This window comes from Varroa destructor, unplaced genomic scaffold (genome assembly GCF_002443255.2).
Source record: "Varroa destructor unplaced genomic scaffold, Vdes_3.0 BEIS01000004.1, whole genome shotgun sequence".
In the NCBI taxonomy this organism is placed as follows: domain Eukaryota; kingdom Metazoa; phylum Arthropoda; class Arachnida; order Mesostigmata; family Varroidae; genus Varroa; species Varroa destructor.
The window spans coordinates 17543397-17687575 of NW_019211457.1; the positions used below are offsets into that span (position 1 = coordinate 17543397).

At 40.1% G+C, this 144179-nt stretch overlaps 1 protein-coding gene across 10 annotated transcripts; it reads left to right on the forward strand.

The window, feature by feature from the left end:
* Window positions 1-11209: 11209 nt before the first annotated feature.
* On the forward strand, window positions 11210-112568 carry LOC111249799 (carbohydrate sulfotransferase 1-like). Of its 10 annotated transcripts, none has more exons than XR_015326168.1 (10): window positions 11210-13360; window positions 37910-38096; window positions 39761-39975; window positions 40852-41044; window positions 41337-41551; window positions 43442-43566; window positions 45240-45427; window positions 48291-48487; window positions 105154-106072; window positions 106498-108482. XR_015326168.1 is itself a non-coding variant. In XM_022804124.2 (10 exons), exons 1-9 carry the CDS (start codon window positions 13280-13282, stop codon window positions 49892-49894), a joined length of 1479 nt encoding a protein of 492 aa, XP_022659859.1. In that variant the 5' UTR covers window positions 11211-13279; the 3' UTR covers window positions 49895-49927; window positions 105154-105260. The 10 variants fall into 10 exon arrangements, 8 of the variants coding, with proteins under 8 accessions (XP_086842919.1, XP_022659859.1, XP_022659858.1 ...); XR_015326169.1 differs by having other exon boundaries at window positions 105154-106646; window positions 107330-108476; XM_022804124.2 differs by lacking the exon at window positions 106498-108482 and adding an exon at window positions 49817-49927 and having other exon boundaries at window positions 11211-13360; window positions 105154-105260.
* Window positions 112569-144179: the final 31611 nt, after the last annotated feature.

Here is a 144179-nt window from a genome sequence, read left to right on the forward strand (position 1 = left end):
CTTTATTGTTAGGGTGGTGGAAAAGTTTGGCCCTTGCGCGTAGCGACATGAACGGGTCACACGTTCCGAGTGCTCTAGGGATGTGACGCAGAAAACGTGTCAGTGTCGACCAGAGAAACAGCGTCCACAAATGACGCAACCTCACTTCCTAATACGTTCCGATAAAACTCTCTTGTGAAGTGATGGTCCACAGCTTTTTCGAAAAACATGGTAATTATTTGGTTGTTGAGCACTAAGCGAGCGAGCGCCAAATTTATCGATTTTAACTTAATGTTTCTAATGCAACATCAATAAAATAGGAGAAAAGGGAACGTTGAGCGGTCTTTGGCTTAGCAGTAGCGAACTAAACCAATTGAAAATTAAATGTTCCCAATAGACTCAGCTTCGTAAGCCTCTAGGGTGGTTGTGTTCAAGCATTTTTGATTGTTATACAGTTTTTTGTTGGTTGAAGAAAGGGTACGTGTCTGTTACTAAGGGCATTTGGATTTTGGTCGCGAAGGATAGCGAATTGAAAATGCGTGCTTACCTTCACAAATGTTGTCTCACTAGCTATATATGCAAAAATAGTTCCTGTACATCCAATACCGCGTATAGGTGACCAGTTCAAAACTTTCCCAAAAAGTTCCTCTAAAAAAATGTTATTGTTGTTAGGTAAATTGCAGAAGTTTAATAAGAAAAAAAAAAAAAAAAAAACAGAAATGGTCGCATTTTTCTTAGTGAATACAAACAAAGTATTAAATTATGATTTCGAGAGCTGTCTCTCAATGCGGCCCTGTCAAGAAGCGCCGACAGAACTGAAGACGAGGAATACCGGTAATTACGATAAACTGGCACTCAAGACAGGAACAAAACATGTTTGAATTTTCTGTAAACTGTAGGTGTCGTAAAATAGTGTTCAAATATCTAATTTGTCGTAAACGAATTTAGTCATACTACGTAGTACGGTATATTTGTATTAAACGTTCTAGTTTCGCGCGCTGACGGAAACAGATGTTATCTAACTAAATTGTATACTTTCTATCATTGTACCAATGGCCCATAGGTCTTCGGTGTTCAATATTTCATTTTGAACGAGTATCAGCTATCGCTGATGTCCATTGCAGATGCCCTGTTCGACACTATTACTAGATAGCTATTGAACTTGATTTCTTGCCATTCTCCTCTAACTGCTGGTAGAGATTGAACCGGGCTTTGTCTATGGTGACCGTATGCTCCTAAAAGCCTTTTTATTGATCAAAATTGCATACGGGATACTGCACACGTATTTTCAATTGGCCTAAAATCAATTCGCAGTAAATCAGTTGTTTACTCAGTTTCTACATTACAGTTTCACAACAATACAGTTTCAACATTTGGGCAATATTTTTGTTACAGGTTACATGTAAAATGCCAGTTTTGATCGACAGAATCCTTACATTTCCATCAATTCTTGAAGAATTTCTGCTTTCGGGGAACAAAACCTTGACCACTGTGCGTTGATTTTCAAAATTTAAAAATACTTCTTTTTCTGAACTTGTTCCTCCTCTTATAAACTCAACTGGTTTTCATTTGCGGGTATCTAGAAGACTGGAGTATTTACCAGATATATCCCAAAAAAATGTAAAATATTACAAAATAGCCTACATAAAATATATAATTTCTCCTTCAATTGTACCCCTTCAAAATCATTGATACACTGCTGATAACGGTAAGGTGTTGGTTGACAAACTCAATTTAGGTTTCTCAGTCTTCCAATAACGTCATTTTTTTCTAAACTAGATCATATGATTAAGCCATTTCTACAAAAAAGGCCTATTGACACGGACCTGAACAACGGGTTGGGTTTTTTGTGAGACATCATTGTTCACTCTATTTATTAGGGAAGATTCTTACTAAGATAGGTCCCTATATCAAATCACAATGTGCAGACGTTCCGTTTCTCGAAACCAAAATGGGCCTACTTCACTCACGTATGTTATTAAATAGATTTAATTTAAGTAACTGGCGCCAGTCACTGTACTATTAGGAAAAACATGGTTTAATTAAGTCACAATGTACCACTTTTTCGAGACTACGTTATTAAGACGTACGTTAAATACTGACTAGCCAACCTAGGACCGTTCGGTTGACAACGCCACTTCACAAATGCTTATTTATAAGCGACTGAGTCCCAGCGAATCATAGGATCAAATATGCCTTTTTACTATTCATCTCCGGAGTGCTTAATGCTTGGACACGCAGAACGGTTGGGGCAATTGAATTTGTGCTGTACGTTTCTCTTGCGTCAATCGATGCGTAGCCTGTAAATGGCACCGTGACAGCTGTTCGTACGCAGTAGATAGCCAAAGTTTATTTGTCCGTCTGTGGACTAATTTACGTACACGTACTTTGGAAATATAAAAATTTGGACGCTCACCGCAAAACACAACAAGATTCGTTTCGCTAGCGGCGCATTCAGTATATCCGATACTTGTCAACAATGTTCATTTATGTGATGTCAAAGTTCGTTCTTAACTTAGATTTAATTAAGTGCGTAGGTTGACTTTAAGCGCTCTGATACACACTACAGATGACAATACGCTTTACATATTCGTGTATGGTGACGTGACCCTCAAACACGACCCTCAAGACGATAGCTCAACGTCATCCAGCAAATAGAACATTTTGGGCAAGGAAACAACTTAATTTTTTTATGCATCTTAGCACAGCTACTTGTCCATCTGTCGCCACGAACATCTGTCCATCTAAAACAACGAGAAAAAGTACCTGAGTCGGATGACCTTCGCCAGTACGATTTCATCTGCACACGTCGCCTGAGCATCATCAAAGAAAATTGTTGCTATAAGAGACTTAGTAAATCAAATTGACGTGCTAACAGACCTCAAGAATCCTTTTTGGAGAAAGTTCTCCTGCCGAAAACAATGGACAAGGCGTAAATTTATTGCATTGATTTCAATTATTTCTATATATTTTCTTATTCTATTCACTTATATATTTCCCATTTTAGCCTGTTTTTGGTAGCTTATAATCGCTCAAGCATTGAGAGCATTACGTAGTAAATTTGGGTTCCAGCTAGCATGCTAGACATAATCGTATAACTGGCATTCTATTGAATGTCTACGAGCTTCTTCTGACAATCAGTCCATCCACTATTCATTACTATACGGTTGCAGAAAATGTTTCTCTAACAGATTTGCGTGCTAAATGTAACATGTGGGCTAGTATTCGTCAGCCACTAATTCTGTTAACTTACAAACCTTTAAATGTAGTAAGAGAAAAAACAAAGTTTCTCTTGTCGTTGGAACATAGTTATTGGTATCCAACGCAATACAATGATTGTTTTCCGAGGTATGTAAAAAAACGCTGATGGAAGTATCTCAGGCGTCAATGCCTTATGAGGAGTATATGTGATAATCCGTCACTGAGTCAGCGCAGAATTAGAACGCAAGGTTCCGCTAGTGGAGGCGGTACGTAAGTTGTTAAAAGTGCACGAGTTCAGAAAACTAATATGGGTCTAATCTTTGTTCCTGTACTTTGATTGTCGGTGTTTTTTTGGCCATAATAGACTAGCGTCAGAAATCTCCCTGCGCGATTCGTACTTTAGTAAACAACCAATGCAATGTCAGCTCAAGCCAAAGTAAAAAATGAAAGGGGTAATTGATTCTTGAGTATCGTCTGTTGTTGAAGTCACATTGGGCGCACTGCGTCGATAGAGATAGCTAGCGGCGCTGAAGACACAGCGGGTGTATTCGTTTTACGTACCGCCGTTGTATTTTGTGATTTGCCCATCCAAGAAAAACAACTCAGCTGGCAGAAGCAACAGAAAAAGGGAGGCAAATGTCTGGTTGTGATGACCTGCCATTACATTCATTATACACTTCGCTAAAAACATTTCTTTCTTTCTTGCTGCATTTAGAACTCCTCACTCATTTAGTTACATTAAACAGGTCGATACTGATTCTTCATTGTAAAGTCGCCGATATCGAAATAGATTAAATTTGGTTGTGTTGACGTTACGGTATCTTCCCGCTTTTATTCAAGCGAATGATTCTGTACCGAAGCAATATTTTCTTGTGGCAAAATATGTACGAGATATACGCCACGTATTTTTTATAAAGTGTGTATGATATTGTCATTAACGGGCGCTGCTTTTTATACGATTGCAATATGTAAATATGAAATTAGGTGTACCAGTTTAAACAAGAAATAGATATATTTTCTTTTCGTTTGTTTTATCAGAGCGTCTATTCATATTTGTTCTTGGATTCGATCACCTGAAAGATTAGACGGGCCTACGAGGACCACTTCCGTCTTTGCGCAGAACATTGAGAATAGAACGAGCAATGGCATAGCTCCTTCACTTAATTCCAACTTTCGAAATAGGAACACTATATTAAAAAATACAGAGTTTTCTCTACATGCTTTGATTGAATTGACTCTCGTAAAGGAACAGACCTTTGTTTCAATGTGTTGATCATTTGGAAAACGACTTTAGGCAGCTTTACGGCTTTTCCTTTCAGCGAAGCAGCACCAAGTTGAAAATAACACGTCTGGGAAAAACGTTTGTTTGTTTGTTTGTTTATGTTTAAACATCTAAACTAAATTTGGCCGCAGGCAACTTGTACGTGCACGACAAAAAATAACATTGTCTGCCAGCTTTGTCGGCAATGAACAAGGAAATTGTTGGAACACAGACATTCGTTACAAATCAATGGTGATGGTTTTTGCGATGGGTCGATTGAAAAGACCACATAAGGGCTAGTAGTTAACTAGTAAAAGCCACTAGACGCTGTACATTAGTCGTGTTATTCACGAGATCGTTCCATCTATGTCTTCCATCTTCCCTCACAGTTTGGATGAAGATCTTTGGTTATAATTGTCGTTACAAAAACATTGGCTCTTTCGATATCTTTTTCGCTGACTATGTGACGGAACGAATGAAATGATGAAAGCAATAACACAGTAATAATAACAGATCGCGGTTAAGATTTCGCTGCCGAGCACAACTGGTTCGTATAAACGTGAACAGCTAATTTAGAATGGGCTTAGACTTTTAGCAAAAAATTGTCGAGTCAGAAGGGACGGCCGAGCATTTAGTAGCCCTCGTTAACGCGGGGGCGAATGGCGGACCTGCACCAGCTTAAGGCTTTAAATGATTAAAAAATCCATTTGGAAACAACGCAATCCAAATAATTCTTCTTCACACCATCATAGAAGTATTATATATTCACTGATAAAGTGAATCTTAACTCGTATAGTACTCCGCTAAAAACAACTACAATTCTATAAGAGGGAAAATCCGTAAAAAGGTGAAGTCGAATTTCCATTATCGTGTTACCTATCCTAGATCGAACCTAAACGCCTTAGGTTCACTTCAAGGAAGCAACGTTAGCTTCCATCTACCTTTCAGGGTACCAACTTTATCTCCATTTTAAACGAGATGTTCCTACGAAGTGGGCTTCATTCTGTAGATGAATATTTTCGTTTACTTGAAGTCCTTCTGTGACGATCAGCCAGCCGGTTGGAGTTAACTAGGGCTTGATTTGTGAGACGCATCTTCTCTCGTCGGTTTACCCTAAATTCGTCTTCCATCTGAGAAAGAATTATCAGAAGTAAACAACTAAGCAATGAATAATCGATGGATGTGGTACGTTACCCATTGACAGCAAGACTTTTTCTCAGTGATCCGGCGACAACGTCAACAATAACCGAAAATTTGGAACAACGAATCGTCCACAACACCCGAAACGCCGCGCTACCGCAATCTCTTGTGGGCAGTGGGCTGATTTATGCAAACGTTTCACGCAAGCAGATCTACGAGGAAAGCATTGTAACAATTGCTATAGCAGTTATCTACCTGCAGGGGCTTTAATTTTCAGTAAAAGTTTGTCTAATTACAAAATACGCATCTCGTTAAAACCGTAACTACGTTACAAGTCTAGAGAAAACGGAATAGTCTACATCAGCTTATTGAAAATTATGTGATTCTTTCTAAGAAATATTCATATTTTTTTTAAAGATAACTTATTCCACTGCATGAGTAAACGATCAAAATAATTTGGAATAATGAGAAACAAGTTCAAGTTGAAAGAAAATCGTCTGTGCTCATTGAGCCGCGTGGCGCTAATTTTTGTTAAATTTTAGAGACTCAAAAATTAAAAAAAGAATCATAGGGCTCATCATCGATTGCTTTATCTTTCGAAAAATAATTACGATCATTATTCATCATCCGTACTAGTAACCTAAAGATATTATGATAATTATTAAAATTAAACAAGCGTATCGATTAGCTAACTTGGTCTATAAGTTTTTCGAGGAATTTCGAAAAATCAGAGCCAGTAGTATAACTCTCCTAACTTCGAATACTGTTGCACCTGTTTCTTTGATTTCAGGCTTGATCAACAGTAGACAGCTCCGGGGCTGCAAACAAGAATGGAGTAACCGTTGACGACGCAGTGGCCGAGCTTCCGTTCTGGCCCCGAACAATCGGCCTGGCTCAATGAGGTAACCTAAGACCACTCTTATTGTTTGTATAGCTAAAGGGTCTCCTTGATCATATAAGAAAGCACGGATTTGGAACTAATCGTAAAGCTAACTAAGATAGAGGCAATGAGGTCTAGAATTAAAGACAGGACATAGGCCGATTTTTGCCTATGCCAAGTACTTTCCATACATGGAGCTGCTTTTCTCCGTGGACGGCAAGATCTTACCATGATAAACTTCTGTGAAGAACAATTAAATCTCATCAAAGCTTCCTTTCTCAACAAAGCATTGAGTCTGTAGATGGCTATTGGAAATCGTTTCGCGTATTTCACTTCTGCTATCCGAGGACCTCTATGTTTCGAGTTTTACGTGTGGCATCGCCGTTAGATGTTCCTTGAAACGGCTGGCCCCTGTACGAAACGAAGTGTTTATGCCCAGATTCAGCGTGTCCCTAAGGTTAATATGCAAATACGTTACCCGCTATACTACTACGAAGATCATCGGAGGACCTACATCGTCGCCTTGAACGCCCAGCGGTGGAAACTTTTAAGACAAGCCTTAGGAACTAAGAGCAAAAATTTGCGGAAGTTGATTTGTTCTGGGTATGATCTACGGAACTAAAAGTGGAAAGAGACAAATCGGCTAGATCAATATGTTTATAACCTGCTTTTCCCAGCACCTGATACGCCTGAAGGACATTTCGAAAATCCCCCAAATAGTTTTATAAACATGACAAGACTCGTACAACTCATATGACACAAGCTGTTTCAAATCATTTTATACACCCTCTCTGATATTGGTATATTTTGTTGTTGACGTGAACCTTTACAATCTTCTTTATAAAGTTTTGCTCTATTACCAGCAAAGGGGAATAAATAAAATTTAGCTGGCATTTTTCTTCGAGACGGCTTCATTGAACTTCATTGTCTCGTGGGTTGCGACACGTCCGTCCCACAAGTGTAAATATATCCCATTTTCACCCACTTTAAACCATTATAAACACCAATATGCTTTTATTATTATTATTATTATTAGATATACTTAGCTGGCAAATATTTAAAGAAATGATAATAACGATACCAACAGACATTTTTGTTAAAATTTCCCATGCATTATGAAGTCAGTTGTATTTTGCAGTAAGCATCTACTTCAAGCAGTTGTTACTACTACTACCAGCTGTAGGTGCATCAAAAAAAAAGGCGAGTGTTACATTTCAGGTTTGTATCCTTCAAAGCCTAGTCTGAAATCTTTGATAAAGCCTCATTTGAGCCTCAGATTTGCTCCGGTTTGATTGATCGCCCTGAAAATTAGTGGCAAATCCGACCAAAATAGAAATATATATCGCGTTGAATGGAGCAGGTGTTGCTAAAATGAATGAAGGATTACATCTGTTCGTCCTCCTCTTTCTTCTCCGCTGTTTTGGCTGATCGGAATGAAAACTTTCAATGGCAGCGTATCCCCAAATTCTAGAAGACCAAACCTGTAAAAATCCTAACATCGTTTAGAAGACAAATGGGTTAGCCCATGATAGGATTGAAGGTAATAAGGGCTATGCTAACGCCGTGGCCGATTCAGAGGCTTCGTAACAATAGTAGCGGCAGACGACAGCAAAAGATTAATGGTCTGTAGCACCAATGGTGTCAGATCGCCCTACTCTAGTGGCAGGATACCACCTGGAGTTCTCACACCGCGTAAGGCTCAGATGTACACACGGCCTACAGCTGGAACACATGGGAAAAGCCCCTGGGTGCGAAAACCGAATGCATCACTGCAGGACACGTGCGAGGAACGAGCAGGCACTGGTATTGCACTTGTATAAAAACAGACCCTTTACCATAATACGCACTGCATGTGTGGAAACGAGATAGCTTACTGCTGGCGTTTATACCGAAATAAAGGTAGAACTCCCAAAGGATCGTGTGAACGAGAACTAATCAATTAGCTAGACGAGAAATGATGAGCAGATTATAGAATGCGCAAAAATTATTTTTATATTATATATAAAATTATATATTATAAAAAAGGTATTACTCTAACTGTATGAAAGCAAATTGTAATTATTTCACATAGACGTTTCCCTTTTCAGCTGAGTAATTACACGTGACTCATATATATATATATTATATTTAAAACGTTATATTTAAAATTCAAAGCCTTTGAAGCTAAATAAGGATGTTTTTTGCTAACGTAATTTGGCAACTTTTAGCATTTTTAATAATAGAAACTTTTTGAACATTTGTTTACTACATCTTCGTAAATTAATTTGTTCAGGTATCGTAAACACCCAACTCTTTGCTGCCAGTCGTAGAGCGTATATTCTAATTTGATTAGCTAAGAGCTTCATTTAACTATGTCGTTTTAGGTCCGATATCGCCGCTGGCCGTTCCATCAGACGGCAGTACGAAATTGAGCCTGTCTATGCCAGGGTTCGAACCTGTACCACAACGTTTCTAGATTAGTAGGCAAATACGTTACCCACTAAGTTACCACAAGGACTTTAGTCTGCATTGACCAATATAAAAAATCAGTGCGTCGATTAATAGTTCTATATTAAATGTCCTGAACACGTCCTGAATCTGTATGTCCTGTCACGTTAATAGATGAGCATATCAGGCATAAGTTTATTTCTTCCTCTTCTTTTTCTATCAAGCCTTTATTTATTCATTTCTATATTTAATAAAGCATAGCTTCGAATAAGCTACAGCGTATGCTATACGTTTACGGGCAACATCCTTATATATATATTTTTTTTTATTATAACTAGGGAGATTCCATAGAAGATGGTACTCTAACATCTTGTAGAGTGGATTTCATGTCATGCGATAAGGGGCGTTGCATTACGTAAAGAGTGAAATAGATGATAGAGTTAATCAAGTTCAATGCCTTCAAAAAGGTTTTATATTTAACGTTCGACCGCCAATGGTCTAAGAAAGTATTTTTCTCATTGAGACAAGCTGTCAGTTTGCCTATGAAACGGTCATAAAACATTATTATCTACCTAATATTTACATTACAAACGTAACGTTCATGTTAACCTTCAAAATGGCGCTTTGGTATAACGCAATCACGGTGTAGCTGGGAGGAAAGACAAAATGTATTATAGTGAAAAAAACAAATTATTCAAAGGTAGTATGGCGAATAAAAACATCTGGCACGTCATCAGCGGGGCATCCTGCTGTCAGCCCCCGTAGCATGCTAACAGTTACAACAACAAAGTTCTTGAGGAGTTTGAAGGAAGTCTAGGTCCGCCCGTAAGGGAGGACAATATCTTCGTAAATGGCTTTTCTCTGCAATTTTAAGTCAACTTTCCAACCACAATCGAGATCAACATTTTGTGCGGAAAGAATTAAAAAGGTCGTGACCTGCGGAAAACAAACATTGACAGCATTCTCTCGTGATTAATGTAGATTACTGATTAGCTCTAGTAACAATGACATTCCTATAATGTATGAAGTGGGCCTAGGCAAAACATGACAATTTCCACGTTTGACGTCACTGATTTTTCGAGGAAAATAGGATTTGCGTAAGAATATTGAGTAGATGGACCAATTTCAGGCTTATGGCGTTCGAAGCACAAGATAATGATCAAGAACGAACGGAACAAGCCGATTACGATCGATTAACTGAAGCAATCTTAACTAAGGTGGCACAGTCTCAGGGATCGACCAGCATAAGTGCAGTAAAGTAACCGAATAGAAAGAACAATAAATACAGTCAGTTAAATTAGATAGACCGCTGGGAAAGCTATGGTGGGAACACTCTGAACGGAAAACAACAACAACAATGTGAAACACGCTAATTCAACTACATCTGTGGTCACTGTGGATCACATTTAGTATGGGCTAACTAGTCCCTTAACGACATTGTAGTAACCCGATAATAAACCAATATCGAGGGTCTAGGGTGCTGTTTTTTCCGGGAGTGATAAAATACATGTTCGCCGTTCACAGGTTTCATTTGATTTGAACCTGAAAACAACTCACAAAGAATGATCCTCTAAACTCTACTAGAGGACACCAATAAGTTTTAAGGCTTTAACGAACGAAGGTATAAGGCTACGGGATTTATCAGATGTGTACTATTATATTTTCCCGCAGTATACATACCTACTTGTATTTAAGATATGCGTCTATAATCGCTAATCAGGCGAACATTCTAATTCCGCAGAGTTCTATCAACGTTGATTGCTTTACTGTTGAGTGGATACATACGGCCATCCTGCTCGAGTGAATTAATCAATAATGAAATCCCTATCGCGACACCTATTATACCTGAGTGAACTTTATATAATGTTGTACTATATATGAAAAGTCACTAGATACATCTCTACATTTTTTTTTTTAAATATTTACATCAATACATATCGAGTAAATACGTACTGCGGAAAAAAATCCTTATTGTACTTTGGGTGGGTATTGAAAAGGCTGTAGAAGCCATATCGCATATTGCAGTTTCCTTCTTCGGGCAGGAAATTTCTCTGACAAATTCTTGCCTTCATAGGTGTGAAGCGACAAGGTCACCAAAGGTCGCATTCTTTTACATGTTGACCGTCGTCGTTCACACACTAAGCCATCTCTGTCCACACAAGAAGCGTACGTCTAACCTGTACACAGATCGATGGCCCTCCTCCTCATCCTTGCACACGAGAGAAAGGGTTATTATATTACCCTCTTCCTTAGACGGACCACGTGCTCGTGATCCGCGCGGATTGGTGGATCTGGTGAGGGATCGAAGGTTAGTGCCGAAGTGCTCCTTTTCAGTCGTTCTCCAACGCCGGCAGCGAAGAGCCACGCAGCTCCATCGTCCAAAGGATGAGTCAAAGTGGCCCGTCTTCGCTCAGCAGCTCTGGTAGCTTCACGGCGGAAAGCGAAAGCTTCTCCGTGTCGACGACAAGAAACGCTCATCTGGGAAGACAAACATAAACATCTGTTATTGTGCTCTTCTGTGAAGTGTGCCTTCATGTTGGATAGCAGGGAAAACCAGTTTCTCTTACTCGATATCGTCACACAGAAGATTTAGATGTGTAGTTTAACATGCGGTACCAAATGTGGTGAGCACCGATAAATTGATGTCAGCATGAGGGGAGGGACCCCCGAATGAGGAAAGCTGGTAGAAGTCTGTGAGAGTCGGTTTGTTGGTGGAATCCGTGAACCAGCGGTTGGGTTTGTTTTGGTAAGGTTACGGGTGTCGGTCAGTTTTCTGGAGGAAAAGTCTACCACTGGAGAAGAAGCCTGCTTAAGCGCCGCGCGTATCGCTAGCGACAGACGAGCATCGAAAGCTCGTGCCATGTATCGGTCATTCTGACTGTCCAGTGTTAAAGCTGACAGTTGTTGGCCCGCCACAGCTACACTGGTTGAGAGTCCGTAATGAGACGGACAGTTAAACGATTTTGAAATAGCCCCAACGTGAGAAGAAGAAGCAGCGAACCGATCCTTTCAGAAAAACCTCTGGGCAACAGAATTTGAATTTGTTTGCTGGTTGTTTCTTCAGATTACTTTGTTTATCGGTCGGTTGATGTAGATGGGCCTTCCATGTCTATCTGCATGTGTCTGACCCACAACGCCATTCGCGAGAAATGGCCCCCTTTTTAATTTGAACTTGGCAGCGCCAACGATGTCCCCCCGACTTACGGAAAGATACCGCTGGACGTAGGCTACCCGGACAGTAACGGTAATGGTCCTAGCAGCGGGAGGACAACTAGAATCTATTCGAAGCCATCACAGTCTGGCGAGTCATCTCCGTCGTATTAAACGCTGAATGTGACGTACGTTATCGCTGATTTGTAGTACTGTTCCGACCATTGCAAAGGCTGAGAAAAATAGGATGAAGTATAAAAAGCGGTAACAATAAAGAGATGGCAATTTACTGACAGGAGATCAAAAATGCGTGTCAAAACACCAACAACTGCACGGAACAGCCAATAAATGACTGGTGTGACCGGTTAGATATAAGTGGCTAAACCCATTGTGCCTTGTCACAAGTAACTTGCAGCAAGGTCGAGCTGGGTCGAAGGCACGCGAAATACAAATCTGTGCTATTTATACGTGACCATTATATCATCTCTACGTTTTCTGTAATATAAATAAAAAGTCATAAAGCGATTAAGATAAACGAGTACCACAAACCGGAAGCAAAAACAACATTTTTTCGGGATCAAGATTCATACGACAATGTGTGTTGCGACGTCGATACGAAATCGGGAGAACGTAATATGTCCGTTATCAGCAATCGTCAGCGAAACGCAATAATTGTTACTATTCATAGGGAAATTTTATCTGAAGCGTATATAAATGTGCTAAGTCGCTATATATTAAAAATCGTATAAAGGATGTATACACTTGCTCCATGGATCAAAGAGACGCAGTCATAATGTAGTGGGCAGAAAGAGTGACTAGAAAATCGAATTAGGCAAAAAAAACGTCGTCTTCCTGTTTTCGTCTGACCTGATTCGGTACCTGTCAACTGTCAAGCCCGAGCGTTGTTTCTTCTTTAACCAGAATTAAGTGAAATTAAGATGGAACCGTTTTGTCATGATGAATCCCCTATATAACAAATATCAAAAAATCACTGAAGTCGAAGTGACAATTTGCTGTCTGGCAAAAAGTACGCAACATGTGACACGCAAACAAGGATCGTTTCCTAGTGCTGGCAGCTACCGCCGTGACATCATTCGACGAACCAAACGGATGCCCGTATGTGTTTCGTATGCGTGTGATCGTTGCATAGGCAAATCATGTAGTAACTCATAGGGAAGAACGGGAAACAGGGTTTATAGCTGTTCTATTAAGTCATCATCGATTGTTCATATGAAAGATTGATGCCCATAACACCCGTTGACAACGCTGAAATGATGAAACTTTCAAAAACCGTCCCAGCGCAGCACACGTTGCAGAGACAGGTAACTATTATTAGGACACGCATTACCCTCGGATGAGTCGCTTGTCCCATGCACCTAGTGCCTGTACATTTCTCAAAATCTCATAAATCGAATAACACCTGCGACCAGATGGACCATAAAAGCTAACACTAAACATAGTAGAATCTGATTGCTGAGAACACAGACCGCTCCGTCAATACCGGAACGGTACAGCTCAAATTGATTTGTAAGTCGCGGATTCGATGTACTGTATACTTGACAAAGTTAAGCTGCAAAATGCCAAAATTTGTCATAACCGTCTGTGTATTTGTCCGGAAGGCGAAATTCGTCTGCCTATCGTTCAAAAAATGCGATGCTTTTCTTCCTTGTGATTATATTTTTCTATTATTCTAATACTCAATGCACCCTAACACGTATCATAGTTAGGACACTATTTTTAAGACTTGTGAAGGCCTCTTAATAAGACCGTGCTGCTGATGTATTCCTGTTACTGCTAGAGCGGGTGTGTGCACGATCGATTCATCCAACCCAGTATTCAGCAGCCGCATGCATCGACGTGCAGCACCATGCCACGTGATCAAATATGCTTGGCCATATGAGAGAACCTCCTATTAATACAGTTAACTAAATAGTTCTAAACCACAATTTCCAAGATTATTTGCTGCTCGAAAATGAAATAGAAAACGTAATGAAAGACAGCATGGCCACTTCGAATCTAGTATTAGATTTGTATGCTTTCTAAAACTAGGTGCAGCCTACCGTGACAACACATAGACTGCGCTGGAACTGAACCTACAAACCTGTTTGTCGGTCCCGTTCGCAGTAGATGTAGCAGCAAGGAAACTAGGTACTAACCGTTGACGCTACACGATTTATCTTATTTTTATAAATTACGCGAGGTTTTACAGTTTTTAAAGACAATACAATTATTACATTCTAAACGATTGGTGATTGCAGATCTTTTCGAGCATTTTCTCTATATATGGAATTTTCATACGCTAGCAGTACTTTTGGCTGCTCGGACGCGTATTCCTATTAATGTTCAATACGTATGGATGCTCATCTAGTGCCGAGCAAGATTATTACAATAGACCCGAAGTAGCAGCACTTAATGCCTCGACTCCTGAATGTTCTTATGTGAAAGTTCATTTACCTCATTGGCATCGTCTGCTTGTAGCGGCTAGTGATCTTAAAGGGTCCAACATCAGTCAGAGCAGTAACAGCGATGTAAATTATAGACGTTAAATGCGGAGCGGCCTGCTACTTCAGCCAACGTTATAGCAACACGGTGATAGCTTCAAATATTCTTATTTTGCAAAGTGCTTCCCACAATAACTTTGTCAGCCGCGGCTTGTTCGCTGCCCCAGGGGAAAAATCCGACGAAGGCGAGACTCACAATAAGTGTAACAATATTTTCTTCCAGAAACCGTCTCGCCAGTTGCTGCTGATGCGACTGTGTGAGAACAGATGTCGAGAACAAATTCAAGGTACACGAATTGATCATTTATGTTGAACGTTTGTGCCCCTTTAATCAGAGAATAATAACGTTCCGAGAATAGAAACGTTTTTCTTCTCTGGTAAACTTTTGAACAGGATTACCTCGAAAAATAGTAGCAGCAAAAATCTATTGAAAGCACCGCAAAACGTCACGTATTTATCAATATCTGTCTTACAGGGAAATTAATAACAAGATGAATATCGGATGGGCATCTGTGCTAATTTAAAACTTCGTCTTGTTAGTAACCGCATCCGATCAAAATTTGCCAAAAAAATTGGGCTGAGCACATCTAAATTTGAGTTCGAGCTTAGATGCTGCATAAGTGTTTTTATGTATCTCTTCACGTGATTTCGATGAGCTTGTTTATAGAAAAACCCAGGTCTTCGTAAAGCTGTTAAGTTAGTCGAATTTCATTGTTTCGCTGCACCTGACGCCCATATCGCTCGTGAGTCTGTTGTCCTTCAACGATTGGGATACCGCTTGTTCATTACGTCGATTACTATCGTCATGCGTACATAGTTACCTGTATGGGTTTGTAGTGTTGACGACACCACAAGGTCTCCCTCGAAATCCGGCCATTACGTGCTTCAGTTATCAAGCGGCCTAGTTCTCAAGTAAGGCCATGCCTTCCAGGCATGCTTTGAGAGAAAGTTTGACGCAATAAAAATTATAACATTAACGAGCATAACCGAGATTAATGTCTCAGATGCAGAACAATTTTCCTCTTGTCACCGAAGAATACTCCGCTAACAAGACTAGTAATAATGTGGGCCGCTTTGGCTAGAGCTACGACCCCTAGCAACAGCAGAACTTGTAGTCAACAAAGTACATATATACAAATATGTATATACATTTGTTCCTCCCGTTTAGCAACGTCTGCTCTTCTGTTGTTTTTTCCTTTTTTGTCGCATAGGCAAAGCCATACCTAGCCCATCTACTGTATGTGAATCTTGGGTCTTGCTACGTCCTGTCAAATAGTTGCTTACGTAGACGCCCGTAACGTAAGTGAAGCGATCACGCATTCAGCTATTCGCACCGGTCTATAGCCAGCTATAGATGAACCTATTTGTATATGCTCATTGGATCTGCTATCAAACCTTGACAGAAAGCACTAAATGATGCCACCGAAAGTGGTAAAACACTATCGATGCTATATTTAGTTCTGTATAATGACTGTACAATGCAACAGACCCTCAGGGGGTACTCGCTGGATCGTTTATACAGTGGTGATATTTAGGCGAGCAGTGATCCTTCGGTACTTTCCATCGAAGTTCCACCAATAACATCTAGCGAGTTCGATTTGTTCGAGCTAACATGGACCCCAGGTAAGGGACGTCGTCGATTCTGTGTTTTAGATAGTTATTCAGTATTCAGATATTGTATCGAAAAAATGAGGGATATCAGGGATGAAAGTGTAGACATAATTGTCTTTTTACAAAAATAAGAATAAGAAAAAAAAAAGCAGAACATGTTCGTTCTACTGGCGAGTACAACATTGTCAAATCGCTCAATCCGACCTCAACAAAACCGTACGTCGACAGTCTTTCCGTCCACATATATGGCTCTAACAATATCGTTTCTAAACAAATCAGCAGTCCTTAATGATTATAGGTAAGTTAGCAAAAAACCTCACATACCTATTTTGTCTCCTATTTTGTATGTATCAGATCACATAATACCCATTTCAATTTCTGTAGCTGTAAAATTTATCCTTCGTTGTGGAAGTATGACAACAAGCTTTTCGAATAACCTATGTGCATGAAATTATTAGACCTTAATTGAATAATTAAGTTGAAACTGCTACAAATAAGGATGCGGATATGAGGCGATACATGCTCTGCCATTCTGCGGCATTGCTACTGCATTGTATGGCCAATTACTACGAGTATCAAGCGATTGGCTTCATTGAGATGCATGGGTGTCACATTGCGAGTTCTCACAATCATAGGTGGTAACTTCGTAATTATTTTAACTTCCAATTAACTTAACTTGGAGCATCAACTCTAATGTAATATAGGCACTGCACACGCACTCCAATCACATTCACTGGCCGCTCGATAATGACTGGTTCGAAATCCAACTTTTACTGCCTGACTTTAAATGTGGGCTTTGAGAGTTTGTTTCTGTCTAAGAGAAGGGCTTGAGCAGAGAAGCTTTCTTGAAAAAATCTCTCATTGAAGGATAATTACCAGCGAACTATTTAACTCACGGTTAGCAGAAATACTTAAATTCATTCAAGTCAGTGAGTCATCAGTGAAAACATACGAATCTTTCTTGCAGCTTCCTCGCGAAACCCCTTTTCTCATTCCAGACCTATTCTCTAGCTCTGTTATCCCAGAACCCTGTTGGAATATAATCGATCGTCTGCCCGTCGCAATGGAATATACAGAAGAGTGTCTGTCTGTAAATTACGGAAGCGTTGAAAACCATGCACGCATTTTACAGACGTATACGACTCGTACTCAATACAAAACGATTATTTATTTATTAGGATATTACTTATCCAAGTAAACGAGAAAACTGAAGTACCTTGAGTAATTTGACTCGTAAAGCATTTTCGTTTAAAACGCCTTCACTTAATGGTTTGGTAAGTAGTAACCTGCCTTAACTTACCTCAGACAGTTTCAGATAATAACTGCAGAGATAAGTGAGCGTTGTTTTAGGTTAAATAATTTTTCGAATTGCGCAAAAGAGAACCAACGTTGCGTTTCACTTAATGTGAATTGTTTGTTCATTAAAAAAACAACATGTATAGTGCTTCCTGCTATTCGTATTGAAGTAAATGATCGGTACGCTTGATACCCTTTAGCTTTTTAGTTACCGAATGAGCCCTTGTAACTCGTTTAGTGCTCCGAGAGACTAGGTTGCTCCTGTCAGTCAATTTTTTCATTAAAAGAAGACCATTTTAGAGATGTTTCATATTCCTCTTGACTCGTTAGGGCTGATGATTTTATAGAAAGAGTTCTTCTTAGGGCGTCTGTCAACTTAATAATAGCGGCGCAGGTGCGTTCAAAAACGCATGTACAAAAAAAAAAGCTTAATTTGTCGTGCTTTTGTCCCGGTGGTTAATGGCCGTTTCGATGGGAGAGGAGACTTCACTAGCTCGTTCGATTTCTGCCATCTTCGCTATATCTAATAATAGACGCATGTTGAATGAATGGATCCGTCTTCTTATACCAAAATTGTAGCGCATCGCAACTACAAAAATTGAAGACCATGTTGCTTTTTAAAAAAAAAAACCTTGGAAAGGCCATTTTGCCTAAAAAAAAAACTGAAGCAATTATCATAAAATTACACATTCTGAACCATGCGAACAGGCCAATGAAATGTGCGTGTCCTCCAGTGCCTTTTAAGTAGAGCCGACCTTGAAGAATTACATACATTATCATGAAGGTTAACACCCATGGCAACATGAGTTAATTAATTTAGTTGTCTACCTACTATATATTAATAGAGCTCAGCGGGCGTGTCTCGGAACGCAGGTAGCTCCAAGGTGTTTATTGCTTGGCGGAGCGGCAGCCCTACACTGATATATAAAACAAAATGTGCCCTCGGTAGGCAAGCTCAGCTTTAGTGATCGTTATTGGACTGTAAACCATACGAACAACAACGACAAAGTTGTCCAACAGGAGCAGGACACGCAGGTACTTCCTCTGATCGAGGCAGAGTGAGGATCAAAAGCCTGCAATGGCAAGAAAGCACAGGCCAAGTCGATACGTGAGTATTACCAATAAGGACTGTTTTCCTATGGCTGTCAGCAGGCTAGACTGGCCTGTTAAAAGACGGGACAATTCAAAGTGATCGAACACTTTCGATTTTTGCTGTCACAACAAAAAACAAGCCAATGTTTTCAGAATTGCTCTTGTATTGTGTTCGCATATCGTTCCACGCACTTCAGACTTGAAGAATCAACAGATGACGCCCAACATTTCTAAACTGATTGCCTATGTATAATATAAATCAGTAGCCGCCGAACCACCAGACCCACTTAGTTTCCCGTTTCTGATCAGTAGATTTAAGATCGTAGATGCTTCTTGGTCTACTCCGAAAAGCGATGCTTCAATTGTTGCTGATCGACGATTCTCGGCAAGCAGGCTATGGCGCCTTAAGTGAACAATTTCTTCTGTCATCTTCGCTTTAGGGATATAATCTTAATGATATGTGATGGGTGCATAGTCATACGGTGATGAGTGATCATTGCTGCTGGTCTTTTTTCTACCCTCAACTTGTTGGTTTGCAACTTAGCTGCAACTTCATGCTTAGTCGTATGCTATCCTATCTCGAAATGCTTTGCCAATAGGTGCAGATCTATGTTGTAAACAGTGAAGGGAGTGCTCAAGGTGAAGTGAGCATTGCGAAGATAAATCGCGTCCGCCTGCAAAACGGACGTGGTAAGTAGTAGCGTGATCGAATTGGAATTGACCCTAGTAGCGGCCCGTTAAATTAGTCTAGTTCTGTCATACGTGTTCATCTATCTATATCCAACAAAGCTCTCAGCTCAGTCGGATGATATTCCGGAATCCCGACCTCCACAGTCCGTAAAAAGAAGACCGAGCTACTGCTGTCCTATCTGTTCAAACAGCTCCATTTTTCCTGTAGCATTCATTGTCTAGGCGCATCTCATTTTCATGTCCTATCCCTTCCCTTCAATTCACCATACTAGCTATTCACCAGTAGCAGCAACGTGACAAAGAGTGAAGATGTCTATTTGGGATACGATCTTCAATCATCCATAAAATTCAAAATCAGCATCGTGAAACTATTTGATCAGATATCCTCGTTTCTGTACTGAGCCCCTTTCTACAAAAACCGCTTACTTTTGTGCTTGTATTTAAATATTATATGAATCGGGATATTGTAGATATACGTGCTGATTCATGAAAAGGTATAATAACAATGAAGTCGTGGCATCACTGCTAAGCTTTGGTATTCGGCTGTTTTCTGAATTGAAGGACTCTTCGATGGATGGTAAGAAGAAAGCATTGAAGAAGATAAAGAGAACGATGACTCGTACAGCGACGCATTGAGCTAAAATCGGAACTCTTAACGAGGACGTTCTATGATTATACGATGAAATCGCCCTGCAATTCAAATATGGCCATCCGGACAATGAGACGAACAAGAGGCGTCAGTCGAGATTCGAAAACGCTACTGGCTATTAAACATGCATTTTCTGATCTAATGATTATCTCTGGTGGGTAGGCATGGGTCAAAGAAAAGCATAGATAGATAGATATTGCTAGTATTTAAAACGCGTGTGTCAAGCCACTTCCCCTACTAATACATACATGTAAAAAGAAAAAAAAAATCGATAAACGTGGGTCTCTAATATTTGTAGCGGTTATACCTTGTTCAACTTGATAATGAATAGATCTCATTGTGTATGTTTAACATTACTACTCAATTACGCCGTATGACGAATATCCATCTAAAAGCGTTACATAAGTATACCAGAACACATGGCTCCGAACGACAGAAGACAGCGTTCCTGTGCGACAGCTTTGAAGAATAGAAGCCGGTCGATTCAGATCATATAGGCCGATTCGCCTTGAGAATTACGTCTAAGGGTACTTCGAAGACGGCCAACTGCTCAAAAATAGCTTACGTATTATTAAACCGACGCTGAAAGACGGCCTGACTGACTGATGGCTGTAATTAGTAAAAGCGATCGCGTATTATCAGCGTCGTAATCAAGTATGCCACCTTCTGGGCAAAGTTTAATAAACGTAGCTAAGTTGAACATCATGTATCAGCTATGAATCGGTGATGGATGTACGTTTTACGTAACGATTGTTGAATTTTAAATAGAAGCAATCCCTGGGCTACAACTTTCAAGCGAATGACTTAGTCGGTGCATTATAGATCAATCTATCCGGTTCGTTGAGACAGCCTTTCGATCCCGCGCGGATTCGCAAGTGCCCACAATATTTCCAGCTGACGTTAAATATGGCATCCCGTCTTCGCGAATTTTACGGTAATTGACCTCTATCTAACCTATCATAGATAATATCGAGTGCGATAACGACAAGTGATGAAATAATCAGCTGAGTCTCCAATGGGCTGCAGTGAAGTCAGATGTGTTTTTTTTAACTATCAAGTTGTTAGTGACTAGTAATAGCTTTTGGAGACGTACTAGCTTCGAGACATTATATCTATGGTAGTAAGGTGTTCTGCTAACTGCTAGTCCAGAACATGAAAAGCAGTCAATTTTAAAAAGAGACTGCGTTAGGTAGCGCATAGAAAATCCCGCAGGTAACTCATTCGTACTTAAAAGGATCTAACTACTATTTCGATATGTGTATCGACGGACGCTTAATTATTGTAACGTCTTTATGAGAACGAGGGTCAGCAATGGCAGAAGAACAAAGCACGCCCCCAATTTATAAGCATATGGGTATCTGCAAAAGAACAACGAGCAATGGACTAATGAGTAATGTCCTCAACTAACCTCTAAAATGCTCCTGTCTCCGTTAAGAATTATGCAGTTTGTTGTTTGGTCGTTATTTTACTGCAGACGCTTAGTCGGCGCTAATAACAAGAAGGCGCGAGGTCGTTTTCTTCATTGAATATAGAGGTCCCTCATCTTTTCCGGCTTAATAGCTGCCGCTATAAGTGAAAACGCAGACCTCCGCAAGAGGCTTCGCAGCATATAAACGCGGTCAGACTCGTTAGGCAATATTAGAGGAATATCTAACGACGATAACAAAGAGACTCTATCGACTAGCGTTATCACAATCCTGATAAGCAATAATATGGCGAACGCGTATATGTGTCTAAGAAATCATATATTCTGACGGTGGAATTAATCTGAGAATGACTGAATACTTTGATCTGATGAATGATTGAGTTGTTTAATACAATATCGGTAGTAAACAGGTAGCAGAAGTTATGAAAACGATTCAAAACGGTTGGAGTAACGCGTAGGCAACGTTTGCTCACAAAGCCGTTTCTATCTTATGGTGGTACCCACTTTTTAAGGTTAAGCAACATGTTCACTCGCTTTTCGGTCTCTTCTGGAATCACTGACAACTATCTACGGGGTGCAGTCGTCAAAGGAGCTATGGTTGAGTGTTGCACAGAAACGAGGCGAAACAAATGATCGCTAGATGTACACTGTACAAATTGAATATTTGAAAACCGTCACGCCTTCGAAAAAGGCAAGCGAATGTACACCTCGCTCTATTAGAATGAAAAATCAGCTCTTTATTTATGTGAATGAGCGCTTAGAATGATCTTTTCGCTTATGCTAACGCTATCCCTTCGACAAATATTTCAATCTGGTCCATCGTTACCGAAAGATCATCACAGGTTTATTAGGTCATAGAGTGCGAAAGACGAGACGATTACTACATAACTGAACAGCCACCGTGAGTTCGACATTTGGCGGGGTCACAATGGGCAATGCTGTACAATCAACATATTGCCGCTGATACATAAGCTAGAAGTTGAATCCGATTTCGAATAACAATAGGGTAGTAGGTACCCTGCTGTTATCATTGTCAGCGTTACCGCCGCAGCGGTAGGTCCTACCACCCAAAGAGGACAGAAAAGACGCTATCAACCAACGCTGATGACAACAGAGTCGACTGTGGTAATAACAACACCCAACAGAATGGAAGCATAGAAAAGGCACTAGTCATCATAGAATAGACAGAACCAGCTGTCAAGAAGCAACTATACGGCATTAAGAATAGCCGCGAAAACACGAAGATCCAGGGGCACCGGCAGTAATTTCAGAACTGACTACAGCTTACAACGGTGGCCGTTACGCCAGTCCCAAAAAATATGCAGAGTATCTGACCAGAGACTGGCTTGCTTACAGTGAACAGAAGGCGGAACAAAGACTAACGATACCGCAGCCGCAGTTAAGAATCGAAACGCAACAAAAATCGCCCGCTTGATTGTCCACTCGACGCTGCAACGGTGAAGGTTCTTCTTCAACGTCTTCCCGTATAATTTTTACCTTTTTTTTTTTTTCTTTATTCATCGCAGAGGACCCATCCGGCGTTCCAGGCCGCATTGCTGCTGCCATACGGCCAGTCACTATATGCTGTAGACTGATCGTTCGTAGTGGGGATCGTGGCTACACAGGCCACGTCGTACCGCTGCTGATAAACGAATTGGCACCGTTATGTGCTAGTCAGCCAGGCAGGCCCCATGAATGGCCGTATTGAATGGAAACGGGTAACGGAGAAGCAGCATTGGCAGAATGGAGTTAGATGTATCGATTTGGTGAGTCTGGGTTGGGCTGAAGGCTGGAAAGGAATAGGGGGTACAGGGGCATGATAGGGAGCAACTATGATTGGGAGCCGCCAGACGGACGTAGTAATTGTCCATGCACTTTTTTCTGGGTTAGTTTTATGAATGTTACACTTTGCCTTCAGCTTGATGATAATTGGCGGTCGTAACTGGATACAGTGTGTGTGGGTCTTACTTCAGCCGTGCGTGCAATGAGGTAAAATAGAATTTCCATTGAATATTACTAGCACGGAAGTCACTAGTCCTATTAAACGTGAGATAGGCGTTCACAGATCGTAGGGTCGGCAATAGAAAGAGTAGTATCAGCTGTTGTCAGACCTGCACGCCACATCAAATAACTACCAGAGCTGAGAACAAAACATAGTTTCTGTCCTCTAATGCTGGTTAAGTGTGATTAAGTCTATTTCGTTGATGGGAGTTATCTGCCCTGTCTGGCACGGTGTCCAGGTGCAGTCTCAGATTGCTCGAGTCATCTTTTTCTTTTTAGTTATTTTAGCAAAAAGCTCTCTCTGCAATTGCATGCAAAGGGATACTGTTCGGTATCGAGATATATTGCCTCCTTAGGTTTCTCCTGCATGTTGAATGAGCGAATCTAGGTCTATCATCGAGACTGCAATTGCCGTAGCCAGAGATGCCCTTTCGTTTTGCCCCTTTATTAAAGTTAAACACTGTAAAAGTACAAGGTGCTGAGCCATTTTGAAATATCCAGCGTTGATCAGGGTCGAATCACGCTACCCGACCGTCAAAATGCCTATCTGTGGTATCAATTCACAGATATAAAAAAGTTGATACGTCCCTTTACGTAATATTTGGTAAACGCCAATGTTAACATAGCATGTTACTATAATTGGTATACAAAAATAGTTTCTTTCGATTTTCTGCCGGTCCACAAATATAATAAATGCTGTAGACTTTTTCTTATTTTCAAATATAGCCTTCATTGTTTAAGATGATCTAAATGTAAATTAGTCAGCTAAATAGTTGAAACGCTGATTTTCGCATAATATTTAAACTAATAAACGCAGTAATTTCATGTGTACGTCAGTTAATTATAAAAAGATTAAGTAAGTATAGCAAAGAATGCGATGTCTATCAGCCAGTGGCAATGAAAAAAAAATTAATTTACGACAAAGTTGCCCATGTAGTCCAGTAATTTCAGGTGCCTCAAATTGTTCCTGATGATTCCGTCAATCGTCATAAAGTCATCGAAAAAATAGGCTCGCCCTAATCAATTTGCTGTTTCTACGATAAACGGCTATATAAGACATAGAAACATTCTCTATATCACAAACCCTGTTCAAGCTATATAATGACGGATTACTACTGACTAGGACTAATACGAATGATCTCGTTACAGCTTAACGGGTAACTTATTTGCCTACTAATTACAAGCAGTTACCTTTCGAATCCATGACGCGCACGTACGCTATGTGGTCGTCGGCGTAACTTGATTCAGGTCTGTACGGTAACAAGCGGGCAACTCCCTTGGGTCCTTCCCGCTGCGTAAATATTACATGATTATTTGAAAGAGCAACAAAAATAACGTTGTTGCCAACACGACTACGTTTTCAAGGACAGCTATAACGGGCACGGAGAAAGTAGACAGGGTCCTGGAGAACCCTATCTGATGAAATTGCTATTGCTGTTATAAGAGCTTTGTATGTGATAATTTGGGCTTCTTTAGGTAAAAACTATGTATAACGTGGCTTAGTGTTAATAAATGATTATACGATAGATCAATTTTTTTTTAGACCACGCCTCTGTTCGGCTCTTTTGACTAGTAAATGGACAACTCAACGAAGGTCGGACGTTGGAGGCCTGAGGAGCCTATTTTGTATTACCTACTGTAAAGTATTTTCAAATGTCCTATCCGTGGCAAAAACTGTTTCGGGTGTCGAACGTCGCAGGCTTCGGGCTCCATATAACTATAGCGCCTAGCTTCTAAGTTCTACGTACTATCTAGCGTGTGTTCGAGTCACCAATGGCCACTTGAACCTGTTTTTAAGCATAGGACCTGACAATGTTCACAGACGCAGCCCAGGAGAAAGTAGCTGATTAGGGCGAGCGTGGCAAAGCGAGGTGTCATTCTCTGCGAACTTAAACAACGTTTTCCGTAAACTGCAATCAAAACGAACGTTGTTTGAAAAAGGTGCGTTGAAATAGCAGCTTTGGTTACGCAGCATTAGATTGCTAACTTCATTGGTTCGAAAGACAGTTTTCCTTTATGTGAAAAGCGACGTGCAGAGATTCAGAGCCGCACGAGTAAACATTTTGAGGTCATCCATTGACCCACCGGAAGATTAGGTTGATATCAACTTCTACCAATTAATGGCCGAATCTCCATTTATTTTATAGCTTTTTTTTTTTTTTTTTTTTTCTTTTTTTATATAAGATTCGTACAAAAATAGTACAGGAAGCTTTATGTGTTCACTTTTTTCGCGGTCTATGTGCTAAGTGAATGGTAGCCGTTTGCCGCTCTGCATTTATCACTATTATCTTAAAGCAACGTTACTCATAATTACAGAAATAGCGTGCCTCTAAGGTATTGTTTTATGAACTATTATTGGAATAATAACTGTACATGCTACTAGGTCGGAGTAGTTCAGCCTGGCCGGGGGTGCAGCTTTAAATGCGTAATTGTGAGACCACCACACGCGAAATTTCAGCTATTGTTTCCCGTCTCAAATCCCATGACCCTAAAAGGTTTCCCTCAGAGCTAAATAAAAATAAGAGGGTAGGCCATTTAGACTAGTGCTGTGATTTGTGGCTGAAACGTTTGAAATGGATCTCTTACAGCTTTGCATGCTCAGATTATGATATTTTCCAATGTTTTCGAAAGGATAAAGACAACGTACAAAGCTGTAAATGGGCCCTTCAACTAAAAGAATAAACGCAGCTTTTAACAGTTCGATCAAAGATAGCCGACGAGCCAGATAGATTTATGAATGATGAAGGCACGCTGACATGGTGGCACAACGTGAAAAGCACAAAGCAACAGAGCCCTGGTAGAAGGGCCTTTCTAAATAGAAAAAATTCTGTCCTCCTATTCACGGCTTCCGAGATTTAGTAGTTAGTTTGTTATCTCCGCTTCAAACGACAAAAGGGTGCCGTCAGCAAAAGGAAGATCACTAACTGCTTTATCTGCAAATGAATTTCTCGATTTATCCCTTCGTGTTGACATCGAGCGAACTCTTTAACTAAATCACGCCTAGTAAATGCTTCAGTATGAACACTCCTGTTCTCATAAACGTCTCATAATGATTCGGAACGTATTGTACGTGTAAGGTCCTGTTTAGGGACACCTTTGTGGAGTAGCAAAGCAAAAAGGGAGAAACACTATAAATGGTGCATGGCTATGATAATGGCACAGCGAAACCGACGAGGACAGGGTGGATTGCTAATACTAATCGAAGGTTTCGAGCCTTACGTTCGGTACCGACGTTATGCATTGCATGAATTGGCTGGCTCTCAGCACAAAAGCAAGCGTCAGCTAAACACGCTACCCATCACGCCGTCTTGTGGACGGTCGCTAGTACTGTCCACAAGTCCACAAACATTCAGTTGTATAGACATAGAGTACAAGGGATGTTGCTATTTACCTACGGCAGATCTAATCGATCGTATAGGCCACGAGAAAAAACAATAGAGGAAAAACTCTGACTGAATGAATCACGTCCAAGGAAATTCCTTGCTTTAGAAAACTCTGAGGGAAACGTACCTATTGTAGTTTGAGAAAGGATAAAATTCTAGAAAATTCATCGAGCTAAACATATGCTTCACTGCAAAATCAGCAATAAGGTAGGAAAAAAACGCACAACCATTTATCATCACAGTAATTTTGATCGCACATTATGTAGTGGCATAATGAATAATAAATATGAGATTTGTACAGCATGCTTATGGTGTCCATTTAAATTAAATAATAAAACCCACGGTAACGAAATCATATATATCCTTCCTTTCGTTCTGTTTATATCAAATGTCACCGTGCCTAAGCCTTTTATCACTACTTAAAATCTACGATAATTACTAGATGTGCCTACCGGACAGACAACCAGTTATAACAGAACGAGTTAAAGTAGATCATTGCTATTTCTACGAGTCCCTGGACAGAACCTGCAGGTCAGGCCCAGAAGCACATCCATTACCACGCACTCACCTGTCCAATATAGAGCCCGAACACTTGCACCCAGCCGCAAATGCAGTCGCTGCCAGTCTGCCCAGAGGCAACAGCTTTATCGAATCCCAGTCAAGAGAAAAGCACGAGAGGCTTCTCGACCCTCAATCCTTCCCTATAATAGGACGAAAAGCACGTAATGTTCTGCGTATGTACATGAACCACAAGGCAAAGCTAAATCCAATCCTGAAGATTGACGTTGGCCAGTTGCAAACGCACTTCAAGGCATTGTCCTAACAGATGAAGTGCCTATTTTTAGGTACGGTAAGCGGTACCTACTAACCAGCGAGGATGAGAAAATTGTAATACATTTTGTTATACATTCTCACGTGTGCGTGTCTGAACAAAGTCCGTTTGTACGGCAGGTATACGATGGCACGCACAATTGCACGGCTGCACCGGTAAATGCTGTCGTCGCCTGTACGCCGCGCTGTACAAACCCATAGAGAGAGCGTTCGGACTGCGAATGTCTGTGGCCAGTGACAGTGTATCAAGCTAGAGTCGAAAGTTAGTACTTGATCATTCTGCACGCAGAGCAAAGCCGACATGAGCAGTGGAGTGTGTCTGTGTGGAAAGTCAAAATGTGTCCTTGATAGGCATATCTTCATTGAATGGTTAATATAAGGTAAAAATTCAGTTGAACGACTGCGGGAGGAATTCATGAGTTGTCAGAGCTTTCGATTCGCTCTCTGCCCATTCGAAGTGTGGACATTGTCGCTTTCTAAACTGGTCGTGCCAATAGCAGAGAGTTGACCTCTAGATTCAGACTTTCAGACACTTTGTAGCGCACAGCATTGTTGGGATTACTGCCTATCGAAAGTGACAAAAAGCGTAAACGCCGTATTATCTCATACACAGGGCTACCACGCTATCAGTTAGCTGGTTAAGGGCGAAATTACCTTTATTGGTAGTAGTTGTCGATGACTTAGAGTAAAATCTACAGGAAGTGACGGGAACAAGTCCTTGCATGCGTCTGAATTCGCCTTTCGAGCATGTTTATGAATCCCTAATTTGGCGTGAAACAGAGAATCCAAAATAAAATGAAGAGAAATATGATTGTCCCTCCCTTTTCGACAGTGTTCGGCAACATGGCCTATACTAAGTCCGAATAATAAGAATTTTTTTGCTTTCGTCAGATTCGTTAAAAATCTCTCTATAAGGGAAATTATATATAAGACGTTTTAGATTGACCTATGTGCTCATTATGTCTCTTACCGCCACACCAAGTTCCACTTTCTCTAGGACATTTGAAATGCTTGTATCCAGTTTAGTCCCAGAAAAATTGTCGGTCTTGTTCCACGTACCGTAGCAAAGTTCTGTCGTTAATGCTTGTTTTGAAATAGTTAATTTTTTACTAAGCGTTACTTCGTTCTCTTTATCAGCTTTTGTCTTCTTTCTAACATGTGCGATCTATGTGAATTTTATCCGCGCATCTGAGTAAATGCAGACACTCTACAACGCCCTACATACGCAGATAAACGGTCTTTCCATACAATCTTTTTAAATGCAAGTGCCGCTACGTCCGGAAAATTTTCCATTGAAGTGCATTTGTGCAAAGTTTGTACAGGAACATCTGGAGCGTGTAGACGAACAGCTGTTCCGTAAGGGCATAGTTTCTTCATTATACCAACGAGTCTGCAAGTCTACTTCAATTTCACTGTTTTCTGTTGTGAATAATTGGTCGGCCAACCCAGTTCTTTGGAACAACCCATCATTCTATTCACGATTTGTGCCTCAACGCTCGGGTCTCAATTAAAGGTTGGGAATTTACCAGTGCTTCTACTGCTATCTGCGTAGAATAATATTGTTTTTGTTACTTCTATTGCTTTGATTACCAAAACCACCGTCATCGCAGCTACTCGTGCTGCTAACATTCTCAGCTCCATGACCGCATCAGCCGCGACGTCGGACAAATGATCATTGGCCGAGCTTCCAAAATGCGAACTTATGATACTAGTATTCCACTTTTCGAACGAATTACGGTCCTCCTGTTTGATCTCATGGTCATTTTAACTGTTACTTCTCGAATGTCATCAGAACGATTTTCGTTTCTTTGCTACCGCGCTATTCAATTCTGTTCCCGCTGAGCCCCGCTATTTTCCGGATCCCCGGTCACCTAACCACTCAGCCAGCAGCAATCGTCTATGGTTATGGCGCTTCTGTCGCTTTAAAAGAACATTGCGGCATCGCTTGATACGGTTTCTCTGGCGAGGCGGCCAACAGCAGCTGCGTTCGCTCCGAGGCAAAACCGCTGTACGCCAGTGTAATGAGGTTTTTCTACTAGTTCTGACCGTCTGCTTAATGAAGAATCCAATCGGGCGAAAATTGCATTCTTCTGGGCAGAAACACGCACAGCGCGGCACTGGGCAGGCATAGTAGTACAACTGAAAGACTGGCTTGTCGCGGTGCGTCTGTTTCAGGCTCACACATACGCGCGCATGCACGCACGCACGCACGCCAGAGAGAGAGAGAGAGAGAGAGAGAGAGAGAGAGAGAGAGAGCGTTTTACGCGGCGCGCAAGGTCGTCGGATGATTAAAGCAGCTTCGGTTCTTCCTCCATTCGTTCTTTGGTTTGCCGGTTACCACCTTTATTTCGGTAGCGATACCTTCAACCGCGTGGGCCGCTGCCGTTTCAGCAATCTACTGAGCGTAAATAGTTTTTTGAATACCCCTATCAAGTGCCTGACCCCTCACTGAGATACATCCCTCGCTATGAGTGTTTGCCCCTGTAATGGGCCCTTCTAAAACTGTGAATGCGGCTTGACTTCAGGCGCAACGGGTTGATGGCAGAGGCGGCTCAGCAGGTGGCCTTTGGCCAGAAGCACTAACTGAAGTTGCTTTACGCTTGTGAAAAGCCTAATTCAAAAAGCACCGCATTTTCAGCCTGGATATGTGCAAGCTCATTCGTGTTTAGACGAATACGTGTGGGTAGATCAGATGAAACGTGGAAAATTTACTCTTTTCTTCATATTGAGAAGCTCCTATAGTAACGATCATGACCTGGAAGTTTGTCGTGTTTCAATAGTGTTTCAGTCGTCAACACTCCCGTTTTCTTCTAAAACTGAGATGATCATGTAATGTATACATATATATATATATATATATATGAGCCAAAAAAGAGAACAGTCTCTTATTATAATGTGGGTGCATTATGAACATACTGTTTTAAGGTTGAATAGATAGCATCGTAGTCTGGCCCTGGGTAGAAAACCTCCAAAAATAACAATGAGGTTATCGGTGTTTCATTGTGATGTAATCATCGAATAAGAATTAAAAGGAAACAAATCGTTCACCCTGAATTAACAAGTTAGACAAAGAATATCGTTTAAGCGAATGACATAATATTTAATATAATAGTATAAATTATCTAAAATTCAATTATTGTTTCTATCGACTATGTGCTATTGGCAGAGTTCATGCCCATGGCATTTGACTTCGGGTATAAATAAGAGGATCTCTTTGTTATTTCTACTGCTTTTCCCGCCGTATCTCGTAATGGTATTCTGTGGTCTGTTGGTATCTGTTTGTGCGAGCGCAAAAGGACAAAACGGACGAACGGATGGATGGCAGAAATTTTTCGTTGCGTTAATCTCTTGTTAATGAAGTACAAGCTCCTTATTTAGAATAGAAACAGGAACTCAACTCAGCCTGGACTTGATTTCACCGGAACATCGGCCATAATGTAGGAGGAGTCCGCTCGACCAGAAGGAATTTCGGAGACTCATTATGCATACCGAACGACTGCTAAAGCTACGGCGGCAAGCAAATTAACTCCAGCAAGTATTCTAGTATAGCATACACAGCGATATCTTTCTGCCGAGAAGCGACATGGACCTTAATGTCTCCGGTCTCTGGGGAAAGGCCTTCAGTAGAAGGCGTGCTTGCATAAATACATAATGCTGCCTGATTCGCGCCGCGCAGGACGTGTCGACGTACGCGAGGAGAGTGATCAGACAGGATGAAGCTTCGTTAAGCTTTTTGTGCCTGTATCAACCGCCGTATGAGTGACAATCGTTGACTAGTATACTGGTATCCTTTCCACCATACCGTCAATCATTTGAAGCAACACGCGCGGACATCTGTTGCAAGGATTTGTGCTTGCGAAAGGTAGCAACCCAGGTTAGATTCGTAGAGCACTAAACAGTTACTGATCTGGATTAAGAACGTATTTATATGCATATGAACTTCGCATAGTTAGCATGGGGAACATTTAATTCAATAGAATTTCGATATTGTACATCTACTGACATCTCATGCCGGTCAAAATGGATCTTATTAACATTCATGTCATTGAGGTTAGCCACAACCCCAAAATTGTATTTACGTTACCGTACATCGCGTTCCATTGTATATGACAGCCATCGGATATTAGTCACAGAGTATATTTGAACCATCACCTCGGTTCCAGCTTCAGATAGTTTAAGCTTCCCCTAGTTTTATATAGATAATTCGCCTGTGACGTTCAGTTTGTTTGGTTATTGCCCTATATGTGTCAGTGACTGTTTTCTGCACGCTCGATATTCACTGGCCTGTAACAGTAGAGCTAGGAGAAGAAGATGGGAGAAAAGTATAGGGAACCCGTCACAAAATGTCTACATTGCGCCGAAACCAAATATTTAACATTGCTCTGTAACAAGGCTTTATCATAGGATAGGGCACATAAAAAGAGGGAGAAAACGCCAAACGAAGCGATGAGGCAGCCCGATCCATTTGCACGAGTATATGAAGCCGACACTGAACTTGAGCGTCTGTTTTTTCGTAGGAAGTAAATAGGACGCAGCCGCACAACGTTAGTAGACCTGTATCATGGTACTAATTCTACCAGTAGAATTGCAGCGATAGTGCGGCTCTATTCGGACCATCTTCGGTGCCAATGTTTGCAGCTGCGATGCGATCAACTAAAGCTAGGTTGTGATCGTGAAATAACAGCTCTGGCAGGATATGACTATCGTACACCGCACGATACTTTTTTGTACGCGCAGTTAGCACAGTGTGTACTCAATGCACGTAAACTTGTTTATCGTTATGATATGCACTAAGAGTAACTTCTGGTGTTTTGATTTTAATAGAAAAGTCAACAGTTTATGTATGTAAAACTTGAAGACTGAGCACATTGCGAGATACGAAAAGCATTATCGTAAAACCTGCCCGATATAAAACCTAGAATTTGTTGTTCAAAACTAGAACCCGTAGATGGACATGCCATTGTCGCCGTAGCCAGCGGTGGCGACGAAGCTCTCCTAAGATTATACCACGACATTGAACGTAGGGAACCTTTAAAAGGATGGGGCTTTTAGGAGCGGGCTAAATGGGTCAAACTTAGTTGATATCCAGCTGGCGACCTGCTTACCCCATGCTCTCCTAACACTCAGAGTGTTGACAGCCAGCTATCGGTGGTAATGTTGGGACCTGATCTACAGATATGAGAGTCGGTAGATGCTGACAACGCTGAAAGCACCAATTGCCCTTCTATAATGGCATAGATACTGTGTAATATCGACGATATTCATGGTTCCCGTTCTCAGGTGGCTTTCGTTCAAGGTTAAGGCGCGATGCAAGTGAATATAATATGATTTCCGTGTTCTTGTAAAGTGGTTTACGAGAATTTTAGGTTAGGTGTCATATCTGATGTGGTTTTTAAGCACGGCCCTTGCAGGCAATTCGTACCGTTTTAGAGGCTATTCATTTCTCTAGCAACGCGTTTGGTGTAAAACAACTTCTGGAAGTCTGTTTTAATATGAGGTCTTACAGAAACGACAGTTAGGAACGTAGTACGACAAACTCTCTTCTGGTCGATTTTTCGATCAGTATGAACTGTGGGGTCTCACCTGGAACAAAACTAAGAAAATCGTCAGCCTTGAAGTGACTAGAAACTCAAGTGTCAGCTTAATTTTTGTCAGGAGGACGGACAATTTTCTAAACAGTACCTAACAAGGGACACCCTTGGAATTGAAAGAGTATGTCAGATATTCGAAGAAAATTCGAAAGCGTATTTAGGTGTGGACAAGACATTTTCGTCCTGCTCGAGTTCAGGCTCATCCACAAACACGTTTCTAGCTACTCCTGCAAGGAACAAGGGATGGCCAAAATTGCAATGAGATTAGGTGGGCAACCGGGAAAATTGTATTGTGCGCTCGGTGTAGAAAACGTAGATGAAGGCATAAACGATATACAATGTGATGAAACAATAGGAACTAGTAATTAACAAGGTGATAAAAACTTTTACAGATATAGTTAAGCACACTATGAAAAGGAACTGCTCTGTTCCTTACTTTGTCGACTAATATCAGCTTGGGGTCCCTGGTATATATTCTGCAATGTTACCTAAATTTGCTTATGTACCGATTTTACAACTCCACCTTAAGGAGAATGGGCCTGATCGCGTTAACGTGTTCCTTTAACAGACGTTTTAATAAGGAAAACAACAAAGTAGTTATATGATGAAAGTGCACAACAAAGCACGTGAGCGGGAAAAGCGGTTGCAGACCAGTATTGTGGCACAATTTAGATATGAAAGGTCACTGGCGTATAGATAGGTGTCTCGCAGTTTTTTTTCTTTGTTATTAATAAACGTTACAGTCACTTTAAAGTTTATTTTGTACCCTCCAGCCCAAACTAGCTGCCGTTTGACGGGACAGTGCCATTCGTCAAGCCTCTTCGTCGAAGGGGTATAGTAATCGTAATAATAACGATAATCATAATAGCTATCCGTGAACAGCATTTGAATAAAGCGGGAGAACTCTGCGAAGTCTATTAAAGGCTTCGTCTACCGACAACGTTTACGTGGACGTCTTCTTGCTCAGATACACAAACACAAAGGTACGTGGAGACATCCATAGTATTAGATATAGTAGTGAGTATCGTAAATGTGAAGTCATCCGAAAGGCTGTCGACAGTGGATGACATTCGACCGTTTTTCTTCTTTCTCTTTTTGCGAAAATATTGTTAACCGTCCGCGTCGACGCAAACATATACCACGGCCAAAATATAGCAGTCGATTCTATTTTATTGTTGACTTAGCAGCAGCCGCGTGGCATTCAAATAAACTTCGACAGGGCCTGCTACCGCAGTCAGACTAAGTACCTTAACTACAACTTTAACTGGCATCGAAAGGATGGGCACAGTGCACAGGACTCGATTATGGTGGCTTCTTCTACGTACATTGAATAATAGCAAAAACGATACATAGTTTTTCTGGATCGTTGGCGACCATCTATCTTACACCTGTTAACGTAGAAGAAGATACCTACATCACAACAAACTGGGCAACACATTTGTAGCAAAAACTCCAACAAAAGGAAGACCATCCCTATAATATCATCCTAGAAGCGTATTACAGGGTAGGATATTACAGTGGTGTATATTGAAGATGCAAAATTTAACCATTTTACCCAGATAACGGAATATTTTTCCGTTTTTTTTATTTTTTTTTTCGAGGTTTTATGCTGACATATTTACTACTTTAACAAATATGAAGTGAATATCTTCTAATCGTCAAAAGGCATTTTGCTCAGCTTCTATACAATTATTATTACATGTATAATAATCATAGAACGGGACATTGTAGGATCCTCGTAAAAATAGCGTATCCTCGCAGTGTGCTAAACACTGATGCCGTACGACAAATATTTGCTTAAAAGCAGAAGCGGAAAAGGACTGGAATTGAGCGGATATAGAACTTACGCCGTCCCTGACATATAGGCACCTGTAAGCAAGTAGCTATCAGGGCTTGTGAAGGACATATGAACGTTCTTGTATTACATTTATTATAACAGAAAGTTGTTGAAAAAAGGCAGGTGTTGATTTGTGCAAAGGTTCCTCGGTATTAGAGGTAAGTAGAGATATGTTTGGCTTGAACAAGCAAGAACTACAAACACATATTGCATTGGTAGAAACAACTGATGAAGTGCAAATTTTACGTGAAGCTAAATTTATCCCATATTTAACTCATATTGGGTTAATCTATGCAGAGGCGTGTGATTTTTCTCATTCCATATAGCTGACTGCTTGAAAAGCTATTCAGTGGTACAAGTTAATGGAGCCAACTCGAAACATTGATGCAACAATGGGTTACGCTTACGGCATTATCTGAAAGGCACAGACGTTTGCCATGCTCGCGTCTCCTTTCATTGTCTACACGTATTATAGATGTATAAGATCGGTGTCTGCCAACGCGCTTCCTTTTGCTATCCCTATGACAAGCGATTAAACGGTCAGTTGGAACTTTAACGATGTTCTACACATACAAAACATAATGAAACAAAATAAAATTTAATCAACAACTGTGCATTAATATCACGCTTATGGTGAACTGACATACATGAGCCATATGACTGCGTTCGGTTCTTATCTTGAGATTCTCGTATATGATTTTCACAATATAAAAATCCTCGGTTTCGGCGTAAAAATACAGGCAATAGACTACGGCTGCCCCATTATCTTCCGTAGCGCGTCATCCTGCAATGAAGCAATGACAAGCGACGGTTTTTTACTGAATGGACAGCGGTGCGTTCGCCGTGCAAAAAAATTGAAACAAGCACCTATCGGTATTAAGAAATCCCCGGCCGTTCATCGTTGTAGGAAATACATATCCAGACCTATCTAAGATGCTTTTCTATCGAACATAATATACCACAACGATCAATGTTTAAACAGGTTGAAGGTGCCGTTCACCATTTAAATAGCGCAAAAGATTACTACATAGACGAAAGATTTGTATTCACTCGTATACGATAATATCCAGTGAAGTTTGTTATGGCACAGCTTTTAATGGATGCGGCCGTCCGTCCAACCGATGATGTTCTTATATCTTCACGAATAAGACCGCACAACTCGTGAGCACAACGAGCAAGATGCAAACCGCAATTTTAAGGGTATTCATTAGCATCTAGCAGATGAAGGTCATATTTTCAATTTCGAAAATAGAACACATAATGCCTATGTGTGGTTTTGGGAGAAATTATAGGTCACTCATATTAGAACCTAAAGGTTGTTGTTTACTCTGAAAGTGATCATTTGCGTTACCAGACGTAGTCCGAATATATATATACATATATTCGCTGATTGGAATGGTCTACATATCGTTGAAATTCAATTGTTGAGGCATGAGTTTTGATCGCCGGACTATAACGCCAGTTCAGCCAATGGACAAAAAAGCACTATGCTACATGTGTTAGATTTTCGAGCTCATGCACAGATTTGTAGATAAATCCACCAAAGAGATCTGGTCTAATAATGAGCTTTTCCTTGGTACTTATAGTCACCGTTTGTTGCATTGCCAGTAACCTTGTGATGATGTCCTTTTTCAAGGTGTTCCGTTGGCGAATGATCTTTTGTCAACGAAGCTGAGTGATGTCGACACGCAATCGGCACAAAAGAAACATAATCGTAAATTTTAATCTATTGAATCCGATGTGTAAACACGCTTTAAACGACTATCGATTTTTTATCTAGTTACGTCCTATTGTGAAAGTTAACTGCGTCCTTCGCTTTTGCGTTTTTGAGCAATAAAACTGTTTCTCCGCAAAAACATTTAGGCAATACAGAGACACGTACAAAAACAAGTCCTCCGTTAGGCACCAGTAAACTGTTATCCATGAAGGCAAGATTACGTTATCTCTAGTGAAGTATTTTCGAGAACTAGACAGACCAGTTGATCAAAGGAAATAACTATAGATACAACTGCTTGAAGTTTCAGCCGATCTAGGCTCAGGTTTTTATTAGGTACACCTTAATTTTCTTAGCTGATTTTTTTTACTAAGCAAAAAGTATTGTTTGCAATAACTGACGTTGTACGAAATTCGGTAGAAAAGTAAATCTGTGACACCAGTCACGTCTGGCTATAGTCATCTAATTTTAAACACAAACAAACCTTTAGCATAACTAACCGACTGACCAGTTTCTAGTATTACTGGATTTAGAAACATCACAGAAAATGCTTTATTCCTAGCTGCATCTGTTACCTTGGTTCTGAGCCTGAGCAGCATTTACAACATCTTCTACAGTTAAATGTTTCGGGCAATCGTACATGAACGCAGTTCATTCAGGGAAGAATGAGAAGATCACTGTGTACACGACCTAGCAGGATGATTCATTTAAAAAAAGGCAGTGAAGTAGACGGCACTTGTGACAACTAGGACACACGGCCTGACAGGCGTTCGCCTTGGGTGGCGAATCGCCACCCATATCAGGGAACCAATACTTCGGTGGTCGCAGGGCGGTTTAACTTTCCTGCCGTTACACGAGCAACCATAACTTACCTGATATGTATATGTATATATAAAATATGTATGTGTTTATATATATATGATATGATATGTATGTATATATATAAAAATGTAATTTCTGTTTCATTTGATATATGATTATACGTATTATGATATTATATTTATGAAACTGGATCCAATTTGAATGCGCTCAGATGACATCCCAAACGTACACAGAGTGACTATTCGACAATAATATAATGCCACTCAGATGCATGCTCCCGCAGCCATTGTCTTACCTAATTGCCTTTACTTTTATAATTGATACTGATGGCCTACGTAGGTCCACAATAGTGAATCACAATAGAAATTAGATGTACGTATATATGGATGTCAGATAAAGGCTATATGTTCTGAATCTTCTTTTGCAGCGTACGGCCCATCCCCTCGTCACGTTGGTGTCTCGACGCAACAGCTGCCTGCTCGGGCTAGTTGCCCTTTGTTCAACTCTCATCGTCCTGGTTCAGGTGGCCTCTTACAGTGACCGAGGTGCCTTCTATCAGAGCCTGGTTAGATATGCGGATTCGCCGCCCATTCAGAATCTGTTAGGCCAACAAGGTAACAGAGAAACGGATGAGGAAAAGAAACGCACACTATATGAACTCTTATATCGAATATTATATTTGTATAGTTCCGTGCATAAATTTGTTACGCAGCCATCTACATCATTTGACAAGGGCTACAAATAAAATCATTCTAGCAAAAAGTTACAGCCATAGAGCTGCTGAAATAAAAGGAATACGGACGTACAAACGGGATTTTTAAATGACCACAGCTACACAGGTTAAAACTGATCAGTTAGCGAAGCGTTATTACCGGCGAGGCCGTTTGTGAATGGGAGTGAATAAGTGAATCTTTAGTTTTTTTTTTTTATTTTTGGGAGAAACAACATAATGAACATCATATTGATAATGTAACATAGGGCTCAATCAAATCAATATAATAAAAAACAATAAATTGTTCGGTCCAGCTCACAGCAGCTAATTTTAGGTGTAAAATAAGTGGCAGTGGTCAATTTCAGCACAACGAATTATAATTACAGTTGATTATTAATACGATTAAGCCGGAGACGGAAACAACAACAAAATCATAGCATGTTTTGGAACTGGTCAGTAAGGCTTAATTGCAATGTGGATGGAAACGAAGAAAAAAACCCCAGCAGATTCCCCCGTTGCTGCTTGGACACGTGGAACGGATAGCTTACATCTCGAAGCGGAATCTTTTTCTAAATTTTTATACGAAATAGCTATTTTACAGTGACGTCTTTGTTTAATGAGAACTATCTGGGTATGGTATATTTGGCACCGCCAACGAGTTATTACGGTCCATAAACCGTTTCAATTTCAAGATACAAATCCATTTAAAATTTAAATGTTAGGTTTCGAGATCTGGAACGCACCACGCAAAAATAGCTTAAGCACACCTCTTGAGGTCTAGAAGGGTCCTTTAGCGCAATGATTATGAATTCTTCGGTACCTCCAGTGATCAGGGTTCGCCTGTGTAAAAGACGCAGTGATTTGTGTTCAAGTGAATACCCACAATTTATGTCTAGGACAAAACCAATACCGGGCAGCACGTAGTGTCTGATGTAGGTCTTCAGCTTATTAGTTATTGGCATACCCTTCTTTTCTATATGTAGTGTATTAGTTGTAACACAAGAATAAACACGAACGAATATGCCCATACCTGAACATGTCAAAACCTAACCATCCTTGCCTCCGGACGCTATAATATTTGGCCTGAAAGTTCCCTGCATTAGAAAAACACCTTCAACCGCTATTAGGTGCTGCCTAACACGCGAAATTAAGGGTGAGTTCAGCGCTGGAGGGAACGATACGACATGAAAGTAACTCAGACAATGCCTCTTGTTTCATACAAACAGATTTCGCTAATAATCCAGCATCCGCGCAGCTATAGCAAATACAACCAGACTTGCTGTAAGTTAAGGCAAAAGTAAAGCGCCTTTTGGCTTTCTGTTTGCGACCTGTCAAGAAATCATATCATAGATAAACCTAACTGTATACAGAAATGCATAGCTTGCTGGCGAGTCCAAAGAGGGTTTTTTGCTTCATCCAAATTTCATATTTATCCGATTGGGGGGAAGGCATTGCTTGAACAAGTAATCTTTGAAATGGGCATTTATCATACGAATGTTTATACACGTACTCATTCTATAGATGCTTTACAATAATAAATAGCTTATTTTAATTTAAACATTTTAGGATATTTGTTGACATCGTCAAGTGGCACAGCGCAGGGCGTAACCGCTAAGAGTGCCCAGACAGTTGTTGCCACCGCATCATCGGACATCAACTCGGAAAGGTCTCCGGCAAAGCCAGTCACCGAGAGAAAATTACAAAAGGTCTCCATTGGCATTGCAAGTTTACGCCAGCTTTCAGGGAGTGCTTCAGTACAATTGTCTTTACCAAGGCTACACGTACGTAGGATTTCATTATGGTTGATAATGGCTGAAGAAACATATGTATTTTGTTGTCGATCCACCTTGGCAGAGCGTGTCTTTGTTCGAATGCTGTTTATTTTGGACCTAAAAATGCTGCGTCGATAGTGATTCGCATTGTCCTTTTTATTGATCCACCCAATATTTAGCCTTTGCTTCATATCTATGTACCCGTTACACATATATCCATATGAATGTTTTCAGTGACCCCATTATTGGTATCAGTTTCATAAATACCAGTTATTACTAGACTACGACGTTTTGCCCTGTGTAAGCTAGCTAGCCTTTCTTGTCACACTGTGTAATTCGCTTGACTTAGATCATGCGCTTTTTCTCATCTGACAACCAAGCGTCTATTGCAAATACATATTTACAAAATCCTTTATTATATTTCTGTTGTTCGTTATTTCTCTGTGCTTCCTTATATAGTCTTCTCTGTGAGGTTTTTCCCTTATCTGTGACTCAGAAACGCCTGACTTTGTAGAACAACACTTCAGAGCTGCCTGTTAACGGTCTCTGTAACACTTTTTCTACTGACATGATAACATCATTTTACGTCGTATAAATACTTGAACAATGCCAATGTACCAGATAGAGTGATAGTTGTAATATTTCGAACTTGATGCGTTTATGGTATACGCTCGATTTTGTTTTATTTTTTTTTTCTTTTTTTGATGTTTACTATCCGCAGTGGTTCCTTGAAAATGTTGTACTCAGATCTTTCAACGTTGGCTTACAGTGTATGATGTTCAGATGTACTGTGCTATAAAGGCCAATTAATTAGTAGTAACTTAGAATGTAAAGTAAAACGTATTTTAGCCGTATGCTTATGATTCGGTTTATTTTCGTGTGAAGGATGCGGGCAGGATAGTAGGGGCAATGTTAAAGATGTACCGAGTAATTCCGCCAAACGAAGTTCGCCGGGTGCTCATTGTATCATATTTTCGTTCCGGGAGTACCTTTCTGGGGGACATCTTACAGACGCCATTGAAGACGTTCTACCACTTCGAACCATATCACATCACTGGCGCTACTCGTCTCAGATTCGGTAAGAAAAAGAATTAGTTGCTACTTTTCTCCCTCGAAATCATAACGTAATTTCTAATTATTTCATACCATATTCAAAAAAGTACTAATTACAGTATCCGTATTCCGCTATTAACTGTAGTAACTTGCCGACCGTTGAATATTAGATATTTTTATTGTTAGAGTTTACGTTGCTTTCGTTGGTTGATATATCCTATTCTAAATCCAACTGTAGTGGGGACAAATGAAGAAAGAAGATCGTGTTGTTTACTTCATTCAAGTGAAGATTTGCCCCTCTGCTGTACTTATTCTAGGTGATATCAGTGAAGGCGAGTGCGCTCGCCTGTTCGGCCATCTAATGCGATGCGAATTTGATCAATTACCCGAGTATATGGCCTGGGTGTCCCAGAATAACAATCAGTTTCTGGTTCGGCATAACCAGTTCCTCTGGCGCCATTGTACCCTCAAAAACAACATCTGCTTTAACGCAACGTACATGCAGGGAATGTGTCAACGGAGCCCGCTACAGGTAGACAGAGTGGCTGACTTCACTGATAAAAAAAAAAGTCCAATCGAATAACTTCAAGCATACTCTTCTGGATCACTAAACTGCAGTAGTTTCGATGATAATCTCAAGCCTAAAAAAAAAAAAAGTTAGACAACCTTTGACAGTGTTAGGCAACCCATTCCATATTAGTAATACATAAAATAAAAATAAAAATTTTAATGAGCGGATTTAGCACTGGATGGTAATAAGCTTACCACAACCGAACGATAAATTTTTACGGTACGTTTTGACGTAATATGGAAGTTAATTTGCTAATATGAGGCTGCATGTTCACGCAGCTGCACAACTCCAAAGATAATTCTGAATGGAATATCCCATCTTTATGGAAGCCCTCATCGTTATGAAGCTCCCATCAGAGTATGAGATAGCCTCAGAAAAGGACCGATTTGCTTAAACATTTAACACCTCGCCTTTCAATACTCAAAGGATTACAAAATCAGACCATACGTGTTTGCAATAAAGGTTAAAACCTAGAAGTCAGTTTTCTGTTCATGCAAAATGAATAGCGTATAATATTCATTGGGTTTTTCTTTTTTAGCACTCCTAGCTATTTTTTTAATGTTATAAAGATCTTCCAAATTTTTTCTAATTATATCATGGCTACTCGCTCACGCTAGTCAGGCAGGGATGGTTCTTGTCGGACTTATCTGGGTTACTCGAACAGATTTCTGAAATAGCATGGTAGCCATACAGGGAGACACTAATTTTTGGAACAATTCCTTGTTCTCCTTTAATACCCGTTATAAATTTCTTGCAATAATTTTTGCCAACGCCGTGATTTGAACTAGCGACGCACCAAATTTATTACTACTGAGAGGAGCTCGCATTAGCTATCCGGACTAGGCCGTTCCACAAATATTTCCGGTACAATAGATGCGAACGTACGCTGTTTGATGAGGATATCATGGAAATTGTCTGATGCCAGCATAATACCGAAATATATCCTACATTGATTGTCTAGCGTTATATTAGCGCTGCGTCTATTAGCCATGCCCACTTATTCCCTAGAGTAAATCGATGTTTATTCAGTCTTCAGGGTCTTCTATAGCAGAATTGATTTCATACCTACAATGAAGGTGTGTTTACATCTAGAGTTTGATGGTACTGGCGTGATGTTCACGGCAGATTTGCTCCTTGAAATCGTCTCTAATCCTATCCAACAGGGTAAGACCCTTAGATCACGCAAGGTACAACGCAATAATCAGGTATACGATCGCGTGTGTACCAAAATGATCGTTGTCATAGCTGCAATGTCGTCACTGTCATTTGTTAGAACCACTATTCTGTAAGGAACCCTAAAAATGGAGTGCAAATACGCGCTCAAGAACTTCAGCGATCTTGTTTTGATGTTCGAATCTGAAGCAATTGGAGATTCCTCTTCTGGTGGGCACACAGCTCATAAATCGTGTAATAAATCATCTAAGTGAAGGTTATGTGAAATGATTGGCGAACAAACTTCTAATTGTAACTTATTTTATTGCGAATAGGCACGAATAGTAGTTTTGCGTATTGGTCACGTTTCAGCAACACAGTTTATTGCTAGATTTTTGGCGTGGCATAAGTTGCTTGAGAAAGAGCTTCTAATTTTGTTAGAAACTGTTAAAATGTTGCAATTTATGTAAGGGACAAAATCATTCGGCGACGCTCTTGACTAAAGAAAGTACAATTTAAGTAGTAATTGGGTACCGTATAGTTTCTATGGTTTCGAAATAATGTCTTATTTATTTAAACACTTTCACACCTTAGGTCATTTTGCCACATGGCATCTCTATTTATATGAACATTATTCTCACACATTGATCACTACGGCGCATGATTAATATCTACAGTATAAATCTCTATTTTTGAAAGGTGGCTAAATTTGTTCGTGTTCCTCTACGTTACGCGCTAAATTTCGTAAGGGAAGATCCTGAGTTCGCCAAAAGCACCGCCATCGTTCATTTGATTCGGGATCCGCGCGCGGTACTTGCTTCTAGGTTAGTCCCATATGGTCAGATATATAAAGGAACGTAGTAAAACATTTCCTATCGATATCAGATAGCTGTTTTCATTGCATCCTGAGTGCAAATATACATGTCAAACATACGGATATAAGAAGGGCAGAGTCAAAATGTTAATCGCCGCAGTACTTGTGGCTGACTTCGCCTGCACGAGTAAGTGCCCATAAGATGAAGTATTGCCCCTAGACAATCAGCAGACTGAAACGACTTTAAATGCAAATATGTTTTATAGCGTATGTGATAGTATTATAGCTCATAATCAACTTCATAGTAGACTCGGTGCGCCCCGAACAGGCCAAATTATCTAAAATTCCCTTAAAATTCTTAAAATGAAGCATTACAGGTTCAAGGCCTTCAACAGTTTTGCATTTTAATTATTCCTGGCTTTCTGGTCCTGTGTTTTAGCCCTGATGTTTATCTGAAGCCTGATGTTTTATCTGAAGCAGAAATTTATAGTAGTAATAAAATCAGCTTTAAGAGTAGACGCAAAATAAGTTGAGCCCGCGTTTTTTCTTCAGTCGACGATGACCATTTGCGTCTAGTCTAATAAAATATAAGACTCAAAGTTATTCAGAACGAAAACAAATTCAGTACTTTAGGCTTATTCAATTTAGCAATGAATCAGCATCAGAATTTTCAAAAAGGTCTGTCGAAAATAACTGAAAACGTCAAGGAGGCAGTTCCCTAAGGAACATTATGGATTTTTGTACTCGAAAGCTACGACATCGCGAAGAAGCTTTAGAAGGGTTTAATTATAGACATATGGGATGCGAATATGAGAATACCAAGCGCAAGCAGTTAAACATCAACCGCGTTACGCAACAGAAAAAGGCGTTATGACGTTACTGAATAGCTGAGCAAAAGTCTGACCACGAACAAGGGAAGTCAGAGAAGAAAACGGAACGCCCTTTATCATAGCCAGACCTACTGTGCTATGCATGGCGTCCGCGTGGGACACGACAGCGATAGGACAAAAGGCGATTATGCCGGAACTTTTGAAAGCGTAAGGGTCTTAGCAACTGGACTGCCGAGGGCTTACAGAAAGGGTCGCCTGGAACGACGACGAGCTCAATGCAAATGACCTCCGAGATCTTACAATGATTAGGCTTTCCTAACGGCTAGATACAAGGCATTGTAGAAAACATATAGAAAAAAAAAATAGATCTTTTCATAAAAACGCTAAGACAAATATTTTGTTAAAATTATGTTTACTCTATAGCTTTGTATTAATAATTGGATGCACAAAACGATGAAAAAAGATAAATAAACAAACAAAATTATTTTGGTTAGCACTAGCGTTGAATACGATGATCAGATGCTTTGAGGCTCCCTTTATACATCCAGGTCTTTCTAAATCTTTTCAAAATTTCTATATAAGAATAAAGATCTTATAGAAAAGCGGGAAGTCGATTGTGTTGATTTAGCAGAAAGTTTGAAATTCTCATTAACCACCAGTTGATACTCAATATAGAAGAAAATCTTATACCACTAATTAAATCAACGCTATAAATAAGCTTCTGAGGATCATTCGACCAATAAATCCAAGTCATTATGGGTAATAGGTCAGGCAACCTGACTACATTGCCGGATCGTTACCGTATAGGGCATATTGATGAAGGCAATTAGTAATATCATTTGTTGCACTTCAGGCGTCACTTAGACTGGTGTCAGGACGAGTGCGCTCGAGCAGATGCCCTCTGTTCGCAGATGTCAGAGGACGTAGAAACTTTCGAAGAACTACAAAAATCACACCCGAAGGTGACTATGGTGCAAATTAAATTAGAGGAACTTGCCACAGATCCATTTAATCAGACGCGACGGCTGTTCCAACAACTGGGTAAGTTCTGTTGATTTTTTTGGAGGACCTGTATTGTTTTTACAAGAAAAAAATCGGTATCGGTTTTCCAAGAGAGAACCGGATTGGAAAAATACGACAACACAATAATGCATCCACATTAGCACAAACCTAGTTACTTTTCAAAGTTTACGCGCCTACAAACGATCATAGTTGAGAAGAAGGTTCACATGGACGGCTTAAAGGCGACTTAAAGCTTTGGGGTACCTGGCGTTCGCTGTACCTTCATCTACAGCCTATTTCAATATGTTGTGTACATATATTTGGGACCCTGTCATCTTGTTCGCTCGCTGAATACTTCAATTTTTCACAAGAAAGGTGATAAGAAACAAAAAGATAGGCAAAGAGCAAGCTCATTCTGTTATCCCTGTTTTTTTTTTTTGTTAACCGATAAAGGAAGTTCGGCTCGGAAGCTACTGGGTCACGCTCAGGATCACGCTTTCAAAAATTTCTACCTTTAGTCACTGGTCAATTACAGAAACGTCGGGCAGAGCCCAGGTTCATCCTAAGCGTGTACAATAAGCGTATCGCAAGTCATTGTCATATGATGAATATTTTAAATAAATACTGTTATCACTCAGCGATGAAAAACATGCACGTAGCGCACGCCTGGTTCTTTGCAGTGTGCTGTCAACGGATAGCGTTTTCATTCATAACGACTATATAACGCTATTATTAAGGGCCGTTATTCTCGTAGTACAGATCGTAAATCGTAAATTGTGCTACCTACTAATATCCTCGTCTGCGTGCAGTTTTATCTCGAACCGAATTATAAAAATGACAAAAAAAAAACATAAACAAAGCAGGCACTGTTTGTAGACCTTGTGTTGTATCCCTCAGGTTACATTCAGTCAAAAATGCACAATTACTACATCGTGTTAACTGGCGCACGTAGTTGCGCAGTGGACATTTTTCTTAACTTTTCTGTTATTTTTGAGTAGCTAGAGTTTTTCTTATTACTTCTGCTTCCCGAAACATAGAAGAAAATATATTTCCTCATCTTGAAGTAAAGCGAGCATTTACTTTCATGCGTTTTAAGTAGATTCAAGTGATTTGAGTGTAAAAATGCGAAATATCAGAATTATGATATGGTTTATATTACATATAAGCGAGTTCGCATGTTTGGGCTAGACAAATCGGCCCGACTGTATAATTGAGTTCGGCTTGAGCGACCCAGCCCCTGTTTGAAAGAGGCCATGCCTGGGTCGCTATCGTCTCAGGCCAATCAATGATACATACTACACAATTTGTTCGAATAGAGAAGATTATCTGTCGCTATAGACTAAGGGGTACGTCGAGTAGAAGGTACATTAATCTCGGCACCATAGACAAACTACGTGCATGATACGTCCAGTATATATTCATGGCCATTTACAATGGACTTCAGGAGATAGAACTGTATGGAATCAACTATTGTTTATACGTTTCCAAAGTAACATTCCACCTAATCTATTTTAAATCGTTCTTCTTCTCTAAATACGTATTCAAATATCCACGCTTCCGTTCTTTGTTACAATACAAACAGAAATGACGATGCCAATAGTCGTGGGCTAGCTGCTGGGAAGTTAGGCGTCTGTTTGTATCAGTTTTTCTCTATAGTTACTTTTCCTTCCCTTATCATGTTTAAAGAATAAAGTACGAAAATTAACTTTTAAAAGAAACTTTCACTAAACTTTTTAAAAAAATTAAAAGTTTTTTGATCATTGTGTAGTTACCCTTGTCTTTGATCACAGAAACTGCTAAGTCCTTTTAAAGCTTTTCAACTAAATATAACAAAAAAAAAAAGCGTATCCCATGCGTACACCGTTAAATAATAGTGTGCTTATATATTCTGGGTCGAAATGGGCTAAGCATTCGGTGACTGCATATACTTGAAGCGTCTCACAGTTCGCGTTGGGCAGTTGCTTTCTCTTATTGTCACGCTAACGGCCTCGTCTTTCCTCTAAAGGCTTCGAAAATTTGATCTTATTTGACGCAGCATTGCACGCGCCTACTTGACCTAGCAACGACCACGATCACGCTGGAGCACGCTGCACGAGTACGCAGTTTTTCTCCGAAAGAGTTGGATGGGAAGGGCCTTATGGAGCCTGAGCGTTTTCGATTGCGGATCTTACAGTGTCTGTATTACAAGTATCGATTTTCAAGAACCGTTCAATGGCAGGAGTTTGCTTATCTGCGTACGTCCTAACGTCATTTGTGGTGCATATCTACAAATCGTCAAGTTTAAATAGCATGGTTAACAGAGCTACAAGGACGGCTTGAACTAATGTGTTGCAGCTGGATAATGTAATATCGATCGACAACCATCTATTAAGGGCCATTCAGGTACGGTTAGTTAAAATGGTCGTTTTGGGAGATCGCTGTACCAACTGTTGCAGGAAGGGTCCAGAAAGATCGCTTTCGGTTCGCCTGTAAACCACTAATGGAAAATTAATTCTATAAACATCAAACGCACGCACCGTGAAACGCTGATCGCGAACCATTCGGCGATTACACACAACATACATGCTCCAAGGGATATCGCGTTGTCATCATGTGCACGTAACTTCTAAGCTAAACGTGTGGACCTTCGTGGCAAGATAAGCGGGTGCTGTCGAGGCTATCCCAGACAGAATATCGCATCTTGGGTACAGGATAAAAAGATCGTATATTTTAAGGGCAGGTGTAGGAATAAGTCGCACAGGTCGTTTTAATATACCTACTGGCTGGCCTGGCCTATTCGAGTGGCATAACCGTGAGTAATAACCTCTAGCCTAATCGACAATTCAGTCTCAACCTATACACTGATCTAGTGACAGCGGACTACTGTGTTTTTACATAGACGATTACGATTTTGCCTTTTCAGGGTTACTGTATGAAATGTCGACGGAAGCGTTTCTGAAGACGCATACGCAACATGGATCAACTGATCCGTACTCAACGCGTAGAAATTCGGCGGCTGTCGCCTATGATTGGCAGCAAAGATTGTCACTCAAGGAAACTTTAGACATCCAGCACATTTGTGGGCCGTTATTACTGCGAGCTGGGTACGATAAGGTCGAGGTACGTATGTGAATTTCTTGACAACGCCCGTCAACCCTATTATTTTACAACAGATGAGGAGCCATCGACAGTTTCCTTTTACTTGGGATGCATATGAGTACACATAGCTTAAGCGCCCAGCGTTGCATTGCGTCTTGTCGCCTATATAACTCGAGACAACAAAAGCCATCAGCTGTTTGGGATGCTTTTTTAAGCGTCGTTTTTCAAAAATATATTGCACTTCTACGACGAACCCATAATAGCTTTTCCAAGATGGATATCTAGCGAAATTGATACTCATCAGGGCTAACTACAGCTGATGACCAATCGGTGCAAGACTGCCTATTTTTATTTCGTGCAAATCGCATAACCTTGGAGACATACAGTCCATGCTATTTTATAATGTCGCCAAGGTACCCAAAGTCGAATTACTCTGAAGAGAATTACGAAAAGACATCGCGTTTTCCTAGCAGATTAGGCAGAGTAAAGGAAAAGTTTCATGATAGGTATGTCTACATCGTACGCAGTAGATATGTAGCACCCATATATATATATATATTGTATAAGTACGAAACAAAGACCGTGGAGGTTCTAACTGTTGTTCTATTGAACTAAAGTGTATTAAAATAAAAAAAAAAAAAAGTGTTTGCACTTGTGCTATGAACTAGCGCTACAGAATAAGAAAGTGTTGAAAATTCTGCTGCGCGCGGTGGGACCTACTGACCGTACCAACCAGATTAACGAAATACTGTCACCGAAGACACGTAAGACTCAAAAACTCAATGCCCAAGTGTTAATTGAACTAACACGTAAGTTCACAACTTAACATTATTTGCTTTTACGACTCACTCGATTTTTACTATGCTATTTTACCATCAGGTCAAAGACAACAGGGAGGAGATGTTTACAGAGTTCGAACATTCACATTGATTGATATCTACAACGTTGTTTGTGTTTCGAATGGGCCCAAATAGAGAAATTGTGACATTATGGCGTGATTTATCGCCGTTCAATCTGTAAGGGCCAGTGGATTCCGCAATGGTACAGTCGTAGCGCGTGTCCATATTAAAAATCTAGGAACATAGGAGTCTCCTTCGTTAAGACACACCTCGTCCTTTACTGGAAACGAGTCATCTGAAGCAACGTCTAACTGAGGCAGAATCTGGCAATTAAATGGGCGTCTTTTTTTATGCCACGTCAGGCTGTGTTCATTTTTCTTAGATAAATATAATGATTAAAATACATTAGCAGGGTGACTTGGTGAGTTTGTTTGGAAAACATTATCGGGATGCACTTAGAAAACATCCCATCTTTATCATAATAGGTTTGTTTTTCGTTTGCGAATTTTAGATGAAACGGCAGCGACATCCTCCCGTTGAAAATCACACGGATCAGGCTACGGCGTCAAATGAAATCAGAATGCACTAGGTTCTATGATGATTTCAGGCGTCCCTGTAAAAAGTAATGTATAGTAATGTTGTGTTTGTATAAAAGAAATATTTATAAACCTACTGAGCAGCGAGGTCACCCCACTCTATTTTCTGTTTTCATTTAGACTCCCATATATTATACTGTTTTATACGGGTCGAAAAACTTAGACAGGCAACTTCTAAAGCACGTGAGGCCAAAAAGAGGCGTCTGGGCGCGCGGTGGGTTTTGCGCTTCCTTTTATTGCTTAAACCGCTTTTTAATAGCTAGGTACTTGCGCCTCAGATTACTATATGTAGCTTGGTTATCTTATAAAACAGAAGCAAAATCAAGATGCATGCTCCATCTATTGCCCTTTCTATGGCGGAGACGCGAAGTCGCATGGACTAAGATCTAGAGCACCTACAAACTGAAGATATTGCCAAATTATGTTTTCTTCGATTTAGGCCCTAATTGAAGCGTGGCGGTAGAGTCGCGCGTTGTCTTCAAGTGCCCACATTATGTGTTGCTGTCAGCTGCCGCGCCACCCGTCCATGAAATGAACACTCTTCAAAAATTTGAGGTATTTGGCAACTTTGGTCTTGCTGGTCCTCATTTCGTCCATGTTGACAGCGTGCTCCCGGAGAGTTGCTCGTCCGTGATTGTTATTTGTCGAAATACACCACCCCTAATTTCTATCTATGCTGAAGTCAGTTCGTAAAAAACCTGTTTTTTTGTTTCCATATTTTGTTTTCAGCATTTTGTTATGATTTCATAACGCGTTCTTCGAAGAATCTAATATTGAATTGATATGGACAATTTTGCTCATGCCCGATTTTGCTCAAACGCTTCCGTGATAACAGCAACTCCTTCATTTGAAGGACGTCCTGAGGTGTAGACACTTCTCTCATAGTCCTCAATCTCACAGTTTCCGTTCCTAAAACGTTTACGTCAGTAATCAACGGCTGTTTCTTTGAAAACATTTTTGTCTTGCATGGATGCCTTCGAGATGTTCGATAAGCAGACTTTCCATCCTGAAAATTAATTTTTAGCGTTAAATTATATTGCTTTTGCTTCTAACTTAACTGTTCGTTGCAATCAGTTTAGATTCATGTAATCATATAAACTTAATGAACTTATCGTTTGCTTGAAATCATTAAATTTCTTCTACTGACGGTGCCTGCGTCAAAAATGATTCAGAATGTTATTCCGAAGTAAATAGCAATTTTATAGTGAATTGACGAGAAAGTAGCGTTCTTAGATGGCCTTAAAGTCACCTAGCTCAAGTAATATAAGTCGATAAAGGCATAGATGCTGCTTAGGTTCATGAAAAAAAATTGTGCTCTTCATGATCAAGATGCCTTATCGGCAGAAATAGCTCAAAGATAGCTCGGCCACGGTGATTCTGTTTGAACTCTTAATGTAAAAAACATAGTGATTGACCGGTTGCGGACAAGGTCGATGAAATTATCGTAAAAGTTTTGCAACACCAACATACGAATGATCGGGCCATCGTCTAGGAAGGAACGACATATCTACCACGCAAAAGTTTTTAACCATTTGAGCAAAGCTGGCTAGAAAAAAGCACCAATTCTAGGCATATGAATTTTGATTTTGATGAATTTCCGTCTATGCCCTTTCTAAATTTGATCAAGAACGGATAACATTCGATAATAATATGTCAATAAAAAAAGAAAACGGTAAACCTTAGACTGACGGTAAAAAAAAGTGATGCAGTTGTTTGAATTGGAGAGAACTGATGGTGCCGCCAAAACGATCCTTTCGGACCCCTCTAACGCCGATAGCTAACCAGATTAGAACAGGTCATTGAAAAAATACTCACCGCAATCGTCTTACATTATGACGATGTCAGACCATATACGTTTCGCTGTTCGGCAAAAACTTGAATGAGGCATTTTAGCGTGTACGCGTATGATCTTGTGCCACCAGACAGTCATCTATTTTGGTCCCTACAACACTTCCTCAGTGGTGCTATTGTAGTTTCAATGAAAGGATACAAAACCGTTTGTCATCCGGATACTACCGAAATTTTACAGTGAGAGCATCAATACGTTATCAATGATATCACTTTAAAGTTCAACAAAATACTTGCTCCCGTTATAGATTAAGGACCTCCAATACTTTTTCAACAAGCCGATAAAGTGTTTTCAACAGGGAAATGTCATGCGCTCTGCCCTACATACATAAAACTTTATGCCAGTGGTGGTATATACTAATGGAGTGAAGCTAGGAGCGTCGTTGTCGTACGTAATGACAAAACGTTAGCCTATGAGGCGTACGAAGTGTGAGGTGACCAGGGTATAGACGTACGTCGTTCGCGTTGAGCGTCAGTCATCTGAAACGACGCCTAATGCCAATAACAGACATAGACGATGTAACGCTTGTATTTCCAAGGGAATAAACGGAAATATATGTTACCAATGATTCTGATCCTGTGAACACTGACTAAAACAATACTGAGTTTAGTCTAAAGGCAAAACGACTACACCGTCTAATATAACAATGCGTTCGCTAGTTTCCCTAGGAAGCGGCCATTGTAACGTCGTACAATACATATGAATCGATAACGCCTCATATAGCATAATTATCCCAAAACAAATTGACAAGCAACGTTGGTAGGAAAAAGACGTACCTCAAAAAATCGTATTCCCGAAAACTGCCTTATTTGTGATAACGTTTCATTAGAGATTGTCATGTGGAGCTCTTTTTCCGTCAGTTCCCCTATACAACATGACAAAATCGAATAGAGATAAAAATGCCTGCATCAGGTGGCGCATTCCCTAGACGTATTATATGACGTATTGCAGCACGCCTCACAGGCTTAACGTTGACAGCGACTCAGCCTTGTAAAAGCCCTACCGCATTACTCCGAATGAAACGGGATGGATGAATAGATAGACCTTGCGTTGACATCAGCCGCCCACCGAAATGGCAATGTACTAGCGATATATAGATATAAATTCAGGCCATAACTTTTTCGGGTTTATTCGACTACTGCATGGACGTGCCCTAATGCCATATAGGATTTTCTGCAGACGAGACACGTGAAAACTGCGGTACTCGCAGTGAACTGTCGAACTTGAACGGTCACAGTTGTGAACAACGGATCTGAGGCATTCTAGGCTGACCACAAGGCACCCGACTGGAACGGCATATTGAGTGAAGAACTGGAAAAAGTTATCGGAAAATAACAAAAGGAATTTTTCAAAATGAACGACCGATATTTTCTAAAGGAAGCCAAATGACGTTGGGCAAAACCGTTAACTCGATTTGGAGCGTCTTCGCCTTTTCTGCAAGTCGACGTGTGTAGAAAAATAGAAAAAGTGTAGAAAAATTATAATCCTGCCAGTATCTGAGAGCCCACTAATCTTTATTGTCTTCGCGTGGATTATCGAAACCTTTAGACTTATCATAGGATTTTTTCGTATGAGACATTATCTTTGATCTACTAAATGAAGTTCAACGTTTGCGTTGTCCTGAGTTTTTTTCTCACCCAAAATAGTTGAACATTTGAAAAAAGAAAAATTATTGTTGTAAATCTTTCAGGTCAGTTAAGGGATGGGCAGCGCTAATCCATGCCCAAAATTTAACCCAAATACAAATAACTATTGGCCACGGCTGATGACAACCGCTTTCGGTTCCATCCGTACGTAAAATTTCCGTAAAACCTGTGAATGATCGTAGAATTAGAAATAGACTAAAACGTTCGACGCCTAAGTAGCGTAAGATGCACCTAGAGTTCTTATTAAAACAACTGAGCTCGGTTTTTTGGACATCGATCTAGCAGATTTTATTACGAAACTAAACCAACCTGGATCTTTCAGGAGGGGTACCAAGATGAAAAATCCAAATTTCGGTCGAAGAGTATGTTTCGGAGAACTCTTTTGCATTTTTCCCAGTAAACAAGCGTAGATTTACAAATTAGTAGGTCTATCGAAATCCGAGTATTCTTCTTTACAAAATATCAGCCATGCATAGAAACATCCGGTGTAGATTTTTTTCTTATATTTTGTTTATATCTGTAACAGCGTTTTACCGTTATTACTCGAGCGACCCACTAGGTAACATGGCCCTTATTAGTGGTGCGCGATAAACTCGATCGTAGCATTTGTGTTCCAGCTAGTCACATATCATAGTTATATTTAGCCAAATTTGAAAAATTCAATATTGTCCAAAATGGCGTTTAAAATTCTCTCATCTAAAAATGCTATCAATTATGGATAGTTCATTGAAGAATGGTAACGATAATTTTTAGGTAGTACGTGTGGCATTTTCGTCAAAGCCCCACTCATGAATCTGTAAAGTAGTTCGACTGATATAACCTTAATAGCAATATTGAATCGGGTATATTGATAGGAACATGGAGCGCTGCTGCGCCACAAAAGTTCACGGAACAACTCAATAGCCTACAGCGATCCTGATGTCGCTGAGTCGGTACTTCAAGACAAACCCAATGGTCACGAAGCTATCCAACTACATAAATCTCCTTCAGGAGGAATAAGGAGGTGACCGTTATGAATTGCCTCTAAACTGCTTTAAGCGTACATTAGTTTCCTTTGGAACTTTATAGAACTATAGCAGACATACTCTACACAAAGAAATAAAAATATTATTTATGTAAGTACATAGAAGAAAAATAGCTTCAAATACTGCTATAGGAATGACGACTTAAATGAAGCTTAGGCCACAATATTTATGGAGCAGTCTGACAGACTTTACCAATATGCCCTGTTTTTTTTTTTGTTGAAGGTGACGCAGTAATTTCTTAGGTGTGCGCTCTATAGAATATGTGGCACTCAAGGTGTTTTGTAACACATTTTCAGTATGCCATAGCTTAATGAAATAGTCGATCGGCTAGATGGGAACTGAACACTATATCTACGTTTACCTGCAAAACTACTGGCTCATAGAGAATATCACTCAGTTAAAAAAATCATTTTCACGCAAATCGGAATCTTTGAAGACCAAATAAACTGGGTGAGCTGCGTCTGAATCTGCCCCGTTTTATTACTCGTTCATTAGTTATATATGGGAAAACCTTCAGCAAGGAGCCATTGCCTAGGCAAGCATAAAATCTAAGGGTTATTCCGATTGTCCTGCTAGAGAAGTTCGTTTTGCAGAAGCAGAAACGAGTAAACAAACGTCGCAAGGTAGCGACGCAGTGTTAGAGCCTAACTTTTCCCCTTAATGTTTGTTCGTTCATTTTTAAAGCAGCATGTTTTGATGCTCGGGAATTCGAAGGCGTTGAGCACACATGTCGCTATTTTATGGAATAACATAGGTTCAACATCCATGATAATGCAGGAATTTATAAAAAACGATTTGCCGGTAATGGCATCTTTATGGTTTTAATCACTCCCTCACAGATTAGAAAAGTCTGTCGAAAAATAATGTCACTAGATGCGCCCAAATCCAAAGGAGACACAAACACAATGTATTTGGAGTCGTTTGAAGTTGTCTCTCCAGCTCACCATTATGCCTATCCACACTCCTAGCCTTGAACAGTAATCTTAGTATACATATCACAGTTGGTCGTTAGATTTTCGTTCGGATTAAACATTCGGAACATGTGTAAAGTTTTTCTTATTTATGGAGAAATTTTTTCTGGGAGTCCTTAGAGCTACCGGAATATTAATACCGCTTTGGTCAAGACCTAAACGAAACTTCTTTATATTAGCTGCTAAAGGACACAATTCGAAAAAACCTAAAATGAGTAAGAGTACTAGTTTAGGAGTATATTTCAGAAGAAGACAGGCATTGTTATCAAAGCAAGCCCAAAAAGAGCTTACGGTGTTATCTCATAATGATATTTTTATCGTCCACCTTCCGGTCTCTAGAGAGTGCTAATATCCTCATTGATAACCCTGGCCTAAATATAGCAGCTGTGGCTGGCCGGCTACTACATGGATGGTAGGATTCTTCGACGGCAAGCCCGATAATTCCGAATACGAGCTTGTGCTCGATCAGGCAAACGTGCACGCTTATTTTTATTAACGCTAATAGGCCACAGGTAAATATTCTAGTAGTTTTAGCATGTGGTTGAAATTATATTGGTCGACATTAAACGACACGACCACGTGAGTACACCTATCCGTGACCTTTAACATTCTTGTAGCCACCCAAGAAACGAAAATGGCGTTTAGCATAGCAACTAGTAAATTACGTACGTTTTGTAAATGGATGAATTTCTAACAGACACCGCAATTATCTCCCGTGAAACTGTTATACTACTTTTTTTCCTATGAAATTTTTTTCCTTTTTCATAGCACTAGACAACTTTGTTTCCGTCTCGATAGTATGATGTGGACTTCATATGGATTCTGTTTGAGTAGTACTTTCAATCAGCGAAGCAAGGAAGGTCAGCCTTAGAGATCTGTGTTACACTGATTCGCAACACAGAGATGACTCCAACATCCATTGGCTTAAGCTGTCAGATGTAACGGTACCGTGATGGTGTCTGCTATATGCATATATGTAACTGACGGTGGCTGAAGTGGTATTGAGGTTGAACTGCGCTGCAAAAATATCAGCGTGGTCAGCCACAGTGGTATGCCTAGTTCCAGGCATTTGTAGGCTCAAAAATCTAACCTAGAAATTACTTCGTATTCGATTTGATTCTATTATTTGGGTCAAGAAATTTAGATGCCGAAGGAAGAATATCGTGGCTCTATAGGAGAGCGATCAAGAAAAAAAATCATCAGAGGCTGCATTGAGACTAAGCTTTACGTATATGTTTACGGGCCGTTGCTTCTTACAAAAGCGTTTTTTTATCGTGCGTGGGTTCCAGAAACGGCAACTGACCCCCAGGTTTCCGACAGGGTAACTGTTGTTAGCCTGATTATTTTGTATATATCATATATCAAATCTTTTATATTTAAAAGAAGCAACCTAAGCATCGAAAACGTGAGGTTATACTTTTTTTTATAGGTAGGGTACACATTGCTTCAAAGAGCAATCAATTCGATACCATACAATGTCGCAAGATGTGCCAATTTGTAGTAAAATTTATTCACGCCTTTTGTTTTTTATTCGATAGAACATTAGACAGAGCGTTTTTTGTTCATTTTGAAAAATTATACAATAAAGCGCTGCAATAGTTTGGTAACATTCTGGAGTCAGTCGGCATGAAGGTAAACAAGAGTAAGAAAATAGGATTTGTACGAAACAACCCTAATTATAATTCACAGAGACGGATTTAACACAACTCGAACCGAGCATCACAAGTCAGGACCGCTCCCTGGTCATAAACATACGACCGTGTTTTCGTACAACGTCCATCTCGTTTGCATATAAGACGGTCGACGTCCGAATATTCTATAGTTTTTCCCGCCGCAATGGACCCAATGTTGCAGGGCGACGATGCGGATCGTGCTAGAGGGTCTTTAAGTAAACGCGGTTTAGATAGGAAAAATTATTTCTAGCTTTTGCGATTCGTTTCGCAAAGTATTAGTACACTGGACTTAATATATATATATATATATATATATATATATATATATATATATATATGTGGCTGCGTGTGCGTACAGTAACACTAATATAGTGTTATTCTCCCATTGTAATGGTTGAGTAAAACATCTTAGGACAGGACAAGAATTCCTACAACTCTCTTTTTGAAAAATCCGCGCGACTGCTGTAATACATTACCGGCTCGATTTTGCAGCCAGACGAGATAATAAGTTTAAGCTGTTATTGCAGACGACGTAGTTGGAGTGGATTCCAATGAGGAACTGTTGTAGGCTTTCCTACAAGCTAACGATGCCTTTTTTTATCCAACTTCCCATTCCATGCTGCAATTCTAAAATAGAATTTACGCTGAACGAAGGAGGGATTACTAGTTCAATACCCGCCAGCGACCTAGACTAAATAATAAGTATGATTAAATGAAGAACTAAAGAATTTAGGCTCACTCTGTTGTTGCGGTGTATTCCTAGTATCAAGAACATACCAATATTGTAGCTAGTCCGCAACTAGATGCCGCAGTTGCCGAAGTGTTATCAAGCTTACCTCGTACCAAGCAAGGTCACCTCGTTCCGCGTAATGCTGCACCCTCAATCGACGATCGGCCTTCGATTACTTGCTAACAGAAATTCATTACTTTGATCATTAATAGATCGTGAACAAGGCCTACTGAGGATTCGCCAGATGGTTTGTGTTACTTCTGCCACAGAAATAGCTTCTTCTCGAAAGTATCAAACGGCGAGTTAGAAACACGTTCACCTATCGGTCCACAATGCAGACGTAACGTTGGCCTTGATAAAACATCTGACGGTCCAATTTACCGGTACTTTGCCTTGAAATAATGGCATCACACGCTCGAAATTCGCTTATATTTCTTTCAGGCCCGGACAGTGGGACCCCTCGAACATGTAGGGCCTTTCCGGTATGTTATCCCGGATTGAACGAATTAATTTCGCATATGTTTGACTCCTATTGTGTGACGACACTTATAAAAGCGAAAGACTTCGTCGCGCATCTCATTTTCGATAAGAGCGTTCAAGTTTAGCTTTAGTTTTACCTTAATCGAAGTTCCTAAATATGTATTCTCTCATTCTATATATATATATATAGTGTTTACTATTACAGTCTAAATGTTACATTTCGTGACATCTGAGCGGCTTGTTATAGGTAGATTTCGATGTAACTTAAAGGGATTCCCTCACGCAGACCGCTTTGCCCGTCTGAAATGTTTTTAAAGCAGAGACGTATGCTGCGGGCAACCACCGATTCGTTAGCTATGTTCGCCATGCTTTTTGTCGTTCCATCTCGTCTAGCCCAATGTTCCGGAAACAATGACCTTCTGTCTTTACAGTCTGCTTTCTTTCGGCCGCTGTCGCAGGCGCTTCTTTGTGTTCTTCGGCTACCTTCGAGCTTGGGCAAACGTTCGTTTCCGAAAACATTGTCAGATTTTTCTATGGATCATCCGAAAGTTGCTACTGCGGTGCTTTGTACCGTTCCCATTGTAGCAATCGATATAAGTGAAGTGTTCTTGTGGGTTAGTTAACCGTTGTTGGGTCTATAGAGCCACTGACGGCGTCGTCTGCTGGTACGGTGTGTTCTATGTTCCACGTTTAATGCTGAAGTGTGCTTCAGCTTTTCAAACAAACCCTAGAGACTAAACTCTAGCTTCTGCGCTAAAAAGGTTTTGATTGCCTAAAGGCAGCAATAAATGGTTTACTAGGTTTTACGATACCAGCCTATTAATCTTTGTCAGGGGTGTTTTTGGTAATTCAATCGCTAGCGTTTGGAATAGTGCGTACTGTAACGATATGCGCTTGTAATAACAGTGCAAGTTCCTTAGCGTTATTTAAGAGTAAACACATGAAGCGCATATGTTATTTGCCTGTGATAGCTTTGCTGAAAAGGCAAAAGACGATGATCTTGACATACAATACAATAGAGGTATAATGGTCCGATAAGGCGCCGAAACGCCTTTCGCGCTAATTCGTATTTTTTTCCAGTCAATAAATTTTTCGCTTTTAAAATAAATGCGGCAATAAATTTTTTCGTGACGCTAGAGGGCACCTGGTTCAGCTTGCTCGCGAATCGGTCTTCGGAGGCCATCAAAAAACCCGAGAGGGCCGTCGTTTCCTTCACCAGATCACGTAAACCTCAGCGTAAACACCCGTAGTGCGTTGGTATTATTCCCTTCTTGCAAGGGCACGAATCTTAACGGAAAGATTGCCATTTGTTCTCTCATGCTCATGGGCGACTTGCTACCTTCACACTGCAAGATCGTTTCAGGCAGATCAACCAAGTTGTTATCTGTTGCGGCTGCTGACATTGTTGATGTGCCTCCATTGTACAATAATCCGATTTAGTTATTGGTTACTCCTATAGTACCAGCAATACCCTCTTCGACTTCGCGAAGTATCGCCATAGTAATTTGTGCTAATGCAATAAGAGAGAAAACTGTAGCCAATGTTAGCCCGAGGGGCACACGTAAATATACGTGGCTATGAAGTCGAGCGCGCACACCCTATGGTCTCTTCCGACTTTTCCGTAGCACGGACCGTCTCCCCCGCAACACTCCGGAGGTCAATTAGAGGCTTTACGGTCTCTATCAGACTCTTTTGCCAAACTCGCCAGCCTTGCTAGTAGCCTTTGGGAAATTTTTAGGTTCGTCGATTCCGAAAACGACGATTAGTCATATCGTTAGCTTGCGACCAAACCAAAACATGCTGCCTCACCAATGCTCGGCTATGTGATCAACGATTGTTTGACGAAGCTCCTTTTTCATTTCAGTAACTACGTTTGTAAATCCAGTCGTTACATTTAAACCGCCCAACTTGCTTGAGTAGCTAGCTTTAATGCTCCGGTAGAAGCTAAGCAGAAAATAAAACCAAAACCTAGACCAATTGTTCGCCTTCAATTTTCCCTAAATACAAGCATATATATATATATATATATATATATATATTTGCACTTATAGGAAAAATTATATGTTAAAAAAGTGTATATGATAATTTGCGTGTATATGTTATTGCTGTGAGATTTTATCAATATCATCTTCTCTAAATGATGCACCGTGGAAGATGATATTTGACTTTGCTTGTTTTTTTAGGAAATGCTACAGATCCCTAACCAACATGTAACAACCGTACATGCCTAGCGACATGATCTATGAATTAAGCTGACATCTCAGAACACCTTCTAGTGATGTAATGGCGATTGCGTAAAATAAAAGGGAATTTTGCTTGAACGCTCAAAATTATGCCGCAAGCATCGCTGTTAATGCAAGCTCTGTAAGAGCCTTTAGACGCATTGTGTTAGTTAGTTAGTCTCATTGTAATACTGTGTTTATACGTCTTCAATAGGTTTTTTCAACTCCTTAGTTAAACAATGTATGGCTTAAGAAATCGAGTTAACATTAATGTATTGATCCTCCACTGCATTTCGATGGTCGAAACCCTATTGATTCCAATTTGTATAGTTCTTACTCTGGATAATTGGCCTTCTCTGAGGATTAGTTTGGCAGAAGTTTTTGTAATAATTGTATCTTGATTAGTATTATTAAATAACGTATAGCTTAAGTAAGTTATTTTGGTTTTTGCTTCTTGACACAGCTCGGAGTGTTCAATTCTGTTAAGCCATTGTGAAGCAACTTCAAAAGGTTATATCTAACGTCCCGCCATGTTTAGAAGTCAGGGCAAGGCTCTCCGTGGCGCATTCTTTTGTATTATTTTGTTGTCGGAAATGCTATGTAATTATACATCTGTCGTAGGGAACACGGCTCAAAATGCATATACAGTTAGCTACATAGGGTCAAATAGGGTGAGAAAGTAGATAAAAATTACTCTTTCTGACTGCAGCGAATGTTATCTGTAGCGTGCATTTTACCAGTAGAAAATTATAAACATCGATGCGTAGTCTAAGCGACCTACATCTATCAACTTATAACAGGGACGTAGTTGGCCCGCGAGAGTAGATACAATCAAGAAAACAGTACGCGCTCTTCTCCTTAAGAAACCCCTCAATTTAAAGTTGGCCATCTCGTCCTTCGTCGACGTTTAAAAGTCAGACTGCCCAATTTGGGCGATTTAAATAAGGAACGAACAAGAAAGTGAGCACGAACGTCATTAGAACGAACCGAACTCGTCACTTCGTGGTCAAAAAGCTGTCTGGCAGTTGAGCTTTAAGCTCATAAACTTCCATGATAAAAGAAATTGGATATACATTATGCGCTAGTTATTTAAGGAAGTTTACTGATAGTGGCAAGTAGATATAGTTCACAGAAGAGGTGCATAGACCTTCACACGGTGGCGCCAAGCACTTCTCTATATAAGGAACCGTCAGATATCTCTAGATTAGACGCGGATTCGTTTGAGGCTCCGGTTTACTTCGCTAATTATTTGAAGTTGCTACGTCTAGAGCACTGACGCAAAAACATGAAACTCCTATTGATTTGCTACCCATTGGCTTTAGCTATTCAACTATAGCCGACAGTTATTCGAACATTAGAAGGAGTATGCCATTGATTTCTATGGTTCTTGTTCACTATAGTTTTTAAAAATATCGGTACTCCATTGAATCACTGCGGATAATCGAAGTTGTTTGCCGTCTAAGGTATATTTTTTTCAAGCATTTCAAGTGACAATCTACATTGAAGCCCTGTTTGTAAGGGAGAACTAGTGTGGTTTTTTTTACAGCCAAAGACCGTTTTTGTTCCTGATGCTGCATTACTTCTCCGTACAGTCTCAAACGATTGCCTTGAAAAAGGCAGTCGTGGGCTCTGTGGTTATCAGGCGCTTCAAGTGGACGCTCTTCAATATTTAGTAAGAAATGCCAGTGTACTATCGAATGGCAGATCAAGGGATCTTCGCGCAGTTTCATTTTCGCTTAAAATAACAGTGGAATCTGGCTGGACAGCGCGGTAGTTAATAGAACTAATGAGCCTATAATTATACTTGAAGGAAACAGCTACGATACGCCACCATACTCTGGTACAGATCGTTTAGTTAGTTGGCATGAAAAAGACATTCACATATGTGGCTGGTTTTTATGAGTATCACCCGATGATTTCAATCACACTCTTAGTGAGAAGATATCTCATTTACGGCAATCGTGTATGACAGGTAATCGCTCTTCGAACTGCGAACTACTTGAAAAGGATGTGTCTAGTGCGCTAAATCAAACAGACCAGATAAACTAACTTCAACCTATGTCAAATAGCTACTAGTAAGCTCAAGCTAGTATTGACAGAGCTGTAGCAGGATAGGATTATCGCCGCATGGAACGAGCAGAAATACTACTGAACACATATAAAGCAGTTCTCTTTTCGTATAAAATGTCGCTGCATTTCTGGCAAAACCGATACGTGAACGGAATGTAAAAACTGGCAAGGTCTGAGTAACGCTGATCTTGCACAAACGTAACAAGAGGACACGACATCAGCCGACGCCTATCCAACTTCAGTGCCGAAATCATTTAGCGACCGATGAAGCGAGCGAGAGGCTCGAGCTGAAGACTAATATAGTTTTCGTTGCCTAGATGGATGTTGACATTAAAGATCTTACCTATCTTTTTTGATTAGTAGAAGGTTAAGCGATTCAGCAAAACATCGCGGTCATCGTTTATCGTTTATGGACAACAGAAAAGCGGTATCATAAAAGTAGCATGTTGACCGTACAAGACTGTTGGTCAAATCATAATTAATCCAAACTTAAGGACTGACTTGATTTAACGTAATATCCATTCAATGCCGCTTTACAAGTTTGCAAGCGAAGAACTGCCGAATTCGCATAGAAGGCAAGACTATTCATTCCTATATAGAAACGTTATTGTATCGCTAGGGTTCTAGTCAGGTATTACACTCTCTGTACAGCTGGCTCGTCATTTGCGTCGTCATGATAATGATTAATCCTGCACAGCTAGGTAGCACGTTTTATTCAGGTCATAGCATAACCATACAGGTTTCTTCTTTTAAGACTCCTTTCCTTCGAGTAAAATAATGAATAAAGGACTTTACCTTCCCTTCAAATTAGTCGTTGGTTGCCTAATTTTTTTGTACCCGATGATTCAACTAGCTTTGCCTTAACGTGAGGAAACATGCATTTTGCGTTCAGGTCGTTTACCTTTAAAGCCACACTCATTGGAAAATCGTAAGACCTATTTACACGCCTCATCCGTCGAACAATAAAAGCTATATAGAAAGGTTAAAAGGAATAGAGCGATCACGAGAGCCGTAGCTTTTAAGTAAGAGTATAGCTAAGATAAAGATTACTCGCCAATAGGATACTGAAAAGAACTCTTGTCCGCAAATCGGCCTTCAGCGCAATTCCACAAGCCACCCGATCAATACCCGTTTTTTTTATCAGAAGTAACGTCACGTTTAGCGTTCATCATTTTGCTGTTCCGAATGCAGGTGTACTAAAGTATATTTGGCATGTAACGGTAGTTACATATATTGTGCAGAAATGCCCTCAATACGGAAGCCCTTCATGCATAAATGCGCTGCTCTATTGTTGAATAGCAAAGGGACGACATGTAGGATGGAATTATTATAAAACGGGATTTAATACGAATCCTTTTCTACCTGCACCGAGAAGAACCATATGGTACAAAACACGTTCATATTTTGAATGACTGCTCAGTTTCAACGCGCAATCGGTTAAAGTTAAAGCTTGTTAGTTAGTTAGTAACTAATTGTAATTACAATGCATTTGATACGGCGTTGTATACCTGTTTCTTTCAGTTTACATCTGTCAAATGTCTAGGTTGAAATACGTTAAACTTAGAATGCATTCTGTTGGTTAATTTCAAATTTCAAGGACGTATTTATGATTAATCATTGGCAAACTAGAACAGCTGTTAGTGAGAGACAAGAACAAATATTCAGGATGACCCTCAGCGTACGATACCGTGTCACACGTACGTATATTAGATCAATATGAAACTTGTGGGCCTCAATGAGCTTTGCGTAAGCTCAGCGCAGCGCGTGAGGCGATTCTCAATGAAGGCCGTTTTTATAGATCCTCGGAAAACGGTAGACAGGTGAAAGAAGGGCAGAGCAAGCCTGCGGCTAGCTAATACTACATATAACTGTAACGGATAATAACTGTCCTTCGAGTGTGGTCTTTTATACCACACAGATACTAAGAGCTAACTAGTTAATGCAATAATTTAAAAACAGGCAATAAAAATATTTTTTTCATAATTAAAAACATATTTGCCACTCACTTCGTAAGATGGCCCTACTTGTCCATCAAGACCTTGCCGGTGAGCTAGATTAACTATAAAAAATATTCTTAGAAGAATATTCGAAGAAATAACTTCTCAAAAATGGATGATGGAAATGATGGTTTTTCGCTAGCAGCAAAGACAACTGGTAAGCTTACAATTCTAACTATCCGACTTTGCTTTTCTTCTGCTTGGAAAATGAGAAAAAAGCTTAGAGTTTTCGGTAGGTGGCAATTCATCATGTCACAGCTCCTCCTTTTCTCAAAAATAGAGTAAAAATCAGAGAGAGAAATACTGGTTCAGTGATTTGTTTATACCTTAGCTTTTTTTTAGAGCTCAGGCCGGAATCGCTCACCGTCACAGTTGGTACTTCATCTTGTCGGAACCTTCCTACTGGTTTCGGCAGCTAAACATGCTTCGTATATATATATAGGCCACTCATACGACCTAACGTTAGAGTTATCATGGATCGGATCTGATCCGATGAAAATGAGCGACTGCATTAGCTCCAGAGGTAACACAACACTCGGCTGGAGTCATCAACACGAAATGTAGCCTCTGGGATTTATACGAAGATGTGGATACCAGAGGAGAGGCCCGTGGCCTATGAACTGCCTCACGTCACACCCATCTCTTGTAAATAATGCACCACCACGATCATTAAATATTTCCTATGCAGTCGCTAAAAAGACAAGGAACAGGGTTAAGTTAGTCACATAACAGAGATTGAGAGCAAGAGATGCAGAGAGTGAGCCAGAAAACGGTTCCCAAAAAAACGACCCGACGTTTCGTAAACCTCTACTTATATAAAGACCTTGCCATGTCGCTGGTGGGCTATAAACATACTCTCACGCGTAAGTACCGTCAAAAAACACCCATATAGCAGCTATTCCTCAGCATATACTATAAAATAAAAACAGTTACAGAAATTTATTATTATTACTGTCTATATGCTAAAAAACAATTCTTCATCTGAACAACATCAAAATAGGTTCTCTCCGTCGGAACAACTTAAAAGTCTGTCTGAAGAAATGTAATCGTATAATGATGAGGGGGATGAACGCGTTATCCGACGTTAACTAAATATATGCTTCCCCATTGAATGTTTTGGAATGGGTAGACGAAGATTTCAAGGTATAATGGCTGTTTGGGCTACATTTACAACAAGATTCAAGAAGGGCGTATAGCTTTCGGAAATGTTTTATTCTTCTCGAGTCGCAGATTTGGTGGATCGGTGCGCGCTTGCAGGTATACCGTGTGGCTAAATAGGGTATTTCAGACGAGGAAATGGCATGACTTTAGTTTTATATTACCACTGATATTTCATTGAAAGAGCTGCGATTTACTTTGCAATTCGGAAGCAGTCAAATACAAATTAGCAACGTATTTTTGTTTCTAGGAAATTTTAAATAACACTTCGCTTCCAGTTGAAAAAATCCCGTATACGCCAGTTAAAACTTTAAAAGTTAATTTAATTAAAAGTTGATATCGTTACTTTTTTGAGGCAAACTCTCATAAGTGGATAAAGTTTGGCAAGCTCAACAGAATCGTTTCACGTACGAAACCTCGTCAAATGCCGGAAAAAATCAGCCAGTTGAGCTTGAATAAATTTGATTTATTCATCAACAAGCAATAGAAATATGCGGAACTGATCCCAACTTCGAAATTTTCTATCAAATATACGCTGTACAATTCAACGTTCGCTTATTTATAGCTACGCTTATGAGAATAAAGGATACTACAAATCTTGTTTTCTTACTTTTAATTTATCTTTCGAAATCGTCTTTTGAAGCGCACAGCCACTCGTGGAAATGTTAGAACTTACAACAATAACTTATTTAGAGTAACCTTTCGGGTCGTGTAGTACGAACCGTGACAGTAGGATGCGCTTCGGTATACATTTGGATTACTAATTTCTACAGTTTAACTTATATTCGATTCGCTATGGGGCGAAACTATTCTAGTTATAGCAAAAAAGAATACTAGCATTCTGCCGCCATCTTGAATTGGCCATCTTTGCTACTGCACGACGCCGTTAAAATCGAGAAACGGATACGTGTATTGGCCGAGGCCTGAATTCGATCGAATAGCAGAGGTAACCGGCGAGCAACAGAAGATCCTGCCTTGCGTCGCAGGTTCTTTCCCAGTATGTTTCGGATGAATAGACACATTGGACAGCGCCACGCTCGCTATAATTTTGTTCAATATGTCAGAACCTTATCAAGCCTCTTTTAGGCAAACTGAAGGTTAAAACATTCAACTTGGGTTCACCAAAAAGCGAACTCACAACAAAAACATTTATGGAGCGCTCTGCCAGCAGTCTCCTGGTGAACTTATCCTATTTAATTATTATTTTGTATTTATATTTAACTGTATATGTACGTTTTCACCGCTTAAATGGCTTCTGCCGAATAGTATCTAGCGAAAGGAATCGAACAGTAATATAAATCAACTCATTCACCGTCTACTTGAATCGTATCTTTATCAAAAGAATGACCTTCAACAATGATTAGGCTGCTTGTGGAAGACCACATGAGCCTTGTCACATTTGGGGTTAACTACAAATATTAAAAAAAAACTCAAGCATAACTCAATTCCTCTATATGGCACTCATCTATAAACGTCGCATCGAACCACGTTTGAAGTATGGCAGGCCAGCATCTATTTGCGTTACATTCGATGACAAATCGAATCTTTGCCAACGTAAAAATATTAACCAGTCCAACGCACACCGACCCGTCCTCAGCCGCTAACCCTAGGTTAAGGCCTCATGTGCATAAACTTCTGTATAAAGAGCTTCCCAGTTGATCTATTACTAACCGCCGTCTCTTAGTGAACCTCATCCGAGCCCGGAAACCACCACGTCACTCAGTGACTTCAGACATTGAATATTCCGTACGCACGCGTTCGTCTTGCCTCGTTCGGTTGAATGTCTTTTTTTCTTTAGACAGTCCATTTGGTTCGCGCTATTTTGGTAAAAAACATTCCCATCTACTTCAACTGGATCTTCCTTGTGCCACAATAATTAAGCGGTGCAACGGAAAGTGAAGATGCGTGTGCCTTCGCAGAACTGTGTGCGTTCACAGATGCGGATATTTACCGCTATCAGGTGGTGATGAACATTCATTTTTCATCACATTCATCACAAATAAGTGGAGGAAAGTTTTGCAAGTGGCTATTGAACTCCGACGCATGATACCATTAGGTTAGCGTCTCCCGTAAATAATACGCTTTCGCAACGCTACCGTCAAGCATTGCTTTTGATCGCTGATCACATTCAGCATCGGATTTTACGTATCTTTAGGCCTCGTTGGTAATTTCTACACTTTTTAGCTTGCTAGTAATACCTTATGTACTTCGTCATGGGAAAAATATTCTCGCACGCATTGATGAGTCTACTATCTTCTTGAGATAAATTACCGCTAATGTCTTATTCATTTTTCTTAGGTGCAAGAGGGCATTCAACTGACTGTGTCGCAACTGTATCAGATAATAACTGAGAGGTAATATAAATGGCGTTAAACATCATGTCATAATGGCTGTGAAATGACTAGAAGGAAATAAAGACTAATTAAACAATGGGACTTTCTTTGAATTACTTGCCAATCCATAATTGCTGCGTTAAGTTAACTGAGTGCCATTAGTCTCTTTACCCTTAATATAGTTATTTAAAATAGGCCCATCGCGCCACCAACTAGAACTCTTGCACAACGTAAAGCTGTTTTTAAATCGAAATTGCAGCAGAAAAGTCTTGAGATGCAAATGAAGATGAAATATACTTTTATACTGAAGCAAGTGCTTTCAATGATCATCGAATAATGGTGTTATATTATATTACATAGAATGTATTATATTGTACATCGCCGCCATAACTAAAAAGGACCTTCTTATTCCCTAAAGCGGATTATGTGTTGATGACAAGATGATGAAACCGTTGGGACTTGAAAAGTCTGAAAGGAGTCCTTTTCAAAAACGCCTCCTGCGGTCGATCGATCAGTGATGAAGACAGACATGGTCAGCACAGTTCAGAAAGGAGCTGAGTAGCTCTTTTGCGACGTCACGGTCTTCGGAGGACGGTTACCACAAGTGCACGAGGTGTGAAGAGGACTGCTTTGTTGCGAGCCTTTGCCACTAGGTTTGAAAATGATTCGTCTGATTCTATGTCGGTCTGTCTATATCTCCTTTCTTTGATAAGTGCAGAGCAGGCACCGATGTGACCTCGTTGAAAACTACGCAGGACAACTGGCCTTTCCACGCGTCTCCACTGATACGCATACGATGGCACGTAGTCAAAAGCGGTTGGTTCACCCACAATGGAGACGTTGCCAAAAAGTCGCAGCCGTCCTAATAAGAGAAATAAAATCTTTTTTGAAGGTTAAAACCCCGAAGATTAAGAGAGACGCACATCGTGATGCCTTTGAGTGTTCAAGAGCCAAAAGCTCCACTGCTTTGAGACGACGAATCCTAACAAACCCGGGTGAACTTTGCGAGGCCACCATCCAACGGTCGTCAGCCTCACCATGATATCAAAATCGTCGCAACAAACACCACCACTGCGACGGAACGCCCTGCCGGCAGGAGTGGCGCTCCTGAATCTACCATCCTTCTTCACACGAGCATATCTACAGAATACAAATGAAGCAACTCATGCTTCAACTCTACTACACTGATCTGCCTTTATCAGTATCGATCTATTTACAGAAACCTGGGGTTAAAGTTCTTCGGGCTACCGGGCCCCGATATCGCTCACTCCCCTGCGCTCTTATGTGATAGTATAAGAGTATGCATAGGCTTCTTTCACTAATTACCTCGTTCCTATTTACTAATGACTTAAACATGAGGGTTGACGAACCGAATGACCCCCTAAACGACAGGCGTACAATTGTATCTTTTTCAATGAGTTTGGGTGCCATTTACTCCCCGATAGCAACACTGCAGCTTAGGAAGGTTATATGGAGAAACTGTTATGACATATTCGAATCCGATTTGAGTGCCGGAAAAGCCCGATAAATCGGAACAAACTACCCGCTAAGAGAGAAGGGCGCCTGAATGGTGACATGGACCAGTTGAAATTGAGTTGCTGCTCTAGTGAAGAACAACTCGGCAAAGAAAGGACGCTAGGCTACTTAGGATGCAGGATCCGATCTTATATCAATAACTCTGTCTGTGATATCACGTGATCCGGGCTTCGGCCCTTATGTTGAAATCTGAAATGCGTCCGTAGATTATCCAAACCAGCGCCGATAACGCCCGTGTCAGGTTCTAAGCTAACCGCTGTTACACCGCGTCAAACGTTGCAATTGATTAAGTTTTGTATGTCTGTAAGACCGCTCTGTAACCTTCCAAAAAACCGGTATCAACGGGTATTCGAATTTGCACGTCAGCAGAACCCTGCATGTCAAAGCGAGAGGCTAATCATACAAGCAAAAAGCGAATTGGGCACTTCAGAAGTATGTACTCGGCAGCAAACACCATCTCACGAATCGTATTCTTATACGCTTGTGTGTGAGATGCACAAGCATGTATGATGCACGAGGAGCTAGAAGCTGTGTTCTCCGTGTTTGAGATACCGCACTACCTAGAACACTTTCAACTAAAGCCGACTGGACCAGATCTTATCCGCAACGAACATTCGAAAAAGCCGTCCGATACATTATCTTGCTAAACAAGCCTATTCGACGCTTACTTAGGACACGGGCCCCTGCCGACAAACTGGAATGAAGCTTTCTCGATTCTCAGACCCAAAGGAAAAGGCAGCTCTTCTTGAAAAGCAATTACGACCAAAAGGTGCTGTTGTTACAAACACCTAGCGCATCTCCTCACATGTCAGCAGACGAGGTTCCTGGAATGTGTTTATGCGTGTTTCGGTTTAACAACGTAGGTTTTCTATGGAACGTTCTATGGATTATTAACGCCCCTGGGCCTAATTTGACCCATCCATAAAAAACGCAAGGTTAACGCCTGCACAGAAACTCACTTTTCTTTAGTGTTCCGGAAGTACAAAATAACCTGGGCACTTTTAGCCCATTCTATGTAAACTAAGTAACGCATGAAAAGCGAATATGTCAGCACTGTTTAGGCGGAGACATTGTGTCTGCTGATATCTTTTCATTTGTTGAAAATATTTGCAAAGACCTTTTTCTGCCTTTTCAAAACATCGTATGGAGAGATCGTAGGTAGATTCCTCGATCTTCACGATAATGGCCGAGGCCCACCAAGAGAAAGCATCTTCGTATGACCACAAAGTTTTTACTCCGTGGGTCTTATTATCTGTTATAGGCTATGAAAATATGCATAGGATATTATAGACTAGATGACGCTTAAGTGTAAATTGAGTCTTGGGCACCCTAAAGCGATGTTTCTTCTCTAAGCGAGATTCCGTAGACGTTAATTCTGGCAATTGAGCGAAGGAGGATCAGTGGATCAGCCCGGTAACTCGGAAACTTTTTAAATAATGCTAGCCTTCCCTTTATTATATTCGGTAATTTACACAAAAATTGTTAAATAAATATTATCTAAGTAACAATGTAATAAATAATAAATAGCTATTATCGGATGGGATCAGGTTGGAGGATTATAGCGTACAATAAAAAACGCTAGTTTATCGTAGACATGAAGTCTCAAAGTTATATTTCATGGGTTCTTTTGCGTTTGAAATCTCCACAGTTTCCAGAGTAAATACTTTTGTGTGAGGCTGTCAAGTAGTCAGTAACAGTACCCTAATAGGGTATCTTAAAAAGAGCCCACTGTAAACATAGTAAGTGTTTAAGAACGGTGTATTTGTACATCTTGGCAAATGAGCTATGTATATATGTCTTAACATTCACAGTCGAATACGTATTCAACTGCGGCCGCTGTTGCTTTACCGCTAGTTTCAGTTAAAAAAATGGCTACCTTTTTCACTAGTACGTGACGAGCGTATAAACTTACATAAGAACTTTTACACCAACCGTCACACTCTTGTGGAGATTTCCATGTTTGACGGAACTCCCTCCCTAAACGTTTTAGCCTGCCAAACATAATGTCCATGTGACATAAATAAGACGCGCTTAATGGACTATGTTCCAGTAGTTGAATTGATCACTGTAAATCCAGTTGCTGACGGTATCTACTGAGACCGTACAACCAGGATATGATGTATGCGTGCTCAAAGAACAAAAAGGGAAGGTCGTTACGGATTGCCCTTTAAGTAATACATCTACGACACTACATCTAGTTGGCTATCCATTTTAATGCGCGAATCGGTAGAGGAAACGATTTAGATAAGGCATTGTGACCGACCGCCCGCCCGCCCGCCATCCCGTCCACTCTATATATGCTTCTGAGAACAATAGTGAGTTGAGGTAGTTGCATTTTGAGCTGCTTTTGCATGACGTTCTTTTATGGCTGGTTATCGGCCATACTGTAAGTAGATCGTTTGTGGAGCTAGCGTACGATTGTCTATTTCCTCGTTCTTTTTTTCTTTCGTGCGTCGTGTCGCTCTCAATGTCGATTACGGAGGCTGTCTGTCCTGCTGGATTTAGTAACGTTTTATATTGGCTTTTTTTGCGATTTACTTTGATCTCCTTGATGCTGCAGTGGTTTACTTCTCGTATTGCTGCTATTTCATTCGTCGAATGTTAGCCTGGCTCGCTTATTGGTGTTGCTTTTTTGATGTTCGTCCTTCGTTTCCAGTTTCTCCCTTATATTCCGCAGTTTTCTTCGGCTTCGACCTATTCCCCGCACCCCACCCGCTACTCCATCCATTTCTTCTCAGTACTTGTTAAGCGTCTTTAGTTTTCTTTTAAAAGATTTTATGCACTTTTAGAATACTGTGCCGCCGTCACGGGGAGAAAAATACCGCAAATCGAGAAGAGCTCCTAACCGATGGACATCCCCCAATGTTGACTGGGTATTGAAACGTGTCGCCCTTGACCTGGCGGGGGAGCGATTTAACGTGTAGGGGAGCAGCAAAATCGAAGCTATTATAGGGGCGGTGTAAACTATATTTGAGTAGTCTCGAAATGAAATAGCAGGGGAAGAAGTACTTCGTAACAGATACGATAGCGAGGCTGTAGCAGCGAGAATCGATTGTAGACTGTAGCAGATGAAGAATCAGCACATTTTATAGCGAATCTGTACAACGACCTGCGATTTTGAATAGGAGTGGTTCTAAATATTAAATAGCCATTCGTGTCGCCGAGAATTACTATTAAGTATTTTCTATATTTAAATGGTCTAATTTGTATCCAATTGGTTGAGTGTCCTTCTTAGATTCTGTAAGTACTTTTTTGATGTCGCACCTTTCCTTCACTTTTATTTCTGTATAATATCATTTAAAATTCTGCCTAATTTTCCTTCAGGCCAAAAATCGTCCGGCTTTAAGGTTTCAAGTTAAACTATGCGATTACATATAGAATGTAGCCGGCGTTGTTCTTAACATCTGCAATTTTGGGCCGCATAAAAGAGATTTCTGAGATAAAAATTTTCCCAACAGGATAAACATAGTTATCTGGGCATTACACTAGGAAGGAGAATTTTAGGTTCTGTAAAATCGACTCATTATAGTGGCAAGCAAAGACTGCTGTGTAGTAAAGAGCAAAATTTGCCTAGATGTGTTGTTTGTATAGACGGTTAAAAGCGCGGTTTATCGCGAATTAATTAGACATGTATCTTGAACATGTTCCCTTTAGATATCTGCATGTGGCAAATAAATGATGGCATTGGCAGGCTTGTAACGCTTTATCCTCCTTAACGTTTTGTGGGCATGGAGGCTTTAGGGCTCGACGTTATTAAAAATATGTACTTTAACATTAAAAAGATTGCCACTAAGAAACGAATAATCACTTCGAATGTATCAAACCAGGACATCTTTTTAGAACCCAGGTATCCATTAAAACAACTGGGAGCGTGCTTTTATAACCAGATTGTGAAAGTGACTTCAGCTAATATTCCTTCCGAGCTCCATCCTGCGCTATTGCAGATAAAATATATTTTGTGGAAGGGACAGATACACATCATTCGACGGGAGACGTGTACGCGCAAGATTTCCCTTTTTATCATCTACCTAAGTGTCTTCGTTTTACCCGGCATATTGCGCATGCTTGTACCGCCTCTCAATTTCTATGGATTCTGGTTCCATCCGCTACACTAAGGTTGCCTCAGCTGTTTGTATTGCCTGACAGGTTCCTCTCGATCGAATACAGATCCAATACGAGATTCAACGCAAAATTGTTTGACATAGAGGCTATTGCTATCTAACTATGACATGTACCACTCGTATTCTGAGCTCGCGATACAAAATTATGTCTTGGTAAAACTTACGTCGAGTCAGTTAATTGTCCAGATTGATTGAACGTCCTTACCGGTTCACCGCCACTGAGCAGAAGTAAGGACGGTTTTTAAATAAGCATTTTCCCTTGAGGTTAAAAAAAAAACTCATTTCGAAAGGATGTCTTTAAAAAATCAGGGCTATAATGTCGGTTGGGGCATACTACCACAAGTAATGAGTGAGACTGACTGAGACCTAAAACCGTTCCGTAGCTTTTAAGTGAAACTTCTTTTTAAAAACGAACTTTAAATTTCTTAAAATATCGATAGCCATCAACTTCATTTCGTTTCAGAGCAAAAGCATGACCGCATAGATCCTCAGTCACACCGGATTTTCAAATACGATGTCATGGAGAAATCATCGAAAAGTCCAGGTGTTCACAGTTAATTGATACTCACGTTGACTCTAAACGGTACATAATAAGCGGCTGTCTGTAAGTTTTATGAGTTAAGCAGCGTATTTCGAAAGTGACATATATTTATTCGAAATTAGCGGCAGGCTCAATCAAACCGACGTTGACGTCTGGGATTTGCTTACAGATAATAATAAACCAGCGAAGGTGACTGGGTACGATTCGCCCCTTTGGTCGCGTGTCACTGTTTATTCTTTATGTAAAATTCTAGAATTTATTTTTCATTCTGAACTGCATCGCAGCCGCTCGAATGGCGTCGTACGACCTTAGCACAAATGTAATATCTGTGACGCGTGATCTAAAAAACCGTCGCCAACGGCTTCCAGCTGTCAGTTCCGCGACATACTTTAATACCGCACGACCTCATTACGTCGCATAGTTCGTCGTTAGGCTGGTTTTAATGAACGGTCTATAGTTGCTTAAGCGATTTCATGAAATAGCAATTGATACATCAACTTTAAAACGAGCGTCTTCGTTTTAAGGCCGAAACGCCTGATAGAACAATATTGATGCCTACAATGAAAATAACTTTCTACTTGGCTCAAAGGGACCACCTAGTGTCTCATACGATAGATTGAATTCACATATTTGTAGCATCTGGTAATATCCTTTGATAAGATTAAAAAATAAAGATAAAAATATTTATTTACTTTATCAAATCAACTATTGTTTTAACGACTAGAAAATAATACCGCTCGAAGAGATTGTTTGTAGCCTTCGCCGTTCAAATCTTTCAAATATCTAGCCTATTATGCAGATTTCGCCGACTCACCTCTAGACTAGTCGATAGATGATGAGGTAGCTGTATAGAGACTTATGCACGCAACATTGTCTAACTTACTTCTAGACTTTGGCTTTAAAATTTAGCCCTTCATCGTCATCTACCCCATTCGTCCTCTCCAATGGACTCACCTTAACCCAACGGTCTATAAATATGTTACCTTCAATATCGCACTAGTTCTACTATTAAGCTCCCCTGAGCAGAAGTACTCGGTGCGGTATTCTGCCAATCGCACTAGGCGGGTACGTAGTGAGTTTCGGAGCATTTGGCTTGAGTCAAACGAAATAGTGCACTGTTAAAGTGGGGCTAGGTACAGTTAGAGCAATGATGCCTTATTTTCTTCGGTCCTTCGTCTCTGTTGTTTTCTCTCGGATGCCACCACTTCTTGCGGTGAAATTATGTCGAACCTGATTTCTAACTCATCTAGCGACAAACGAGGACTTGAAGTTACTTCTAATAAATAAATGTGGCCAGTACTAACTTGTGTACCCGATTTGTACATAGTTGAAATAGTTTGTTTCTGGTTTTCTTTGAATGCTGTTAAATGTTCCCGAGGAAACAGTTCATGGCGGCACAATTTAGGAATTTACGCTTATAAACCTTCGGGAAGAACATATAACGAATTACAGGAGTATTTATCGGAACAAATAGGGAGGCGGATCTGAAAGTAGCTCCAATATTACGACTTCTTTTTATCAAGTTGTGCTGTCTGCCGTTGCAGAGAATTATATATTGCTATACGAATTTATTGTTATCGTAGCTGCTGTGCCATCGAGGCCGTTTGTTGAAATCTAGAGTCCATCTGACATTCTAAGCATCGACCGACTATTATGCATAATGTGTAAAATGCTAACCGTATTGCATTAGAATCGATCCTGTCTCGATTGGAAGGGTAACCCTATGGCAAGTGATGACTGAAAAAGCTTTCATGAAGATCTTTAAGACAGTCATGTATGAGCAAACTTCATTCCCCTGAAAGCTTAGCGTGTAAAGGAAGTTATTAAGCTGGAAGCTTAATGATGAAGGGTAGATGATGATTCTAGGGTTAACCGAAGACAAAATGGGGTTCTGGTAACTGAGGGTAGGGAAATAGGAAATAAACTGCTGTGGATCATTGAGAAAGTTTCAAATAAGTTAAGGATGGGTCGTAGTTAAGGATGGGGAGCAAAGTGTAAAAGCTAAAGCTTAATGAAGAAGGTGTATCTAGCGATACAAAGGAAGGTCCTCATTTGATCTCTAGAATACGGAAGGAGGCCGATTTCATTACAGTGGTGTCGTTTGTAGATCCGAATGATTCGACTATAGTCCGTTTTGTCTACATATACTAAGACCGTGCAAGGCTAGTAACCAACATCTAGACACATTGTTAAAAATAGTATAGGTCTTTCTACTTTTTCAACGACAGAAGTTCTAAGGGCAAGTAACGCTCTGATTCATGCCATTTTTATAGAACTCAACCAAATTCTACAAGTGAAAACAGCCCGTTCAGCTGTTTTAAGCCAATACCAAAATCGTATTTTGCTTTTAATAGGCCGAGAACTTTGGTTTCCCTCAATGCGCATTATTTAATCCAAAATAAGCACCATTAATCGATTAAGGTAAAGGTCCATTTGGTAAAGATCGCAATAGGCTCATTTTCCTGCCGGTAACGACAGTTTAATAAAGTTTGCTTTACGCGTAGTTTAGGTAATATAGATGAGGAGGTGCCGATATTCAAAGTTTGTCCCTGGTACAGATTTTGTGCAGCTTTGCCTTGCTGGCACTCGAGTTCCACATGCGTAAAATAAGTTTAAACGTAGGTTTATAAGAGGTTTACCTCTGTATACTTATTTAACGTGGTATTTAGGGTGGCTTGTAAACTAGAATGCATCTGTTTAAGTTTTCTTTTTCTCTTGGTACAGATTATGATACAGCATTGATATTTGGATTGATAATTTATGTACCAGCTTTTTCGTCGACCACTGACGTACACCTTACAGGAACTGCTTTGAATAGCTATAGTATGCTTTTTGTTATGGAATGGTTTTATCGGAACTCGACTTAAGTGTATTGTTCTAAAAGATAACCTTTATGTTCGACTAAGTTTCGAATTCATGCCCTTACAAAAAAAAAAATACCTTGACTTAATTTTTGTATAGCAGTAGTATTGAGTATGTATAGTTGTCTAGTAGCTTTCCTACAAAGGATCATACAAGTCCGGTTTGTCTTCGATTGAGCAACGAATGAAGGTGGAAAGGCAACCCGTTTCCTCAATGAGGCTGAATCGGTGGCCGACGACATCTGATAAAAAAAAGGATGTCATCAATGAATTTACGTCAGAGAAATGGTCCTTCTGCCGGTATCTAATCACCAGAAAGTCTCGTCATACAATCGCTGCCGAAAGAAGTGATTGTGTTCCCGTTAATAATGACCGCACAGTGTCGGCAAGTCAAAGACAAACCGGTTTTAGACACAGCCAATGACTGTTGCTGGAAAAATAAATATACGAAAACTACAGCTAATAGAAAGTATCCTATAAGCCCAAGCACTCAAACATCAAAGACATATAGCAGAATATCAAAAGCCGTAACTTCGAAAATAACTAAGTGCAGTCTAAAGCAGACGAAAAAAATAGGTTAAAAGGGTATGTTATTGAGGACCCATTGATAACAGTTCGCTCCTATAAAGAGGTAAGTAATATGCGGTTCGAGTATATTTTTGACAGATCATTATTAGTTTATGGAGTACGGCCGACACGCGCGGTTTACTAAACCAAAGTAACCGTTGAATAGGTTCTTCTTATTATAAGCGATCTTATTCTTATTATATCATAGTAGTTTAATAGAAACAAGACAGTAAGGTCGATGTCTTTATGGGAATGATTATACTACTGCATTTCTTTCTAAGACAGCTAAAAGAATAGATCATAAATTGGGTAGACTAATTAAATCCTAAGACGACACGATTGATTTAGTCGATTATCTTGAAACTGTCTATTGCTACGGTGATTGGTCAACAACCTGCCCACTACCAACGTGTTAATATAGACTACAAGCAATGCTCACGACATAGTGCCAGTTGAACTTCAAAGAGCAAACAGCCCGTTGCAGAAAATTATAGTTCTCAAATGGGGCATCGTGTTAGGTTCATAATAACATCCCACTCAATGACTATGCAAGCTTCTTATCTAGCGTCTACTCGTATGATACAAATAGGTACAAGTATCGATCGTATACAAGTGTCGCTACAGAAACACAATTGAGAAGGAATATATTTGCGACAAGCCGTCCTGTTCAACCAGGGTAATAGACACATGCAACAGTCCATAGGGTATCTCCCTGAAGACCCCATTCAATGACTTTTGGCTTCGAGCCATCTGACATTTGGAGTAAGTGTTTCGTACATTGACACGACGCGCTAGAATAACTAAATCTCAGTTAATTCATGAATAATATGTTCCCTTCTATTTTAGGCAGTTAACAATGGGGGCGAAGGAGCTGGGCTTCTGGAAGGTAAAACGATAATTAGGTTTTCAATAATCTCTAGTAAGAAACAATAGGCGCGATTTAGATACGGTCATTCAACGTTTACCCTTTCAGGTTGAATAAGGTTAGTAAATGTACAATGGTAAACAGAAAAACAGTAAAACATTACACAGATTTAGAAACCTAGAAACGCTCGGGATCCAGACATTCGATTTTTCTTACTATGCACAACACATATGAGAATGAACACTGCCGTAAGTAGCCCCTCGAGACCTGCCGTATATGAAGAAGCGCACTTGATCCTATTTCGCTTCTGCTACTAGGCAGTATACAATCGATGCGTAGGTTCTTGTTTACGATATTTGTTCTGTGCTGCAAATTTTCTTACAGAATTGTGTCTTTCTTCACAAATCCTAGTACGACGCTTATATATCCCATTGGAAATTGTCGGGTGGCGGTAACCTACCATAACGATGTTATTATCTATTGTAATCGTTGTTTGCCGCTTTCTGCCGCGATTTCACCCACTGTTCGAATGTTCGTCAAGGCTGGGGGCTTCAAACTGAACCCGCGTGTACTCCTACGACTAATGGGTCTCTCCCTAATGGGAATCCCTGATTGCGTGCGCGATACTAAATGTCGACATGGATAATGATATTAAGAATCAACGTCTACGTTTCTGATGCGAAATCGAATAATGAGGTTGATTCAGATTTTTTTTTACAGTGGTCCTATTTTTTTCGGGGGACCCTAATAGAGGCGACGACAACAGGCGGCGCAGTGTATATCGATAGCTGTCCTCTACATTCTCTTCCTTAATGAATGACTGGCGAAACGAACGTCCGATACCGATGAACGATCGGCCAAAGCTAGACAATGCAAACTCGATTCGCTGCGAGACTTTAGCAATCAATTAAAAGTAACAGAAAACAGGAATCTCTCATTGTTCCATACTTTCATGTATCACTACCTCGGACGCGTCCTGTAAATTGGAGTAAGTTCTAGAGTTCGTAGTTCTAATGGATTGTTCTACCGTTACATGGCACGAGTCGTTGTTTAACACATCCGATATAATTTTTATTAGAAAGCATCTGTCAATGAAGCTCACTGACCGAATTCCATCAATTGATTTTGGTAAAGCCTTTCCCAAATCGAAATCACCCTAGTGTTTCCGATACGAGGAAAGGTTCGGTTGGCTATATGCAGTGCTTTCCAGCTTCTACATTGCGCCTGTTAACGGTACGAAAAAACGCCCCTAGTAGTTCATAACTGCTAGTCACAATGCTAACCGCAATAGAATTTGGCGCCTTGGGAGAAATATTAGACGCTACACGCGTTAAAAGGTATTTGCGTCTATTACAAGCCACCAATTATATGACTCTGTCCATTTGTACAGACGTTAGTATATACGCGCCTTGGCGGACCGAAGTCAGCGACCACCTAGACTGAGCGTTCGGATAGAAATTGATTTCGACTTAAACCGGATGTTCGAAAGTTACTACTATTACTACGAAAATTACTAAAAAATAGTGAATATTTTAGCCTTCCAAATTGTTCGAACAGTAAAGAATATCTATGTCCAGTATAACTGGATATAGCTTGCAAAAGGAAACTTTCTAAGAATCCTAACGAAAAGCGCGCGTGCTCATATCTGGCGATATATATACGTCCCTAGAGCCATATGGCGGCATATAAAAATAAGCAAGTATTTTGTTAAAACAAAATGTTCGTAGAAAAAATTGTTGCACGGCTCTGTTTATCAGATGTAACATCAGTCGTATATCTGTTGTTGATCAAAACACGCTTAAGGCATTGGCTCCCTGAGGATTAAATAGCAAAGTGATAAAAAAAAATGGTTGCCATTTGTGGGCAGCTATAGTTCCACACAAGCCTAGCAAGATATAGGGTAATGCATAACCTCTACAAAAAATTAATATCGCTTAGCGTTAAATATTGGCAAGACTAGATGCAAGCCCTGTTTCATAGCGATTGCTTTTAAGTGACCTCCCTGGGGCTTTTTTTTTTTATGAATAGGACATGATTCGGTAAGAGGCTACCTTTTTAAAAGAAACTAGCAACTTTAGTTTTAAACTTATTTACACTGCACTTGCGACACTGTGAAACGAAATGAACCAATTTCCTATTTAGAGCATGAACGGGAACGACGCAGGTAATGATAACACTCTAACGATTTATAGTCACTAAGTTTAACTACACATAATCGGACTATTCTTTTACTTCTTTGTCAGCTTAATCACTGCAACATCAATGAAGTCCGCACGTCCGAGCCTTGTTTCCTATTTGAAAGCTCTTCAAAAAGCAATGTTCCAATAGACACCGTCATTGAGCTCCATGATTTGTATTTCGTGCATCGTAAACGATGGATCGTTTCATAGAACCATCTTACTTTTGCTTTGATACAACTAGTGCACGCGTCCTCCTGCGGCCATCGTCAAGTCTACGCTATGGGCGAGCTGTCCTCTATCTGGGGCCACTACTGAGAGGCATTCGGGGGGTAAAGTAAGCTGTATCTATTTTGTTATTCCTTTCGAACTCCGGCAGGTTCATCCTCGCTATTGCGTAATCAACCCAACAGCCCATAAATGGTTTTTAACAGATCTTCTCTATAACTAAAAAAATAGAACGAGTATAATTTCTCATATCGCGCCGGCAGTTCGCGAAACAGTACTTGTTTTAAATATCAAGCTTCTATCATTGGTAAAAAAAAATTACAGCTTACAAACAGATCGCAAAATTTCCACACACCAATTTGTCGCAATGCGTTCCGCCCACCTAGCAAATGAATCAAAAAGCTAGTTTAGCTCTATGAGAGCGCTGTATACACTTCGGTTTTAGCAAGATAAAAAGTCAAATAAAACGTAACTATTTTCAGACACTCGTGCAATAAAAATACGCACACACATAGAAATAAATATTAAGTTGTTACAAGCAGACTCGGCTGATTTTGGACTCGAATAACTGTTGAATTACGATTTTTAATATGTATTTAAATTACCCTCCTTCATTCTCTATATACTCGTCACAGTGCTCTGGCAGCTTCCGGACAGCCATATACCTACTGTTCGAGTTCCCGATTTAAATCTATAGTGGGATATGCCTGCCAGTGAATTGCCTTTTCGAAGGCATGACAAGCCTCGTAATCACGCGGACTTAGAAAGAATAAACGGGTTGAAGCCGACGCTGGATATTTGCTCAATCTGGGGAAGAGTTAAAGCATGCCGATAAGGTTTGGATATTACATGCTTTTGATTGCCCTGTCAACGGTCCATGAGTCTCTTGAGAAGCTCGAAATGAGGAGCCGCATTAATTTTTCCATTTTCAACCAGTATTTCGTAGTAACATGCGCTTCGGATATCCGTTTGCATCATCTTGCGTCCGAACCTACTCGATATTGCCACGGAGCTCGATTTCTCTCCAGGGCGAGGGAGAGAAACCAGGCAAGAACTCCTGGCTTCTCTCCGGCTGGGCGTAGGGACTGAACCAATGCCCCATCTACAGTGACCATATACTCCAAGCAAATTTTTATTGAGTGAAGTTCCCATATTTAGGCGTGGGACACCATACGCATTTCCAACTGGCCTGGAGTCAATTCACGGGAATCCATTTTTTATTCAATTTTCGCATTTTCAGTATTCGGGTTGTAGTACTGTAGACAGACGTTTTACGTTTAGTTCTGATTTTGCGAAAAGCCTTCTTTCTCGACAGGCGTGCGCTCTTGTCTTTCGAATCCCGAAATCTGGTCATCTCCTTGCTGGTCACTCCAGTCTTCATTCTTGAAACGTTTACATTCGTCAAGCAGCAAGTTTCGGCCTAAAGCCTCTTGCTCAGTGTCTTCACTAACCTTCGATTAATTTCCTCAGCGCTGTGCCTTCTATGAACAAGGACTTGAGATTACGCGTTAATTTTCGAAAGTAAAACATGTTTTTCCTTATATACTTATCTCTTTTATAATGAATATTTAATAAGAGAATATCAATAAACAGTTATTCTACAAGTAAGGCAAAAGATCTCGCGTTCGCCGAGTTGGCATCTATGTAGAATACCAGATCGATCTCTATATTTGTACGGTTGAATGGGTCCTCTGTCAACGTCGTATACACGTGCATGTGTTAAAAAATAAATGTTTAATCCTACTCGTGTGTTTGAAGTTGGGTCAAGTGTTGCTCGAATACACGTCCTATAAAAAATGTTAGCAGAATTAACCCTTAGGCTAATATCAAAAAGTCCAAAAGGCACAACGAGACTTAAAAAACACTGACCCGCTCAATAATGGGTATGCTCTTGTCCACGGAGGCCGTCAATTTTTATATTTTTTTTTTTTCAAAAACCGTCTGTAGTGTATCAAAAATGGCTCTTTAAGCCGTTCCGCTGATGTCCCTTAGGTAAACCCGATTAAGGGTGTTTTGGCTTGCTTCATGGAAGTCTTCCTCGGAAGCCACACGAAAACTGACAATAATGTCGATTTAAAACAAAAAAAGATTTTTATAAATACAATTGTTGATGTATATATAATGATTATATGATAATCTTGGCGAAGGATTGTTCCACATAATAGCTAAGCTTCTTATAATTTTCAGAAAAGACAAATGGTTTCGAGAAGAAGGGTTTGTTGCCTCGTTCTAGAAAGAGGCCGCTTTTTTTTGTGCTAACAAAAATACTGGATGCGCAAATACCTGCTACGACAGATAGCCCAGTAACTATTCCCCAATTTAAATGCCTTAGCGTGTATATATATATATATATAATTATCTATAAGCTCACTTTAAGCAAATATCTATCTCCGAAAATTATGTTTGTGTATAAGCTTGCGCGGAGTAGCTTTATAATACACTTTAATATTTTGTAATACACATTAATCTACGTATTCAAACACATCTTTCTCATGTCAAAAAAAAACTTTGTTAATTTATTAGTAGCAATACTTGTTAAACAGTTTTTTTTTTGTAAATTATTGACTTACAACAAATTGTGCCTTTTACGTAGCGATCGTTATAGTTGATTAATATGATATTCGCACTGGTTTATTCTTTTTCTATTAATGCTAGTCTTCCACGGCACATTTAATGGATGTCATTCTCTCGTCGTTGTTTTGCTGAGTACTTAGGCCAGCTTTTTTTTGTTAGGATGACGTTGCGTAGTCAAATGAGGTTCGTTGCACCCTCGTTCTTTTGCTTACTTTCCTGAAGCAGTATGGCTGACTGCGACTCAGTGTTTACAAAATGTCTGATCACTATAATCAGCTGTTTAGAAAACTGTTAAAAATCAATCGTCATGTTTTTTTTTTCATTATAGCGCTATGATAGCATAATATAGCGAAAACAATGGAGCTGTTAAACAATACAAAGGTAATCTAGGCAATTTTTTACCCGACTGCTAATCAATGGATTCACAATTATGGAACTAGTCTAAGCTGTTATATTTCTTAGTTTCACTGCTCAAAACACTCTCATTTCTAAACCATTATCATCTGGTGTTTCTACGTGTTGAAGTGCGGCCATTTGTGACGACTCATATAAAATAAAGCTCCCCTAAGCCGATAGGGACTATGCGAACGAGAAATGGATACTCGTTAGAGGTGAATAGATTTTTTAATAATTTTAATAATTTTTTAATAATAATAAATTTCAGTTGGAGCCAGCCGGGCAGCTTCCAACGAAGACGAATAAAAACGTTATAATATCAATTTACGGGTTACTTTAAGGGTTTGTTGTAACCTATAGGTCTAACGGGTCCACCGTTGGATTATACCACCAAGAAGAACAGTTTCACGATGAACTCTGTTTTCCTACGGCAAAGTGGCATTTTGAGCAAATTTCTGATGACTGTCATATAAGGTAAATACGTTGTTATTTACTCGTCTGCCAATTCCTCACGCTTTATAACCTGTTGTATTTCCTCTAAATTTCAATGGACCCAGTTTACTTGTTTCTCGATCGAGTTAAGATATTGCAAACTCGAGGACGTTTAGTGGACATTATTACGTATCAGGATCAGGAGGATAAAATTTCTCAAAAGAAACCCTAGCGAATAAAATCATAAGGATTATGTCTCTATGAGGCTATTCACTGATTTGTAACTGTGCATACGTGACCAGCGGCTTCAAGTGAGTGAGGCACCAAAAGTTATCTTCATATTTACCTGATATATAGACGGATAACTAACTGAGTGCTCCCTCTATGTATGGCCGTTAAAGGCATAAATCCCTATGATTTGTCAATCTGATTGACTAAGGACGTCAAGACAGAATATTTGTCCACCTTGGCAGGGGGGCCTTTTTAATATTTGCGTAGACGATGGCAGCGGAATCTTGGTCCGGTGGAGTTTATGTCGTTGATATAAAGTCTGTCCTGTAGAATCATGTATATCTGAATAGTTTGATATTTGAAAATGCAGTGCTAGCAGTAGTATGGCTTGATGGTGGCTGTTACGAAATTAAACACATTTAACTTGATTTACCACCTTCTTTTGGGAAAATCAAGCTCATTCAAACGTTCAGAAAATCATTCTTTATGTTACGGTAAGTATGAATAGACAAGTAATGTATTCAGGGAAAACAAAGTTAAACAACTTCTATTAATCACGGCAGCTTCTGTAACAATACTGTAATAGATATTATTATAGGTTCCGCCATCATCAACCAGATAGAGCTCTCGATGAACATGTCGAATCGGTAATGAATTTCGGCATTTTAGCCGCCATGTTCACTTCGTTAGGGCTATTTCGTCGAAGCTGATTTCAGCTTAAATTCGAAACATTCTTTCAGCAATCTATTCGAAATTGTTGCTCTTTAGGTTCCCCAGAGAAGAGCACCGATTTATTCGAATATCCGCGTCGTCCCTCTTTGTAAAAGCGGACATAACATTTAGGGTTCTAGACGATCAATTTCGAATTTTCCTTGTCTGTAAAATAAATTGTGAATGCGATGTAAATACGACCCCTATGATAATTCTCTTCATCGAAAAATTGCGAATATTGATTATTGCTGTACTATGTATTATGTCGCCTGGCAGGAGCGAATGTATACAATGTTGTTGTTTTGTCGCTCTGTTGAATTTACTCTCGGTCTGTGAAACGGTCTTTCCATTACCAAGTCATTATAAGCTGCAGCGTACGTAGTAAATAGAGACATGGGCTAAATTATATTTGGTTGTGCTATACGGCCAGCAAAAATTATTTTGACGAGTCTGCAATTTACCTAGGGAGCTGCGTAGTGTCAATATGGCACGCATGTGATCGTCTGCTATTTGAAACTAAGCTCACCTTCGAAATGCGATTATAGGACAAACGACTAGCATTAGTGTAGCGTTTTAAGTAGGACAGACCTTTTCAATATCAAGATAAATATACTAGATAATATAAGTTTATTTTTCTCCATTAACTTCATGTATACCTCAAATTATATCTATAGAATATGAGTTTACTGGAAAACCATTCTTGTTTAATAGTGTTAATAGGACTTAATATTTCAACAGAATTTGCCAAACGATTAGGCAGATGCTCGACTACAGTTCCTGCTAACTTAAAATCCCGAGGCGTAGTAGGTACCGCAATGCAAGCTTGTTTGAAACTGCCAATACGAAAGAGAACTAAAGGGCACGCGGTAACGCTTGGTTTTTCGAAACGAGCTTACTTGTTCCTACCAGCACTGGTTCCAAGACGGTAAGTTTTCGGAACGTTCTTGTGGATGCGATGCATTGCACAGTTCGAAAGGTGTTTGCCCTTATCCATTCTGATTTTCTATAAAGCCTTCGTTTTACATTAATTATTCGTGGTAAGAAAACACATACTATCGTTTTGCAACGTCTCTGCAAGAACACGTTGTAACTCAATTCCTTACCGCGTGTCGTACATGACCGTTACAAAAGACCACGGGCCATTTTCGCTTTCTAGCTATTCGCAGCTCTTCCTGAAAGTTGTTTGCCTACCGATGCATATTAGGGGCAGTTAATTACTATATCGATCTAGTTGGCATGTGACTCCGCTGGAACCAGAGTCTTGCTGTTTTTTTCTTCTATGTCTTTTTATTCGTTGTATACTAGCGATACCCTATCAATATCCACCACTCTACGGAGAATCAAGAGATACGCTAACCGCTTCTAGATCCAGCCTTTTTTTAAGACGGCACCGAAGCCAGCTTAACAAGGAAATGGCATTGATCAAAGGCAGTGTCTACCTACCTCGAAACCACCTTTTTTTCATCTTCATCATTCTCGAATCAGTTATCGGAAAAAAATTAACAGGCCTTTGAGCATCGAATGGATTTCTGTGTTACGTGCTACAAAAGCAAACGGTGCAGCGTGAAAGACCACAATATAATATAGACTTAAAGAACCCAAGTGCGGCGGCGGCTAGTTAGAACAGTATACTTTTTCTTTTGATTAATTTGTTTGTTAAAGGCGATAGAATTAAGAAGCGCATAACCGATAATGGTCGAGTAAGAAATACGTTCTATTGAAACCTCAGTTCTCAAAGCAAAACGAGAATCATATAAGCTTTTGACCTAGGCTGGCCAAGTAAAAAAAAATTACTACGCTTGGACAAGAAACGACAGACACCGGTAAGAGGCGAACTGGATTTTGCTGAAGTTTAACCTCCACGTAACTTTAGCCCAAAGTAAACTTGGAAAAGCCAACTTTTGTCAAAAAGAAGCCCTCGATTTTGTCTGTCAACCAGGTTGCTCGATAAATATAAGAATTGTTTATCTCGGAAGAGTTAGTCAAATCATCGGCTTTAAATAGAGGATTTCGGTCCAAGATGTTCATCCTCTTCCGATTCTCCTCGTTTCAAAAAAGGTTTCAGATCACCCTGGGGTACGACCTTCTCCTGTGGGCAGTATACAGCAACAAGACAGTACAACGGAAAAGGCGCCTACGATACAAGCGGCATCGTCGTTTTCAGGTTGATAGATACACACGTTGACGCCACAGTAAGAAACCATAAAGCATAGGAAGAAATTGATCGTTATTCTATAGAAAAGGAGGCAGAGATCGAAGCTTTGGTGACAATCTGGCCATGCATCACTTTTTACGAACCCGTTTTGTAGGTCTGAATTTTCCTTTTTTTTTTTTTTTTTTTTATATCTAACCGAAACTGGCTCATAGTTTTGTAACAAGGCTTGTTGTGAAAAACTCTCATGCTGTTAGTTCAGAGAGTTCGTCAGCGTTATTGAACATCTTTCAATTTGTTTTTGTAGAAACTTTGTTTGACTTCTGTGACACTGTTCAGGCCTAGGTCACAGCTAAGCGATTACGCCAAGTAGCTAGTCGTAATCCTCTCCACTGTCTCTAATTTTAAGCTCCTGGATAATCCTAACGAATAAAACAATTTTTATATTTTACAGTATTTTTGCACGTGTACGGTCACCAAATAACATTGACCCTTCTAATTAATATAGCTGGATACGTCACTTATGTCGTCAGCCTAGAGGAAATTTAGCTTAAATTGACAGCTTATTTTAACAGGGATACTATTAGGATGTCGCGTCTCTTGATTGCCGTGAGCGTTTGAAACAAGGTTTGTGCAAGATGAATAGGTCGCTTTTATATAATTACCGATTCGAGGTTGAATATTAACCAGGTCCATAGGGTACTAACTATGTTACTCTTGAGGTAATGTACGATCATAGAAAAAGCTGTATTTTGAGTTTTCTCGAAATAAACGCAATTCAGACTTCATTTTCCAATAGCTATAAAGACAGATGACTTCTATCATATGGCTTTTGCGGAAAACGGCCGTGGTCATAACACTATGACCATGTTCTAGCTGATCTTTTGCAGCTAATTATATCACCGGAGGTGGAAATCCCATAAGCCAGTCAATGACCTCATCCTGGCCACAAAGTGGACAACCACAGTATTGCCTGTCAGTTAATTAAGGGTGGTAGAAGTAAGAAATGGGCCTATAGCGGATGCTAGCTCTCACTAGCCAAAACGAATATCTCTGAAGTGTGGCCCGTTTCTGTGATCTACTATAGGGTTTTTGTTGTACAATAACATGTGATCGGATTTCGAGTAAAAGGTTGTGCTAATTTTATTCATAAGGGTAATAGATTTGGCGTACGATTCGTATGGTCACTCACTCTTTCCATAAAGTACACATTTGTCCATTCATAATGTAGCCTAACTGGATAAATTGTATATTTTCTTCTTTTACAATTGAAACCTCTCGATTTCAACAGCCCTTACCAAAGTAACTGCGAATTTTTACATCCGCTACCGTTCTAGTTACGCATTTTTTGAGATAGCTGACAGCCACTTCCAGCACAGACTGGAAAGTTTTTTAACTTGAACCGTCTTATGCGCCGTTAAGTTCAACACATAAATGCACTATCGTTATACCGTCACTTAGTCCACTGGGGAACAATCAGAATGATGAGCGTGCCCGATAAAATGAATGCAGGCGCGTTATATTCAGCGGCAGCCCAAAATCTAGGCCGTTCGGTAACGATGTTGCCACTTAAGCTACGACATTACGTTACGTAACACTTCACTATAGTCAGGGAGTCTGCATAATGCACAGACCTGTGCTATGTTTAACGAGAGCAATTTTACGCTAAGACAAACGTAGCTTCTCGACGGCCTGGCTCTTATCAATTAGTCGATCTTGACCGATTCCATCTATTCCCGTGTCCTACTTCTCCGAGGAAACGGCCTTACTAGGTGTGGTACTTCATAAACTGGCTCACTTAGGCTGAGCCAAGCAAGAGATGTTTTGCTCTATTTGCCTAAACTCGAATGCTCTTCCGCTGGTATAAATGTTTAAACAAGGTAAATAGCTAGGGCTAATGGCGCCTTTCAAGGTGACACGTGCTGCATAGCTCCATACAGAAGGCCAGGATGCAATTGAATAGGTCTGTTCGAGCTTGCTTATACACGCACTAACTCGAGTACGAATATAGGATGTTATCTATTAGCTGTTGATGTTATATATATGTATAAAATGAATCTAGCCCTTCTACCAGAAACGGTCCAAGGAATAGTCTCGAAGACCTGGCACACTCAACGCCTGCCTCGACAACATGTAAGGGCACTTTTATTGGTAATCGAATATTACTAGCAATTGACCTAAAAAATTTTCCTGTAAAAATGCAACCTGGTCCCAGTGGTCAATCTAAATTCGAAATAAACTTAAAAATGCAATTTGTTCCGTCCTTTTATTATGATATACCGATGCTCACTGTTCCGAAATACCTAAATGGATAAATACCAACCTTACGTACGTAACGGGTAGAAACACCAATCGAAAGATGTGCACTTTCTATAGCTGCACCTTTCTAGACAGTAGCATTATTGTTTGCAATATATATAGGTATAACAGTCAGGCTATATTGCAGGTCGACTTAGTCAAGGCAGACTCCCTGATAAGCAAGCAAGCAAGCACCAAGTTAAGGGCGGGCTAGGTACACAGAGACGTTAATTGAACGCTAAATAAAAACGTGAAACTATGCACGACCATTCTTCTTGCAATAGGATACCGAAGTTTCCTTTATTTGATGCTCAGCAACTTTTGAAAGATAGTACGCTGTAGTCTGATGCTGTCGGCCACGCGTTCTGTGTCCAACGTATACTTACCGCTTGGTCTTGTACGGAAGTTCACTTCGTTCATCCACTTCTGCTTCCATTGAAAATAGTTTGCGCTTTAAGCGGAAGATTGATCGCTTTTGAGAATGTCCAAGTTCTTCTCTTTAGAGTGGCGCTATCCGGTCGGCTGGCACACGAGGCGACGCCAGACGGTAGGATAGAGCAAACAACGATAGTAAAATGACTTGCAATGTTGAAACGTGCACCGAGACCCAGTGAGCTTCAAAAGAAAATATATAAACGAAGTAATCGTTTGATGATTTGATTCGAGTGATCTTATCGTCCGAATGCCTAACAGCGGAAAATGACAGGAATAATGAAAACGCGGAAAAAATGGGAAAATTTTTCTTTGATTGTTGGATTTGTCATCATCATTTTTGCGTCTTGCCGTTACCTGATTGGACGCCATGAGTGGAACAATATTCGAATACGCTATAGGTACTGTTGTGATACTTCGATAGACGATTGCTTTATTTAAAGAGTGATGTCACCGGATCAGTAGATATCTGTAGAAGTCTCTACTCTCTACAGCGTTCGACTCTAGGAATATTTCAGCATTATAATAATAGTAGATAATTTCGAAAGCTTACACTGGTCGATGGCTATGATGTACTCAATTACTAGTGTAGCTTGGTTACCATATTTATTATTGTTTTTTATATATATATATTTTATTAAGTTTTATAATAATATTACTATTCGGGATTTATGGTTGGTACTGCGATAGGGACTATCCATATCACCGAAATATAGCAAACCATGGCATTCTATTAATGAAGTGTACAGTTCTGATACAGAAAGAAGAACGTTCCCAATCTATGAGCATGCACGAGAAAATTAAACAGATTTAAAAATGCGCGCGTGAAAAAAAAACTATGCCGCGGCATATTGCTACATGAGGCTATAAAATATGTACATCAGAACTCTAATGTTTATTATTATTTTCATATTTCTGCAAATAGCTGAATCTTGTATCGGCGAATTAGATCTCCGATGGCAAAATGATTAGTTAGTGGAATGAAAGAAAATCGCGATTTGATGCGTGATTTCGATCTCTCCTATGAAGCTCAATTCAAGGACACAGATAATACTGCCCACGAGATTGCTTTGACCCGATTCCTGTTCCAGTTCCCTAAGCACCAGCAGCAGTGAAATAACTCCCGTTATTGCGTGGAAAGCCTTGCTATTGATTCTTTAGTTGGAATATTTAGATAAAATATCGGCGAGTGAGACCTTTTATAGTCTAGCTGAGGCATACGCTAGAGTCTAGCTATCGCAAAGCGAATTTCGAAGCCGATCTGACACAGAAGCAGTACCTACCGAGCATCAGACTCGGCCTCGTAGCCATCCCGCCTCGGGCTTCATGGGTCCTTCCGGCTCAGTTCCACGTCTCGTTTTCATTACTGACTATGGAAATATTTTTCCACCAGAACGATGCCCTTCAAAATACATCGCAAGGATCTCCTTGTACATGCTACCTATTCAGTACTATACGAGCGTCCCTGCTTCTTCGGTAATCTCCGAAACTATGACGCTAGTGTACCTGCTACTTGCCGCAGACTAGTGTAATCGTACCACTGGGGTACGCTTGCTAAGGGACGTTAAGATCGATGAAACTTTTTTCATAGCTATTTATAAATTAGAGAATTCTACTTAGGTGGAAGCGCATTAGCCAAACACGTGTTCCTTGTAGCTTTGTTCTAGTTACTAATAGTATTTGTGATACTTGTCGACGCTTATACATATTATGACTCTAAACAATTTCGCTTGAATTTCTTTTATGGATGAGGACTTTATAAAATTGGGACTAACAAATTGGGCGATTGCGTTCATCGCTTTCTCCTCAGTAAAAATTATTTTTTGGGCCCATACTTGCCCTCTAATCTCTATTACAATGCTTTTTTTTTTTTTTTTTTATTATTATTGTATCAGGTTGCGGCTCGCTTAGAAATAGTGGCAAAATTTTGTCTCCAAAATTTCTGCTGCAAATAAACGCCTTAAGCCTGCCCTTAACATAGTTGATATATCTCTTTTTTAGCCGCTTCATTTTTGCCTATTTTTTCCTTTAATTTCCTGTGCTGCTTACGTTACTGCCCTTTAACTGTCTTTTTTTTTCCTTTTCTTTTTAGTATTTTATATCACCGCGGGTGTTTGACTTTCACAGGAAAGTTGTGCACTCCAACGACTGTTTTCTATCTTGTGAAATTTCTACGCTTGCGAATTGATTGCTCAACAGTTCTGATTGCCCTATGGAGTAAATTTATCCAGCCATCGATATGATATTTGAGCAAAAAAAAGTTTGCCTTGGAAAAATGTCTGTAATCTCAAAATATATTTATTCGTTCTTATGACACAGGAATATAATAGGTATAAACGAATACAAACTATACACTGAAACGGGCCCAGAGCGGTTACAGTCGGGTTAACATTTAGCCTAAGTCTACGAGCGCGAGCTTATACCAGTTTACTTCATAGGAATTACATAATCATAACTCTAGACACGATGTAGATTAAAATATGTTTTTAGTTAGTCTAGTTTGTAGACAATGTCAACCCAGACATCTGAGCTAAACAGCGGAATCCTGTCTATAATCTACTGGAAAAACGTTTACTATTAAAAAAAGTTAACTGGATTTTCTAACTATTATCCATTGAGTCCATCCGTTTATCGAAACCGCAATATAATTATGCGTATACCCCCCTAAGCGCTACGCCATCAAGCTTGCACATCTATTTCTACAGGTATAGTCAGAAGTGTCGACGATGAACAGAAGAATCCAATAGCTAGGTAAATTTGCTTGTTTTTTTGTTCGTGATAAACGTGTTCGTATAGGCAGATATAATTGAATAAAATCGTCCTTTTTGTCATACCTTCGATATTTCTTGAAAGAAAACAAGTTAACTGAAAATAATGTCTGAAAACGATTTTGGGAGTAAATAGATTTCTAGTGATACTTTGTTGATCTGGCATTTAACGAAACGTAAAATTTTTCCCGTTGAGCGACTCACGGTTAGTGACCACCCAGCATACCGTGAATCTTTACTACATTACGCTCAAGTGGGATTATGGCTGGCTTATTAGTGGCTCAAGTGGTAAATGCTGATCTCATTGGTGTTTTCTTCTTACATTGTCGTTACTTAAAATAAGGCGGATGACGCACGTTTGGTACAACCCTGACTATCAACTTAAGCGGCGTATGTTTCAGGCCCTCTCGAACGCCTGTGGAATAAAAACTGTTTTGCCAGATAAGAAGCTCTTTTCTAGCAGTACACGTCAGGATTTTGTCAGATTCTTCTTACGGCCTTTTCAGACGTCGTTAAAGTAGGGCTACAAGGGAAGAAGAACGATCCAAAGCCCATAGACGACTTGTACGGTACCCTGTTCTATCCGGTTCATCGGTGCGTACCTCTGATTCTTGCCATCACTATATATCGCTTCCTTCGTCTACGAAAACAGGGCAGGTTTCCAGTTCTGTGCGCACAAATTTCCTTATCGCCATACCAAGCCTTTATTTCAAGGCTCTTGGGTGAGAATTTCAGACGCATGGAATATCGGCTTCCTTTTCTATATACTGAGAACCTGTAGAAATCTTCAGGCTTCGTCTAATCTGAATCCCTGACGAAGAGAATAGGTTGCATTAGTGCGTTTGTGAGAGCTAAAACGGATGCAATCTACATAATTGTTTCTCGTATAGTTTGTCACTTAAAAAAATAAAAATATACGCCTTGACAAGGTCAAAGAAGGCTACGGTAATACGCTGTTGGTCGCCGTAAAAAAAGAGCCATCTATGCTGGAAGGCGACACCTAGCACTGTCATCTACGTATAAGTACATTCCTAGATACATTTAATATAAGCTAACAACTCAACAAGCTGAGCATGAGACCCCCCCCCCCTGAGACCCCCCGCTTGTATATTGCTTTACGAACTGAAGGTACGAGTGAAACTTTCATGGTCTATGACCTATTTTGCAGTTGGATAAACACGTATAGGTAGCGTAGGCGATCGTGCGCAAATAGAGAAAAGTCCTAAAGAGTATACATTGAAATTTCAACAGTACGTTTCCAGCCAAGTGAAGGGTTCGAACTATAGTTTTTGTTTAGTATTCGTTTTTGACACGGCCTCACAGTTGTTCTTGGCGTTGATGACGATTTAGCCGACCGGGACGCCATCTTGCTTAATCTAAACACTAAAGTGATCTTCAATGCGTCAGTGATCCAAATAAAGAGTTAAATGTATCTACGTTACACAACCATCTTTGATACACTTGGACAGCATATTCGTATCAAGCGTACAAATTCTACTCTCAGATACTGTCCAGACTTAGCGTGCATAGTCAGCTAAAGTAATGTAAATAAATACGATGGTTTTCGAGTTAGTATTTCTATAATGACCACTTCCGCATTGTGCCGCACAGCTGCTTTCTCAATAGCATTCAGACAATCGAATAGACGCTCAAACATAACAAAAACGGCACGAACCTTGACCTAAGGATGCCTTCTGTACAGCTCCAGCTCTTCCTATGAAATCCCTCGGCCACTTTCTCTGCGTAGATATTGTTCGAGAGATGTCGCTGCTTGAACCTTGCTTCGTCAAAAGAGCGCATGCACCATCGAAGAATACCTAGAAAGTATGTACCGTTCATTTCAACGCTATTACGCTTCACGTAGCTTTTTTTTTTGGGCAATATAAACTTGAAAACAAGATATGTCCAAGCTGGGTTTATGTGTGAGGTTATGTACACGCCGAACTTTTCTGAAGGGTCTAGGTGAACTTACTGAGACTTGTTAGTTTAAATTTCTATAAAGTGTTTAAATATCAAAAATTCTAGCCGTCTTGAATATATTGGACAATAAAAAACGTTTGCGTATAGCAGTAAGTCCACGCGGAACTTGATGGAAATGTGAAGGTTATACGTCCGCTATTATGAAATTATGACTACCAGCGTTCCTGATGTAATGGAGACACGCTGTTCGGGCAACACATGTTTCGGCACGTCATTTTCCATTGAAGATAAAATATGCGAAAATCCGTTCTACTCATTTCCAAGTGCCACCAGTTAACCCATTCTAAACATTATAGAGCTAGATGAAGATTATTAATCAGTGTAACTAAGCGGCCAAATTATAACTTAATAACACGCGAACGTTACAGGGACATCTTAGCCACTTGAGAACTGAACGGGGAAATGCGACCGATATGAAAAGAATCACCTAACTCAGATAGCTCTAAACCCGTACTGCTAGCTGAGAAAAGAGACAAATGAATAGTTAAACATAAAAAAAAACCCAAGCAAAACCACTGTTCGTGACTGTAACTTGAATACTTGGCCGCACTGGTCAAAAGTGTGTTCTATTCAAGTGACAGATTGGAGCACCTACAACTTCAACTATTGTAAAAGCAATCAGTAAATCGTCAAGGACCATACGCTGCGCTGATTATTAAAGCATTTTTCAAAACTGCAAATTTACGAAGCGCAGCATGATTAAGGCAGTGATTAATTCAAGATCGATCTTCACATTTCCAGCCACGAAACCCGAACGCTAATTCAGTATGGCCACCTAGCTACACCCCAACGTAGTACAGCTCGGTGCGATTCGAGGGTCACTAATCAGCTAGGCAACGTAATCGGCCACGAAGCATTGTGTTCTGTATTGTTTTAAGCGGGAAGTCTTCATTTAGACACTGTTAATCAGTCCGACTGGTCGCTTGAGCACCGTGAAGTGGAACGCATCACGGATGACCTTGAATTCGAATCTTCAGCTTCAACCGCCACCGTACGTACTGCAAGTGGTTCCTAACTGAAACGGCATATCGCAACGATTCTAACTAGCTATTTTATAAAATTTTTGATAAAAAAATAGCGACATATCATTACGACCATTGTTTTTGCCATTTTTCAAGCCACAGTTTTACCTACCGCAATTAAAGACGTAGGCAACTAGCATTAGACATTTGTAGTTTTGTTTACCCCAGTAAACGTTAAGGTTTCACTATTCATAAAGGATCGTTCATTTTATAGACAGGAGTTTGAAGGCTTATGGCAATCCATGATATTTATCGAGTTCCAAATCGCATTATAGTTACTTAGTACGGAAATATATTTATGTAACTATGCGTTTATTGCCTACGTGCGATTGTCTGGAGGGCATCTATCTTTGCTCACCGAGGATGTCAATACATTTATGGAGGAGTCCATACGCAGAGACGATCATGCTGTAGGGCGATTTTCACACATGCAATTACCCGTAATTAAATACAGAAAAGTCCGGTAATTGAGCCTCGTAGGTCTGTCAGACGAGAGGTAATCATCGTCTGCTGACTCCTCTGCAACAAATGCCTAGAGGTGGCTCAGATCTGCCAGGTCACAGGAACCACTGTCTTTGTAATGGGTCAATGATAAAAATAACAGGAACTGTTTAGTCGAGTTAATAACCGCTTAAGATCGTGCCACTGCACAGTCAAAGTTGCTGATTTATCACTGTACAATATTTTATAATATTGAAATTATACCTAATTAACGAGCCACACTACTTTGAACATACTGCATTTTTGGTGTATGTAATTGTGTTAAAGGTTGGAAACGTTGTCCTCTCTTAGGTGCTGCGCAACAGCAGCCTGACTTTTCGGGATAAGAGCTATCAGGTTGCATAGGTTGCTTCCTATGCCTTAAAAATACCAAATTCCATATCTGTAGAGTAGGTCTTTTTTAAATCCAAAGCGGCCAAGGAACAGTGAGGAGTTACGATGTGTCAGTTCACATATTTCTCTTCGTAATGCTGCCCCGCACCTACCGATTCAACAAATCTGATATAGGGGTAGAGATATCCGGTATAACTAAATAGCCTTCTTGCTGATATGAAGATGTAAGTCTGTGTGAAAGTCTTGCTTGAGTCAAATTGGATCCAAAGGACCAACTGGTGTATATCAATCCCTGCAACAAGAAAAAAGCCCCAATATGTGAGATTAGCTCCAACTTCGAAATGTTCAACAGTTAACTGGCTGTCGTTTTGCCGCTGACTTGAGAGGGACACTTGTGCCGCAAAAAAAGCTTCGTATTTCAATGAAGCTGATAAGAGTCGACGTAACTATGTCAGTCGAAAAGTTACGGCAATATTTACAAAGAAAACTTATAAACCTAATTCTTCCATTAGAATATAAAATAGGGTTTATAGGACACGATAGCAGCGGTAAATGTACCGACTCTCAAGGTCTATTGCTTAGGTACTTTCACATCTAGCACTCCAGCATAAATTTAACTAAGTAATGGGCGTACTCGTAATTTAAGTTTAATTCAGTGATCTTAATGTTTGATTAAAAGCGTAAATCAAAATGCACGACTTTCATTAAAAACTTAGGCTGATTTCGATATATGTAGATCTAGTTTTTATATCAAAAGCATTCATGGATGGCTCCCCGTTTTCGAAGTAATGATAAAAAAACTAGATGGTCAATAATTTTAATTTTTGCCAGACACTGGTGCAATAAGTTTTCCTTATTCTGGCATCATCAGCTACTTACCAGTGAAGCCCAAACCCATATCCAGGTCTCTGTTTGTCAGTTTCCCAGGCCAAATGAAATAGACGAGACAGACCGAGTATGCTATCATCGAGTGCATTAGTCATAAATGGATGATATCCATTATATTCATATGATTTTTTGATGCAGTGCTCATAAATCAGCAGTAGCGCGGCTGGTACTCAAACAAGCTATGCGAATCGAGAACGTTATGTAATATATATCACTCAAGTGTAACTTAATAGTGCAATGGCGTACTCAAAGCTAAAATGAGACCCAATATTACAGTGGCGGTTTGAAAGTGTACCTACGAACTACTCCTATTCGATGATAATACGACTAAAGATACGGGACACAAACTCACATCACAAACCTCTCTAATTAGCTGACAAGCCATTTTAGACCAAAAAAAAAAAAAAAACGGGAGCTTTGTACGATGGAGGTAGTTATAGGCTTCTAGACGAAATAGGCGCCTCGGTAGGATACATTTCATTAGCGTTGGTCGAAGCCAGTCGGCTGCGAACGAGCAAGACCACACACAAACACACCTTTTGCTTGCGCACAAGCGTATAGACTTGCTATTTTGCTATTAGTAGTGTTGAATGCCGGAGAGAAAGTGCGGGAAGCTAGGGCTAATTGATTCTAAATATCCCTTAGACTTGAGAAAAACAGAATTTTGCTAAAACTTTGCCCCAACCTCCAGCTTACCCGTTTCCCCCTCTTCGTCGTCGGCGTTAACATCGAACAGTGAAGTCGACTCTGACGAAGAAAACACTTCTATTTTCTTAATGATTTCTATTGGGAGTGGTTACCGGTCACGATGATGGATTCTTTTTTAATTATGAGTAGAGAAGTTTTCATTTCGTCAAAGTGGTTGAGAGCGGGCCAGAAAACAGACCATTAGAGCGCAAGGAATCATGGAAAGCCCCGTTTCCGTGGGAAACAATCACAGAGGTCATTGTGTCGGGTAGCAGCTTGAACAATTGTTTTGAAGTGCGCAGTGTTTACGTCACCACTTCCTAGTTTCAGGGGCCTTCGTATCAGGGGCCCATTATTGTTTAACTCGTATTAACTTTGCTCGCTGCTACAATTATTCGAATGGCAACGGTAGAAAAAAAAAGCTAGTATTCCGCTGCCCTTTAACTTAGTTAAGCAAGTGGATCTTTCTTCTGCCAGTGGCCTATCACAAAGAGTTGACTTCTTTCCCATGGGATCTATATTGACTTTAGGGATAGTTTATATATCGAAGCAGGGACCCGTCAGTTGAGAACATCGAGTTCTTAGCAGAAGAGCTGGCCATATTGTACAGCTATCGATATATATATATATATCAATGGATGCAGGAGCGGAACATACAGACTGGGCATTTTTTTTGTTTTATTTTTTGTTTGTGTGCTCGAAATGTCATTTCCATCGGCTGTGGTTGTTTAATATAACCATTATTTCCTACGACTAAAGCTTTAATTCACGTCCTGAAGTCGTCATTAACGTTCTTCTAAATGTTTTTTTTGCAATTTGGCAAATGCCATTTCGTAACGTTATCATGTCAAAACTTATTAGATTCTTGTTCAATGCTTTATACATAGTGATGTGACTGGCCTACTACTTGGCTTGAGTTTACATAATGAACCAGTACTCCAGATAGGACACTGGATTGCTCAGTCGGCGTAAGTCTATGGAAAAAAGAAATGCAAAATTGTTTCTGGAATAGAGACTGCCTACGCAGGTACAATCCTAGGTTGTCAGTCTCTAGTTGTAAAGGTTCTGAACACCCCGCCAGCACACAGCCATTGTTAGGATGCTTCAATGTCTGTGTGTGTCTGTGGGCGTGTGATCTTCATGGTCCGGTACGATCAGTCTGGGCTGTTTTTAGACAAGGATCTCATAATTGTGATGACTTCCTCGTATATACCTTACGATCCTGCTCTTCCATTGTCGTCGTTATTTGTCTAGCCCGACAATGAGTTGATTAATTTTTGGTGATTACTAGCGCCCAGATGGTTGCTCCCTTTCTGTCTTGTTCACTAATGTCGACGCCAGAGATTTCTGTATTTTAGAGGGACTCGTATGTGGGGCTCTTCGTCCTCCATTTTCGTAGATCCCACAAATCGAGCAATATCAATTCTCAATACATGGCAATTCGGACGGACAAAGCTAGACTATCTGGTGGTCATATTGTTCATTCGAAGACCTGTTTCTATTTTCGAGCAGCCAACCTGGTATTAGTCGGTTGGTGTAAGCCGGGGTAGGTCGACGAAACGGTGCATCCACCATTTCGTCGGGCATTTCAGCTGTCCACGATTGTATAGCGGTTTATGAAGTATGCCTGGTAGCTTCTTTAATAATGCGCTGATCTTTTTCACCAGACACCAGAAAAAAGATATGAGAATTGATCGGAAATCTTCCTTTTAACAAAAATAGCCATATTTACTGGATCATGAGCAAGCCAGCAATCAAATAAATATATTCCTGTGAGATAAAACTGTTACTTGATTTTCTAGAGCACTGACGAGCAAACGATATAAAACCTTTTGAATTTGTTTGTGCCGGAAAGCGTCTGCCTGCATATCTTCTATAACAATCCGTCACGTACATCAAATATTTTCACTATAAACCTGATCGACATAGATGAATCGTCAGAAGTATGCCTTTAGACGGCATTGATTAACTGTCGAATCCGCACTGTTTTTCTCTGTAATGTATTTTCCATTGCTCTGTGATGGCGCGTGCTTCGGTTCCATCCGCAAGCGCGTACTCAGTTGCGACAAACTCTGAATTCTCGGTAAGCAGAGAAATGTACTATCTCGATAAGGTTTCATTCAATATTGGACAATAGCTGACCCTCGCTCAAGTCACGTAATGCTCCCACCATGATGAGTTTGTAGTTTCTTCTAAAAAGATTGAATTTCTCTTAGTATTACGAATAAAGGATAAGCGTAAACCGGACATGACAAACAGCTGACCAAGGCTTGGCCCAGCTTAGATGCAGCTTTTTGTGTTATATTTGTGATCGCGCAGCGGGCAACGTGTCTGTCTATTAGACCTTAAGACACATGATGATCAAAGTTTGGATCCTGGCATACAAACACACTGTTTCGTGCTGAGAGGCAACCGTCTAGAGTTATACCTAATGACTCAAATACCGGACGTAAAATACGAAAAACGTTTTTGTATAAAGGCATATGCTGTTTTAACGTATACTTAGAGTTGCACGATAGAACTCAATCTGAGTTAGCGCATTATCAGTACACAAGATAGAAAGTAATACATGTTCATTAACGTAGATGCCTAAAATTCAGTTATTGAAAATGCCAGCAATTGAAGCACGCAGCTTTCAAACAGCATTGGCGCCAAAGTTCCCCAGTCCTAGAACTGATAATACTACTGAACCTTAATAAAGCACTCGGCGACCGAAATCCCAGTTCAAGTTACATAAAATCGGAAGCTGACCCTCTCTCCTTCTGTGCGTAACTCTGATAGCAGTATCTATAGGCGTAACTGCAGGCGCATAATTTCGAATGATGCTTTCTCGAAAACATCTAAACCGAATTCAATAGAAGAAAGTCGTAATACGTAATCGATATAACTCTTAATATTGAAATATAACGAGAATATTGAACAATTAAGTCATTCAACCAAGAGGCGCTATACAAAGCAAACGCTGAGATCGGCTGAACAAAGGCTTGTGTAAGGTGATTTCCTTAATGTTTTTCTGGAGTAGCAAACCCGCTCAATACGGATCTACACAGAAAAAAAAGCCCACCGTAGACTCTTGTAGAAGACTCCTAGATCGATCTAAACTCAGGACAAGCTATAGTAGGCATCTAAATAAACAGTTCAATTTTTTCCTACTTCAGCTATTTGCTTAGGCCAATCGTTTTATATGTGGTACATCTTTCCGGAATAATAGCCATTTTTAGCTGTCGTAGACATCATGCATTCGTAGTGCTGGTATGATTAAGTTAGAATTTGTGAAGTTAGTTATGTAAAGTGGTTAACGGTGCTGAAAACTTTTAGATGTGCACACGTTGTGTATAGAGGGGCTTCCCGTTAAGGCACAGTTGCGGAACAAGCCAATACCTTGCGGGACACATGAAATAAAAAAAAAAAGCATTACATTTGAATGCGACATTATTATTTCATTTGTAAATTGTGAACTAAACAGGTACCTGTTATGGCCGACCCGTAACCTAGGCTAGGTTACGTATATTGGCCTTGAACATTCTCTAAACGTTATTTCGGGAGGCCTGAAATGCGCGTGTCCGGTGTGGTATACAACCTTTTTCTAGCACAATTTGTAAATTTAAATAAACCTGACACGTTTCCTAGTTCACTTAGCCGTGACTAGCAAATTCGGCCTGGTCGACGCTGGTGATCTAATTGTCTACAGAACTAGCTAGGGTCGTAACCACCGGATGATACTAATGAATGCTATAAAATAACAAGAAAAAAAATTGGCTGTCCAAGAGGTCTACGTATCGAGGGCTATCGTTCGTCATTCATTGTCCAATGAAGGTATTTAGACCTTTCCTCGATTCTCCTGAAAGGAAATCCATCTGATCCGCTGCAGCACGGAACCTTAAAAGCAGCTTTAGTGTTACAGCTTTAACGTAACCTAAATTAACGCACCTGTTACATTAGAAGTTTGAACTAGTCCGCTAACCTAAGAAAAATATCATGTAGATTTTTCTGAAGATTTGTTCCTTTGCCAATTTTCACCTGGATCAAATTTATAATTTTTTTTTTTAAGGAAAAATAGGTAATAGTTTTATACATGCTTCTTGTAGTTTGAAAATTTCAATTTCTCTCTTTACTAGTGGTCTAACTACTACTTTTTCAAATCCCGGCTTTTCTAGCTCAAACTTCACGAAGAGATTGTAATATAGAAACGTTATTTACGATAAGAGAATTAATTGTTTTATCAGCTATTTATTGTGAAAGAGGACGTACAAACGGTAAGTTATACAAATTTAGACAGACTTTGGTAGGCTGCTTGTAATACATGCTCGCTCGGTAGTATTGCTATAAAAGGAAAGCCAGTCTTTTTTTTTCCTAGAATCAGATAGCATGCTAGTCGTATAGAATAACGGTGTGTTGTTTTCGAAAATGGGGCAAATATCATCTATTATATATCCAAGGTATCCATCAGGAACAAATGCCCATCAAGGTTAAGACATATTTTTTCCTTTGCCTGAAACAGCAGCTTCATGTATTGCCAGTTTCGATGCAATTTCGAAAGTTTCGGAGATTCCGGAAGTTTTTCGGGAGAACCGAAAAACCCTTCCTGTTTCACCCCCTTAGATTCAGAGAGCCTAAAAATTCGTCAAAATCATTCAAACATCTGAATATTCTATATAAAAACGAACGACTATTTTAAATAGTAGAATGTTCATTGTCAATGAGATCGCCCGGATAATATTCCAACGGTTAGTACTTTTGAGCTGTCCTGCGCCTTTTTGTATTTACTGGCCATTTTGAGCTCTTATATTTCCAACGCTTTTTGCTTGCTACCAATATAAAATTTAATTTCGTTGTAATTTTTTGATTGATTGCAGCATGTTCGAAAGACATCTTCCAGTATCCCTTGATGGAGGGTTACTATAAAAAGAGGTATTTTTGAATTGAAAATGATTAAGTTTCGAATTGTCCTGTGTGATTATAGCGAGTTAACATCATCATAATATATATATATATATATATATATATATATAAAAAAAGTATATCCAGCAAAAATTCATGGAAACATTTATTTTTGTCCAAACAGAGAATTAGAAGTAATTTAGAAGAAAAGCCGGTATTCAGATCTTCTGTCCTATAGATCCTACCGCATTATTCAACCCAGACTAAATAAGATTTGATCAAAAAGAAATCGGAAAATGCCACGTTTTCATCTGTTTGAATTATCGTGCACAGAATCACAGATTGCATTTTTTAAAAAAGAAGCAACAATTATGTATATATAACAAAAAGTCGTTCAGGTTCTTTCACTAATCAATAAGCTACAACGGGCCGCAGCTTTTGCTCTTTATTCGTTCGATAACAGCTCTTACGGAGAGGACACCTTTCAAAGCCACTTTCATATGCCATGTTGAATGTTAGCTTTGACCATAGGTATTCTTGTGCACGCTTTCTTTCAGTAAGCCAAAAATTGAACTGTCTGTGTCCTAAATTCTTTTAGTCATTATAGATATAATTGAATTGAGTGGCAAAAGATGCTGTATAGGCTTCCTTAATAGGAAATTAAGATGATGTATTATGACTTCAGGTCGGGGCCAAGGCAAATCCTTCTTTTGAAATTGGCCACTCCTTTCTATTGCGAAGGCAGACGGTAAAGGCAACTTAGAAAATGGCTAAAGAAGTCAGTCTTTTTGCAAAGTTCTCAGGTATCGTTAGTACAGCTGTTACCGCAGTTACGCAACCGCTAAGTACCTCTACATACTTGCTTTTCCCCTGACTGTGCCTCTATGTGGACTAGCAAATAGTACGCAGTTGTCATAGCGGTGTCTGATACGTCGCATAAAACGTTTACATAAAACTATTCTCTCATAGAACAAAAGGTAAAAAGAGTGAAGTAGTGGAAGGGGGTGTAACTGCTTCTGAGCGTAATGTTTGCCTCGCAAAACAGTTGCGTGCCTTCTTGAGCCATTATAAATGTTACGGTTGCGTAAGTTCGCCCTTAGATATAAGAGAGGCCATAGCATTAAAATTATTATTACTTCAAAAAATCAACGTTAATGAATATAATTAGAAAACCTGTCTTATATAGGCTCTCGGCGTTTTTGGTATCAGTCGAGTACGAGGCAGAGATTAGTTCGTTTAGTTTTTTTTTGCTACACCCCGGCGACATATTTTGCCAATTTCGTGCTTTTTTGCAGAAAACGTTAGGATAGTTTTTTGAATTTTAGGTCATTTACAAAACGTATTTGTCTTAGATTTCCTAAGTTTTCGCCACCAGATATCTTCCATGAATTAAGAAGGATATCGTTAGCATTGAAACCGCCCTGCCTCACGGTTTTAACATGGTCGCTTTCTTAATACTTTTTCTAGTCTTATTTCCGCCCTTTTATATGGAGGTTTGTCCCACTATGGTCAAGATATTGTCTCAGATTAAGAGCAAGTCTTCGATTGGTAAGAAAGCATACTTCTCTAAGCATACCTATTCTGTACGATGTATGTGACCAGCAAGACTTACAAATATTGTGCATCATGGACGAGAACGGCAAGATAGTGCCTTTTTCTGCCAATGTTCGTCTTTCTACCTATGATAGGTGGACGAGTAGCCATCTTGCCACTTAACACTAAATAGATGAAATGTCAAGGCAAGTGTGATAAAGAATTTTCCGATAGGAATGGCAGCACAAAAAGAGGAGGCTGTCTAGCTCCAAAAAGATTGCCTAGGAGAGCGACAGGCAGAGACCAAAAAAAACACTGAAAACAGCAAAAAAAAACTTTTGCCTCCATTACACCTTTTCTCTTTTCTTCTCCTACTTTTGCAGACTGTCATCTCGTACTTAGTTGTGTCCTTGGTTTCGCGTGGGTTGTCGAAGACCGACTGTCTCCTCAAGATGAAGCGGGCCCTTCAGCTAAGATATACTATGGGGCTACTTTTCCGTAGGGAGATACTATACAACTTCGGACAGCCCAGGAGTGAACCCAGTGACAGCCAAAGCCATTCAGTCAGTGGCCTAACGGAGATAGACGAGCAGGCTGACGACTAGCACAACGAGTACGGCCGCAGTGGCGAGCACTGCAAGACGCTGCAGTGAACACCATTCCCGCCGAAAGCCCATGATTTGGCCAGCTGTCGCTGCTGCACGATACGAGCTCATTCGCCCCCGTCGGACAATGTTGCGTTGATTTCCGTTGACTGAAGCAGTCAGTACCCCAAAAAGGCGAATCACGGCATTTGACACAATGGAACAGAGTTGGAACGTAGCCACTGCAATTTAACCAAGAACGGCTGACATTAAAATAGCTGGAAGCCACGAGATTTTGCCCAGGATGAGGAGCAGGAAATAGGCAACGAAAGAGTGAAATGGATGAACCCTTATATAATAGCTGTAGAGGAAATATGGGTGACGCTCACTTAAATGCGTGTTACTCTTATGGCAGCCAACGACTAATACATCCACAGGGGCATTGTTCGACAAAAAGCAGATAGACCCTTCTTTGATAAATCGCTTGTGCTAACCGTCCCATAGGTGTAATGCAGGTTCATCATGAACCTTTGGTTACCTTTTTTCCTCAGTTTACCCCTTCGCAATAGCGCATTAGTGAAATGGCATATTCGAGCTAAGTACAAGTTTTGAGGTACGACATTGGTCGTATTTACGTATTCCGCCTTTCACGTATTCCGACGCGGCACTCAATTCGGCAGTGAGTGCTTTCCCGATCTCTGGTGCAGCACCCTGACTGGTAATAGTTTTATTTACTGAAAGATATTAACGAAGTATAATATTAACCTCGTTTTTAGCATACATATTAATGTATATTTCGTCGTCACCGAGTTTCAGCCTAGAGTACCTCGCAGCTTTGAAGCCTCGTTGGACTTCACTACTATAGAAGGCATTGCAGCTTCAGAACCTAAATATTTCCCCCTTCAACATTACCATATACAATGAACTATGTGCTTGAAGCAATGCTAACTTGGATAACCTAAACGGGCTCGTAAGGACATACACAGTAGTTATGAAATTACCCTTAAAAAAATTAGTAGAGATGTATGTATATTGTTTCGCCGGAAAGAATATAACAACGAAACTGTGGACTTCTATCAAAAAAGTGTTGAGAATATGATTAGCAAAAAAAATTCTCATTATTTTCATGTATGCGACGAAAAGAGGCAATAGCACCGGCAGTATGTGCAAGGAACCCAACTACATAGCACGGCCCCTTGGGATTACTTTACCATGATGCGTCTGGTATAAATTGGTTTAAAAATGAACAAGGCCACCAATGGATATGTGAATTCAAGGCTATCCAGCAAAAGGTAATGAGTGTCACCAACTCGCGATAGTGGATACGACCTAAACCTTTTTATTCGATTGGTGAGGCTGATGGTAGTATCAAAGTGCTTACTACGTAAAGCCGACTTGAAGAAGCTTTCACTTGGGAGTTAGAATGAGTGGAAAGTCGCGTAAAAGCCTTCCTTCCACTCATTCTAAACTTCAACTATTATAAGGGCCTTCGTATTTGTCTTTAGCTAATTCCGTTTAAGTATCAAAGGCTCAATCGACTATTGTGTATCCCATTTACTATAGCTATTGTCGCCAGATCCATGAGTACAATATTGTTTTTTTTTGTGGTAGAGTTTTTGCTTTTGTTGTTTTTTTTTCAAATTAGCCCGCGCATTTAGCGTCGCCAGTATTTTTATTGATAAAATACCCACTAGTACTTCGCATTTGATTGATGTATTGAGTCAGATGGCATCATTTGAAATAGCACGTCCATTTTGACTATCTCGTTCGTAGATCGTAAAGTGTATATATTCATATATCGAAAAATACGAGTCTTCTTGTCAATTTTACATGTCATTAAACAGGGGGACGGACACGAAGGGGTAGCGTATTGACTTTAATCTCTGGTCATGTACTCGTAATATCTTACCACGCAAGATCTTATCACACAAAGTGTCACTTCAACCAAGGGAACTTTATTAAATTTGTTTTACAGGCAACCCAAGTGTCGAGCTCGGTAGCTTCCCTTTCGATGGCACGTATTATATTTGTCTGCGATGCAGGTTCACATGTAACACTTATTTAAAATGCAGTTATTATATCGTCATCAACTACACACGCCATTTTTGGCCTCTTCTTTTAGTAACACCGTTTATATAGTTACTCTATATATTACTACAGTACGATAGTCACCGATTAATCTGATCATAGTAATAGATAGTGCCACACTCCTGGTTCATCTGTAACATAGAAATCATATGTAGTTATGCGCAATGTTTTGAGGCTTGTGGGAGTGGATGTTCGGCGTAAATGACAGCACAGAAAACGATGTATCTGTGAGTACACACAGCGGCTCCTAGAATAGATAGATAAATTCCGTCTATTCATTATCATATATATGCTGTCCGATACGTCGGGTAATATATAAAAGTACCGTGTGATACCTAAAGCGTGATGCAACCGGAAACGATCGTAGAGCATAGAAAGCTAACAGGATCTCGGCATACCTACGCGATGGAAGAAATATTCTAGAAAATTTATAAGCAAAGAGAGACGCGACGGGCGAAATGCATTATGTTATTTATTTATTTTGCTTTTATATATATTAATATAGAGAAATTCTCAAAGGAGCACTTCACTGTTTAATAAATTCTACTAAATTATTAGCGGAAACAAATTGTCGGAAAAACGCTACGAATCCGCAATAAAACGAAGGTTAAAAGCTAGCATTGATCTATTTTAAAGACTATCTAGCTAGATTCAAACGATGCGAACTTCATCGTTCAAACGGAAAACAAATATATATCTAATAAATAGCATTATTTCAAAGAAAAAAAAACATTATTCAGGGCAGGCAAAGCAATTTTTGTATGACTGGTTGAATAAAATGTACGACACTAATGGGGTAGTCAATTAAGGCGATGGGCGCATATACACTTAAATGGAGACGTACGTACGTCTCAAAGTAATACTCCAATTCGTATTTGAACACACCATCTTCTATTATGATCTACAACACTTTAGGAGAAAAACTGAGTCATTAGCATGATATCGATAAGCCATTTGTTAGCGCATCGATGCAATCGAGAGCGAACGCTGCGCGAAGTAATGTCAGTTTGAAGGGCGAGCCCAAGACAGAAGACAGCCTTTCTGTTATTATCGTTCAGAACCGCTGCTGATAGCCGAAATGATGGTCACTGTTTGTTTTTGGCGAAAACCAACAAATCATGGGTCGTATCTATAGTACTGGGTCATCTGGGCGGTGTACGCATGTGGGTAGCTTGAAAAGGAGTGTACGTTAGATTTCTAGTTTCACTTTGATATTTTTCGAAATCAATTGAGTGCCGAGTTTTGCCGGGAGTTGTAAAGTTGGTGGCAAGACTTTCGGTATTAGTATACAAAAAGCGTTTCACACATTTCGGGCTTATTCAGGTGAGGCTCTCTTATCGTTCTTCGGCTGGTCTTGAATGTCTTTTTTTTTTATGCATTTTCTCATAGACGAAGACTTCGAAAAATACTGTAGACTTTAAGAGATTGGAGTTAGGCAACAACTACATAAATTATAGGGTAAATATAAATTACATAATCAAAGGCTGATGTAGAGTAATAATCGTATTATTTCTCGCGATGCACGCAACGATACGTCGCGGCGTGACGTACCGCTAAAACTGCTGCCATCTTTCAGTTCTCTAACCTTTCACTAGGGCGTTGGTAATACAATGCCAATGAAACCAAAGTCAGTTTCTAGCAATGCGTAACTTAGTAACACTCCTGTACTCAGTCAACTCGAGAGGAACTTTGGGAGTTCTTAAATTGGAAACACACGAAGTAGGACAGGTCGATAAGAGGTATTACCCCATTACAGACATTATTCTGCAGTAGCGTATATTGGGGCGTGTAGCGGAAGTTGGAGCTGACGACATCTCGAAGGCTAAGTAAAATCGAGTAGTAATTACATCAAACAAAAGAACAAAAAAAAATAGTTGAAATTTAATGCGGCGTCGACAAGAAGCTTGCGAACGTTGTTGAATACGCAGCTTAACATGTAATAGCTACTAAACCCAACAATACCAGCCATTTTTATCTAATCGGTACCCCATCTATCCATTAAGGAAGTCTGGGTTGAGCATATTCTCTTTATGTGAACTTTAGACGCATGGATTACCGGGTGATTTAAAAGTCACCGATAACATTTCTGTGTTTGAATTATACATAATCGTGAAAAACGCGGTGTAACTAATGGTGGCATGTAAAAAAAAACGTGTATGTCGCACTTTTTAGGATATCTCCGTATCTGCAAAACTGAGCTCAACGCTTAAATTCGGTCATGCTTCTCTACGAGGCTCGAAAAAGCGTTGTGATCTAATACTAACTAGATAAGCACGATACAACAACATATACGATTGTATCTACGAACCATATGGATCTGTTATAGAAAGCTTTGGAAAGGCATCTCGGATATCTCATTCGACAAATAATTTATGGCATTTTCAAATTAAAGTGAATGGCAGAAAATTGTACAAGCAGAAAAGTTAGTTACTTTGGAGAACTTTTGGAAAAAGCCTTTGGAAAAATGTTTCCTCTCTGCTGTCGAGCGATTTACGCGAGCTTTGGTAGCATGCGACCTCGCTACATTCAGCCGTACAGGCGATGCTTTGCTCCAGCGAACTGAGATGTCTCTATCTATCTATTCACGTCTTCCTGATCTCGCATTTTACGAAACAACGACATTAACTGTAATAGTCGTATTAACGTTAGGTACTATGTTACAACGATAGGTTATATGTTCTGTAACGAAAAGGAAAAACCATTTCCACCGGGGAACGGGAGGTACGGTTCCAGGGTTCGAGTCGAAAAGGCCAACAATGAACTTCTGTAGCTCGCTATGACCTTTTTGTAGTGCCGACAGAATATGAAAGTGGAAACAAAAGATTACAAACAAAGCTTTTCCATTGGCTAAGTTTGCTTGCGCAACATTATAGTGGCCACCCAATAAACTGCAGCCCATATGCCGGCTAGCCTAAACCAGCGCCGCAATGGTGCCGTTTGTCTACGTAATCAGCATTTAAACAGCGAGAATACGTGCATACAAGTATGGCGTCTGATTTGCCTACTTTACCAGCTATACAAGGATAGGTTGCGGCTGGGACGAGGAAACGCATTTTTTTGATAACTGGCTCGCAAAGTTTGTATGCTCCGAAGCAGTAAGCATTGCCGACACGGTATGTCGGATAAGAGACGGGGAGACCGATCGAGCTTAACCGCAAGCACGGTTTTGTTTTCTCCGCTACTTTGGGCAGGATGTTGGGTATAGTGCAAGCTATTCAGCTATGTTTTTGTCTTTCCCAAATCGTCAAACGTAGAAAAGCCACACAATTTTCTAAATCTTATCTATTCAATAGGTGCATTAGAATCGTGAAAATTAAGCGTGAGCCTTCCGTTCGTCCAAATTGCGCCAATCAGAAATTTGAATTATACTGAGCCTTGTGCGACAGCGACCAAGTCTCTGATTGAAAGTGTTCTGGAGGCGCCTTGTCAAATCTCGTCAACGACATGTACCACTGCGTAACCTATGTAAGTAATAAAAAAAAGTTATTTTTTAATCGTTTACCACATGACTATATACAAATGGTTGCATCAACTTGTCAAGTTTTAGGTCCCAATGGACCTTATGTGTGGCCAGCACCACCTAGCCGAAAGGTCTTCCGAGACCTTTTACAGAATGAGGAACAAGTTCGTGCATATATATATATATATATGCACGAACCCGTAGACGCCGAAACCCACCTATTCGTATCTTAGATCAACTTTCCCAAATGAACATGGCGGGCCTAGAATTTCATTCTCTGTAATAACTTGCCTCGAAGAACGATAGCCAAAAATTAGGGAGGTATTTCATGGTTCATTTTCACCGAATCGTTCGCGTTCGACTGTATTACAAGGTTTCCCTCGAATCATCTTAAGTTAAGCTCAAACTCACAAGAACGCCCATCTTATTTTCTTCTTCTATATCTACATACGTACTAGCATATACTCACAACGGTGCAGAAGTGGTTCGCTGACAGTTTGTTCGCGTCCTTGCATTTGTAAAATGACCTTTTCATGTGTCGTAAGATTCTGCCTAACATGTGTTCGGGTTCACAGCAGTTTTTCCCAGCGTGCTCGCACCTGTACCTCATTGGCCCGTTTGTGCCTATGTTATTTTGCGTCCTCTCCAGCATTCTGTCCTGCCGCCCTATTCGTCGGGGGCAAAACATAGAGCATCGCACGTCCGCGCCTAGCTGCACATGCCTATAAGAAGTAATTTTCTTCAGGTGAAGAGGAAATGGTTATATAGTACATAAACGAGGGAAAAATCGCTCGATGCTGCGAATGGAGAGCCTTGACGAAGCAGTGTTTTTCGGTGGCTGCTCGAATTAAGCCGCGGCCAGACTCGTGTATAGTACGCGAGTTAGCTTATACAAATTCGCGCGCACGCACAATCTGTGACTGCAGAGTGTCCATGCTAAATACGTCTGGATAGAAACTCACTAGATTTCAAGGGGCAATGACCACTTCGAGTTTATATACGATCGCACGTTACTATAACGTTCGCCCTAAAAATTTGCAAGGCTTGCTGAAACAAAGATCATGTTGAAGTGATCTTGCGAAATTGAGGCACATCGTTGTGCAAAAAAGCACAACGCTATTCATATTGATCCTAAAAATGGCGGCTGTGTCTTGAATATTATCTAAATGGAGCGTACCTACCGCGTCTAAATATAAACGCAATCGAAAAAGCTTAAGGCTGTTTCGGCTCCGAGCTGGACGCAATCAGCTGACATCACACATCTCAACAAACCGACTGTGCCGTCTTATATTTTTTATCACTATGATACAACCAATAGACTATATATTATTGATTTACCTTATCGTGTGTGTCACGAGGAAAACTCTATTGTCAGCCTAATAAACTATATTTAAACTAAGGTAACTTGCGCGCGCTTTTTCTATTTTCTATTTCGCCTATTATGAATGTTGATTGGCTTTTTACTCTATACTTTGTATAGGCCACACTATTTCGATTTATACACCTGACAAAACGAACCGCTACGACTTTACGCTCCTACCAATTAGAAGTAATGAAACAACCACAAACCAAACACACGCATCTCTAATGGTTGTCGGACATACAACTTCCATTAAAGAATTGAAAGGAACCTTATGCTGTATGTTTTTCGTCGCGCGTTATCTAGATGACGTAAAATTGAATTTCGTACCCCTAATCAAGCTTTTAGTAACGACCTAGCCAAATTTCTCCATCTGCTCCTTTAGAAAATTTGTGGACGTTAAGGGATTTCCGGTTCTAAAGATTTCGCTGTTAATTTAACATGTATTCATATTTTGTACAAAACAATAGAACAATCCCCGGGGATCTAAACAATGAAATATAAACGTCTTTCGCAATCCTCTTGGACGTTGCGTTTTTTTTTCTTTTCGAAAATTTTTCTTTTTTCTTCTTTGAAACATTAAATCTATTATGAAATTTTCATTTTTCATTCTTAGAAGGTTCGTCTATTACGAAAGGGCATCGCGCGAAAGCTTAATGAGTGCGTGCGTCTAATGGCCGAAAGGCGTAGGTGAATATAGCCTCTGTATGAATGACTTTACGCCCTCTCTAATAAATTCATATTACTATTATCGTTAGAGTTATAAATCATGAGCTGGTAACAAGATGGCATTGTACGATAGGGTGGCCACACGACATTATAATTGCAGAACTTACAGGTAAGTAAAGGTGTGTATATTTAATGTCGATCCAGTCTCAAATATGCTACCAAGGCTGTAACTTTAGCGAATTCCACGTCACTAATCCATTAATCGTCCAGACCAATACAGCTGAACGTGTGAGAAATGCTCGACTTCCAAGGTAGAAAACGCCGCAACAAGGATCCATTGCTTTCCAGCGGATGAATGATGTTAAAGAAGAAGAATGACGTATAGATAATGCTCGGGCCAAACGTGTAGATGGCAAGAAAAAAAAAGACACAAAACGTTTCCGGTTGAAAACGATCTTCAAAATCGAACAAAGCTATCCAGTAAAGGGTGCGTTGATTAAATCTAACCTGATGAAGTACTCTTTACTAAGGGCTTTCAGTGTGATAACAGTTGTTTTAATATGATTTGAAATAACGCGTTGCATGAACAGGAAGATACGATGGATGTACGCTCGGTTGGTGCCATAGTGAGTACTGCTGGCCGTTTGACTCCGACAGAGCTGAGAGATATTTGTGCTTTAACCGGGCGAAAGGCATAGTACTGTTAATATAATTTGAGTATTAAATCTATAAGGATGTCGAAAAGGTAAGTCTGTGTGACACCGAAGTGAAGATGTTTGAGGATTTCAAATCATCGTAATACGCTATATACGTTACGGAACGATCTATATGGTGCAATAGCTGTTATTTAGAGCATTGAACGAGCTTGTCAATACGTCGATCGTGCCTATTATGGCTCAGCTATATAATTCATTTACATGCCTTTCTAATCGAGGCACGAGGACAGTTCAAAGAACAACAACTAATTGGTCGTTCTGTTTTACCGTTCCTCGAAAGTGATTCGTGCTTGGCGAAGCACGTAAAGTTACGTCTGTTGAACTTCCCACCGTCAAATCGTCCGGTTCGAGCGACAAAAGCCGCTCCATGTGCTGAATCCACTATCAAATACTAAACAAAGATGGCACGCACTTTACAATAGAATATAAAATTAAACAATAAGATTATGCTGCGCTTATCTCAGCATTTAGGTGACAAGCGATCAGGTGATGGCGCAGATCTCTCTAAGGTTCTTATAGTTGCTGCCGTCATAATGGGGTACCATCCTTCAAGTAACGCTTATGCTTTGGGCAAATACTGATTCTAAAATAGAACGAGAACTAAATAATTTCAATACGGAACCGGGCAGTTGCTTTTTACCTGTTCTACTCAAATGATTTGTCATCCACAAAGATTTGTAGCTGACAACTGAACGGAGATATGGAAAAATATGACAATTAATTAAAAAAATTATATAAACCAATTGTTGATCATAATATAGTATGGACGTCTTGAAAAGCGGCGCTTTTCAGAGCGTTTAGCAATTCAACTTAGTAAACGGGTGAGATTATTAAAGACGTTTACGGCCTGCTTCCTCACTCAGGACCGTGAAGGTCATTCACCACTACGTGACGATAAAGTAAACTGCGATTTAGAGGGTGTCAACAGTAGTATTTGGTAAGAATTAGTCACCGAATGGCAGTCGTTGATTACTTCAAGGTTTTTTCTTAACACCGTTCATAATGTCCGTAGCAGCTGCCGCTTCTCTCAAGTGTCAAAATTTAAATTACCTGGTCAACTCTGTGGTGGCTCTTCACATAATATGAACTTAAATTTCTGTTACGCCGATAAGAAGTCGGCGATTCAATCGACGATAAAGAAACAGCTACAACGTCAAATGCCGCCAGGGCTTCGTAATGGTACGTACATATGGCTGCGTCAATAACTTAATATATCATCGGCTAGACCAAAAAAATCAAAATACGGCTTTGAAGGCGCAACTTGGAACACATGTGCATTTTTTAACTAGCTTTTGAGATAATGAAAAAGGTAAACGAGGTTTACGTTGCAATTTTTGCCGCCAAACCTACTGCGACAGAGCACCGAATTTTCGATCTGCTATTTCTTGTTTTCTGGTTGATAATGCATGCTGATGGTATTATATTGAGCATTTCTAGCAATAAGTAGTGACGTTTAACGATTTTTACTGTTCAAACCTGTTCTTGCCCGTTTACAGTCTCGCCTCTTCCGTGGGCCCCCACTAATGCAGGAATTAAGAGGTAACGTACACCAGTTACCAACATTGGCATCACAGGCTATCCAATAACACACACTCGTCCCAAGACTGCCTGAACTAACTACGCCATCTCTTCAAACGGCAGCGAAGTCTTGCATAATCTCTGTGCAACATTTATCTGGCATAACTGTGGAAAACCTGTTCTTATGGAGCTGTTCAGTGGAAAAACAATTATGAGGTATGCGGTCCATCTACGTATATCCTCTCTACCTTAAGGTGGCTAAACGTACCTATAGCTGACATGATTTCTAATATTTTTATTCAGAAACACATTCGGATCTCTTGGATACTGTAGCTGTGTTAAAATTCTGAAAGGCAGAAAACCGCGGGTCATGTAGGTGGTTGTCTTCAGGAAGTTTCGAAAAAACAGTAGTCCAACGAAGCAGAAATGAAGCACTGATGTCATACAAACAAACATTTTGTTCATAGTCATAATATGCTATTCCGCTATGGACGATAGCGAGCAAATGAGGTTATTGCCATCACCACCCTCACAATATCTAGATGACCTATGTCGAACTTACCGAATTTGGCGGAAAACGTTCCCAGCTTGATTGCGCTCGTGGCTTTTGAACATCTTCAGTAACGCGAAATTCTTGCTTGGTCATATTCACCAGTCAGGCATAGACTCTATACCCGGACGGACGCTTAAAGGCGTTATTCTCATGATTTAGCTCCATAGATGCGGGACTACGTCGATCGTCAACTAACAAGTTCATTGTATACAATCTAAGTAACTGCAAAAGCCACCAGGTCCACATGAGCGATGTCTGACGATGGCCCGAGTTGACGTTTTCCAGTGACTTCATTAAGTGTAGCCTCGTTTATTAGCACCACAAGGCAAATTCGAGGAGAAACCGTTACAATCAGCTGTACCCTGCACCCGAGCCTTCCTGCTACGTAGACCGTGAAATATGATTTTGTTACAGATGTAAAACTATCTGAACGTGAAGGTAGCTGGTCTATAGCTTTATTCAGGTAACTGTACGGATTCCAGTTATTAAGAATGCATCCCATATCTGTTATCTGAACATCACTATGTGCAAGCAAAAGTTTGCAAAGCTCAATTAAAGACTACTTTAAGGTAACTATGTCTTTCTCATTTGTGCAAGTATTTATTTGTATAGTAAATGCCGCACGACGTACTCAAAGCACAATACTTTACGGACCGTTTTATTACGTATACACGTGCATAGCTATGGCCAAAAGACAGATCTCTACTTCGACTCCCGAGCGGCACAAGCATTTCTGGATTACTTAAAAACCGAAACTCTTCGTATTAAGGATGCATCGATTTCGAGTACTACGTGAAACCTCTCCCGTCGAGGAAAATCACCCTCGAAAGTCTTGTAAATATCTGTACAAAGCATTCGTATACAGTAAAATTAGACGCGTAGTTTCTAATAAGAGGACGCGATCTATGTAGGGCAAGTGATAATATTGGGTGGGGCATCTAAACCCGAACCTTGTTGTTTTTAAGACCGTATCCGGACAGACACCAAAGTTTTTTTGCGTGTGCTAAAGGTACCCAGAACCTTGCTATTTCATTCTGGCTGTCATGTCTATCCAATATAACCATCATTTAGCGCGATTGCAACTTCAAGTCTTAAGCCATTTGTTTTTAAAATATTCCTTCCTCAATCCGCAAGTAACTTGACGGTATTTTCGATATTGATGGTTCTAAACTCGCTTACATATACTACGAGCAAAAAAAGTCTCGCGGAACCAAATTTGGGGTTGATAGTAAGCCAGAGCTTATAAAAATGCACGTGATGAAAACGTGTAATAATCATAAAAGGTGCAAAAATTGCGTCTGTAGTCTCAAAGCTGGCCGTTAGAGCTTATCGAAATGGCCTGATCGGTAGTAAATCTTCGGTTCTTCATACCGACAGTTAACCCCTACATGTGAGGTCTGGGTGTATCAAAATGGTTTAGGCTATTTTGATAAACTTTTGAGCTCTTTAAGACTTCATGGAGGATCTTCCGGAACTCCCCTCGGGCGGTTCAAAATACATATGAAAACTAACAATGATGCAGACCGGGTGAAAAAAACGGAGGTTATAAAATCTTAGTAGGGATTCGTCCCGTGTAACCGCGTTAGGTTGTTGCTAGTCTTCTCTCAAATTCTACTGACGATGCACGCTTTCTTTCCATTATGCATTTAGCATATGCACAATCTAAATTAAACTTTAGTTCTTATTTATATGTAATTAATATCTCAACATAAAATTTTAAGGCCTTTTCCTATCGCAAACGTTCAAAATTTCTACGGTTTTGGTCTATACACTGCTGATAACGGTGGCCTATATATATTTACAAGCTTAACCGAATATCTATTACTATTATTATTATTATTATTATTATGACGCAGTTTTGCTTAATAGTGGCTGTAAAATCTTCTGCTGTCCTTGCTTTGAAATCCACAGCAGAAAAGACCTGCTGGCGTCGTGTGTGAGGAACAGGCGGTTTGCTCTATAAGGCCTTTTTATCGGAATCATCTGTTTGGAAGGTCTCCCTTTGGAAATGCTCTTACATTACGGTGATGGCGTACAGGTACTCCGTCTTACTGAACACTTACTCTTCAGCAGTCTTCCGTAATGGGTACTAAAATAGATTTTCAGTAAGTTTAAGCAACTGGCACTAGTCACTTTACTAGTTAAAATTTTGCTTGAAATACACGCCGCTATAACTTAGACCTAAGCTAGATCCAGTTTCCAACCCTTTCGGAATCGTTTATAAACATTTCATCATTTCAAACTTCATATCTTATACGATTGATTAGGTCGCATAGGTAAATTTGCCTAAAACTCCTACTTCCATGCCTTTTAAAATACATTTTCGTTGTTTAACAGTCATTATTTTCGATTAATTAAATAAAACTCATAATTTTCGACACCCTGAACTTACTGAATTACTTATAAAACAGTTCACAGTTCTGAGACACTGTATAGATACAATACATACATACATACATATGCACCGTAATGGCTAAAACACTCAGCTTCATTGTTGGTCTCAATTGTATGAAACACTTTCTTGTTTATCTAATAGCAGCAAGCGCGCGTAATTTTAAAATCCACTTATTGAAATAAACGATTCCGACGAACATAAAATAGGACCTGAAAATACTGAATATACCTGGCTTATAGATAAGCCAGCAAATGTATAATTTCATAGAACATAGTCAGCCTGTTTTCTACCTATGATTATTCGTGGATCACATCTCGTTGTTTTACGTCTGGCTCGCACATGTAAAATGTACACAAAACAAGCTTTCCTCTTTGTCTCTTCGACATTGTGATACACCCGGTATTCTTTAGTATATGCTAAATGAAACAGTCAGTTCTCGGATGACTCCACATCCAGAGTCAGACGAGAACAGCTGAGACAATAACGGAAACAGAAGACCTTTTGATCCGGTTCATCAATAGGGAAAATATTCGGGCAATACTGAAATAGTGTTAGACGTTTGTCCGGGGTTTGTCCGTTTTCGTTTACCCTATAGTGAAAAGAGCTTAGGAGAAGATCTTGTTGATATATCGTTGCTCGAACGCCATTCGAGCGGTATAAACATTTTTCCAATTCTGCTAAACGACGGGAATGTTTGAGGATGTATTGTGAGAACATTTGGGCAAACAGTAGCGCGAGGAGTGAAGCTCACACGAGGAAAACAACTAGAGGTCTAACTAGCCGTGATGCAGAATCTGTCGGACCTAAGTGACAAGATAGGCAACACTGATATCACGAATTGCCGAGTTCAGATCTCTTTTCAAGCCCATTATCAGGGCACTTCTACAGAAGCGATTTTTTCAGGCGCCAAAACATCACACGACTGCGACGTTCATCGACATTTCAATGTTAACGTGGTCTATCATCCAAATCACTATCGCTACTGAGATAATTTGGCAGCGAGAGAACATTCAATAAATATACTAAAACAAAATATATTTCTCTTACCGGCTTTACAACAATGGAAAAGTTTTGCTTATTCTGTCTTAGCCCACGGATATCGCTGTAGAGAAACTTCTACCGCTAAATATTCAAGATACATTTTTACATTGTTATCAGCAAGCAATGCTTAGATTCGGCAAAAAGTTCAGAATAGATAGTTTCGTCGTACTTGCGAGGGGTCTAATGATAAATTTCCTCCATAGAAGATGCAGGATCTGTTCATACAAGCGAACGTGCATAAAGGGTATGGTCTGCGTTACACTTATTCATTAGGCACCGGTCGCGAACAGATATTATTAGCTGGAAGTACTTTCGAATGGATGCACCTCTATGAAAATGCTCGGAAAGTCGGTCGTCTGATCCGACTATCTGATATAAGTAACTGACTCTAATCCAAGACATGACTATTCATTATAGGAGCGACGAGATCGTAAACATTATTCGTTCGTGTGTGCAATGCGCGTATCGACATTGCTGGGCTTGTACAGATAGGAGCGCCCAATGAGGCTGTTCTGAATGCAAGTGAGACATCTGTCAGGAGAAGTGGGCCTGAATTTTTAGTCCCAGAGAAAAATATGGAAATTAGTAAGTTGCAATAGATCCTTCAAGCAAAAATTTCCGACGATGCTTGTATTAGTATGCATAGTGGTAAAAAAAAAAACACCGATAATTCATATACATTGAAATCTATGCAAATCTTATTATAATCTATACCGGAATCCAGTTGTAGGCTTGACTCCAGTAGTTCTTGCGCTCGAGCTAAGAGATAATAGATCGCTATCTAAGCATTTCCATTTTCATCGCTTTCCTTGTTCTAAATTATTGCTACTTCTCAATGCTGAAATAGAACTTACACAGAGGTGGCAGATGTTCAGTTTCATTGTACCGCGCCACTTCGAATACAGACAGGGTTTGTCGAAGTTGATTATCGACAGCGCTCGTAATATCATTTGCTTGAGGACCATCCACTTCTGCGCCGCGCCCACATGTGCTTAATAACATGTCCTACATAGACCGCCTCGATAGTCAACATCACCGTACAGAATCGTCGTTATGGGGTAGAAGTCCAAGCACAAATGCATTTTCCTGTAGTATCTTATCATGAGCACTGCCTCATGTCGGAAGTACATACACATGCTTACAAGCGCTCATTTGTGAGCAACTCATCTACCGGAGGAAATGGGCTTGAAGCAGACAACAAGTTTGAAAAAGTCTGAGGCCAACGAAAGTATTAGGACTAAAGCAACCCGACTAACAACTCTCCTCGGCAAATGTCGGCATACAACTGTTACCGCTAATTCATTTCATGGTTGCAGTATTCTCTTGGGCAGATGTGGCACTTCCCGCAGTTGCCAAGACAAGCAATAAATGGGCGATTCTCAGTAGCAACAGTAGTGAATGGGTATGCAGACATACCGCGGGGAGCGTTAGTCGTTCTGTCGTGATGAGTTCGTTTGGAATTGGTCGTCTCGTTTTATCTCTTGGTCCATCCGTCGTCGACGAGGCCTGTCCAGTGCCTTTTGTCCTTCCTGTCCTGAGCCTGGACATGACAGGCAAACATAGATACCATCTAAATATACATCGCCAAACGACTGTCTATCCCGTAGATAAAATAAAAGGCGGGAAAGAAGCAAATAATAGCAAACGAGAAGACACACACAACTGCCCAGGCTAAACAATAGCGGCAACCAGATTGTAGCCAGTAGTGACCGGCTCCGGAGGGACCAGATAGTGCCACTACAATGAGATTTCACCTATTTTTTTTCTAGCTGTATCGGCGCCCCTGTCCTGATTCATATATCAAGGCTGTAGTCGGTCATAATAGTGGAAAGACAGACAGACAGACAGACAGACACTTCAAGATCATTTCGAAATTTAAATTTTCGTTCCAAGACATAGGGATACGAACGATTAATAGATGAAAGCGGAAAAAATTGGCAAAGCTGGTATTTGTATCAATCTTCAATCTTCGCGTGTTACATTTATTCCCCCTCAACTTTTAATAATACTTGGGACGTTCATGCCGACGAAGATAAGAAACTACGTGAGAAGAACGTTTTGATACACATTCTTGGGCAAGGCGAAAGCAATGTACAGGCCACAGGCGTACAATTCCGTATTATGAAATAAGCATTAAATCTTTTACAACGGTGCTTCGTCGCGTAAACAAACTTCGAAGATAATATGCGGCAATTCTCTCAAATGTTGGCAGCTTTGTTAATGCACAGTTTGTGAAAATCACAATAGGATCCTTCCTGACATTTCCGAAAAACGGAGCCAATTATTAAAGCGAAAAATTAAACTACTAGCTCTCATATGGTGGGGGCAAGTTTTAACAAAACGCGGACACTACTGCACAAAGAACGACGGCAAAAAAGTAGCGACAAGCTATAGGATAAATTGGGGAAGATCCTCATTCCCGTCACCCTGTGTCTATTCCTGTTACATTCATTCTGACGATTCATGTAAGTTTTCAACTATATGGACATTAAAATTAAAAACTATTCACAGTAAATATCGCTGCGAACTTTTCAACCGACTCGGCATTTGTTCGGCAAATATAATCAAAACTAAGGCGCCATTTGCGGACCTTTATTTTACCCATGCACGAGTAAAAACGTAATTATATCGAAATGAGGTCGACTGTGTCCTAATAGCTATAAACTAATAGCTTTTTCCACAATATAGTTAAACACAGTATGTCATGCACCGCACGTCACGCACACTTGCTCTCGGTGCACAGTTGTCACACTAATTATATATCACAGCGGGAAATATTTGCAGCCAGCTCGGTAAGCGGTCCGGCGTTGTTTTTAAACGTCAAAAATGAGACAGAGATCATTTCCGTTAATATACGACAATAGACAAATTAGCGTTGTGCTTTAAGGGTAAAAACACATTTCTTTGTAGTAGAAAAGGCATCAAGGCACAAAAGGTGCCTGATGCAAAAACCTCAATTAATCAGTATATCAACTAACAATATGTTTTATAAAATACGATAAACCAAGTATCAGAAAGAAGTATTCCTCTAATCAGCTTTATCTTCCGCTTTTCTCAGGATGAATACCCACTAACCGACAAAACATCTGCCTACTCCGATCGCCTTTGCTTTGATAAAAAAAAACACACAAACAAACGCAGCCTTCCAGTAACATAGATGCTATGTGTTTTTGAATGATACTGTGGCATGCGTGAGATATATGCTACATTTTTCTGCCTATATGTCTGATTGTATAAGAGCCATATTGTCGATTACTTTCTTCTCGGAGATTTCTTAAAATATGATAAAGTTATTCAAAACGACGCATACTTATCGATTGTTCATTGTACTTCCGCCACGTTTGTAGCTACTGCAATGTCAGAAGTATTAGAGATTGTCCACCTAGAAGTCACCCTAATAAGATTGGGGATAACTTAGAAGTTTGCGTTGCCTGCTTTTAACAATCTCGATTTGCATACAACTTATATGCCTAGATAAATCGACCCGGTATAAGGACATCTCTGTGCTATAAAATAGCCTTGCATTATATTCCAGCAGATTTCGAATGGAATGCTTTTAACGCTTATCAATGAAGTAGAACATTTTTTCCGTTACACAACGGCGGACAAGTAAGATGGACTCATGACTGAATGAAGAGGACGCAGTGCTGTTACAAAAAATTTATTAAATTTATTGTTGAATGAAGACCAAATCAACTGTTAACTTACTTTTATTCACACGTAAATACACAAGCTTAGTGAATCCCAAAAACGTTCACAAATTGCACTAATACATTGTCCGAAAGTGGTCTGGTTTTTATAATTTTACCTGATTTTTTCCTAAAGTGACCGAAGAGACCCTTCTCACCTACCTTCACAATAGTAATAATAATAATCCTGTTAATAATACCGAGAGTACTGCTTCCTTCATGTTCTAATAACTGTATTAGTTTTTCTATGCAAAACACTTTAAAAAGAACTTGTGCTAGGTTTGGTTTAATCGTGAGCCGAGCTGCATTGCACGAAATGATGGTTCATGTCAGGAAAGCATCTCATTCATTTTGAACGATAAAAGCTTTCTATAAGGACCACGTTGTCGGATAGGGATAGCAGGCCACAACTATAGGCGTCGCAAGTTACCACGGCCATTTTAGGACAAGGTTTTTAACTCTGAAAATAGTGAAGATGTGAAGTCGGCCCCTATTGTCCAGGGGCGCACCAATATACGGCATGTCAAACATTCTGTAGAGGCGTTCTTATCGGTTTACCGAAGTGCTATGCAAAACTATTTTTGCAGATATACTTCTTTACCCAATGGTTTGTCGTACTGATTAAAGTCTCCTTAGATTAGAACGCCACACATCGTCGAAGCTATCGTTTAACACTCGTGAGACTGTTCGAGATGGTCTTAAGCGGAACGTCTTAAGTGGGTGCAGCGTTCTTATGAAACCTACATCGACCCGCTTGTCCTCTTGTCGAAGTCCCGAATAATGTTAGTAATAGGCACTAGGGCGCTTTGTCCAGAGGATACACTGCTTTCAGCGCCGCCTTTCAGCACCCGCCTCTCTCTCCGAATCTGAACAGGCATATCCATATGCGCACTACGGTATATGGAGATCATATTATAATAACATGAGTTTTAAGGTTTACATAAATGACTTTGGGGCATCAGCTTCTTGACAAAACGCTCAGACAAAACGATCAGCTTTTTTTTTTTTTTTTTTAATAACTTTTTAAATAGTCAAATATTGTTTTTTACACCAATCGATAAGTTGCTAGGTACGGAGCCTGATATAGCATAGAATCCGACTTTCAGTTCGGTAAAACTGTCTTCGCAGAGACTCTAGCGAGAAATTGTCCCTTGTCACCCACACACAAAACAATAAAATATATAATATCGACTATTTCGAAAACTAAATACGATACGTCATCGATTCTATCTTTTTCGCTTTTAAATCCACTTGACGAATCGTGTGGACCTTCTTGCAGCTAGGATGAACAAATTTTTACCTCGTACTATGTGTCCTGCTGCATAAGCTTGCCTCGCTCTGCCCCCTGTAGTACTTGGCAAACGAAAGTATTATATATTGCAAGGCGCTCGTGCCGTACGCCTCTTGACTCGCAACTGCCTGGGACTAGTCTTTTCAACAGCTGCAGTCCCTGACACCTCAAAACGAAGGTTGTCATATAGGAAAACTTTGTAACAGTGAGTACTAAGGTTTATATTCAATATGATACATATCATTTCTTTTGTCAACTGTCGAAAATCGAACTGTTGTAACCGTCATAGTGTTCCTGTACGCGATCCAGCGTAATGTGGTGTGCAAAAGAAAGATAGGTGACGTTGTGCCTCGGATTCTATGGCGCTACACGTATTCGAAATTGCTTTGCTTGTGGTCAAATAGTTGAATAGCGCAATTCTACGAACGCGCAGGGCCAGCCGGTCGTATAGGAAAAACACCCTAGGGCAGGCAAACTTTGACGAAAGAATAGTTAGAAAAGGGCTTCTTTCATAACGCGATTGCGGCTGTAATTTCCACCCAACGTCTCTTGACGCACTGCTCAGCAAAGGGTATTTAATTCGTATTTAATTTTAGCGAGGAAAAGATGAGCGAACTATTTAACAGAGATTTACGCGAAGGCCTTCAACCATAACTGTTGTTGGCTCGTGAAATGATTTGTATCATTATAGCTTGTTGCGGAAAATCATCTTCATACGATGCAAATTGCAAAAAACGCTTCTGTTGGCTTGCGCTCATCATTGCGGTATTGAAATGTCCTGTATAGCAATGGTCGGTGTAGCGAGGCGGTAACGACATAAACTTGGAACTAGATAATGTTCTTGATTTTAATAAATTAAAAATTATCTACTTTTCAGTTCGCTTCCAGAGGGTTGACGTCTAAGCTGACTAACTAAAAATAAATTTACACGCATCAAATCGACTTTATTAGATGTCTGCAGAGAGATGTCCCTCTTGTTTTCTTTTTGTCCTTCTAAACATCAATGGGGAAAGATCCGCATGAAGAACATGATTATTGTCACTATCAACACTCGTCATAGAAGATTCGTAGAAGATATTGTCGTTCAAGTGTTTTTTTTTTTTTGTTTAGGTCATTTTCCTCGTTCTTGTGGTTAGCATGTGTACTACATAATTTATATCCGGGGTGGCGCGTTCAAATTGGGGAACACTTTGGCGGGTTATTTGTGGTAGAAAGCATGCGTTTATCTGCTATTTTTGGCTCCAGACAAAAGCCAGTCTCTTCTAGAACAAAGGCGTGCTTTTTCAAGTTTGAACGAAGGTCAGCTACGATCTAATTTTTCCGCGCTATATGAACCCGAGCTAAAACTGAAAACTCCTATTTTTATCCGAAGTCGACGCTCGACCTCATTTCCAGTTTCTTTGCAGCTTTTGACACATCCGCGCAAGGCTTTCACTGAAAAATTTTCAGTGGGCGTTAGATTTCATCGGTGCTGTATTGTTAGGGCACGTGCTAATAAAATACGTTAAATATTAAGTACTTGCGTCGCTAACAATCGCCATTAGCTGTGTAGCGAGGGGAAAAAAATGATCGTCAAGCCAAATTTCCGAAAAAGCAATTAAATGGTTAGGCCGCCCAAGATAGAAGACTGAAATTCGTAGTGGAGCATTTGACAGAGAGTGCGCTGTTATCAAAACCACAATTTCCTAAGTATTTGAAATTTAGCGTGGAGACATTGCAGGCGTTGCATAGGCGCCTGTTTTCACCTGTCATTGGATTTTTGCCAGATTCAGTCTAACATTGGGTTGAATTGGTCGTGGGCCGCACGCAGATATGGGGTGAATTTAAGGCTCGTTTTTATCTAAATGATTTTGATATGACGAACTATATTGTACAGTAGAATACTCTGCGTGTCTGTAGTGATGACGAACATCTGCACACGTTTACGCCAGAAAAACCATTTCAATTGAGATGCCTTTGAGAAATTCTAGAATCGTGTCGGTATGACAACGTCATGATTATGACGATAGTATAGTGTTGCCGCCGGATTTTACGGCCTTTGCGAAGCCCATACGTAATTGCCGATCGTGCCGACATGTAAGTTAAGGCAGCTTCCGAAATCAGTGCTCGCAATGAGTATAGTATCCATGACGACTAACGTACATAAAGTTGTTTTCAAATTAAGCATTCCAGTGCTGACAGCAGTCAGATTCGATACGTAACAATAGGTACGACAAAGGCGACCCGTTTCGTACGCAAAGCTTTTAATGGCGTTAGTCAGTTGGGCAAATACAGCGGATGGATTCCCACCTAAATGACATTATGGCTTACGTGGAGACAGATGTTGCTGAATCTCCAACTGCTATTCCCTACTTTGACGAGACCAGTTTGTAGTGGCTATTGAAACGCGTTTGTATTAGCACTTAAGGCACTGTCAATTGTTTCTCGACACATACCTGGACGACTGGCGTTTTTCAACTTTGGCGCCATTAGGCTATCGCTTGCAACATACGTTTACGTTGGGGGGAGCGTGTCTCTGTCGCGCACAGATCAAACGTCATAACAATCTGACGAATGTAGCGGCGTGAGATTATGTATTAAGCGTTGTACGTTTTTTTTTTCTCGAACGAAGCAACAAGGGTCCGTGTGAAAAATATAAGATACTTCGCAAATGTTATGGGGCACCTGATCAAAATACCAGACACTCGAACGTTAGTGTAAAGGCGATTCAAACGTTTTAAAGAGCGAAAGGAGCTCGTCGAAAACGACTCTCCTTCCTGCGGTAGCAATCATGGACAAAACGGAGCAAAGGGTGGAATAATGGGCGCTCGCAAACTGCGAAATTATGAGAGCTGGCATAAAAAGTCGTCTCAATCGGCTCGTGTTGTCCGATCCTTTAGGCGTGAAAACGCGTGCGCTAAAATGTGTGCTGAAATAATTCGATGTCCAGCATACGGACACCCGTGAAGTATCGTATCTTACTTCAACTTAAGAATTGGATTTACCTGAATACGTCATTACGTATCACAGACGTGAAGTGTATGGTCGTCACAAGGAAGCAAAGGTGTAAGCTTCCAAGTGTCTCGAAAAATTCGGGTCATGAACCAAGATGATTTTCACGATTTTCCTTGACCGGTGAAATGGCCGTTAACTTACGCCGTCCGACGCCACGGTCACTAACGGCTACGATTAAAAGACGCGAATATATTCAGGACTGTGAGAAAATTTTGGATATTCTGTCACGACAAGGCACCGGCCGACATAGAAACGTCTTTGAAAAACACCTTGACCTGCGTTCTTTTTGGGCTTGACCCCTGCGACCTTTCCTATTCTCACAACAAACAAAAAGAAGAAACGGTGGCATACAAGTGCTACATTCGGTGTTGATACTTTTGAGGGTGCAACTTGATATTGGTACCATAAAACAGAGACTTATGTCTGTGACAAACGACCCATTCATCTTTAAGCAAAGAGATATGTGCAATACGCTATTTGCGGTCACCATATTCTCAAGTTATAGATGTCACCTTTGTAAGGACCACCCTGGTCTATAAATAGTAGAGCATGCGATAACGACAAGATGAAACATAAACGGCATAACATGCGAGGTCCACGTTTAACTCGACTTAATTTTATTATATTTCAACACTATATACTCTATATATATAATATATATATATATATTCAACTTCGACCAAATTATCAACGCTACGCGAGGTCACATAATTAAACAAACCTCATAAAGAAAGTATGTTTCATTGTTTTTCTTATGTATTACGTAACGCCTTTTTGCGACTTCATATTTGAATAAGATTTCGCCATAGGTCTCCTGTCAATAGGAAATAACTATGGGCCAATTAGATGGTATTTCATTTTCGGTTTTTCCTGTTCTTGACATATTTAAGTAGGAATCTAAGTTATCAGGCCCGATTCGCAGCCTAAACGTTTTCACAGTGTATTATCTTACCTTATAAGAAAGCTAATATCGACTTCGCTATGTGGCACATCACCCTCAAGAGTAAACAACAGCGAATGATCTTTCAGCAAAAGTCGATGGTTCGCGGCTAATTAATTAGGAATGCATTATACCAACTAAGGTCTTTATGTATTTGGTTGGATTTACGTTCTGGTTTATCGCGATCTGCCAGTAGGGTGTTTCATTGCAATAGAGGGCCGCAGGGTAGAAGCAGCAGGGCCAATCTGGCCTTTGCTTGTCGTCTCCCGGTCACAATCGTAAATTACTTTCCGTCATGATGAAATACGTTGCAACCCCAATCGATTTATTATACTATACTATACTATACTATACTAGCAGCGTAGATATGTCTTGATGGTAAGTTCATTAAGCTAGTTTCATTCATACTGTGTCACCTGGACTTGACAGTTGATAAATTAATTCAGCCGCCATTAAGGTTGGGGTCAGATTGACTATAGTGGCCTTTGTGAAGACTTAGGCATATTACTACAAGGAACGGCTTACAGGTTTAAACATTCCTTTACCCCATAGTCGAATATGAGCCATTACTTCGGCTTTGCTTAACAGTCCTCTACAGCTGCGGCAGCCCTGGGTGGATCAACTCTAGCTATCCTTCCTTTGCGTATCGTTCCGATACGAAAGGCTAAGAGTATTAGCTACGTTATTAAACGTAGAGTCGAGAAATGCAACGTTATATTTCTGTGTGGCTCAGCGTTTTATCGGGTCCTTTGCTAGGCAAAGTTCGCTTGCACCAAAACACCTCACACAACAAGATCTGGAGGACGAATTAGCAGCTAGAAAATACCTGGTAGATTTGCTCCTACCCACCCGGCTGACAGTACCTGTTTTGTCTCTACCCACTTACAGCCGGACCGTCGAACGGACTCGAGCAAGATGTTAAGTAGTAATTTGACAAAGGCGTTTGGGTACCGCCGTATACCTGCGCAGAGGCTCTGCAATCGCATCGTATTGCGTAGGGTCGTATGATTCGTTAGATAAAATTCACATTTTGTGATGTTCTTTATAGCGATAATATACCTAAAATAAGGGATTGGTCTTTCTCTTTTCCTACATCAATGGCGACTGGGTGGGAACGCACATGTTTTTCTCAATAGGAATGGATCATTTATATTTATAACTTTTGAATTGTACACCACATCCCCTGTTAAACGTATCAAGTACATTAGGTTATTAGCTGTGAAGTTAAATCTGGCCTCACGTTTCACGGAAGCTAGACGTAATTGATCTAGGCTTCTGAGAATTGGTCGAATTTGAGCTGGAAGTGTTTTTAATTTGATTGCCTTACATGAAAAATAATAACTCGGTGATTTTGTTTGAATACGGATGATTTATTTATTGGTATTATTCGGCCACTTTCCTGTGTCGCGTTTATTGTAATAGCAGATAGGCAGAGTCCGAGCTAAGTGCAGGGCCTAATACGCGATCCGGTCGAGCAAACCGGCCGAGTGGATTACTATCCTTACTCCATCTTTCCTAAAAAGAGGGTATCTTTCCTAAATAGCCGTTCTTGTTTCGTCGTAGCGCGGCCTGAAGTTTTTTGGCAAACAAATCCTATTTTAAGTCGTAGAGGCGGACTGCCAGATTGAACACATGGAGTGCCACGGGGAATAATTTTTAACTTCAAAATTTTGGCGTGAGCATTTGAAATTGTCCTGCGTACCCCTGAAGTTTAGGCTACTCTATTAACTATAACGCTATTCGAATCCACCTAAAAAGTACATTTGATTGAGTTTCGAGACTTCTGGGTGGAGGGAGGGTACAGCTGGGAGACTTAAATGCTAGCGGACAAGTAACGAATATGATATTTCGATGGAGGAAAAGAGAGGGAGTCAGAAGGTCGCCTGACGCGTTCGACCTTCAAGATGTGGATCACAGTTTAATAGGTTAGAAGGGGGCTACATTTAGTCGCCACGAGGCGGGTCAGAAATGATTAAATTAGCTAAGAAACTCGATGCTTATTCAAATAGGAAGCACGGCTTATAATCACGCAAGAATCTTCACAGCGAGATGAAAAAAATGGTGAGGAAAATCAGGGAGGTCAGCTGGAATTGCGAATTAGCCACCAAGGTGACATTGGAATAATTGACAGAGTGATGCGACGTATTTAAGAAGAAAAGCAAATCTGGATGTTTTCTGGAACTTTTCTTGATGTCATGAGGCTTATGGATACGAAGCAAACTGGGGCTGAAATTAGTAGGGACAACTTGGACGAGAAGATTGAGTTTCTGCTAAATATCCCTAAAGACCTACAGAACCACAAAGTGGTTTGTAAACTTGGCGTGCGTATTATAATCCCCCTGGGGGTGCTGACTGTCAAAGGAGGAAATCAAAGAGACAACCTGGTCTGGGCGGACATAGCGATCCAGTTCAACGAGCTGAAAGGGAATTCAGCGGAATTGATAGGAAGATCTATACAGTTCATACTATACAAGGAGCCGGTGAGGATAGAAGTACCACATTTGGGGGGGGGGGGGGGGTCAGTAGCCGTAATTGGTCTGGGACAAAAAGCTAAACAAGCCCTCTCAATGATGTCATTTAAGTCAGTAGGTCGCTTGCCCACCTGAGGTCCGGTCAATAAGTAAACGGTGCGAGTACACCACAAAGACCCGACATCGACAAACAACACTGGCAAATCAGCTACAGTGTTTATTCGCTCAAGGCAGGCAGGTGAGGGCGATAACTTAGAGACAGTAACAAATACTAAAGACGAAAAAAAAAAACAGTGGAAGCAGCGGTGTAGCTTCCTTCCCCAACAAACTCAACGGCAGAAAAAAGGTCATAGTCTCCCAGTTAACTGTTACAAGAACATAAGTCCTCACGACCCGCTCGAGAAGCCTGCTCGGGATAAGGGGGTTGACTGTTATTAGCCCAGCGTTACCTTATAGGATAATCGGCAAATCTTAATGGATCTTAATGGCGCAGCGTGCGACAAAAGTGAGATTGCAACGACCAGCGGGACGGGAGAAGAGTTATCTTGGATACAGATTGGAAATCTAACTCGCATCTATCCCTGCTACTAAGCTTGAATGGGACTATAGAAGATATAAACAGGATTTTAGATAACGTTACAGAGTCCATGACTGAAGTAGGAGATGCTTTAGTGGTCATCGTTAGGAACTTTAGCGCGGCATCAGAGGCCTGTGGAGCTGATAGAACAGATAAGAAAAGCCAACAGCGACTAGAGTGAATGGCCACGGAAAACCTGGCAACGCTGAATACGGGTGGCGTGTTAATCTTTTAGGCTCGCACAGGTTTCTTCTTCTTCTTCTTCGTAGATATCTCATGATAATGCGAAAATAATTGGTTATCCTGGCTTAATAACTGCTTAAAAAGGAAAAAGTACTAAGCGATCATAATAACATCTATTGTGTACCTAAGAATAGAATAAACATGGTGGATGCTGGAATTTGGAGACCCGCAGGATGAGGAGGATTTACAACGAGTGCTAATAGAAGTCAGCATTATAAGGTCTCATCAGATCAGTCAAAAATGAGAACAAAACTATTGGCGGAATAGAGAAATTGTCCATAGCCGAGCAGGAGGTAATCGAGCTAGGAGAAAATTTGGAACGAGTCGGAATCAGCGATGAGTTAGACTCGCTGTAGATTATACGCTGTAGTTGTAGATTATACGCGAAAATAAGTGGCACCTAAGTTAAATATTGGGCATAGCAGGAACAACGGGCTATCTTTGACCCCTACGAAGTCAGCGCTTACGATACTCGTCGCCAGAAAAAAAATGTTGTTATCACACAATCACTTTAGATGGAAAAAGAATAAACTTGGTAAAAACTGAGATATTTGACCATACAACGTGGTCGTCCAATGGGAGAAGTGCACTACATCGAGGAAACCATCACAAAGGCGACTAGAGCTTCAATGGACATTGCCAGAATCCTGCCAAGCACTCGTCGTCCATGGGAAAAAAGCCTTTCATAGCAATAGCAGTGTCGATTTCGTTCCGTGGACATTGCAGTCACACCCAATGCGGGCCACAGCTAAAAAGCTATCTAGAAGCGCTTAGTAATTCCTTGCGTTTAAAATTTCTTCAGCCTACCGCACGGCTAGCACAAAGACGGCCTTAGTTATGGCAGACATCATCCCCTGGGCTTTTAGGATAGAGGAAAATCACAGACTCTAACACGATCCGCCAGATGATGCCTAAGACCAATTCTTAAGAATGTGACAAGAAGGCATTTGGCAATTGGAAGCATGCTTTTGGTTCGTAAGCGGCAGTAATCGATATTGCTTCTTACAGAAACCTGGATTGCATATTCCGATAAAGAACTAACTCATTATCTCACAAAGATCGTAATAGGTCACGAAGTTTTCTAAAACTAGCCTCGAAGAATTTGTAAAGGCCCACTAAACATCTGTGTCCGTTGCACTGCAGGTTTGGCAGATATGGCACGCCACACGCTGGCGACCTCTATAATGCTTAGAGAAAGTCACGCGACAGAAGAAATTAAATTGAATTTCATAGAAAGAATGAAAGAAAATAACATGAGGGGCACTCTGTTTATACATTATGGATTAATAAACTGTTTATACATTTCGATGATAGCTTTTGGTCGGTCAAATAGAGCACGCAAAAAGAGCTAGTACGGTACAAACGATGTTTTGTAGCTGTCACTAGAGTTAAGGCCTTGGCCGTGTGCTCACTACTGTAACCTTATTTCCAACTTATGCGAATGTATAGCTAATAACGCAGATCACCTATATAGACTCAAATTTTTTAATGTCTGACGATCCTGTGGTTTACGAAGGAGTGACAAACCTTTATAGGAATCAAAGATATGCCAACACCCTTTACTCAGATTAAATCGAAAGATAATCTGAAATTTTCTCGCTTGTGTCAACTTCATTAAACAGATCGCTGAACTATTAGCACCTTTGTATAAAATCGGATAATAATCGCAAGCATTTTCAATAAAAGTAGGCACAAATTATCAGTAAAAGTCGGTACCGTAAAAAGGTGCTGTAGTGCTGCGTTAGGAGGAGCTCCGCTGGTTGACGTAGTTCAATATGACTAACGAAGAAATATCCTCTTGTTTTGCCTACATTTTTTCATTGCTGTACTCATATGCTTGTACATATCTATATATTCTGGTAATTCTTACTAACCTGGCGCAACTCAGGAGAAATGTCGTTATTGATACTGAATGGAATAGAAAGGATGCTTAGCTAAGATGGGACATCAGTCTGGTCTCAAAAATCTCGCCAAGTTACAAAGTATGCTCAATTTCCGGTGGTATTTCCGCCTGTAGTGACGTCTCGAGGAAGCTCCCTTTGGCAAAATCGCCACTCGATCGCTAAGCTTTGCAAAAAGCTCAATTTTCGATAAGTAATGTATAATATATTATGTATGATCCGATAATGAGTTCAGCGAGAACGGTGACAAGAAAACTATGCGATAACGACACATAATAACTGATTTCTATAACTCTGTAGAACTTACGAAAGAGTAAGCGTGGTGTTATTATTTAAAATGATCAATACACCTGACAGGAAATCCACCTAGTATCTTAATTAAGGCTTGGCATATTTACAAAAATGACAGTATCCATATTATATATGCCCAGATAGGGCACTATCCAGCTAAGTACACCTCCATATAACACAACCCATTTAATACCCACGGCAAATGATTTCATCACAAACCTAGAGGCCAATCGTCCACCTAGCTATGCCACAGTTCAATATAGGAAATAAGTGTTGACGTTTGTAGTCTTTCCATCGAGAACATTTTATATTAAATTAACAAAGTAAATTTTTCGGATTTGGACTGCTCAATTGTTCCTGTACATAATATAATGTAAGCTCTCTGTATTATGCATATACACGCGAGGTTCCTTGCAATACAGTGGGATGGCTTACGCTGCCGAGAAAGGCACGTGATCTAAAGGGTTCGATCGCTTGACGACAAATTAGACAACTATGGACAGGGTTTTGATCGCCAAAACACATTAACAAGTTATTCTTCCTAGGAACTGTTAGTACCTAAAAATATAAACATGAATTAAAAATTCTCGAAAATAAGCATTTGCTGCTCGATCCCCAGTACACGTACATCGTAGCCTTCTGGGCAGCCTGCTTATCTTTCCGACACGCTGACTATGCAGCACTCCTGTAATTATGTTCCGTAATAGTCGTATCGGCGGCACTAGCTACACGCCACCGATTCTACTTATTCCCTTTGCACATTGTTCGGTATTGATATTAAGCACTCAATAACTTTATATATACGCTCAACGTGCACATAATTTATTTCTTTTAACTTCCCTAGACTCGACCCGTTTTCATATATATATATATACATCAATAGCAATCGCTCTCCCCAACCCCATGTTCTTCTTCTGCACCGATAATTATCATCCTCCCTAGACTCTCATACACTCGATGGGTATCATTAGCGATGATTCTCGTTGAGCTTCATACCTTCGTTGAGCATCAAAAACAATTACGTTTCGTAAATATGCTATGTTAATATTAGTCCGGTGAGGACTATCACTTCACACCGCCGCGACGCAAGAAAAGAGACGGTAGTTCTTACATAGACGATGTTTCACCGTTTGCCTACAGCGCTCGCCTCCAACGCAAACGACAGAATGAATCGCAGTCATCAAGAGGCCTTGCTGGAATAATCAAATAGAGCCGCGTAAGTTTAACGAACCCTGGCCGTATCGTACGCGTCGCGTCTGTAGGTCTTCGATCTAATATGAAGCGCACGTTCGTTGCGCGAGTCGGCTCGCATCGACGAGTAACGTACGAATACTAACGGGCAAAACGGCCGTATGAACCTAACAGTGACGAAACAATAGCGGTAATGGCGGTCGTAGTAGCATTGTATTTCCAGTATTGTAAACGTACTACCAGAAAAGAAACGCCTTTGAAGAGTGAACTATTTGAAACACAGACATGTGTTTATAGATATAATAGTTTAGGCTAGATGTTACGTACTCACTGAATCGATTTCACACCGCTAAAATTGTTTGCACAGTCCTCTTTATAAACAATTCCTGATTTCCTACGTTAAACCATTTAGTTCGCTATCCACGGTGGAAACAGCTAGAAGAAAAACGATGAACATAGAAAACTAAAGTAGTTTTATAGCTTAGTAAATTTTCTATGTTAAGGGGTATTTACATTATAATTATTTAGCGATGTCTTAGTAGTTAAACCATACGGTTTTTGTCTGAAATTTATTACCACTTATTATGTAAGCTAAACAGTAGTACAGAGTGGGCCAATAGATCTGCTGAAGGTGTGTTTGCAGAGGGTAGCCAAGCTCTAGTGCAGCGTCGTACGTGTGTTTGGTAAGGACTGTTTTTACGCATACGATTCATGTGTGTGAATATAAATACGAAGTAACTCAGCGCGCTGCAGTACCGTATAAGCCTTAATTAGTAATTATTACTTCGACATTATTTAATATTCCTCCATTTGCAGCTGCACCTAGGACACGAATCGTGCTAAGCCGTTTGCAGCTAGCGGTCGACGTACCAAGCGACTTTAAATGAAGTAAAGAGTTTACTTTGAAGTACCTAAGGGTCAGCATATCTCGAAGCGAAAAGTTACGCTCGGCTGTCGTGGACACAGCCCGGTAAGTTCTGTTTAGCTAAAACTTTGTTGCATCGTCGTTTCTGGAGGTAGAATTTGATCCATAGGTACCACGATAACATTCCTACACTCATGCTTTGATGCTCCAGCCGACATACCGAAGCATTAGTACCCTTTACAATAGAAGATGAATTACCACGAGACATAGTTCCCAGTTGCCAAATTAAACGTTCTTTTGTAACCTATATTTAGTTCCCTAATAGACAATTGTGTGGGGTGGCCGTAGCGCGAAAGGCACTCAGAGCCAAACCAATAGCTAGAGTTTCAAGTGTACCGCTGTAGAACTAGGCTAATCTTTGGAACTCCTGTTCCTAAACAGCTCAGTGTCGCATAGGTAAATTTTTTGTCTTGAAAGCGTCGTCTCCTTCGTAACAGGTCGACTTGCAAAGCACATTTAGTTCGTATGAATATCTTAAAGGTAATAAGTATGGAGCTATTTTGTTCAGATATGTTTCTAGTTGGAGCTATAAAGTTATGGTATTATCTTAAAATGAATAGTAGTTAATGGCCTATTACCTTGTCTAGATATAGGCATACAAGAGAATAGAAAGTGACAGGATGATGACGTCACTATCTGAGAACAGACGCTACAATCAGTTCTCGGCCAAAAAAGTATGTTTAATGTTATCCTGTAATTCCATACTTAGTCGCAGATGGTAAACGGAGACCACACTTACACACATACCTATATATAAGAGCACAAAAGTAAAGTATAATTAATCACTGAATGTGCCATTGAGGGGCGTGAATTTTACATTTAAGCAGGCGTTTACAAAGCGCTATTTCAAGTAACGTTTTAGCTTTAACTTCACAAAATGATCATATGTGCGCTTCTTCAATACATATTCGAATATATTTGTTGGCCGTTGATCATGCTAACACCGTCCGTATCCGGACCAAAGCTGTCGTTCTACGTCGTTCCGACAGTACGTATTTGATATTTACAACGAAGGTCGAAAGGACCGTCACTACGCCCACAATAATCACAAAAATAAATACTAATAAAGAAAACAGAAAAGAAAAAAAAAAACAATAAAGGCAAGCGAGACTGAACAGGCATGTAAACATGGAGTCAACGTGTGCTACACCGATCACTTCTTGTACCGCTTTCTCTACTTTTGTCGTTACTTTCTATACTGCCAGTGATACCCCGTAGCGGTATTGTTACTCGGTCTTTTTTCTGCAACTGTACCGGCATTTTTACGTTGTGCTGACGTGGCCTAAAGGCGTCTGAGTACCTAAATTACGTATACGTGGAAAATGTTGGTGAATTTTGTAGCGGATGTTTATAGAGCAAGCTGATGATGGCTGCCGTTTCACTGCTGGTCCCCGGACAGTGTACCCCGATGGCGGACCCAATACCTTCGCAAACGGGAGCTATGACACATCTGTTTTACCCGACCCGCCGATAGTTACCACTATATCCCAGACTTAATTAAGGTCTGGCATAGCCTTTATGTCTGCATTCAGCTGATGTGTCGGTCCTATTCGGATAATAAAAACAACGGCGGCAACCGACCGGGTAGAATCGAAAGGAGCCTCGTGTCATTCTGTGTGTGTTTTATCACTGACGTTACTGCGTTCAACGCCATGTCGATGTCAACTCAGAAACACTCAGAAAGCAAACTGTCATTGCTTTTTTTTATCGATAGCTGTGTAGAAGGGACCGGGCCTTTTTGTTTTGGACAAAGTCTATTTTTCATGCCGAACTTCGGAGTTCTTATATCTGTATTCTACTGCCGCGTTTTTTTTAGTCATTCAGCTTCGTTCAGTGGGAGTCATTGATGGATCCGTATGTACACAAGTGTTTGCCATGTTATTTAGCAGACATATTGTGCAATTGGAGTTAGCTCTTTGGAAATCTGCCAGGTCATGCCAGCTATGATCGTTTACGTTCTGCAATGCATCTACATGCGGCGTCAGTACCTCTCCGTGTCCCCTATATAAATCGCTTACGCAGTCTCTATTTTTAGTAGAAATAAAGCCAAGAAAAGACACTTGGTTAATTAAAATATGCATAAAAAAATTTCCCATTTTTCCACTGGGCTACGCAAATCGTATTGTGCGAACGAGTCATCCGTTTCCTCTAAGCAGACTCCCTTGTTTAAGATTCAGCTATCAAGTAGTTCTAAAGAGCTGTCACCCTAGGAACGCGTCTGTTTGTGACAAACGTTCTTTTAGCGTCCATATTAGATTTCTGAAAAAGACTGTCACAGCGGGCAGCTACTCGATAGCAGAAAATTACTTTTTTTCATAGAGAAATCGGTGTTAAGTCAGCCGTGACATAGTATAGCGGTCAACCTTAACACGTAATTTATAAAAATCTATAAGCTTTAGTTTTTGAAAGTTATAATATGCTACAAACTTTTATGCTTTTACTACAATATCCCAAGTTTTATAGCAAACAAACACACACTAAAGGGACAGTAGACCTAATTATTCATGGTTTAATGTTATAGCGTAATTTTAAATTGCGCATTGTATTAACAGTTGAAAATTTGTTTATAGTCCCAGTCTATCTATATATATCAATAATTTTATTGAGATAAGAAATTTGTTGATGCTCCATAGTTAATATCTGATATCGTTCCAATACAAAAAGGTAATAATAGTTTCCCACGGATCTTTTATTCCCACCTATGGGACACTTCTCCCCTGTGGACAAAAAAGCAAACCATGACATTTTTAAATTTTTTATGTTTCAAGTTTTACGTCCGCTATCGCCGTTAGGCATTCCGTTCTATGGCTGGCCCGCTAGCACGAAACGAAACGTATCTATGCCCAAGTTTGAACGTACATCGTAACGTGTCTCAAAGGTTTGCAGGCAAATACATTACCCACTAAGCTAGTACATGAACCTCCTCCATTATATCTTTCTCACATTTTAGTCATATTCTACTTCTTAGTTTGTGTTTATGTGACAGCTATATATATGTGTGTATATACATATATATCTGCGTCCTCTAAAAGCGCGCCTAGCTAATAAAACAGCGTCACCACTATGACAAAGTCAGGAAAACTGTTTCGGGAAGACAATTAAAATGGAACAATACGAGGAGTTTTTGCGCCATTGCCCGCAATCGGCGATGTACTCCTTGCCAGTGGTTATAATGTTCCTTAAGAGCGTAAATAAACTCCTTACATATGAACGTGAAAATAGCCTGAAAAAGCTTGTCACAAAGTTGTCTTTTTGATCATCGCGGTGTTACAATGTGTGCTGTTTTTGATACTTTTCGTTTCTCTATCGAGACTGTACTCTGTATGGACGTCACTACCTCAGAAAAAATAAAATATACTGAATATTCCATAAACTTTCTTTTTCTAAACGCTTTCAACACGTTTTAATTATGCGATTGGGGAACGTCATAATTGGCACTTAGCTTTACAATGTGAGCAACGGCGGAGTACGTTTCAGGATCACCAAATATATTGTCTGTTACATGATGGACGTCGACTGTTTACGAAGTAATGAAAAGCGAGACTAAGATCTTTTACTAGGGATCTCTACTGCACCTTCTTTGAGCGTCCTCATCGAAACATTCTTGGTAACCTGAAGGATATTAAACTATTGAATTGTGAAAACGATTGTAAAACGAAAGAACGAAATTGGCTCACAAGGAGTCGGTACAGGTCGGCTAGCGTGAAGTTCTTCTATTCGAAGTTCTATAGTGATTTCAAATTCATTGCCATCTGCTCTTCAGCCAATTGGCCCTGATTCGACGAGACAAGTTTCCCCTTTAATAAGAATGTCAGTTGGAAAATCAACCCCTGGGGAGCGTTTAAGATTTTTTAAGTGTTGCACCGCAGTTATCGCAAAGTGTCTGAACTGTTTTCCTCTCACTGAAATCGTTGAGTGTATATTACGCCTTACCTGAATGTTTTTGTAATATAAACAAGCTAGAAAACTTGTACTTTCTGTGAGGACCATGTCACATCTGAGTATATGCGACATCGAAACAGGCAGCTGTTTATTAGTAGCGGTTATAGTCGCTGGTCATGCTACATCCACGCAGCATTCTCGTGTCCGGTGCAGCTGCGTCCTTTGCAATGGCCAATGGTATCGCGTTCTGCAATGCCTTTCGGATAGTTGTTCCCTTAGCGACTGCCAGCCGCTTTAAGCGCTCCGCCTTTTTAGTCAATTTGATTTGTTCCTGATGTATTTCCTGTGCTAGTCGGTCATCAAGCCTTTTAGATCAGTTACTACCTATAGGTTTGGTCGGACGCGGGCCTCGTTATTGTCACAAACGAATGAAGGATTAAGCCGAGGGTCCGAGACTGACATCAAAACGACGAGCGGCAAGGGCCTTTATACAGCTCCAAGTTAAAAGCTATTGACTGGCTATATTCTTGACCGTAACACTATATATAAATCAACGCGTAGCATTCTATATTTTTGTATATAATTTAGCTATCGCATACAACATGCACTACACAATTTATATACAAAACGACAAGCCTTTTTTACGTGTAGGCATAAGAGTCAGGCGTTTTCATTATGACCACCAAATATTCTTTCGGGTTATTAACATCTTCAATTTAATTTCTTAATACATTTTCTGCATAAACCACTACTGAATACGAGGATTATGCTATCTAGACTCATAGAGGACGTGGCACGCAGTGACGTTAATAGAACCGGGTGTCAGCGCTCCCTGCACGAATGTACGAGCCTTAATTTATCCTTTAGTAAGCACCTCTTAACCTAAAGAACGCCAACAGAAACCTTTGCAGAATACCCGCTCATAAAAAAAATATGGTCTCTACCTCGCTTAAGAGCCATATTTTTTTTATTCATTTACGACGCCAAAATTATGAGAGCTAGATACGGCGAAGTCGCTTATTGTTGCAGATTTCTGAGATAGTTGTATGTTTTTGAACTGCCATACCAATCTGTGCAGACCGCAAGTGCGTCCCATACACGTGTTACGATTACGGGTAACAGCGGGAAAGATCCTGTGTAGAACGTCCAATAATTGTGTATACAATTATGGTCAAGGCAAAGACGTATTTTTTGACAACATGAACGCACCGACTCGTACCAACGAAGTTAAAAATTGCCTCATCAATCTGACCACTGCAACCATTTGGCTTCAGGCCAGTTTACTTATGAAGGCAGTGAGGAAATGCTTTCACTCGCATTACGTAATTCAATGATAAATTAACCAAGTCTACGCCGTTATTGATATCGCGTCCTGCTCTTAAATGTAATATATATGGGAGTGTTTAGCCTGTCATTGAAGTCGCTACTGAATAACGTAGGGCTCTGCCTCAAACACCATCACGAATCAAAGACTTCACGAAAAAATTGTGTAAGTGTCACATTCAGACGTTCAGTGTACGTCTGCGTCTAGCGTGGTACTGAATACAGCAATACATTACATTTACATACAACTTAAATAATTGAAACTTACACGGAATAAGTAAAGCAGCTCGTCGTTCTGGTTTACATGTATAATATGACATATGAAAGTTTACCAATCTAGTGGAACTTAACGATTTTTCTAAAGAGTTAAAGCTAAGTAAACAGCATTTAAAGTTTAACTGTTTACTTTCTGATATGACATTGAAAATTTCGCCTATCAGCTTCTTATTTACATAATACCCTTAGAGTGGATTTGGCTCTTTTTTAACGGCAATAGTTGTTTTTTTTTTTATGCAGCAGAATACGACTGCGCGTAACTAGTAATGTTTACTAGTTCGAATTGCTGCAGATATGTAATTTTTTTTTAACTGTTTTTTTTAAGATTTTTTCAGAAGGATGACTGTCGAATTGGGTGGATGTATTGTAAGAAGTCAATTTTTAGAGGATTCAGTTAGCAGTTCGCGTGACAAGAGACGTTATCGAACTTTTTATATTCTCGCAGACATGTAGCTTGAAGCTAAGTGATCAGTGGTTTTCAAAAGAAAAAATCCATGAAACCCTGTTTTGATTGCTCTATGTTGAAATGAACGCAGGAATATTATATGTTACCTGTAATACGTACTTGTAGGTAGCGGATTGAATAACATAACAGGTGACACGGGATGTCGACAAGATAGCAAAAACGTAAAACGATTTGTTTGTTAAATACTTACAACGGACGTTTAGTAATTATGACTTGGAGCTGGTTGAGTCTTAATAGAAACTATAAATTAGAGCCAAATATATCGTTTAATGGAGAAAATATTAAGCTACTGTTTCTCGTAGGCGATTACACTGAGCGAAACACTTGACAAAACGCCTCTCAACGAAATGAAAGTTAATTACTCTGGTGAGATTGATCCAAGGGGCTAAAGATCACTAAAGAGATGATTATACTTTAGGATAGCTACACGAAGGAACGAGTTGCGGTAATGTCCAGAGCTACTCGTTCATGGCAGTAATGTGTTTCTGATGGATTTTTTACTGTCAAACTTTCTCTAACATGCACTTCATCGGCTGTTTCTGTTTCGCGTCTTTGCCAAACATGTGCTTCAAAAAATCTATTATGGAGTCGACAGAGAGCACACTGACCGTGTTCTGCTGCCTTAAAAAGCTTCGATTTTTCAACAACGACTCGTTTTTCATTTTAGGGTTTTGAGGTTTACTAACCACCTCAATATTTTTCTAGTATCAATAACTCGCTGAAGACCTCTTTACCCAGTATTAGTCTTCAATGGATAATACTGAACGATACTTTTTACTCTAATCCCGCCATGTCCTGTCATCAGTTTACTGTAGATAACCAAACTCTTCGTAAATATGAATTCAATCTTATAGTGGCGCATTGTTTACAAGTAGTTCCCATTTTTCGACCAGCTGAAATAGTTGAATTTCAAGCTGAATGAAGGATTTTCTATATCAATAACATATATGGCCGTATGGCCTTCTAAACGTATCTATCCAGCTTCGTTTTCGAGCTGATCTCCAGTTAAATGCCAAGTTGTAGATGCATTTCTAGCTAGCGAATGTTGTGCGTCAGCTGAAGCTTGTAATGAACACAAGGGCTAATTCTATACGTAGCGAACTGTAACGCTACTGATCCGCCTTATTCGCTTGTTATTCTACACAACGGTACGAATATGGTCATGTCTTGTAAATCCAATAAAGTATAACAGAAACACGACCATATCAGACCATGTTACTCATAGAAATTACGATTTCAGAGATCATTGAAAATGTATATCTATTCAAAATCGGTAGGTAGGTAGGTAGGTAGGTAGGTAGTCTGGTAGAAAGTGCTTTATCTAAAAACGGATGTTTGTATGTATTCCGGTTTCGTGAAGTGTAGATAAATTATTTCTATATGCGACTCTTGGTGGAAGTCTACGGAATGAGAATCTCCAGTGAAAAAGCTAAAAAAAAAAAGTAAAAACCAAACTATTAGTGGAATGAAGAAATTCTTTGTAGTCGAGCAGAGTGCATATAAGCTAAGAGAATATTGGAAAGAATCAGAGGCGGCGATGTCTAGACGCACGCCAGGAGACAATTGAAAGCAAAAAAGAGCGACATTCAAGACCAGAACTAGATAGTAAAAACAATTGCTAGAGAAATTTCCTGCAAGACAAACAGGAAGACAGTGGAGGCGCCCTTGGAAGTCCGCAAAAGAGAAAACAGGTAAGACGAACAAGTGTGTTCTGCCAGCAGGAGGAAAAATGAGGGGACTGAGGTTCTTGTTACAATCTCGCCAGCCTTTCGATCAAGCGACTTTACAGGCCCAACCTCTGTGGAAAAGATCCCACCTGTTACGAAGGAAGAGGTATTGCAGAAGAGAGAATCAAACCTGATAAAACACCGGGTCCAGACGGGATCCCAACCATAGTTATGAGGATTCTTTTTAGGTGGCCACGCAAATGATTAATTCAGATCGTTTTCCACTGGAACTGAAAAAAGGTGAGGCCGTACTAATTCCTAAGGGCCCTTACAAACCTATATATTAGTTAGCTAGTGACGCTTGCGAAAGGTATTGAGGCCGTAATAGAGCAAAGGCTTAGAAACTTTGCTGAAGAATGGGGCCTTCTGTCTGGGAGTCAGCAGCATTTTCGTAAATACCGATCGGTGCTGACAGCGATTGACAAAGATCCCAGGAGGACTGATAAAGCAAAAGAAACCCCAGTTTAAAGGATAAACCTATTGCTCACAATCTTCCCAGGTGTTAAAAATGCTTTTAATAGCCTGCCAGGGCAAAGAGTGTTTACACATTTAAAAGAAAGAAACGTTTTCCTGTAGCTAGATTCTCTGGCCTCAGACTATCTATGGACAGATCAGTAGTCAATGCAGAAGCTATTTTTCCTATGACAGCAGGCTTTATCCTAGTCTCTACAATAAGTCATCGAATATGATGAAATGTTTAGGTTATTTTTTTTAAACTGAAAATTCTTATCTATGCAAATGACCCCGCTGTCACAGATCAAGCCTAGAAAAAGTCCAAAGAAAAGCAAATCGGGGACTCTGAGAGAGACTTGGATCAAGAGGTTATCTTCAATCCCTG

Bases quoted from the DNA above. Each gene is read 5' to 3' on its own strand.
- LOC111249799 (XM_086986793.1), top strand. From the start codon at position 13,280: ATGCCCATAACACCCGTTGACAACGCTGAAATGATGAAACTTTCAAAA. The intron at 41,552-43,441 runs GTAGACAGAGTG...TATTTTTGAAAG, and splicing joins GTCAACGGAGCCCGCTACAG to GTGGCTAAATTTGTTCGTGT. The intron at 45,428-48,290 runs GTAAGTTCTGTT...TTGCCTTTTCAG, and splicing joins ACGGCTGTTCCAACAACTGG to GGTTACTGTATGAAATGTCG.